This window comes from Arachis stenosperma, chromosome 2, assembly GCF_014773155.1.
Source record: "Arachis stenosperma cultivar V10309 chromosome 2, arast.V10309.gnm1.PFL2, whole genome shotgun sequence".
Lineage (NCBI taxonomy): Eukaryota > Viridiplantae > Streptophyta > Magnoliopsida > Fabales > Fabaceae > Arachis > Arachis stenosperma.
Genome location: NC_080378.1, coordinates 116,266,655 through 116,410,833, shown reverse-complemented (window position 1 = coordinate 116,410,833; position 144,179 = coordinate 116,266,655). Strand labels below are relative to the sequence as shown.

General features: G+C 31.7%; 9 protein-coding genes and 2 non-coding genes across 15 annotated transcripts; 4 read left to right on the top strand and 7 right to left on the bottom strand.

Moving 5' to 3' along the window:
* The first annotated feature begins 36,936 nt into the window (after positions 1 to 36,936).
* LOC130962028 (putative indole-3-acetic acid-amido synthetase GH3.9) lies at positions 36,937 to 40,659 on the top strand. Its single transcript, XM_057888117.1, has 4 exons — positions 36,937 to 37,362; positions 37,536 to 37,637; positions 38,522 to 39,345; positions 39,905 to 40,659. Exons 1-4 carry the CDS (start codon positions 37,070 to 37,072, stop codon positions 40,480 to 40,482), a joined length of 1,797 nt encoding a protein of 598 aa, XP_057744100.1. The 5' UTR covers positions 36,937 to 37,069; the 3' UTR covers positions 40,483 to 40,659.
* Positions 40,660 to 43,794: 3,135 nt separating this feature from the next.
* Positions 43,795 to 47,341, bottom strand: LOC130960976 (uncharacterized). The gene is made up of 4 exons (XM_057886556.1): positions 45,514 to 47,341; positions 44,645 to 44,799; positions 44,440 to 44,547; positions 43,795 to 44,354 (listed from the first exon to the last, which is right to left on the bottom strand). The coding sequence occupies exons 1-4, from the start codon at positions 45,524 to 45,526 to the stop codon at positions 44,079 to 44,081; spliced, it is 552 nt and encodes a 183-aa protein (XP_057742539.1). The 5' UTR covers positions 45,527 to 47,341; the 3' UTR covers positions 43,795 to 44,078.
* LOC130960974 (uncharacterized) lies at positions 47,342 to 71,456 on the bottom strand. Of its 3 annotated transcripts, XM_057886555.1 has the most exons (6): positions 70,500 to 71,456; positions 70,074 to 70,388; positions 66,625 to 66,664; positions 57,649 to 57,851; positions 48,738 to 51,968; positions 47,342 to 48,095 (listed from the first exon to the last, which is right to left on the bottom strand). In XM_057886555.1, exon 5 carries the CDS (start codon positions 50,058 to 50,060, stop codon positions 49,101 to 49,103), a length of 960 nt encoding a protein of 319 aa, XP_057742538.1. In that variant the 5' UTR covers positions 50,061 to 51,968; positions 57,649 to 57,851; positions 66,625 to 66,664; positions 70,074 to 70,388; positions 70,500 to 71,456; the 3' UTR covers positions 47,342 to 48,095; positions 48,738 to 49,100. The 3 variants fall into 3 exon arrangements, 2 of the variants coding, with proteins under 2 accessions (XP_057742538.1, XP_057742537.1); XM_057886554.1 differs by lacking the exon at positions 66,625 to 66,664 and having other exon boundaries at positions 70,074 to 71,456; XR_009079317.1 differs by lacking the exons at positions 47,342 to 48,095; positions 48,738 to 51,968; positions 57,649 to 57,851 and adding an exon at positions 61,456 to 61,670 and having other exon boundaries at positions 70,074 to 71,456.
* Positions 71,457 to 76,309: 4,853 nt separating this feature from the next.
* LOC130962386 (uncharacterized) lies at positions 76,310 to 78,978 on the top strand. The gene is made up of 3 exons (XM_057888606.1): positions 76,310 to 76,958; positions 77,061 to 78,081; positions 78,846 to 78,978. The coding sequence occupies exons 1-3, from the start codon at positions 76,310 to 76,312 to the stop codon at positions 78,976 to 78,978; spliced, it is 1,803 nt and encodes a 600-aa protein (XP_057744589.1).
* A 524-nt stretch (positions 78,979 to 79,502) lies between these two features.
* On the top strand, positions 79,503 to 79,573 carry TRNAG-CCC (transfer RNA glycine (anticodon CCC)). The gene has a single exon. It is a non-coding gene; the product is annotated as a tRNA-Gly (tRNA).
* A 974-nt stretch (positions 79,574 to 80,547) lies between these two features.
* On the bottom strand, positions 80,548 to 82,011 carry LOC130959778 (glutathione S-transferase PARB-like). Its single transcript, XM_057885319.1, has 3 exons — positions 81,708 to 82,011; positions 81,543 to 81,591; positions 80,548 to 81,215 (listed from the first exon to the last, which is right to left on the bottom strand). Exons 1-3 carry the CDS (start codon positions 81,855 to 81,857, stop codon positions 80,764 to 80,766), a joined length of 651 nt encoding a protein of 216 aa, XP_057741302.1. The 5' UTR covers positions 81,858 to 82,011; the 3' UTR covers positions 80,548 to 80,763.
* Positions 82,012 to 93,466: 11,455 nt separating this feature from the next.
* LOC130961472 (glutathione S-transferase PARB-like) lies at positions 93,467 to 97,290 on the bottom strand. Of its 2 annotated transcripts, none has more exons than XM_057887395.1 (3): positions 95,741 to 97,290; positions 95,457 to 95,505; positions 93,467 to 94,454 (listed from the first exon to the last, which is right to left on the bottom strand). In XM_057887395.1, the coding sequence occupies exons 1-3, from the start codon at positions 95,888 to 95,890 to the stop codon at positions 94,126 to 94,128; spliced, it is 528 nt and encodes a 175-aa protein (XP_057743378.1). In that variant the 5' UTR covers positions 95,891 to 97,290; the 3' UTR covers positions 93,467 to 94,125. The 2 variants fall into 2 exon arrangements, with proteins under 2 accessions (XP_057743378.1, XP_057743379.1); XM_057887396.1 differs by having other exon boundaries at positions 96,911 to 97,289.
* A 1,830-nt stretch (positions 97,291 to 99,120) lies between these two features.
* On the bottom strand, positions 99,121 to 100,956 carry LOC130960544 (glutathione S-transferase-like). Its single transcript, XM_057885960.1, has 3 exons — positions 100,702 to 100,956; positions 100,257 to 100,305; positions 99,121 to 99,832 (listed from the first exon to the last, which is right to left on the bottom strand). The coding sequence occupies exons 1-3, from the start codon at positions 100,849 to 100,851 to the stop codon at positions 99,387 to 99,389; spliced, it is 645 nt and encodes a 214-aa protein (XP_057741943.1). The 5' UTR covers positions 100,852 to 100,956; the 3' UTR covers positions 99,121 to 99,386.
* A 3,092-nt stretch (positions 100,957 to 104,048) lies between these two features.
* TRNAD-GUC (transfer RNA aspartic acid (anticodon GUC)) lies at positions 104,049 to 104,120 on the bottom strand. Its single transcript has one exon. It is a non-coding gene; the product is annotated as a tRNA-Asp (tRNA).
* A 3,786-nt stretch (positions 104,121 to 107,906) lies between these two features.
* Positions 107,907 to 114,535, top strand: LOC130961292 (potassium transporter 5-like). The gene is made up of 8 exons (XM_057887068.1): positions 107,907 to 108,216; positions 109,055 to 109,280; positions 109,685 to 109,936; positions 110,715 to 110,765; positions 111,340 to 111,600; positions 111,750 to 111,917; positions 112,769 to 113,023; positions 113,488 to 114,535. The coding sequence occupies exons 1-8, from the start codon at positions 108,070 to 108,072 to the stop codon at positions 114,378 to 114,380; spliced, it is 2,253 nt and encodes a 750-aa protein (XP_057743051.1). The 5' UTR covers positions 107,907 to 108,069; the 3' UTR covers positions 114,381 to 114,535.
* A 5,197-nt stretch (positions 114,536 to 119,732) lies between these two features.
* LOC130960402 (nuclear transcription factor Y subunit B-5-like) lies at positions 119,733 to 127,204 on the bottom strand. 2 transcript variants are annotated; one of them, XM_057885794.1, is made up of 2 exons: positions 126,668 to 127,191; positions 119,733 to 121,469 (listed from the first exon to the last, which is right to left on the bottom strand). In XM_057885794.1, exons 1-2 carry the CDS (start codon positions 127,048 to 127,050, stop codon positions 121,433 to 121,435), a joined length of 420 nt encoding a protein of 139 aa, XP_057741777.1. In that variant the 5' UTR covers positions 127,051 to 127,191; the 3' UTR covers positions 119,733 to 121,432. The 2 variants fall into 2 exon arrangements, with proteins under 2 accessions (XP_057741777.1, XP_057741775.1); XM_057885792.1 differs by lacking the exon at positions 119,733 to 121,469 and adding an exon at positions 121,790 to 122,291 and having other exon boundaries at positions 126,668 to 127,204.
* Between the last annotated feature and the right edge of the window lie 16,975 nt (positions 127,205 to 144,179).

Here is a 144,179-nt window from a genome sequence, read left to right as displayed (position 1 = left end):
CAAAGTATCCTGGACAGTGGGGCAGGTCACCTTTAAGCCCACCCAGCACGGTATATAAGGGAAGAGGTCAGCACTCCCCCAAGGTACACATCATTTTACCTAATTTGGCTACCAACTCGTACGAACACTGACTTGCTCGTCGAAGTGTCCTTGCAGGTGGCCGCCCCCTCCCCGCTCCACACGCTTCCTCTGACGTCATCGACATCCGAATCCTCGCTCCACGTCAATCCAGGGTCTCATCCGTTCCCCCGTGTCTAAGCACCCGACCTACCCAGGACCCGAAGTCTCCAGGTGACGAACACAAAATAAACATAATCCAAAACATAATTATAAATATTGTTTCTAAAACAAAATAAATATAATTCAAAATATTCAATTTTTATCTTCATTCTCTTGTAAGTTGGATTGGGAGAAGTTGGGTCTTAGTAAAAAAATTGTAAAAATACCTCTTGCTAAAAAATTCTAAGCCTGGCGGAAAGCCCGTCCCGCCAAAGCCCGCGGTTTAAGCGGTGCGGATTAGGCGGGCTTTTACTATTTGGCGGTCCCAATTTTCCAGCCCAGCCCGCCTTTTTTGGCGGGTTATACGGGCCAGCCCGGCGAATTTAGACCCGTTTGCCACCCCTACTTGCATGTAGTCTTCTTTGTCTTGTTGGTTATTGATTATTATTTTCCTTTTAATAATATTTGAGAGATAAAAGAATTAATCAAAATAATTTAAATTTATCTTATTTAATATTATTAATTATTGTTATTATAATTAATAAATATTAAATAAAATAAATTTATTTTCTTTTGTCTTTTTAATATTATATTATTTTTTTCTTAGTATTTTTTGGCGACTATTATACATAGTACATTATTCTATTACCTATATCTTAAATATTAAAATTAAATTAAAACATATTTATACATTTGAAAGTATAGTAATTATTTGAAAAATATATACTACACTACTTATAGTTTATTATGTCAACGTTGTCTTTTGATTTGTTTGCTCTCAGATTGAGAGGGTCTTGAATTTTTTTGTTTTGTTTGTTGTTCTTTTGGGTCTATGCATGACCTCCTTTGATTTACCAAAATAATAATAATAATAATAATTGAAGCTTGAAGGTTAATAATTAAATTGTTAATTTGTTACTTAAATTTTTATTTAATATTTAAATATAATATTTTACACGTAAGATATCATAATTTTCTATTCTACTTCTGAAACTGTCACACAGTTTTCTTTTTTGAAATTAAAAAATTTCACAATTTTTCTGTTTATAAGTCTATGTCAATTTCAAATAATTTGCTCATTCTCATTTTTGTGCATAATCGAAAAATCAATAGACAAAAAAAAAAATCCTGATATTTTGCAAAACTAAAAAGTTACGTTGTGCTCTAGTTTTGACAAAGATGGGGTAGGTGATTGGAAAATTATTTAACACCCCACATCCCTTTGAAGTTTGAATTGTCATAACTCAACCGACTACGGATATAATAATATTAAGGTTTAATTATTCTGTTTATTCCTATAGTTTCGCAAAATTTTTAATTAAGTCTTTATATTTTTTTTAATTGGGTCATTGCACCAATTTTTTTTCAATTAAGTCCCTTTTAATAATAATTAACTTAATTGTATAAGGACCCAACTAAAAAAAAATTGGTGCAGAGACTCAAATAAAAAGAAACAAAAAGTATAGAGACTCAATTGAAAAAAAATTGGTGCAAGAACCTAATTAAAAGGAAAAAAAGTATATGAACCTAATTGAAAATTTTACGAAACTATAAAAACTAACATAATAATTAAACCTAATATTAATAATGATTTCTTAAGAGTAATTGCAAAAAATCAATGCATGTTTTCATGGCGAAAACGTAAAAGCATGGTTGTTTGATGCAACATATATTTTGTTATTCAACAGTCCACATATATACATATGTTGCTGGCAAATAAAATAAAATCCAACCTCTTATCATTTTGAAAAACCAAATTAGTATTATATTTATTTTTCCCACCATTCTATTTGGCACAACATTTTAATTTTTTTAGTTGGATACAAACAAAAATAAGGTTGTGTGCTTAGCACTGAGTATCTCGAAAAAGCTAAACTCTCAACTTACCATTTATTTTAGTGGGATGAATTGAACAACCCCTAATTCTAAATCACACTCACACATGTAAAAATTTTATCTACTATTTAATTATTGTCAAAATTCGAACTCAAATGCAATATATTAAAAAATAATGTATATAACTGTTTTACTCAAATTTTTGTTAATGTTTATAAAAAAATATGAATAAATCAATGTCGTAATTGTAACGTCAAATAATATTAAAAGGAATAAAAGCAATAAATAAACATATAAATACAAAGTGCAGGTGACAAAATAAATTGCAGAAATTGAAACAAATAGGAAATTAAAAAGAAGATGAAAGAAGAAACATGAACGTAAAAGAGAAGAAGACGTAAAAGTAGATGAATTTTATTAATAAAACTGGAAAAAAGCAAAGTACAAGTGTTTGAGTTTAGAGAAATTACTTAAGATTCTCAATTTTACTCTGTGATGCCAAGGGGTTGAGAGCGTTTTGGGTTTTTAAGTGTTTTTTAAGAAGAACTGAACTGCCTACAATATTTTCCTAAAGCTCTATTTATAGACTAACCTAATGTCAGCTAACAGTTACCATTTGTACACCACTTGCGAAAAACTTGAATTTTCTGTAACTATTCATGAACCTCTTGTGAATTTCGAAAATTAAATAGATAGCCAACTGACAAATGATCTAATTTAATTTAAAATAGATATAAATATTATATATAGAGACATATAGATATAAATATTATAAATAGAAACATTACCAAGTAACAAATTATTTCTTTTGATAATTTTCTCATAAAAATTATATTTTGTCTAATATAATGCCCCCAAAAATTTTTTCACTTGAAGTCATACAGTGATTGAAAGTGAAAAATTTTGTTATTTATAATAATAAATGAAGTATATACAAAGGTATGTTTATTTCTTTTTTATTTTTTTACTTTTATATATATATATATATTTTAAATATATATATATAAATGATAACAATAAGTGTTGATAAGAATGAAATTTTGAGACATCACATAGAAAGCACATAAGAGTACTGTACTCTTTTCCCTTTTTTTTGTTATTTTGTTTATTTATTTATTTATTTTTAAATTGGCTAAACAAAAGTAAAATAACTCAGTACTCTTATCTTCTTGTAATACATGTGAGAGAGAGAATACGTTAATGTTAAGCTTCTTCTTCAACTCTGTGCCTCTCACTCTCCCCAATTTCATCTACTATGGTGGGCTTTCTCTATTCACAAGAATTTGATTATACTTAATTCTTCTAATATTTCAGGCAAAAACTTCTTCCTCTCCTCCATCTTCATTTCAGAAAATCAATTTTTGATGTAAAGTGGATGGAATAGCATCCATTCCATGAATCCAGTCACGTCCCAAAAGCAAGTTAAAACCAGCCTTTGAAGGAACCACAACAAATAGAGTCAGCCTATTCACAGAACCAACTTCAATTGACAGCAGAACCACACCTCTAACAAAATAAGTCCTTCCATTAAAATCTGTTACCCCAATGCTACTTTTAATCAGATCTTTTTCAGTCTTTCCAAACCTTCCCATCATTCTTTCAAGCATGAGATTAACAGTAGCTCCCCCGTCAACCAAAATCTTATTGACTATCCTTCTATCAACACGAGCTTTGATATGCAGTGGACGCAAGTGTTCCTTATTATTTTCAGTAGGCTTCTCAAACAATTCTCCACCACACATATTGTCATCTAACAATAAGCATTCGCTTCCAGGAAAGACATCAAAACAATCATCTTCTAATGACTCTACATCCTGGACTTGACTATACTCCTCAGGCAGTATTGACACCACAGTTATAGGTTGCTTAACACCGAATATTGCTTCTAAGCTGTCATCAAAATCAGTGTCAAAATTATCAGTAATTAAATCTTCATCCCTTTCTCCCTTGTTTTCAACCATTACCTTCTTTCTAGCAAGATTTTTCTTTACATTTTTATTGTATTTAGGGTGATTAGAAGAATTGCTTGTTTCTGCAGACTTGGCCATGATTGGCAAAGGAGGAAAATCTACACCGTGTTTCTTGTATGGATCAAAAGGAACATACTCAGGTATATTCTCTTTTTGCTCAAAAGTTGTAAAAGGAGAATATTTTAGAATTTTTTGACAATTTGGCCAAGGAGAATAATTAGGAACCTGATGCATGTTAGGATTATAACAAGAATAAATTGGCTTTGAGGGAATAGGTACATTTTTTTGGAATATATATATACTACCTCCATCTTGTGCATGATTCATGTTCCATAACTGAGACTCGTAGTACCTGGGCTTAAAAGGTCTAGACTTCACCTATTTATTTTTCCTCTTGCAAAAGCAGTAGATTGATTCTGTACATTTATCACATTTTGGACCCATTTATTGTTTGAAATTTTGGTGGGAGAAACTCTTGTCTTTTGAGAAAATCCATCAGGTTTTTCATCAATCATGACTACAGTCTTCATCTTCTGGTTGACGGATTGTACCCCAGTGTTGTTGACGCACTTATTCAAAGGAGTTTGACCGCCCAACTTTTGTTTTCCCTCGGCTATCTTCCGCTTTAGCTCGTTAGTTTCATTTTCTTTTTCAACAATCTTCTTTCTCAACTCAGCCTTTTCTTTCTCTTCAACTTTGTACTTTTCAAACTCTTTTGCAGCTTCCTTGTCAGAAACAACATTGCACTTTGGGCACATAGCAATGGTGCTATCAGATTCTTTAATTCTCAATAAAAAATATAAAAGATCCTCACCAAGACGAGGATAAACTGTCCTCTTTTCTTGCTCAAAGATCCTCAGGTCTTTATTTTCATCTTTAGCACTAACCATTGCCCCATCAACTTTTACCATGTTAACTAACAAATTGAATGGCTCAACATAATTTGAGTCAGCAGCAAATGGTTCAGTGTCCACCTTCATAGTAGTTTTATCCTCAAACTTCAACCTTCCTTCTTCAATGACTTTTTGTATCATATCCTTGAAATGGACGCAATTATTAGTGGTGTGTGAGAACATCTGATGAAACTTACAAAATTTTTTATTCTTTATTTCATCAGTTGAAGGCATCTTTTTTCCTTCTGGTAAAATAAGTTGGTTATCTTTTAATAAAATTTTAAATATTTGATCTGCCTTATAAATATCAAAAGAATAAGTCTTATTTTCAGTTTTGGAATATGAAAAAACTTTTTCTTTTCCTTTAACAGGATTTAAAGATTTGCATACATAAGGAGGACCCCCACGCAATTCAGCAATATAAACCTCTTTTTCATCTGAATCACTACTATCGGAAAAACAATCAACATATGCAACTTTTTTAGAACCTTTTTTAAAATTTTCTTTTTTTTTTTAATTTGTTCTATTTGTCTTACTCTTTCAGCTAACTGGAAAAGATCTAAAGTATGTTGATTGACAAGTTTCTTTCTAACTCCAAATTCTAACCCATTAGTAGCCATTTTGACAACTTCAGTTTCCGGAATCAGAGTAAAACACTTATTTCTCATGTTTCTAAACCGCGCCAAATAAGTATTAATGGATTCTCTTTCTGCACGTTTGACAGAGAATAAATCCGTAAGACTAACTTTCAATTCACCTCGGAAAAATTGATCATGAAAATTTCTTTCTAACTGCGCCCAAGAATGAATAGAATTTGGTTTCAAGTTGGAGAATCATGTAAATGCATTTTTTGTTAAAGAAGAAGGAAAGTATCTCATCTTGAGATATTCATTAGAAGCTGCTTTCCCAATTTCAACAGTATATCGAGCAATATGCTCTACTGTAGACTCATTTTCTTTTCCAGAAAATTTTGTAAGAGATTTTGGAATTTTTCAACCCATTGAGAGCTCTGCTTGTTGGACACATTCAAGAAAAGTAGACACAAAATATGGCCTATTTAAGCAACCAACATTAGATTTTAAACGGTTTAAAACTTGTTCAACATTTCTTGCTAGATTATAATGCCCCCTAAGTTGTTTTGCCTAAGTCTTTCTAGCATATCATAAGCATTTTGACCATGTCTAGGCATATGAACATTATAATTAGGAATTGCTCCACCGTCCTGATTGACATTATCAAATCTTAAACCCAGGTTGTCATTTTCTTCTAAATTTACCACAGTAGCAATCCTATTAACTTGCCTATTTAATTGTTCAATTATAGTGTTTGTGTTTTCTAAAAGAGGATTTAAAACTGTCACCATTTGATGAGTTAACATGTTTACTAGATCATGATGACTTTCATCCATCTGTTACCTAATATTTGCTAAAGATCCCACAGTTTGACTATAGGTTGATTAACAGGCATTGCTCTTGACATGTCAGGAAATACAGGTCTGGAATTTTCTACCCTAGTGACAGTGGATGTAGTAGAATTAGATGCATTATTATTTCCTGTATTAATAGCATGTGAAAAATTTTGTTGTGATATGTGTGAACCTGACACCCCACAAACAGGTACATTTGACATGCCATATGGATTTTGATAAATAGGATTTTGAAAAGTTGAGTAGAGAGGCATAGACAATCCTTGTGTCACCATGGAGGGGACATACCCCGGTGGCAAGCCATATGGCGGCCACCACACGGTATTTATGTGAGTTGCATTTAACCTTGTATGGGCATGGCCAACGCCATCATGCCTCACTGACATCAAGGTAGGCTCTGCGTTTGAAATCATAGGAGAATTTCCAGATTCATTTCTTCTAATCTCATCACTAGAAGTAGAAGAAGATGCTGCAGAAGTATTTGACATGTCAACTGACGCTGATTTCCTTGGCTCTAGACGCACGAACTTACCACTGCGCAACCACATGCAAACTCAAAAACTCCTGGTTTTCCTTTTGACAATTACAATCTATTGACAAAGTCCCACTGGGCGTGCCAATTTGTTTTACTCAAATTTTTGTTAATGTTTAAAAGAAAATATGGGTATCTCAATGTCGCAATTGTAACATCAAATAATATTAAAAGGAATAAAAGCAACAAATAAACATATAAATGCAAGGTGCCGGTGGGAAAATAAATTGCAGAAATTGAAACAAACAGGAAATTAAAAAGAAGATGAAAGAAGAAACATGAACGTAAAAGAGAATAAGACGTAAAAGTAGAGGAATTTTATTAATAAAACTGGGAAAAAGCAAAGTACAAGTGTTTGAATTCAGAGGAATTACTTAAGATTCCGAATTTTACTCTGTGATGCTAAGGGGTTGAGAGCGTTTTGGGTTTCTAAGTGTTTTCCTAGAAGAACTGATCGAACTGCCTACAATATTTTCCTAAAGCTCTATTTATAAACTCAGTTACTATTTGTATACCACTTGCGAAAAATTTGAATTTCCTGTAACTGTTTCCGCACCTCTTGTGAATTTCAAAAATTAAATAGATAGCCAACTGACAAATGATCTAATTTAATTTAAAATAGATATAAATATTATATATAGAGACATGTAGATATAAATATTATATATAAAAATATTACCAAGTAACTAATTATTTCTTTTGATAATTTTCTCATAAAAATTATATTTTGTCTAACAATAACCACTCAACCAAAACCTCAATTACCAAGTGATGAATTAATCATCAAAGGATCCCGCTAGGAAGAGAGGGAGACAATGAACTATTTTTATAATGTGTACAATGAGCTATTGAGTTATAAAATGAACATTTCCTATACTATCTGGATAATAAACATCTTCCCAAAAGTTTAAACTGATTTTGGAGTTCACCAATAATTGAACTCTTGACCTTTCGGATCTAAAATTCTAATACCATGTCATGAATACCACTCATCCCAAAAACTTTAACTGATAGAAAATGTAACACTAATGATTATATCTCTAATACTCCATAAACCTCCATTATACACATTGTATAATATTTCATTGACTCCTCATACTTTTTCATAGTTAAAATACCCAACTCAATCCATTAACCTCGCTATAAGTAGTTTTACTCAAGAACAAACAACTAACTGAAGATTACAATCAACAAGTTAAATCTTTTTGTACATCATTTTTTGGTATATTATTGTCAATAAAATTTTCAATTTTGCTAGCATTATTTGTGTGTAATAGACACCATTTTAATATTAATATTTCTTATCTTATATGAATAATTTAGTAACTATATTATATGAATACAATAAATCCATCATTCGTGTAAATATATGCTAAAATATAGTATGATTATATATTTATATTTAGCACATTTATAAATAATATTATTACATTTTTGCAAATAATACAATCAATCATATTTATAATCTAATTTCACAAATAAAATAATCAAACCAAATATATGTATATATTATATTTATTTAAAATATATAATTGTTATTATGTCTCTCTTTTTACAAGTTTAAATATTTAAAATAAATACTTTTATGATATAATATTAAAATTCTATAACCAAAACATATAATTTTTTATCCTTGTTATTCTAAAAGAAAAATAATAATAATAATAATTGATCGCATAAATAATAGGAGGCCAAGCTTACGAGAACCTTCGCAGTCACGTAAAGTTGACCTCATTTTCATGCATTCGAAATTGACATGAACACTTCCATTCACACACAAACATACACCTTTTTTGTTCCTTTTATTTATTAATATGCACCCATAATTATTATTATAATTACTACTTTAATTTTAAAGATAATAAAATCACACTTTAGTAGTAGTAGTAGGCGCAGCAAATCACATGCATCTCTCTGACATTAGAGAAAAAAGAACCACGCTGACAACTTAATCAATAAACATCATCATTTACTTAATATAAGGTCTTGGATTAGGTTCAATCATTGTCATGTTTACGTGGATCTCTAACATATGGTGAAGACCCTAATACTATAATTATTAAACTACTACTATCCCTAGTTTCACATTATTATTAAGACCCATTAATTATTTTATCATATTTTTATATGATATGATATATACGATGATCATTATTAACCATGTGATGTATGTAGTAGCCATTTATGTGTTCCTTCAATTACTTAGAGGACAAGTGTGTTTTGAACTTCTGGCCTTGGATATTATTATTATTATTATTATTATTATTATTATTATTATTATTATTATTATTATTATTATTAATTAATTAATTAATTAATTTTGGTTGCTCACAGTATTTTTTAATTTGACAAGTTAAAAACTAATATGTCACGGATCTGAATTTCATTCAAGGGTCTGCCACTAATCAATAGATTATTATATATAAACTGTGAGATTTAAAATCCCAATACTTATTTAAGCAGACGAGTGAGATTCGAACAACCCAGTTAGTTTTTTTATTAATTAATTTAATTGGCTCTAATGTTAGCTTATAATTATTGCTTAGCGTGGATGCATGTAAAAGTTTTTATTTTTTCCAATTTTTTACCAACGGAAAAGTTTGTCATAATAGTGTCAATTATTAAATCTTAAAAGGTCTCTTCAATTAACTATGTATTTTTAAGAAAACAAAAAAGTATTGAGATTTAAAGATTAAAAAAATTATTAATTAGTTACCAAAAAAATCTATTAATTGTAAACATGTTTGAAGAATTAATTTCGAAACAATTTACCCGAGAAAATCTTGCAACAATATAATATTTGTATAGAACAAACTTAAGACTAACAAATAATATAATGTGTTATTTAAGCACGCAATTTATCATAGTAAACGTGCAATGCGTGACAAGAAGTAAAATTTACCTTTGCAAAAACGCTTGACTTAACTATTGCACTATTGATATGGAAATTGTGAGTAACTAACTGAACTATTTCAAATTAAATTTTCTAAAACAAATAAATATAAATGAAAAGAAAAAGCATATAACAAATGGTTAAATTGTTATAATCTAACCGATGTTTAAAAGCCAATTTAGGGCAACAAGTGACGAAGAAGCAAACCAAGGTCTCACAAATTGCAACAGATTACACAAAACATACAAAATTACAAACCAATTATGACATTTAAAGGTGGCAAATGGGCCAAAAAACCTTTAGATCTACTCGCGTAAATCACTAAAAAAAAAGGTCGGGCTGAATATTTGAAATCGCTATGATTAAAAAGTATGACTAACTCGCATCGCTTAATCAGTAGGCTTCGATGGAGCGGGATGGACCAGTCTTTTTTTTTTTATTATTGAAGATGTTTTAAGTTATAATTTATATTATGTTCTATGTTTGATTGATTAGAGACTTGAAGATGTTTTGTTATATGTTTTAGACAATGTTTGTTTTATTTTTTACAATGTTGGTTTTATGATTTTGTTTCAAAAAATTTGGTTGATGATTATGTTTTTTACATATTTAGAATCATAAAGACTTTAATGTTTATGAATTTAGAAATTATAAATTTATTAAAATAGTTATAAAATTATATATATTGTTTAATATTTAATGATTTATTAATTAAAAAAAAAAAGAGAATTGACGGACTTAGCCCGCCAACCCACTGATAAGTGACGCGAAAGAAAAATTCAGGACTGCCTTATTAGGCTGGACGGGATGGGACAGGCAGGGAAAGCTAGTCGTTTACCACCCCTAATATTGATATCTTACAATAGTAAATAATTCCTTTTTTATTTTAGGGTGTAGGGTATATGGGTAAATTGAATTTTTTATTTGGGTTTCTATTAATTTTTAATTTTTTTTATGGTATCTTACTAATTTACAACAGATTTGAGTTCTATTTAAGGGTTTGGTATTGACCAATAAACTACTGTATACATAAAACAGAATTTAAACTCAGACACTTATTCAAGTGAACTAGAGAACTAACTATTGAACCGTTACATTAAATTGAATTATTAATAAACAATAATAACAAACAAGAAGAAACCAAGAGGTTCTTTTTTTGGTCAGACCTTAGAACCAAGCCTCATAACAAGGAGCCCTAAGGGTTCCGGTGGACTATATATTGGGCCGTGAAAAGGCCATATCACGGTTTATAGGCTTGTGGTTTCACAAGTGAAAGAACCCATTTAAATAGTCATGGAGTTTGGGTTAGCAGCCCATGTTTAAAAAATGTAAAAGGATGGAGCCCCCAATTACCCTTTCAGCCCATCATACCATCCAGATTTTTTTAGTTTTTGTTTTTGGTGACTAGATTTTTTTAGTTTATTTCGGCTTAACTTACATGTGATCCAAAGAAAAAAAAAAAGAAAATCCTTTTCATCGTCACAGTAAGATACTCGCCCACAAGCACATCAAATTTTATCAATTATATCATTCTTAATTTCTTTGAAGTACTTACTATATAATTTTTAAATAACTGTTCAGCATAACTTTTCATTTACATTTGTAGTGTCCAAGTTTACTCATCTCAAATTTTATGTTCAATCTTGATAAAGTAATTACTTTTGCTTCACCATGTGAGTCTTTAAAGTAAATGCCTTTATGTTTCTTCTCTCCGGATTCTAGCATCCACATCCTTATAAAATATCAACAATCTTTACATGTATAGTGTTTGATTAAAATCTTAGGTTGGCGTTTTATGCACATAAGGTGTTTGATATCAAAGTTTGGTGTTAAATTGTCAATTGTTGTTGTGTGTATGGAATAATGGGGAGAGGGAGCGTTGCACATTAATTCTATTTTTTTTTTATTTATCAAAAATGTTAGTTATTTATCAGAATTTATTGTTTTTAGCTGACATTTAATTTTTTTGGTCTAATATTCTGACAAAACATATTTTTAAATATTAATGATTAATTAATGACAAAAACAAATTTCTAATAATCTTTTAATATTCTTCTTTTTCTGTTATTTTCTTTACTTGTTATTTGTAGATATTAAGAGACAGAAATTTAGTCTACAGTATATATTTTTTGTTCTTCCGACTAATTTAATTATAATATAACACCTCTCTATATATGAGCCAAGAATGAAGATTAATTTGAAAAATTTTAAGGTTCACTCATTGATAAAATATTACCAACAAAATTTTTGTCGACACAAAATTTATCTGCAACATAAAATTCATTAATAAATTAAAGATAAAAGAATTTGTTAATAAATTCGTTTGTAATAAATTATCTTTTAATAGTGGTGTTTGTAATTGAGTAATGTTATATATACAAGTTTTTTTGTCAGCTAAATTTAATCAAATTAATTTAACATCAACAAAAATTATTCTCATTACTCTCACTTATCCGCTCAATCAAATTTTATTATTTAATTTAATTGGACTTAATTCACAAAAAAATTTTATGTACAGTATTTTTCTTTCTAAAATGCTCTTTTAAAGTCAACCAAACAACCACCTACGCTTAAAAAAAAATAAGCTACATTACTTTCAAAAATAACTACATACCAATACCAACACTTTCAAAACCTACATTTTTATTTCATGTTATATACAATATAAAAATGTTTAATAATTCTATCTATCTTTATAATTTTATTGAATTTTTTATTAAGTCTTTATATATATTTTTTTAATTAGGTCTTTTACCATATCAAATTTTTTAATTAAGTCACTACCGTAATAAAAAACGTTAGCATTATTATAATATTTTATTAAATGAGATGAATATATCTAACACTTGACTAAATATATATATATTTTTTGTTTAATAGAATACTCTATTAATTACAACGTTTTAGTCACGATAGAAATGTAATTACAAAATCTAATATAATATATATAAAAATCTTAAAAAAGTATATAAAAACTTAATTAAAAATTTGATAAAATTATAGAGATCGATAAAATATAAATTAATAAACCTAGTTGAACAAGTTGCATGATTGTGACATTCTCCATTCGCCGCATTTGTGAAGGACATATATGTATTTTCACATACGTTCACACCTAAATAATGAGTTCCACTAGGGCCCTCCTAGCTAAAACCATATAACATGCCAATAAAAGTAGTATCGAGTTCACATATTTATATGTTGAAGACAAAAGGTAGCAATGCATGTTCTACCAACAATTATCAAACACACCTTGTGTGGTAATTAATAGAGCATTGAGTAAGAATATCACTCGTAGTGGCATGCGTCACGTTACACTTCATACACAAAGTTGCCTACTATACTTTTCTCTTTAAAGATGGGGGAAAGATGACTTAACCCTCATTTTGGCACATGTTTCCTCCCCTATTTCATCACCATGCTCTAAAGGTTATATCCACTAACCCTTAATTTTTTGGATGCAATAATTATTAAATTCTGTTGAATTATATTTTTATTAGTCTAACGGAGGATAACTTGAATTTGAGTTTATTATATATAACGTTATGTATGTTAATTATTTTATAAAATTTAATTTTCTTGTAATATAAAAGAGTTTTATACATAGGATCAATTGTATATTATCACATTAAAAATTAATTTTCAGATACTACTTATTACTTAAAAAAAATTATCTAAATATAAATTCGATTGAATAAATTAAATGCGTAAATTCTTTATACTAATAGCGTATCAAAAATAAACTCTTATTTTATGATATAAGAAAAAGAGATCATAGATATTTAAAAATTAAACTAAGTCTTAGTTTTTTTCTTCATATATTTTGAATTAAAAAGAATGCCTATCCTAATGAATTGATGAAATAAAGATATTTTATTTGTCTTTTTGTCAAAAAAAATTAAACTTAAATTTTTTGCACTGTATATTTTTTTTGTGATTGAAATAAATTAAATAAAGAAAAACAAAACAAACAAAACAAAGGAACTGCTTAAATAGAGGGACAGTCCCGTTTAAAATTACTTTTAAACTCCTCCCAAAATGAAGGAAGCTCCACATGAGAAAATTGTAACTTCATCGCTATCTTTGCCATAGTATTTGCCACCGTGTTTGAATATCTCATAATTAAACAAAAGTCAACACGCCAATTCTAATGTATAATATCTCTTATTTTAAGCACTAATGGATCAATAAACTCAAAACCATCTTGGTGATTAGTAACAAGATTAAGTGCTTTCACACAATCCATCTCACAAATAACATCTTGTTGACCCACATCCCAAGCTAAAAGATATCCTCTTCAAATAGCAAATAATTCTCCTTGAAGAATACTATTATTCTCACTCATTACCAAACACTCCCTTTACCAACTCCCATTACAATCTCTAATAACACAAGCAAAACTAACACTATCACCCGAACCAAAATAACTAGCATCATAATTAATCTTAAAAATACCAATGGATGAGAAATTCCAAAAACCATTTAGAGTATAGAAAAGGTACATGCGTCTTTCGCACGGTATATATTTGTATATTTATTTACCTAGAACAATATACGTACAATTTAAGATAATAATAATAATAATAGTAAAAAATTTTTTTTATATTAACCTTTATATCATTAATATTTAGGCTTGACTAAAAAAAATAAGTAATGCTACATAATTAACAGAAGTATTGACTAAAAAAATGACTACAAACTTCCAAAGTGTTAGTTACTATTAAAAAAAATATCTTCCCTAACATTTCTCAAAAGAAATTTGACTAATATAACCCAATAAATATTAACTACCTTTTTCTTTTCTAATCTTGGAATCAAAACTACCACAAGGAAAAAAAAAATCTTGTCTAATTCTAAAATAAGTGAAGAAGATAAACTATATCTGAACCAACTTAACTACTAAACATATTCCCCTATAAGAGCTGGGAATATATGATCAAGAATTCTAACCCACTCATCATCTTAGGGAGAATATTATATTTCCATTAAGCTTTTTGGAGGACACACCAAATTCAAAGTGATGTGGTAACCTATGTATGCTCACCTAGTCATAGCTAGATATATAGATATATAATAGATAATATATCACTTTCCCCTTGCACTATAACACTTATTGCTAGAAATAGGAAAGAATTTTCACTACCTTTGCATCATTGTCTTGCCAAGAATTCCTTATGAGGATAGTGAGAGTCACCACCCAATATGCATTCATAATACAAGCATCTAAAATTAAACATACACATGAATAAAGTCATTGATATGACATGCAAAGACATTATTATATATATAATATGGTACTTTAATTTGGTGACATAACACTGACCCTATAGTTGTTCTCCTTATGGATAAGGATTTTTATATGCAAACCTTGGTTCTACATATTCCACATACATGTGCTGTATAATCAACCTTAACAAATCTTCGGCAATAATTCTTTTTAAGCTATGAAGAATATATAATAATGGTGCTATATGAATGACATTTGGATGCTTGCAACTTGTGGCAAACTCCTTTTCTTTAATAATAAAAAAAATTGAATGAGAATACTTGTCAAGAATTGGTTGGCTTTTGGGCATAAAAAATGATAATTGTATTTGAGTGATCATGTATACAATTTAATTTAATCTCTAAAAAGTAACATACATGTGCTATCATATTCATTTTTTAAATAAAAAGATCTATCAAATAATAATCTTTTAAAGCACCTATGATATCAAATAGATTTGTCAAAAATTTTCAAAAGGAGCTTTTAACCTCTTTAAATATATATTAATATCTCAAACCAAACAGGATCTATTATAGGGAATTGTGGATTTTGAAACGGGTTAGAATGGAACTTTTATTGAAGGCAAGAACTTTTTCAATTGGAATTGGAACTAGTGAATCAGTTACATGAAACTTTAAGGCTGGTTAATCTTGCATATGATAGAGAGGATAGAGTTGCGTGAAAATTTGATAAACAAGATGTATTTTCTACTAACTCCTTTGTGCAGGAACTGCAGGTGAAAATGCTTCTAGAAGATATAGCAAGTTACAGCTTTACTAAGACAGTTTGAAAAGGTCTAGTCCCGCCAAGAGTTGAATTGTTTGTTTGGTTTGTTTTGATTGGAAGGGTCAATACGAATGAGAGGCTGAGTCGATTGGGAGTGGTTACTCAGGAAGATGTGACATGTGTGCGATGTAATCAAGGTGTTGAATATGGTCATCACTTGTTTCTTGGTTGTGATTTTTCTTGTCAAGTTTGGTGTACTTGGCTATCCTTTGTTGGAAGACAATAGTCGTGCCCAAAGACGCTAAAGGAACATTTTCAAAGTTGGACTGAGCTTCCAACTAGTAAACAGGAGCGCAAGAGGTAGATGGTATATTTCTGTGCGATTATATGAAATATTATTTAGGTAGAAAGAAATAGAAGGATCTTTAAGAATAAAGGAAGAGGGTTGAAGAGGTTATACAACCGTTTCATGAACTATAAGGAGTGACTAGATGTAGATCCCTTCTATTGTTGATGGCATTGTCGAAGATGATAGGAGGTATCTATTAGTATTATATGAGTTTGCTTTAGTCTATTGACCGTAATTGGTATGTTGTTGTCTTGTGCTCTACTTGTTGTGTTGAGCTTTTATTTTAAAAAAAAAATATTAATATCGTATATATTTGATATTTGAATTTAGGAATCTATTGAATATTAAAAAAATTTTAAGGATTACATTAATTCCATACAAAAAGTATTTTACAAATAAATTATCGAGTGATGGATGCTGCTATTTTAAAGCCCAGTTTAATAAAACTATTTTTTTTTTAAAAAAGTAGCTTATAAATTCTTTTTTATAAAATATAATTTTTAAAAATAAATTTTAAAAACAAAAACAAATAACAATAATTATATTTAGTAAAATAATATTTAAAGGTTAAAAAGATCATAATAAATATAGTTTAAATATTTATTAGTATATAAAATTATATTAAATTTTTTAATTTTAATAATACACATTAACTTTAAAAAATATCTTTTGTGCCTTAAAAAACCTACTAATTTTAAAAAGCCACAAATACACAATACATAATTTATTTTTTTTTTAATTCATCAAACACAAAACAAACTAATTAAAGCAAAAGTAATTTTCTTAAACATTTTACCAAATTAAGTATAAATCAAATAATACAAGATTTCAAAAGTACGGTTATTATTGCTATGCAAATTAAAGGAGTATGATGTAATGGTTTCAATTTTTAGTTACACCACCCCTTCTTCAAAGGCAACATGAACACGTCAAATTTAGAAATTCTTTTTCTTTTCTTTCTGCTTAATCCAACAGCAAAAAAAAAAAAAAAATTAAAGTGTTTAAAAAAATACATAGACATGGAAAATCACATAAACTAGAACCTGATACTTGTTACACAATATCATAAAATTGTCAATAATATTTGATTACTTGAAATTGATTGATGTTGCCATACTAACAAATTTAAAGAATAGACAAAATATCTTCCGTGTTTTTAACCACCAATTCAGCATCAATGTCTTAAAATTCAACCTTTATATCCATATACATCCTTGTCAATTAGATTATTCAAAAACAAGAATAATAATAATGCTATCACACACTTTAATTCATACTATGCATTGAATTTGTCTTTTTTAGCTCAAACAATGTAAAATTATTTGTAATTAACCAATCCATCTTATGTATTCGCTATAATTATTTGGTATTCCTTATTTATATATATATATATATATATATATATATATATATATATATATATATATATATATATATTTTATCAAAAATAGAGAGATTTAAACTCGTAATCTCTTAGATGAATATGAAGAGACTATGTCATTTGAACTATAACTCATTGGCAAGGCATATTTATACTTATTTGCAAGAATTTATTTGATTTATATACCCAAAAAAATTTAACAGCCATTTCAAATACAGTATCAAAAAGAATTTTTTGTAAAACTTCAAAATCCAAATGACTATTCTTTTAAAAATCGGATTGGACTGATCAGTCGGACTGATCTAATCGTGAATCGGTAGTGTTATTAATTCGGTTTTATAGAGAAAACAACCAATATATAAAAAATTATTTAAAAATTGTTAAACTGACCAAAAATTGACCAATTGAACTAAACCAAAATTCGGCCGGTTCTCACCAAATGACGCCATTTTATATTTTCATTAGTCTACGGTCTCTCTCTTACCTTTCACTCACACAGACCTCCAAGGCTCCAATTCATTCTCTAAGGAAGACTAGAAATTAGGGATGGCAACGGTCAGGACGGGAGCGGGGGATGCCTCCCTGCTCTCCGTCTCTACCTCCAGATTTGCTCCCCGTTTCTACTGCCAATTTCCGCCGTGGAAGAATGTTGCCCATTTTCATTTCCCACGGGACTCTATTTTCTGCGTGGCCCCATTCCCCATCTCTCTAATGGTTCTGATTGATCATTAATTTTTATAGGAGTAGAGCTGCAAGTATCCATCCTATACGAAATTGTAATATTTTATAAAAAAATCCTAAACGACAGACGGTGACTTCTTTCAAACTGACGCGGTGGCCGGGAGGACAGACAGCAAGGCAGAGCACATAGCATTGGACGAGGTGGAGAACGCGGTAGCAGAAAGGAGAATGCACATGACGGTAGAGTTGCCGAGAGGAGAATAGACGCACCCTCGAAGAGGAGAAAGAATGCCGCAAATAGAGAGAATGGTACGGTGAGGGATGACGGTGTAGTGAGAAAGAAAAAGTAGCGAAGGGGGGTTGCATTAAGGTTGGATGGAATATGGAAGGTGCTAGGAATCTCTAAATTGAAGAAGGATAATGCAAATAAGGATTAGGAATTTATGATTTCTTTATATATATAGCATGTGAAATGACTAAAAAATATATATGAGAAACAAACTATTAAGGACAATTAAGTAAATTTATAAATTTCGAAGATTAGCAGAGACGGACGATGCGGGGATCCCCGCGCCTGCCTCGAAGGAATTTTGGCCCCTCGTCCCTATCCCTGCGGAAAAAATTCCCCAATCCCCACGCTTGGATCTATTCGGGGCAGTCCCCATGGGTATCCCCGAGCCTCGGGGAGTTTTGCCATCCCTATTAGATCCTAGCCTCCATATGTAACACCCTAATATACAGATCCTTATGCTCGAGTCATAAGCCAATGATATTGAAGTGGTACGACTCAAGGTGGAATGATAATATGTGTGTGTGTGTCCCTATCCCTGTGGGAAAAATTTCCCACGATTGGATCCATTCGAGGTAGTCCCTGCCGCGCCTCGGGGAGTTTTGCCATCCCTATTAGATCCTAGCCTCCATCTGTAACACCTTAATATATAGATCCTTATGCTCGAGTCATAAGTCAACGATATTGGGGTGGTACGACTCAAGGTGGAATGATAATGTGTGTGTGTGTGTGTGTGTGTGTGTGTGTATAATTGAAGGAATTATTAAACGTGAAGCTTGAAAAAAAGTAAGATAAAAATCGCGATCGGATGCACTCTCGCATAGAAGCATAGAAAAATAAACGTGTTCGGATAACGGATAAAATAAATAAAGCATATAAGGAAGAATAGAATAAAACTGAATAGATATGAATATAAGTATACTAGCCACTAGTCGCGACCTGTAAAGTTTAGGTCGACTAGGGTTACAGAGTTAAAATAGTTGACAACAGAAATTCCTATCTCTCCCAAAATACATCACAACCTCTATAGGCAGGTTTCAAAATGATATATACATCAATAAAAGTTTTTCCAAAATAAAAGGAGAGATCCTAACACAAAAGTAAAATAGAAATCCAGTAAACTTCGCTGCTTCCCAGATGACCCGCTGCTCATTGCTTTTGCACCAGGACCTGCATCTGAAAAATAGAATATATATATGGAATGAGAACCCCCAACCCATGGGTTCCCAATACGGTAAAAGTATCAAATAAATACAATGCACTATAACATAAACTCACTAATCATCTTAAACTTCTTACCTCGTCATATCCATCTTAAGTTCTCACTAATCCATAACTAGGCAACTACCATAGGGGATTTTAATTCTAACCCAATATCCTTCATACTTTTACTACTTTCCAACAGAATAATCCAAGACCCGAACCAGCCCTCAAGTAATTCAACTTTTATACAAACACAAACAATACAGACAAGTAATGCACAAGTAAGGCAAGTAAGGCATTTAGCACATAAACAATTAATATACACAATTAGACAAACCGAACACAACTAAGCAAACCTAATAATTTAAACATATGCAGATGATGCATCTCTGTCCTACTGGCCATGAGCTCACATGTCGGTTACTTACCAGAATCTGACACATCTGGTAGCTAACCCAGACATAGTCCTCTCTACTGTTTGCTCGGTATTTAGTATAGCCTCGCAGGGTGAGTGCCCTGTACACCTCGCAGAGCTAATACTCTGTATGTCTTGTAGGAAGAGTGCCCTGTACACCTCGTAGACAGAGGAAACCTCGTAGAGTTAAGTGCTCTATACACCTCGCAGGCACACAAGCCTGTATCTCTCGCAGGGTTAGTACCCTATCATATCATTGTTCTACGATTCACAATTCGTACACCATGCAGAGTTTAGTGCTCTGTACACCTCGCAGGCACACAAGCATGTATCTCTCGCAGGGTTAGTACCCTGTCATATCATCGTTGTACCATTCATAATTCCATTACCACTTTTCTTATCTCGTAGGCAGCACAACATATATCTCTCGTAGGGTGTGTGCCTTGTACACCTCGCAGGCATAAAACCTGTATCTCTTTTTAAACTCGTTATTACCCTCGCAGGGTGAGTGCCCTGTACACCTCTCAAGCATAAAACATGTATACCTTTATTCATAATTTGTTCCTCTCATCTCATCAATTCTCACTTCCAACTCCTCCATCCTTAACTATGCTAGCTCTATACTCCTATCGGGGTTTACAGAAGTTTGGAAGGCTAAAAGAATAGTTAAAAAGGTTAAAAATATATTTTTGTAAAATTTGAGGGTTGTGTGTACGCATGCCATTGCGTGCATACGCACGAGTTACAAATTGGGTACGTCGCGTACGCAACCCTCCTTCTGCGTACCCAAGCTTTGAAAACAGCGAGCTTGGCTCATGTCGCGTGACTTGCGTCCGCGTATGCGAACCTTGAAATCTTGGCCTCCCGCGTACGCATGCGTCCCTCCACGTACGCGGGACTACTGGGCAGCGCCCAAGTTCCACGTCGCATGCACCTCCGCATACACGAGCTATACCAGAGTTGCAAAAAGCTTATATGTTGTAAAAACCAGTTTTTCAACCCAATTTTCAAAACTTCATAACTTTTTCTACAAAATTCCTTTTTCAACCATTCTTGATCCGTTGGAAAGATTGTTGAATGAACTTTCATAAAAGTCTAGTTTTGAAGAATTTTCAACTCTGAGGACTGAGTTATGGACCACTAAAGTTGGTCAAAATTCAATTTTTAGCTAAAAATAGAATTCACCAATTTTTCCAAGGTTCACAAGTCAAAATTCATTTTCACTCAACCAAAGTGACCACAAACTACCCACATACACATTCTCTACCAACCAAACTCAATCGTACGCAATTCATGCATATTAGACTCAAAATTATCAATTTCATCTCTCAAGGTCTCAATTTCCCTAATCATTCAAACCATCACCAATTTCCACATTTCAATCTTAATAATAAGCATTCAACAACTTACCAGGCTTAACTTCACGCCCTCCGGCCCAATTCCACGGCCTCAGGCCAAACATCCATTCAATTTAATATGTACAATTCATCACACGTCATCATTATCCAAATTTTCAATTCTACGACATACCAAACACACAAACTCACACAAAACTCATCCAAACCATTAGTTTTCACAATATAACATCTACACCCATCAATTCCAACCAAGGCACACAATTTAAACTTAATCCTAGGATCATCTAGCCTAGGAAATCACATAACACCATACGGTACTTAATTGAAACTTAAATCGTACCTCTTATAGTCACAATAATTTGGCCCTTCCTTGCAAATTTTCCACCAAGCACTAGCTCTAAGCTTCACCAAGAGTTCCACAAAACAATTTCAAGTTTCTAAGAGCACCAAAATCTCACCAAACAACTCTAACACAACCAACATCATATATACATCAACCTAGGGTTTATAAAATCTAGTAAATCACAAGGGTTAGTGATTCCTTACCTCAACCCACTGAATTTTGTGATGAATATCACCAATGGCTCATACTAGAGCACTCCTAAACAACCAAAATCACGAGATTTTCTCAAAACCCATAACCAAATTCAAATTTAAGAGGGAAAACAAAATCCGGTCAGAAGAGAGCAAAATAGTCATTATAATACCTAGATAGACTTGAAGAGCTCGTTGAGGGCAATGCGTGGCCATAAACGGCTCGTCAATCGGAGTTCCGGAGAGAAAGTTATGGTGATTTGAAGTTTGGGAAGCTAGGTTTTCATTCTCTCTTCTCTATATCCGCCCCTCTCTCATTTTCTAGGATAAATAAGCTGAAATGCTCATAACTAATGTTTATATATGTTGGGTCTTGGACCCAACTTGGACCCGGTTCACTTATATGGTCCATTTGGCTCAATTTCGGGTCAAAATCTTTAAGATTAGCGTTCTAATGTGTGTTTTAATTATTTTTACCTTCTCAAAACATAAATTCTAATTTATTAACTTTTCTCGCTCATAATTAATTTTTTCAGCTGCAGTACCAAACAGATCTCAGCCGGTATTGTTAGTCAAATTTTCAGTGCGCGTTTTTATGCAGAAAACTATTCCGACTCAGAAAAATCTACTGAGTCCAAATATCATATTTAAATTGTTAAATTTTGATTGCTAAATTTTCTAATTAATTTTGTCCATATATAATTAATTACTTAATAAATTACGGTTTGACCGGATTTTACACCATCGTGCTGCTATTCGTCTCACCGTCGCGGTCAAGATCACGAATTTCCAGAGTTTATGTTCATCATTCTCGAAGCCTCGAACCCTTCCTAGATTCACCAATCACCAGCATTCGTGTCCATGGGCCCTGTTTCGCTGCTTTTCGCCCATTGTCCGTCATGTTCATCTGGTCTTCCTCAAACTCTGCTCACTTATCTCACTCAGCAAAGGTAATGGTTACTCTGCTAAGTGCTTAGACTCATTCTTGGCTTACTATTTGATGATAAATTATACTGTCTGTGTTACTGATTCACTTCTCATGTTTTCTTTTTTTTTCTATCGTTAAATTTTGTTAAAGTTTCTTGGTAAATTTTATGCTCATTCAATGCTTTTTTAGTTGTTAATCAATAATTATTGTGCTAAGCTTGTTAAAATTAGGTTAAAAATTCTGTTAATATTTGTTAAAACATGTTAATAATTAATGGTTTGACTGTGGCTGTGGTGGTGATTGTAGAACTTTTGTTGTGAATTCGTTAACTTGCATTCACTTTTCCCCTCTGCAGTAGTTCCAATTGTGTTACCGGCCTTCTTTGGAGCAATAGTGGTCTAATGAGAGTGGATGTTGGAGAGAGGAGAGACTTTGTTGTTGTTGATGATGGTAATTTTTGGGATCTCATTATTATTGCTATTATTATCTTCGTTGTTGAAGTACTTGTGTGCATTGAAAATGACGAGCTCAACGGTGGATTCATAATAATCATCATCATCATCAAATTTATGATTATGATGAAAAAAATGATGTGGTTTGAGATAAGAAGAGAAAGAATCATCTCTGTCTCTTCTCATTATGACGGTTGTTGGTGGTGATAATGAGTTTAAAATCGAAATAGCCTTCACCATTGTTGTTGATGTTGGTTTCATTATTGTTGTGTTTTTTAGCAAGTACCCTTTATTTTTGAGGGAGGGATATGTTTTTTTTACAAGTACATGAACACTTATTTGTAGTTATAAATGTTGAAAGGATATGTTTTTTTTTTCAAAAGATAGATTTTATTAATGTAATAAGATGATTAGTCCAATTGGACATTAATGCGTGAGCATCTTTTCTATATTTTCTTATTATTTTAGATATGAATTTATTGAGTTTTATTTAGATTTTAGTGTTTGAAGTCTATTTATATGCTACTTTGAGGTGCATTGTGGTTTTATTAATTTCAGGAAAGATTCGGACGAGTTTGACAGAGTTCCTGAAGAAGAAAAAGGAAGAAAGTGGATGTTGTCAATCCTGACCCCCTTGCACTCCAATGGGAATAACTTGAGCTACGGTGGTCCAATTAACGCATTTGTAACAGCATTGGAAAACCAACTTTTAGAGCTTTCTAACAATATATAATAGTTTATACTATTTTTCTGGCATCACGGTGCTAAACGCCACGACTCGATGTTTAGTGCCAGGTGCCTCGTAACCAGTGCCCAAAACCACAAGCTAGTGGCGCTAAACGCCGAGAGGAAGACAGCAATGCCACAATTTTTCCTTTGCCTCAGGAGTGCTAAACGCCGAGCCTGGCATTTAGCACCAGTACCGCGAATCTGACTTTGAAGAAAGGGCTTTGTTGGCTTAGTTTTAGTTTTATTTATTTTATTTTATTTTCATTATTATTAAAACAAAACACAATCTTTTAGGGTTTAGATTCTATTATTTTTATTTTATTTCCAAATCAATTAGGTTAGATATAAAAGGAGAAAAGATTTAGTTCTTCAGAGCTCTTCTCTTCTCTTCTTCTCTTCTTCCCATTTTCTGCATTTTTCAGAATTACACTCTTTTCTCTGCTAGAGTTTACTTTTTTTATGAGAAACTAAACCTCTATTGTTAGGATTAGGAGCTCTGTTTATTCTATGAATTAATACTATTGTCACTCTATTTTAATTATTGTATTGATCTAAATTCAAGGATTACTTTCGTTCTTCATCTTATGAATTTGAGTATATTATAAAATAACTCCTGTTTTACATGAATTCTTGTTGATTCTTGAAAAAGTTAACTCACTTGAATAATAGCTTGAAAGTAATTCCTCCTAAATCACTAATTATCTGGACTTAATGGGATACGTGATTTATAATCCTCTTATATTTGGGTAATTAGGGTTTTTATGGCTAATAAACTAGAATTGGACTTAACCCTTTAATCTACATTAAGTGATCAAGGAATTAGCAGTTGATTAGATTAGAGGAGACTAAATTACAAGAAATTAGGATTTAGTCAATTAGGGTTTGCCATGAATTGGATCTTGCATGATTAAAATAGTTGGTAAGAATTATTAATTCGAAAAAATAAACACCTCTGAAACCTTAATTGTTTTCTCATATAGTTTTCACACCAAATTTATGGCTTGCTTTCTAAATTCCTGATTTATTGTTTAATGCAATTTGAACCCTAAATCACTATTTCCTGCTTGTCTGACTAAGTAAATCATTCAACCATTCTTGCTTGGTCCATTAATTCTTGTGCGATCGACCCTCACTCACCTGAGGTATTACTTGGTATGTCCCGATACACTTACAAGTTCAGTTGTGATATTCTAAATCCGCACTAAGTTTTTAGCACCATTGTCAGGGATTGACTGTGATTGATAACTACCCGTTGTTTGATTGCTTAGATTAGACGTTCTTTGCTTTAATTTTAATTATTTTTGTTAAGTTTTCAAAAATTAGCCTTAAACAATTTAAATTTTTTTCCTTAATTTCTGAAATTAAGTTTGGTGTCCCCTTAGTTATTTAAATTTATTTTTCCTAATTATTTATCTCACTGGAAATTCTCTTCACTCTGACGTAGATATTCCCACTTTTTCTTATTTTCTGGCTGTTTATGAGTAGGAACAAAGACAAAGAAATACTTGAATTCGATCCTAAGATTGAGAGAACTCTGAGAAAGCACTTGTAGCAGGCTAGAGCATATAAAGCTGCTCAGAATCTCAAGGACAATTTTGAGAAAGAAGCTGAAGAGTCTACTATGGATCCAAACAACAACAACAACAATGTTGTTAATCCTCATGTCCTTAATGCTCCTAATGTGCCTAAGCAACCAAGAAATACAATGGGCTCATACACTGCTCCTAGCCCCAACTTCTATGGCAATAGTATTATTGTACCTCCTGTAACTGCTAATAATTTTGAGTTGAAGCCTCAGCTCATCTCTTTGGTGCAACAGAATTGCCAATTTCATGAACTTCCGTAGGAAGACCCAAACTTGTTTATCTCTAATTTCTTGCAAATCTGTGACACTGTGAAGACCAATAGAGTTCATTTGGATATCTATAGGTTGCTTCTTTTTTTGTTTGCTGTACAGGACAAAGCTAAGCAGTGGATTGATACACAGCCCAAGGAGAGTTTGTATACTTAGGATAAATTGGTTAATAGATTCTTAACCAAGTTCTTTCCACCTCAGAAGCTTACTAAGATGAGAACTGATGTTCAGACTATTAGGCAAAGAGATGGTGAATCTCTCTATGAAGTTTTGGAAAGGTACAAGATGATGCTCAGGAAGTGTCTTCTTGATATGTTCTCAGATTGGATTTAGTTACAGATTTTCAATGATGGGGTTACTGAGACTGCCAAAATGTCTTTGGATAATTCTGCAGGTGGGTCTCTTCACATGAAAAAGACTCTTGAGGAAGCTCTTGATTTGATTGAGATGGTTGTTAATAACCAATATCTATATTCTTCTGAAAGGACCTCTGTGAGAAAATGAGTCATGGAATTGGATGCTTTGGATGCAATTCTTGCTCAGAACAAGGCTATGTCTCAACAGATTACTGCTATTACTCAACATTTGAGTGGAATACAAATCTCAACCATCAATACTCAAGATACATTCTATGACACGAGTGGTGACTTCAATCAAGGTGAGAGTTATGATTATGGCAAATTTTTCCCTCAACAGGTTAATTACATGGGCAATTCTTCTAGACCTCCCAATAATGATCCTTTTTCTAAGACTTATAATATGGGGTGGAGGAATTACCTTAATTTTGGTTGGAAAAATTAACCACAGAGGTAACAGAATTTTGGCAACAATAACAATCAAGGCCATCAAAATAATTTCAATAAAAGTAATTTCAACAACAGAAATCCACAATCCAGTTCTCAGAAGTCTTCTGACTTGGAATCTATAGTTGTGGAGCTCTCTAAGAGTACTCTTAGTTTCATGTAGGAAATCAGAGCTTCACTTAGAAACTTGAAGGTTCAGATGGGTCAACTAGCCACAAAAGTTGCTGAAATTGATCAGAGATCCACCAACACCGTTCCAAGTAACACAATTTCAAATCCAAAAGAGAAGTGCAATGTTATCATCTTGGTAAATAGATCAGTGGTAGGTGAGAAAGCACAAGTGGGACCGGTTGAAAAAGAAGCTCCGAAGAAGACTGAGGATGCTGTAGTACGTGCCCCTCTAAGGCACCAGGATAACCCCTTTCCGGTTGATCTTGAGAAATATCTGACATTGCCTGAATCACCTGAATACAAGCTAAAGATGCCATGTCCTTAGAGGCTTCAAAAGGAGACCAAGGACAAGCAGTTTTCAAAGTTCTTGAAAGTCTTTAAAAAGTTACAAATCAATATTCCTTTTGCTGAGGTTTTGGAGCAAATGCTCTCTATGTTAAGTTTATAAAGGAGTTACTATCCAAGAAGAGGCCTTTAAAGGGAGATGAGACAGTGGTCCTGACCAAGGAATGTAGTGCCATAATTTAGAGTAATTTGCAAAGAAAGATGCCTAATTCAGGGAGCTTTCAAATTTTATGCACCATTGGGAGCACAATCTTTGAGAAAGCTTTGTGTAATCTAGGAAGAAATATCAATTTAATGCCCTTGTCTATGATAAAGAAGTTACAAATCAAAAAAGAACAACCAACAAAGATAGGATTACGAATAGCAGATAAATCCTTAAAGCATGCACATAGAATGGTAGAGAATATCTTGATCAAACTGGGTAAGTTCTTTATCCTAATAGACTTTGTAATTCTTGACATGAGGAAAGATGAAAATGCTTCTATCATCCTAGGAAGACAATTCCTAGCCACTGGGAGAATTTTGATTGACGTGGAAGAAGATAAATTGATGCTAAGGGTGCATAACGAGCATTTGATCTTCAATATTTTTAAATCCATACATCACTCAGGTGAAGAAGGAAATTGCATGAAGACTGAGGTTACTAATCCAAGTTTCCAAGAACTCCTTGATAATGTAAAACATAGTTTGTAGCTCAAGTTGCCTTTTATGAGAATCAATACAATTCCCCCGACATCAAACCTAAGTTTGGTGTTAGGTGTGTGTCATCCATTAAGGAGAAACTTTCCAAGAAGAAAGTATCAAGAGGATGGAGAAATAAAAAGATCCCCACTGAAGGTTTCTCTCCAAGGTTGAAGGTGGTGTTGACTCGTAATCCAGTGTTGTCCTATACAGTAAACAAGATCCTCTCTTCTGAGCATATTGAGCTAATCCGTGAGGACACAAGGAGATGATTCACGGTGAGAGGTGAGGAGTTGAAGCATTATGACCAACCTCTACCATAATAACAATCAACTGTCAAGCTAGTGACGTTAAAGAAGTGCTTGTTGGGGGGCAACCTAATCTTTTGTATCCTTTGGTTTTATATTCATTTTGGTTGTATTTAGGTTATTATGGTTCTTTATTGTTTTTATTGGTTTTACATGTGTTTTGGTCATGCAAAGTGTTTATAACAGGAACAAGTGCAATCAGAAGAGTATTCAGAACAATCTAGAGGTAATTCAGTTCGGATGTCTCAGCGCTTAGCGCCAAGGTCCACACATTTCAATAATTTACCACTATAATTGTGGCGCTAAATGCGGCTACATGGCGTTTGGCGTTAAGGGCTTTATTACCCAGTATGCATACGCACAAAAAAAAATTTACTTCTTCTTGCCCTGATATTACTCCTTTATTTCTTTTGCAATATTTTTTGTTTTTGCTCATTCGCGCACTTCTTATGTTCCTCCCCATTTTCAATTTTTCTTTGCTCTGAGACAAGTAAAGTTTTAAGTTTGATGTTGCAGAGCGAGCTCTCTATTTATATTATCATCAATGGCACCAAAGGGAGGTGAATCATCTTCACGGAGGAGTACAGCCTGAAGAATGAGATGGCCACCAGAATAACTAAGGTGGTTGAGTTCATTTTCGTTCTTACCCCCTTCTTGTTCTTATTTTATTATTTCCTATTTTCTGTTGCTTATTTTCTATCCTTTGTATGATTTTCAATATTTTTAGTCTTTTAGCTTTAGTCACTTTGTTTAGTTGTTTTTATTTCTATTTTTATAAAAAAAGGTGTCTCATGTACTGTTCACTGAGCTTGAATTTAAAAATAAAAAGAAGAGAAAAGTAGTGTAATACATGAGTGATTGAGTTATATATAGAGTTGTCTTATTTAAATTGATGTGGTGGTATTTATCTTTAGTTTTGAATGCATGAAAAGAATAGTGCATATTTGATCTTGGAATTAAGGTTGTTAATTCTTGAAGTACAGGAATTTAGAGAAATATTATGAATTCTCTAAATTAAACAATAAATTAATCCTTGAAGCAAAAGAAACAGCAAAAAAAAAGAAAAAGAAAATAAAATAAGCAAGGCCCAAGGCTCTGAGCATCAATGGCTAGGAAGGTTCAGTGTGACAAAATGTTCAAAAGAGTTGTTTTCTTAGCCATATGCTTGTGGTGTGAATGTGTCAAGTAAATTTTGAGACTGAGCATTTAGAATCAAAGCCAAGTGCAAGTAAAGAGTATGCCAAAGGCTCTAAGCACCATTGACTGGAAAAAATTTAAAAGGAAAAAAAAGCAAAGCTCAAAGAGTTCCCCAATTAAGTGTTTGTGGTGTTTTTGTGTCAAGTAAACGTTGAGACAAAATATTTATAGTCGCGGCTAGGCTCAAGGTGCAAAGCACCAAAGAAAAGAAAAAGAAAATGTTGTGCTCAAGGATTAGTCAGAGGTCAAAAAGAGAAGAATTCATAATATTATCCGGGTTCTAGTTCCAAAGGATATTAACATTTCTGAACTTCAAAGGATAGTGAGATGCTGAAACTATTCAGGGTCACAGTGTCATTAACCCTACTCAGAGAAAAGACAGGAGTTTAATTGAAAAACTCAATTCTTAGGCTAATCCACTTCGCAGTTTTATATTGTTTCTAGTTGCTTGAGGACAAGTAACAATTCAAGTTTGGTATTATGATGCGTGAACATATTTTCTATATTTTCTTATTATTTTAGATATGAATTTATTGAGTTTTATTTAGATCTTAGTGTTTGAAGCCTATTTGGATGCTACTTCATTGTGGCATTTAACGCTGCTGAGGCAGAGAAAAATTGTGGCATTACTGTCTCCCTGGCGCTAAAAACTAGGCTCAGCGTTTAGCGCCACTAGCGTGTGGTTCTAGGTGCTGGTTACAAGGCACCTGGCGCTAAACGCCGAGTCATGGCATTTCGTGCCATGATGCCAGAAGAAAAGTATAGACTATTATATATCATTGGAAAGCTCTAGAAGTTGGATTTCTAATGTCGCTAGAACTGCATCAATTGGACCTCTATAACTCAAGTTATACTCGTTAGAGTGCAAGGAGGTCAGGATTGATAGCATCCACTTTCTTCCTTTTTTTTTCGCTCGAATCTTTCCTGAAATTAATAAAACCACAATGTGCCTCAAAGTAACATCCAAATAGGCTTCAAACACTAAGATCTAAATAAAACTCAATAAATTCATATCTAAAATAATAAGAAAATATAGAAAAGATAATCATGCATCAGAAATGTAGCATACTAAGCAAAGGTATGATGGGTATTCTAAAACATTGAAAGAAAATCTAATGAAAGATAACACCTTGAGAAAGAGAAAGATTTAAATAAAGTATTCTAGAAACAAAAGGGAAAGTAAAGTATTTAGAGAGTAACAGGTAAAGAATGGTCACTGATACTTCTTAAATGGCAGATGGACTCTTGTTCTTCAACAGTGGTTCGAGCTAAGGCTACCACTTCATGAAGGGATGTGGTCTTGTCTTTAAAAACTTTGATGTTTCTTGGTTTCTATATTTGCCAAGTAAAAACTGCGCCTAGTTGAATATTTTTCTTTGAACATCCTCGTCTTTTAAGTTGTTCTTGAGCCATAACCACCATCTCCTTGATTCCAGGTGTTGGGTTGGGCATGGGAGTTCAGGAAATCTCCAAATTGTCTCTGATTCTGGATAGAATGCAGACAATGCATTGTGGTTTCATTAGCACAAACACAACGAGGGAAATTGGAGCTCACAATATTAATTCTGGTATGTAATTTAGTTTTAACTATCAATTCTTCATGCATCACTTTTAAAGGAAGGATTTAATTTTTGGTTGACATTGTAGTTTCCAGATGGATCTCCAGTCTCTAGACCTCCTTCAATCAACATTTCTCAAGAAGGAATTTGATTGGAACGTGGCAGAACTGGAATGCCAACAAGTAGCTCGAAACAATAGAATAACTTCCATTCTTCTCTCTGGTCCAGGTAACAACATCTTCTTGAGAGATGACTGCCTCTAAAATAGCATTGCCATTGTTGATTGAAACGAATAATTGATTTGTTCTTGATTCCATGTTCCGTTAGGTTGCATGAGTTCAGATATCCAAATTGGATTGTTGTGTCCATTGTAGTTGAAATGAACCCCCGTAGGTGGAAAATTTTTTATCTAGTTATCTTTAGTAATCTTCACCAAATTGCCTCTTTCTATGTTCTAAAATATGCCATTTTACAATACCTTTCTTCTTTCTAGAATACTTTGTCATCCCTAAGAAGGGTTATTTTCTATTTTTACGTGCAAGAATGTTGAAAATTTGAAGTACTTACTTTTATAGACTTTATGAATAAGAGAGTATATCCTTGTAATTAATCTCCACCGTTGTTTCTCCAATATTGCCAGATTAAAAGCTCTAAGGTCTTTGAAGTTCAGACCCCCTTCATCCTTGAGCCTATCAGTAACCTTCCAACTAATCCATTGCATCTTCCTTTCTGAGTTCTTCTGTCTCCACCAAAACTGCATAATGACTTTCTGAATCTCTTCTAATAGTGTTTCTGATAATCTGAAACAACTCAAGGTATAAATCGAATAGCTGTAGCAATAGCTTTAATTAATACCTCTCTTTCGCTAGGAGAAAAAAAGGACTCTCTTCTAGTGTTGCAATTTTCGTAATACTTTATCCTTAATGTAGTTAAATGTCTTCCTCTTTGATCTATTAACTACTATGGAAAGCCCTGATACATATTCTGGCATCTAACATGTGGTATAGACAATAGGGCACCAAGCTGATCTCGTACATCAGGAGGTGTGTTCTTGCTAAAAAATACGGAAGACTTGTCCAGATTTACCATCTATCTACTAATCTCTTCATAAGCTTTTAGAATCATAAATAACTTTTAGCAATCCCTAGTAGTAGCTTTGGTAAACAAAATAGAATCATCCGCAAAAAATAAATGACTGACTTTGGGATATCTAGAATTCAATCTCAAACCAGAAATTTCTAGCCTCTATTCTCCTCAGTGGATCACCCTGATGTAATCCTCTACATGGTTTGAAAAAACCATAAGGTTGACCTTTCACAGTAATGGAGTAAGAAACTATCACTACACACTCTTTAATCCACTCAATCCATTTTCTACAAAAACCCATCTTGTTCATAACATCCCATATAAAACTCTATTCAACTTTATCATATATCTTGCTCATATCAAGTTTTAGAGCCAATTCAAAATCATGATAGTTCTTATTCTTCAGGAAGTGCATAAATTCATGCGCAATGAGTATGTTATCACTAATTAATCTTCCTTTGATAAAAGTACTTTGAGTATCATTGATAGTCCTATTCATAACATGTTGCAGTCTGTGCACTAAAACTTCAGAAATGATTTTATAAAATACACTACTGAGGTTGATTGGTTGAACCTACTTCATAGAATTAGCATTTCTAATTTTTGGAATAAGACAAATGTTCGTGTGATTAAAAGATTTTAGCAATTTACCTTTAGAGAAGAAACTCTTGACTGCACATATCACGTCCTTTTTAATCAGATCCCATTAAAGTTGAGAAAATTTTTTTCTGTAAAACCATGATCACATGGAACTATAAAAGGATTGATTGAGAAGACTACTGTTTTAATTTCTTTCTCTGAAACTGGCTTAATAAGTATCCACTTAGTATTATTACCAACCTTGGTAGGAATTTCTTCAAGTACCTCAGTTGGATCCTTTGGGTTCATTGAGGTAAATAGCTTAAAAAAATCCTCAACTATTGCTGTAATTCCCGCTTGATCTGTAGCAACCCTTCCATCCTCACCAATAAGTTCTTGGATTTTATATCTATGACACCACGACTGAAACTTAGAGTAAAAAAAATGTTGTATTTTTGTCACCCCAATTTAGCGACTGCACCCTAGATTTTTCTTTCCAAAAACGCTCTCCTTGCTCTAAAATCTCTTCTAATTCAGCCTCTAACAACTGGATTGTAGTGCCATCAGCCTTTCCCACTTTTCTTTTCTCTTTTTCTAGCCTTAATTGAACAATTGGATGTGGTGCCTTGAGTTTGAGCCTGCTGATTTTTGACATTCCATTAGTCGATGCCTACGATGCTTCAGTTTCACAACCAGTTTGAACATAGGGGAGCCAACAATCTCCAAGTCCTAAGCTTGTTTAATGATTGTAGAAACCTCTTTTCTATCACACCAATGCTCTTATAACCAGAATCTTCTCTTAATCCTTCCGCTTTCCCACTCCGAATAAATTATTAGGGGGCAATGGTCGGAGCCCATATCCTCCAAGTATGCCACAAAAGCATTTTATGTTATCTCTCATGGATAAAATTCTCTCCAAATTAGCTATTACACAAAGTAAACTTTTTTCCTTGTACCCTAAATCCATCAAACCAGCCTCATTAACAAAGTTATTGAACAACTAAATTGATGAGGCCGATTTCATCCTACCACCTTCCTTCTCATGATGAGATCTAATTGCATTAAAATCACCAGCTACTAATAGATTATCTCCAAAATTCTCAATGATTTGCAAGACCTGGCCAAACAGCTCTTCTCTCCTAACTTCATCAGTGTGAAAATGCACAGAAGTAACTTCCCATACCTTAGAGCCTTATGAGTCTTCCCAAGTGAATTGTATGAAAAAATTGTCGTAGGCTTTGATTCGAACCGTCACATCATCCCTCCAAGTCACCATCAATCCTCTGGCCTGACCAATCAGGTCCACATAAAAGTTAAAACAAAAATTGAAACTCGACTCCTTTTATCACCCTCTCCACAGTCGATGTATTATTTTTGGTTTCACATAAAAATAATACTTCGGAGGAAGGTCATTTGGTAATCCCTTTGATGTTGTGAACTATCAGGAGTTTTCCTAAACCCCAACAATTCTACATTGCCATCTTCATAGATCTTCGGGTGCCAATTTTTAGGTGGCACCCTCTCCCTGCTCAGCTTGATTAATTTTGCTCTGGTACTGTTTCTTTGCTGTCCCATCTTCCTTCTCTTCACCTGATTTCCTTTTCACCTCTATCACCTTGGTATCTGATTTATTTTTCCTCACCATTTGTTTCGACCTTTGTTTGCGAAAGCCTTTGGTGTTTGTTGTACTTGCTAAAGCACTAAAAGAGAATGTGCCTTCAGAATTGAAATTTTGTTCTGACTTCTCTGCTTCATTTGCTCTTTCTGCACCTTCCTCCTTCTCCACTTACACTTTCTTATCAATCCTGGTCACCCCTTTATACTCTGCTCCATCTTCTGGGACCTGAATTGCTTCTGCTGACTTTTAAATTTCACTATGCACTTCCCCTTTCCTTTCCTTTTAGGGAATTTTCATTATTGGTCGAGAGAGCTGCAAAGCTTTTGATCGGCCTTAAAGGAGTAGGTCTCCTATTATGCTAACTTATTCCTCCATTTTGACTAACAGAATTTGGATTTTGATTCTCCTTTTGCATATTAATCCTCCTTCCAAACTATTCTACTCTGATCCACAGTCCCTACTTCTCCTCCCACAATACTCCCTGCTATCAAATCTTCTAGGAATTTATTGCATCCTCAACCGTTATGCCCTAGGAAGCCATAATAATGGCAAAAGTTTCCTATACATTCATATTTGATATGTAATTCTAAAACATTCTTGCTACCATCCATTAACTTCATCATCCTCCTTAGTGGTTTTGTAGCGTCCAAATCGATCTTTACCTTAACAATAGTATCTTCTTTTTTTGCATCTCAAACAAGTCTACGTCTAAGACCTCTCCCATGGATCTCCCTATCTTCCTTCCTAGGTCTTTTGTTTTGCACTGCTCAAGAAGACCCCATAATTGAATCTATATAGGAATATGCAGAAAATCATCATCTACAATCGAAACGTCCTTCCTTTATCTTTTGAGGTCGAGAGTATAATTTTTGAATAACCAAAGGGCTCCATTCTCAATCCTAAGTATATCAATCTCTTTACCGAAAAAGATTTAGAACATATTACCCGCATGATCTAAGAACTTAAAATCTTCAGGCTGCCTCCATATTGACTATAAGGCCACCTGTAAAGTGCCAGCACTAAACTGTCAATCAGCCATCAATCTTCCAACAAGGCTTTGTGTACATTTATCCAACCTTTCCCTTATGTCATCCCCTCCATATTCAATGATCTGCTCTTTCTGCAATACATCCACACTTCCTTCCATCACTTGGGAAGCAACCAAGGCTGCCATTTTGCGTTTGTTAGTAACTGGTTATGAGAAACACTCACAGTAGTCCAATTAGGATTACTCCACTCAAATCCTAGCAGAGCAAAATAAAACCCTGGCTGCGCAGGGAAAATTAGATACTACTTTCTTTGAGAGGATATGTTAGCTAAGTGGTGTTGTCAGTATGACATTTTAAGACCATAACACTTTTGTTGATATAGTACTTTAAATTTGGATGATATTTTAAAGTTTATATTAGATTATAATTATGTTTTAGTATATCTATTTATATTTGAGAATGATTGAGAGTAGTAATATTCTGCAAGGAGAGTTGTTTGTTATTTGGAGAGGATATTTTCTTGCTTAGGACTTGGAGCAAAGAGATGTTATTTATGAAACAGATTGTGTGAATGCCTTTACTCCTGTCAATAATTTCCAGGATAATTCTGATTTTGTTGATCCTTTGGTGCTGAAAATTGGGACATCATATCTTGGAATGACATGTTGACCTCTGATCGATCTTAAGAGATTCAAATAAAGTAGCAAACATCATTACAAAGATAGCGATGAGGACTTATACTCACCAAGTAGAGCTTCTGTTGCCTTAAAAGGAATGAGAGTAGTATTAAGTGGGACTGCCTTACTTCTTAAGCAATTACTTGTTCTTTGTTTTCTCTTTTTTGTTTGTTTTGTTGTTATTTTCTTGTCACCAAAAAATATCAATTTATATTTTATTTATTATTTTTTTATAAATCTGTTATTCTACTTAAACCAAGATTAAACTAATTAGACCAGTAAACTAATAACTAGAGTAATTCAATGACCAATCTGATTTTCGGAACCTTATCTAATACTACTAGATAGTAATTAATTAAGAAACATTACACATATTTCTTCTTCGTTACAATGAAAAATGTTAAATGAGTGTAAAGACAGTAGTCATAAAAATTTCTAAAGATCATGTACACTTTGTCTTATTTTCATTGCAAATTGGAATTGAAGTTGGAACCACTAACTTTTGGGAAGATATTTTTCCCTATTTTTTGTAATATTTTTGCATGAATTTGAATATTTTTTATATAACTTTTGATTCTAAATGATGAAGAGATAAACCAAGTAAAAGTTATGGGGACCACGTCATTGATGGCATCAGCATCAATTGTTTCCACTAGGATTACAGTGAAGTACATTATTTTTCTGTGTTTATAATATTTGTCATATTAATAGAAAAAATATTTTATCAAAAAATTTTATTTTACTATTAATCAAAGTGTAAATGTTTTATAATTTTTTTATGTGAATAAGAACAAAGATAAATACTTATTAAATATTATATATATTAAAAGAAGAAAATTTTAAACTTGAGAGAACAAATTAGAGTGATAGAAGATTTTTGTTTTTCAAGAAGTTATATTTGGCCATATATAATATAATAACATGCACATAACTATCTATATAAATGCACACAGACTAGTGCTTTTTCCATCAATGTGAAGAAGTGTTATTTAACAGTGTTATTTAGTAGTATAGTGTGTACTCTACTGTAGTGTGTTCTTCTTTGCATACAACATTCTCTACACTCTTCTTTTTAATTTCCCTATATATTAATTATTAACTCCTAATCTTTCTCTGTAACTATGGATGGAAGGAAATTAGAGTACAAAGGTGTTGAAGCACTCAAGGAGATAGAGAGGCTAACTCTGAAGGCCGGTGAAGTTCAAGAACAAATTTTGAGAGAGATCTTGACTCAGAATAAGAATACTGAATATTTGAAGAAGTATATAAACGAAAAAGATTTAAGCATAACTGAGTTTAAGAGGTGTGTTCCAGTCACCATTTATGAAGCAATATTTCCGTATATTGAAAGAATTGCAAATGGAGACGAGTCTTCTCTCATCACTGGTCACCCTGTAACAGAGATGTTATGCAGGTGTATTATATTATATATATAGAGTATTAATTTTTTCTTTTAATTAACGTATTTACATTCATTTGAAAAATAATGTTACATGCATCATCTTTGAGTACGCTTCTTTTATATAACTATTATTTTTTAATTTGAATATGCCGAAAAATGATATTGACAAATAAATGTAATCGCAGTTCAGGGACATCAGGTGGAGAACCAAAGATAACACCATCAATAGCTGAAGATCTTGACCGTCGTACCTTTCTCTACAACCTTATCATGCCAATTATAAATCAGTTAATAGTAACATTCAACTCATTTTTTTTTCTTAACTTTAATAGATTGATTAAGCATTTCATTTTTATAAGTTATAATTATAAAATTTTAAATTATTTTAACATTGTTTAATATATATTTTTATTTTATATACATTTAAATCAATAACTTAGTAAAAACTTATTAAATATATCCCAATTTTTTTTATAATTTTGCATAAATAATATATACAATATATATGTTACAATTTAATGTTGAATTGATAAAATTAACCTTACTTCTTTAAATTAATCTTTAACAAGATTCTTTATTTTATTTTAATGATAATAATATATTTCATATACTCGTATAGGTTGAATTATGATTCTCCTTTCTTAGTATATCTTAAAAAGAAACTGAGATGAAAAGATATCATTATATCACCACGTAATAATAATAATAACTGAAGACTCCATTACCATGCATTAGTTATGTTTATATGCAATAAATAAATAAAATTTCTTAATTGTGGGTTAAATTGTGTGGTCCAAAAAGATTAGATAGTAATGTATGCTCGACTTCACTTGGATTGCATTATTGCATTTAAATTTAATTAAGAATATATTTTTCTTATGCGTTCCTTCCATATAATAGTATATGGTAATTTAAATGAGATGGAAACTATAACTTATTAACTAATGATCTAGAGATAAGATCATATGAACACCTTTATAAATTAATCGCATGCTGATGAGATATCAATGTTACCCATTTTTCAATCCAGGATTTCTTACTTGAATGAATGTGGTTATTGACTTGTATATGGATAATTGACTAATCCTACTTAATTTTTATAAAAGAAATATTGAACAATCCAATTAAATTTTTGTTATTAGCAAAAGTTCTTAACATAATTTAATTTCAGGTATGTTCCTAATCTTGATGAAGGGAAGGCAATGTTCCTATATTTTGTGAAGGCAGAAATGTCCACCCCATGTGGCTTACCAGCAAGAACAGTTCTCACATCTTATTACAAGAGCAAGCATTTCAAGTGCCGGAATCATGATCGGTGGAACGATCTTACTAGCCCAGATCAAACCATCCTTTGCACCGACACGGCGCAAAGCATGTATTGCCAGATACTATCAGGCCTTATCCAACGGCAACAAGTCCTGCGACTTGGTGCCGTCTTTGCCTCAGCCTTTCTCAGGGCAATTTCTTTTCTCGAATGCAATTGGAAGATACTCACCGAAGACATAAGAACTGGACACCTTAACAACTCAATTACTGACCCTAATTGTAGATCTTGTATGACCACATTGCTATCATCACCAAATCCAACCCTAGCTGATGAATTGGTTAAGGTTTGTAGCGAAAAATGTTGGAAGGGAATTTTGTGCAAGATTTGGCCTAGGGCAAAATACATAGAAGCAGTGGTAACAGGATCAATGGCCCAATATGTGCCTGCTTTGGATTATTATAGTGATGGGAAATTGCCTTTGGTGTGTACAATGTATGCTTCATCTGAGTGTTACTTTGGGGTTAATTTAAGGCCTTTTTGTGATCCAAAGGACGTGGCATTTACAATATTACCCAACATGGGGTACTTTGAGTTCATACCTCTTGGACATAATGGGACATTGTTGATGGATTTTGATGAAAAGAAGCAAGTGCCTAATGAGAAGCTTGTGGACTTGGTTCATGTTAAGCTTGGTTGCTTTTATGAGCTGGTCATCACTACCTTTGCTGGTGAGTTAGTTATTATCTCGTTTGATGTATATATATATATATATTAATTTATTTCATTTAATAGTGGATAAAATATATCGGCAATATATTTTTAAAAAATGACACATAAAATTTTTTGCTAGAGCCTAGTTTCATTATTGGTTCCAAAAAATATAGTTGATTTAGTTTATATCTATTATAATAAATTTGTGATACATGTATATACATTTTTTATTTCTTAATTATCTACGTACTCACAAAAGACCATCACAAAATTAATTAATTAATTATCTATTTATCTATATATATTGATTGATTTTTAATATGTACATAATATTTTTGTTAAATTATTTCATGCATATGTGATGTGGCATTGACCCTTCTATATAGTATACATGATGATGTTAACAAATAATATAACATGTTATGTCATCAACCAGTGTCTCCCATCAACAAAATAATAATGATCAACCAACTTAATACAATGTCAATTAATTAATATACATATCATTATATTATTTAATGTATCTAAATAGATTTATCAAATGAAATTGTGTATTTTGATGCATACGATGATCAGGACTGTATAGATATCGAATTGGTGATGTGGTGCAAGTAGTTGGATTCTACAATAAAGCACCACAATTCCGTTTCATATGCAGAAGAAACGTAGTCCTGAGCATAGACACTGAAAAGACAAGCGAAGAAGATCTCCATAGAGCTATAACCATGGCTAAGAAGCTTTTAGAACCTCACGATGCTCTCCTACTTGAATACACTAGCTACCCGGACACTTCTTCTCTTCCAGGGCATTATGTTTTGTACTGGGAAATCCAAATTCTCCATAGCAATAGCAACAATAACAAGTATTTTAGTGTTATTGAGGAATGTTGCAATGTAATAGAAGAAGAGCTGGATTACGTGTACCGTAGGTGCAGGACCAATGATAGATCTGTGGGACCACTTGAAATACGTGTGGTTGAAGGAGGGACGTTTGATTTGTTGATGGATTTGTTTATTACTCAAGGTGCTTCAATTAATCAGTATAAAACACCAAGGTGTGTTAAGTCTAAGAAAGCACTTAAGTTGCTTAAGTCTAGGGTTCTTGCTTCTTTCTTTAGTACTAGAGATCCCAAATGGGCACCTAAGATGTGTTGATCAACTTCTTTAGAAGCTAAATAAGGATCAAATAAAATTATGATTTTATGATGTTTAATTAGTTTAATTTGCTTCTATCATAAGTGGGTAGTTGCAAATGATGAATTTAGGATGGACTTTGGTTCGTTGTTACCATGTATATTTAATTTACCTCTATTATAAGATGTGCTAGAAGTTTGGAAGAAGTAACCTTTTTTTTAATGTATTATTTATCTTTATTTTTATTTTTATCTTATATATTGAGTTTTAAAGATGCAGGTGTGCATGGAGTACAAGAAATTAGTTCTGTATTAACAAAAATAAGGAGTGAAGAATTCATAATATAATATATATTAACTTAAAATCTTAAGGTTTTGAGTTAGGTATAATATTTTCTCATCTTATATTTTTTGGTTTGATTCCTCTTCAAAATTTGTTCTGCTATTGAAAAATCACCACCATAACTCAATTTGAGTTCACATTCACTTTTCTATAATTGGATCAGAGAATATATGAAACTAATCTAATGTAATATTCAAATTACTTAATTAGATATTATATTACCTAAACATATTTAAATACGGCAATTTCGTCCGAGTTTTTTAATTTCTCTCTATTTCGAGTTTTTATAGTTCATAATAATTCTAAATTTTTAATAAATTTAACGAAAATGTTAGAATATATGCATGTTATTTGAGTTTTTAGTTTTTAATAGTTTAAACTTTACAACAAATTGAGTCGTAACTTAGGTAAAGTTTATAGAAATTTGATTTTTATTATTAAAAAAATTTAAGTATATAAATAATAACTATTATAAATATAATTATTCATGGATTTTTATTTTTTCTATTAATTTAAACTTAAAAAACAAGTAATTATATAATAATATAAATATGAAAAAATATTATATATCATATAATTCCGAGAGTACATGACATTTTATTCAATGCTTTGGTGAGGTTTTTTAGTCTTCCACGGTCGTCTTATGTATACATCATGTATGTACTTTATATGTACCCTTAAATTTCTATCGTTGCAATGTTAACCTTCTAGTTTACTCTATGCTACTGATGTTCCAATTCAATTGAGCAATGCACGTTCAGCCCATGTATAACAATTAAATCAAATTAAAATGTTGTACAAAATCTAGTATGTCAGATTGGATGAATAATTAATTATATAACAAGGTATGGTGTAGGGTGACAACAGGTAATATAAAATATGGTTTAAGTTTTATTTTAATTCTATTTTTGTTATAAAAAATTTTAAAATTTTATTTTATTTTATCTATAAAATTAAATATTTTCAATTCGAATCTGCACTTTAAATTTTTTACCATCAATCTTATTAACGATAGATTAAATCGTCAATTAACTCCAATTCAAATTAAAATTGATTAGATATCTACGAATATAAATAGTTTTATTAGTTGTAATATCCTATGCATTAATTTTGGCAAGATAAATTATTATTCACTTATGACCCGGTTTAATATATAAAAAATATTAGGGCTATTAAAATTTATTATTTTTAGATATTATTTAATTATTAATTTAATTCTTTTAATTAATAATTTAATAATATATTTTATTATATACTTTTAAAAATATCTAACTAATAATTAAAAATAATAAATTTTGATGACTCTCTAAACTTCCTCTTAATATATGATGTGATTTCATGAGTTGAGACAAATAACATCACTTTTTTAAAGATAGTCCAATATGATGCTCTTGCTATGATTCATCCGAAGACTTTGAATTTTGACGAATCCACAGGTTTTTTTTGTAAGTGTCCAATATATAATATAAAAAAAATAGAGGTAAATAACTCTTAACCAGCAAATTATAAATAATTATAATTAATATTTATTAATTTTATATTTTTTAAAAAATAAATTTTAAATAATTATTAATTAATAATAATTTTAAAAATAAAAATTACTAATTAATGATAAATTAGTTGATAGTTGACTAATTAGATATTAATTACCTAGCGAAATTCATAATATAATGCACACTTTATCATACTGTAATAATCCCCCCACTCCAACATGCATATAGAGTGCATATAGATATGGATAGACATCTCAAAAATTCAAATTAAACAATATAGAATTTTGTATAACATCTCTAATAGTTAAACTTAAACACATAAATATCACTTTTATAATTATGATACTTTTTCTTAATTTAATTGCTTTAATTATTAAAATCAATTTACATTTTTCCCATTTAGTAATTAAATGTGTGTAATTTTTGTTCAAGTTATATTAAAATAAAAAGAATAGATCACAAAGTTGGAAATTAATCACCTTATATATATCTTCTCCTTTTTTAATAAGCAACCTAAGTAAATAATTACTTTCTAGCAAAGATGGTAAAAATTAGAAGCTAATTATATGAATTTTAAAGAGTGGCTTGAGTTTAGGAATATAAAATAAATTTGGGATATGAAGTTTTTGGTACCTTGTAATTACAATAATGGAATTAATCATTATGATATATTAAGTTGGGAGTTAATATTGCACTATTAATATTACAATCAACATTTAACATAAGAAAAAAAATATATGAAAATTTTAAAAATGAAAGCATCTAAAATTCAATTAGACATTTAAAATATAAACTTAACAGAATCTTATTTGTGTGAATTTCAACTTTTGAGGAGTTTGGTAATAGACTAATTGGTGTTTTTGATTTGGTGTTTTGTTTGCTTTTTGTTTCTATTTTTACTATAAAAAAGTCGTTGAATAATGTCTTTTATCGGTGAATTTATCAATAAAATCCTTTAGAAATCTGTTTATCCGAATTTCGCGACGGAATAAATCCGACAGTATAAACCTCGTCGATAATTGTTTATTGGCAGATTTTTTTGTCCACTGCAAAAAAATTTTGAGTACCGTCATATTTATCGTCAGAAAGATAAAAATAATTCGACGATATAAACCTCGCCGGTAATCAGTTACTGTCGGATCTTTTTATCTGACGGTAATTATCATCGAATTCTGCGATGGATTATCTGTCCGAAAAACTATTTGGTTACTGGCGAATTTTTTCAACGATAATGTTGGCGCCACGATATCTTGTTTCCCTCACTATTACCGTCAGACTATGCCCTCGGTAAATTCGACGGTAATGCCAATTTTTTTTAAAAAAAATATTGTGGCGCACTTTTTTTATTTTTGCTTTTAAATTTTATTTTTTATGTAAAATTATTTTTCATACCATTAGTGATCAAATTATAAATAATAGTAATCAATTATGTAATATTAAATATTAAATATTCAAAATAAATTAAAAGTCAAATAAATACAATGAAACAGTAAAACAAATTCCTAATCACTAAAGATCCTGGTAGTAGTCGTCGTCGTTCCTGTAGTCCTACTGAGGCGGCAGAGGAGGTGGTGATATCTGTGTCCCACCAGCAGCACTACTGCTGCCACCAGCAGAATCGATGCCAGCAGCGCGCATTTGAGCCTGGTACACCTCCATCTGTTGCTCCATCCGCTGAAACCACTCCAGCTGCTCCCTCCACTCCAGCCTGAGGTCATCCATGGAGGTTACACATGTGAGGATCTCCTGATACCTCTCCCAAGTCTCAATTAGCTCTTGAGCCTATTCGTGAAGGTTCCGGTTGAGCTCTTGCACCTGCAGCCTTAAATGAATGCCTTTGTCGGGATCGACGGCTTGATTGGTGGCACAGACGGATGATGGCCTCAATGTGGAAGTGCGGAGGCTGCTGGCGAAGAACGACCCCAACCCATGTACGCGATTCTTGTATGGCGCTGAGACGCTCTCCCGCGAAACCGTATCGGGATCAACAACTGAAGCAGCAGCACCACTGGCGTCCTCCCGACTTTGTTGAGATTGCTGAGTTGCGGCCTCCAGTCTCTACGTGTAGGACTCATGTGTATTTAGGACGATACCTGTACAGTTAATTGAAATTTTTATATCACAAGATCAAATGTTTACTCACATAATGATCCGCAGACCGTTGATCAGCAAATCTCTCTTTGTTCTCCTTCAAAGTATGGGTGTACTTGAAGGTTTTCGCCAATGTTGCATCGTGATTCAACGACTTCGACTACACATGTTGCATTAAAACAAATTGTTAGGATGTCTACTAATGATATGTCAAAGAATATAACTAAGTTAATAACAAAATTAGAGAAGCTATATACCAGTCTGGCGTTAGTCTTCATGAAGGTTGCTGAGCTGCTAGTATACTTGGAGAACTTGACCGATGTCATGTTAGCTCTACAACCGCCTACCCATACGATGGTCATATATCTTCCTGATGAGGGCATCATGCTCTTTGTACCCATATAAAGTTCAGCTACACAAAGACACTTTAAAATTAGTTAATCAAAATATATTGTATTAAACAAAATAGAAGATATAAAATTGCTAAGACGGTTTGACTATATTAAGTTCTTGCTGCCCACTTCTAAAACCATCGCTTTTTTGTCTCAGAGAGGATCTTCTTGTAGCTCGGCTATGGATGGTCGTACATCAACTTGATGACGTTAGTCATCTTCTGAGTACATGCATTGTTTTTTGGCGCAAACCTATCAATAATTCACAAACATACTAATATGGTAATGTAAATTTAAACTTTAGAAGCAAATAACCAAAATATATAGAGATTTTTTTAGAAATTTTGACATTGTTTCATCTATAACTGGAATGCGACACAAACTCTATCCATCAACAATTAACTTGAACAACACTAATTGTCAACAATCAATGAACAACAATCAATAATCAAGAAGCAACATTCATAAATTCACTAAATCCACTAAACTAGAATCAATAATCAAGAATCAATAATTAGGATATCTCAAACACTTTCAGAAATTCAAACCTACAACCCTAAATCCACTAAAACTAGAATCAATCATCAAGAATCACTAATCAAGATATATCAAATACTTTTAGCAATTCAAACATACAACCCTAAATCCACTAAAACTAGAATCAACAATCAAGAATCGCTAATCACGAGTTATCAAACACTTTCAGCATATAAAAGACTTAAAGTAGTACTTACGCGATTCTACCATCAGGCTAAATCATCATCCGTATGATGGGAGGTAGCAAACGGGCATCAACTAGCTGGCTTCCATGAAAGGATTCCAGTGACACGGGGTCCATCGCTGGAGGCGTCGTCGCCGTAGATGCAGGGACGTAGTTAGAATTTAGGACCATGATGAATGGCTGGTCCAATGCACCCAAAACCTGTTCACCAGGGTAGTTGGAGTTGTGGGAGATGATCCAAAATTCCCAGTAGTACCGGCAGGAACCCTCCCTCTACCATTAGGGCTGGCAATATATACCCTGCCAGCGGGTACCCAACCCGGACCAATCCGTTCGGGTAGGATTGTTGATGCGTGAGCATCTTTCCTATCTTTTCCTAGTGAATTTGCATTTGAATTGCTAAGTTTAATCAAGATTTAATATATTTGTGCCACTATGAATGCCACTTTGAGTCGTGTGCAATTCTATTTATTTCAGATAACACTTTGGACGAAGTTGACAGAGTTTTCGAGGAGAAACGAAGCTACAGCAGAATAAGGACTTGAAGCCAAACTTGGACTCTCCAAGTTTGGCACCAGGAACCACTACAATTCCCATTGCCTTCTGCCTCACACCAGGGGAGCCAAGTTTGGCATCCCCCTGGCAGAGAGCATGAGACGTGTGATACCTTATGGTGGCGTCAAACTTGGAAAAGCTGGAGTTTGGTGCCACCCTCTTCCCAATCTCCTCCTTATACGTTGTTTCCAGTACCAAACTTGGAATTTTCCAAGTTTAGCTTCAACCTTCCAGAAGCAAACTCCAAGCTGTGCATAGCATCCAGCGCCAAACTTGGAACCAAGTTTGGCACCACCTAGTCTGCAGCATACATATCCAGGGTGGTCAAAAATTCTTCTAAGTGTCCGGGTTCCTGTTCTAAATATTCTGCATGATCAAAACACACGTAAAACAAAGGAAAAACAGTTGAAACTCAAATAAAATCAAATAAATAATAAAATTAGCGTAACAGAAATTAAACTAAGGATACGAAATTATCGGGTTGCCTCCCGACAAGCGCTTCTTTAACGTCACTAGCTTGACGGTTAGTTCTGCTAGTTTAGTAGATGAGCAGACCTTTGGCGATCAATCTCGTCTCCAAGATAGTGCTTCAACCTCTAGCCATTAACTGTGAATTTCCTGTCAGAATTCTCTTCCTAAATCTCTACATGACCATACGGTGAAGCTCTGGTTACTACAAACGGTCCTGACCACCGGGATTTCAGCTTCCCGAGAAAGAGTTTAAGCCTTAAATTGAATAGAAGCGCTTTCTGACATGGCTCAAAGACTCTGATGGCAATCTTCTTGTTATGCCATATCTTAGTTCTCTCCTTATAGAGCTTTGCATTCTCGTAGGCTGAATATCTGAATTCATCAAGCTCATTCAACTGAAGCATTCTCTTAATTCTTGTAGCCTGAGCATCAAAGTTCAGAATCTTGATTGCCTAGTAAGCTTTATGCTCCAGCTCCACTAGCAAGTGACAGGCTTTACCATAGATCAACTGATAAGGGGACATGCCATTAGGAGTCTCGTATGCTGTCCGGTAAGCCCACAGAGCATCATCAAGCTTCCTAGACCAGTCCTTCCTTGAGACACTAATGGACTTCTCTAGAATCCTCTTGAGTTCCCTATTAGAAACCTCAAGATGTCCACTTGTCTGAGGATGATAGGGATTGCCACATTATGACGGACTCCATACCTCTGTAGGAGTGAGTCCAGCTGTCTGTTACAGTAGTGACTTCCACTATCACTAATAAGTGTCCTTGGGACACCAAACCGACTAAAAATATATCTCTAAAGAAAGCTCATCACCACTTTGGCATCATTGGTGGGTAGAGCCACAGCTTCTACCCACTTGGACACATAATCAACTGCCACCAAGATATAGTTGTTGGAATATGAGGGTGAAAAAGGTCCCATGAAGTCAATACCCCACACATCAAACAACTCAATCTCAAGAATCCCCTGCTGTGGCATCTCACGGTTGGTAGGGAGATTCTTAGCTCTTTCACATCTGTCACAGTTCTTCACAAATGCTCTTGAGTCTCGGAAGAGAGTCGGCCAGTAAAAATTGTTCTGAAGGATCTTAGTAGTTGTCCTTTCACCACTAAAGTGGCCTCCATAATTAGAGCCATGACAGTGCCAAAGAATCTGCTGTGTTTTCTCATCTGGGACACATCTCTAGATTATACTATCTGAGCATCTCTTAAAAAGGTAAGGCTCCTCCCAAAAGTAGTATTTTGCATCAGTCAGTAGCTTCTTCACTTGTTGTTTGCTGTACTCCTTTGGAATGAAATTCATGGCCTTGTAATTTGCAATGTCTGCGAACCATGGAGCCTGCTGAATGAGAAATAATTGCTCATCCAGAAATGTCTCAGCCACAGCTCTGGGTGGTTGTACTCCTGCTTCAGGTTCAATTCTGGAAAGGTGGTTAGCCACTTGATTTTCTGAACCTTTCCTGTCTTTGATCTCAATATCAAAATCCTGAAGGAGTAGCACCCATCTGATTAATCTTGGTTTAGAATCCTGTTGGGTTAGAAGGTACCTCAAAGCAGCATGATCTGTATAAACAATAACCTTAGAACCAATTAAATAGGACCTAAACTTATCAATAGCATACACAATAATTCTTTCTCTGTAGTTGTGCAATTCTTTTGAGCATCATTTAACACACGGCTAGCATAGTAAATGACATGTATAAGCTTGCTGTGCCTCTGTCTTAAAACAGCTCCTATAGTAAAATCACTAGCATCACACATTAATTCAAATGACAAATCCCAATCAGGGGGAGCTATGATAGGAGCAGAGGTAAGGTTTGCTTTGAGAGTTTCAAAAGCATGCAGGCATTTTGTATCAAACACAAAAGGAACATCAGCAACCAAGAGATTGCTCAATGGTTTAGCAAATTTAGAAAAATCCTTTATAAATCTTCTGTAAAATCCTGCATGACCCAAGAAACTTCTGATTGCCTTAACTTTAGTTGGTGGTGGTAATTTTTCAATTACCTCAACCTTGGCTTTATCAACCTCAATCCCTTTGCTTGAAATTTGGTGTCCAAGAACAATACCTTCTGTAACCATAAAATGACATTTTTCCCAATTTAAAACAAGGTTTGATTCTTGACACCGTTTCAAGACCAGAGATAAATGCTTAAGGTAGGATTCAAAAGCATTACCAAAAATAGAAAAATCATCCATAAATACCTTAATGAAATTTTCAACCATGTCAGAGAAAATTGAAAGCATACACCTCTGAAAAGTTGCTGAAGCATTACAAAGTCCAAATGGCATTCTCCTGTAAGCAAATACTCCAAAAGGACATGTGAATGCTGTTTTCTCTTGATCTTGAGGACCCACTGCAATTTGGTTATATCCAGAATATCCATCTAGAAAACAATAAAAAGCATGATCAGCTAACCTCTCAAGCATCTGATCAATGAAAAGTAGGGGGAAGTGATCCTTCCTTGTAGCAGTGTTGAGCCTCCTGTAGGATATGCACATTCTCCATCCTATGACGGTTCTTGTAGGAATTAGCTCATTCTTTTCATTCTGGATCACTGTCATCCCTTATTTCTTGGGAATTACCTGCACAGGACTCACCCAAGGGATATCAGAAATAGGGTATATAATACTGGCTTCCCATAGTTTCATTACCTCTTTTTGGACCACCTCTTTCATAGTTGGATTAAGTCTCCTCTGTGGTTGTACAACTGGTTTAGCATCATCTTCAAGAAGGATCTTGTGCATATACTTGGTTGGACTAATCCCCTTTAAATCACCAATGGTCCACCCAAGAGCTATTTTATGGCTCCTGAGCACTATAATAAGCGCCTCTTCCTCTCCAGGCTTCAAGGAAGAGCTGATAATCACTGGATATGAATCATTTTCACCCAAGATCACATATTTCAGAAAAGGAAGCAAAGGTTTTAGCTCAAGCTTGGGAACATCTTTCTCCCTCTTAGGCATGTGTACCAGGTCCTTCTGGGGTGGTGAATTATCAATCTCAAGTAATTCATATTCAGAAAGGGGATCCAGGATATCATCAAGTACCGCAGCTTCTAGTATCTCTTGATCAATTAGTTCAATAATAACAACTCTCATACACCCTTCAGAATCATTAGGGTGTTTGAGGGATTCAAATACATTAAGGACCACATGTTCTTTATTGACCCTCAGGATTAATTCACCCTTTTGTACATCAATCAAAGCTCTACCTATAGCTAAAAAGGATCTACCAAGAATAATAGAAGACTTTGCATCCTCTTTCATATCCAATATAACAAAATTAGCAGGGAAAATAAATGACCCTACTTTCACATGTAAATCCTCAACAACACCCACAGGAAATTTAATAGAAAGATCAGCAAGTTGAAGAGAAATATGAGTGGGTTTTACCTCTTCAATTTGGAGCTTTTTGATCACTGAAAGTTGCATGAGATTAATGCTAGCTTCATGATCACATAAAGCTCTCTGAATAGTGACATCACCAATGGTGCAAGGAATTACAAAGCTCCCTGGATCCTGCATCTTTTCAAGAAGGTTGTGTTGAATAATAGCACTGCATTCCTTAGTTAACACCACTGTTTCTTGTTCCTTTCAATTCCTCTTGTTAGTCAATAATTCTTTCATGAATTTAGCATAGAGAGGCATTTGCTCGAGAGCCTCTGCAAAAGAAATGTTGATTTGCAGCTTCTTGAAGACTTCTAAAAATCTAGAAAATTGCTTGTCCTTGGAAGCCTTCTGAAGCCTTTGAGGGTATGACATTTTAGGCTTGTACTCAGGAGCCTTTGGCAATGTAGGATGAGTGTCCAGGGAGTCTGGGAATAGGTTATCTGCACGCTTTGGAGGGGCGTGCTCCACCTCTTCTGTCTTCTCCTCTGGAGCTTCTTTTTCAACTAGCTCTTCATTGACCTTAGTCTCAGAACCAGCTACTTTACCACTTCTCAATTGAATTGCCTTGCAGTCTTCTCTTGGATTTACCATTGTATCACCAGGAAATGTACTTGGAGGCCTCTCAGGTATTTGCTTGCTCAACTGGCCGACTTACATCTCCAAGTTTTTTTTATGAAAGCTCTAGTTTTCTGCATAAAACTATTTGGTAGTGTTTCTAAATTAGTGTTCTGCTGGGGCTAAGAATTTTCCTGCTGACGTGGTTGTTGTTGATGAGACTAAAATTGGCAATTATTATGATTATTCTGTTGGAAACCGCCCTGAGAATTGTTGTGAAAATTCTATGATCTCTGAGGTTGCTCTCTCTACCCAAAATTTGGGTGATTTCTCCACCCCTGATTATAGGTCTTAGAGTATGGATCATTATTGGGGTTTCTAGGAGTACTCCCGATGTAATTGACCTGTTCAGAAGAAGATTGAGTATAATCATAGTTCTCACTTTGCATAGAGTTACCTGTCATATCATAAAGGGCCTCTTGAGGTACATTCTGAGTGTTGACAGCTGAAACTTGCATCCCACTAAATTGTTGAGTAATTAGATTCATCTGCTGAGATAGAATTTTGTTCTGAGCAAGAAGGGCATCAAAAGATTCTACTTCCAATACGCCTTTCTTCTGAGGGATCTCAGAGTTCACAAGATTCCTGTTAGATGAGCATAAATATTGGTTACTAGCAACCAACTCAATTAGCTCAGTAGTCTCCTCCGGTATCTTCTTCATGTGCAATGAACTGCCTATAGAATTATCTAATCACATATTGGACATTTCACACAAGCCCTCATAAAAGATATCTAGCTGAGTCCATTTAGAAAATATGTCCGGAGGGCATTGCCTGGTCAGTAGCTTGTATCTCTCCTAAGCTTCATAGAAGGTCTCACCATCCTTTTGCCTGAAGGTCTGCACTTCCACCCTAAGCTTAGTCAGCTTTTTTGGTGGAAGAAATTTATTCAGAAATCCAGTGACAACCTTATCCCAAGTATCCAGACTCTTCTTGGGTTGAGAATCTAACCACAGCTTTGCTCTATCCCTGAAAGGAAATGGGAAGAGCATGAGCTTGTAAACCTCAGGATTCACTTCATTGGTCTTCACAGTATCACAAATCTGTAGAAAATTAAAAATAAACTGATTTGGATCTTCTTGAGGGAGTCCATAATACTGACAGTTTTGCTCAACAAGAGTAACCAACTGTGGCTTCAGTTCAAAGTTGTTTGTAGCTATAGGAGGCACCACAATACTCTTTCTATAAAGATCTGCATTGGGAGCAGTGTATGAGCCAAGCACTCTTCTAGGTTGCTCATTCTCATTCAGATTTGCCATATTGGTATTCACAGCATGATTCTGATCCATGGTGGACTCTGCAGTTTCCTTTTCAAAATTCTCACTTAGATTTCCACTAGCCTTGTAGAGCCTAGCTTGTTGCAAGCGCCGCCTGAAAGTTCTTTCAGGTTCAGAATCAAAATAAAAAAGGGGCTCCTTATTTCTGTTCCTGCTCATAAACAGACAGAAACAAGAAAAATAGGATTCTCAATGTCAGAATGTAGAGAATTCCCAGTGAGGTAACCTGTGTAAAGAAATAAAATAAGACAACTAAATAAATTAAACAAGAAAATTCGAAAATTATAACATAAATTAGAACAAAAAATTTCGAAATTCTTAAGAGGAATAAATAGGAAAAATTAAAACAAAAATAATTAGGGGACACCAAACTTAATTTCAGAAATTACGAAAAATACTAGTACTTAATTCTTGAAAAATACTAAGTAAAATTAAACAAAATTACAACTAAAATGCCTAATCTAAGCAATCAAACAACTAATAGTTGTCAATCACAGTCAATCCCCGACAACGGCGCCAAAAACTTGGTGCGGAATTTATAACCCACAAACTAACCAGTAAGTGCACCGGGTCGTACCAAGTAGTACCTCAAGTGAATGAATGTCGATCCCATGAGGATTAATGGATTAAGCAACAACGGTTAAGTGATTTACTTAGTCAGACCAACGAAAAATGATGTTTTGAGAGTTCAATTGCATTAAACAGTAATTGAGAGAATCAGAAGCAAACAGTAAACAAGTTGTGAATAATATATGGAGAAATAGTTAAGGTTTCAGAGATATCTATCTTCCGGATTGACTTTTCTTACTAACTATTTTAATCATGCAAGATTCAATTCATGGCAAACTATATGTGACTAAACCCTAATTCCTTAGACCTTTTTAGTCTTCTCTAACCTTCATCAACCGCCAATTCTTTGGTCACTTAATTCCAATTAGAGGGTGAAGTTCAATTCTAGTTTATATGCCACATAGACCCTAATTACCCAAATATAAGAGGATTATATGTCATGTATCCCGTTAAGTCCAGATAATTAGAAGTTTAGGAGAAATTGTTTTCAAGTTGTTGTTCAAGTAAAGCGCTTTTCCAAGTGATACAAGAACTCAATTAGAACCAAGGTCATACTTCCGTTCCACCCAAATTCATAAGATAAAGAACGAAAATAATTCTTGAATTATAAATCAGTGCATGAATTAAAATAGAAAAGTATTATTATCAATCCATACAATAGATAGAGCTCCTAACCTTAACAGTGGAGATTTAGTTGCTCATGGTTCAGAGAGAAAATTAGGATTCTGTAAAACTGTAAATTGCGAAATGAGGTAAGAGAAGAGAAGAGCCCGAAGGGCTTATTCTTTTCCCTTTTATATCTAATCCTAATTAATGTAAATTATATTTCCTGAAACTAAATAATATCTTTCCTATTTTAAAATAAAATAAAACTTAATCAAGTTTAATGTAACTCTGCGTGCAGCCTTGTCTTGGATGAATGGGGACCACTATTGTTGTTATGTGTGGTGCCAAACTTGAGTAACCTCAAGTTTGACTTGAAACAAACCGAAAGCTTCCCTTTAAAGGTCTTTGCTGGCGCCAAACTTAAGCGTCTTCAAGTTTGGCGTGAGGTGGTCAGTATGCACTCCTTGGCATTCCTTGAGTTGGTGCCAAACTTGAGATTTCTCAAGTTTGGCATCAAGTTGCCTGCATGCACTCCTTGGAGACTCATTGCCAGCGCCAAACTTAAGTAAACTCAAGTTTGGCTTCAAGTCGTACGTGTGCTTCCTTTTGAGAGTAATGAGTGTGGCGCCAAACTTGGAAAATTTGGCACTGGTGAGGCAGAAGGCAATGGGAATTGTAGTGCTTTCTGGCGCCAAACTTGGAGAGTCCAAGTTTGGCTTCAAGTCCTTATTCTACTGTAGCTTTGTTTTTTCTCAAAAACTCTGTCAACTTCGTCCAAAGTGCTACTTGAAATAAATAGAATTGCACACGACTCAAAGTAGCATTCATAGTGGCTAAAATATATTAAATCTTGATTAAACTTAGCAATTCAAGTGTAAATTCACTAGGAAAAGATAGGAAAGATGATCACACATCAGTTGTCTACCTTACCCGCTGCGGGTAGGTTAGGTAGGGTACGAATTTGCCTGCGGGTAGGGTAGGGTACGGGTTTAGGATATACCCTACCCTACCCTACCCGCACCCCTAATATATATATATATATATATATATATATATATATATATATATATATATATATATATATATAAGTTTGTATGTAGTGAAGAAAAATTTGAAATAACCACTAAGCTAGTTGATGATCATATTATTTGGAATTTTATGTTGGATTTCTTTAAGATTTTATTATTTTTAATTTTAATTTGAACTTAGTTTTTTATTTTCTATTTTATTAATATGTATAAAATTTAGAATGGTTGAATTTTATATTTGCTTGAAAATTTTTTATTTTTCTGCAGGTAGAGTCTGGTAAGGTAGAGTTTAGAACTTTAGGGTGCGGATACGGCTAGGGTTGAGAGATTCTGAACCCGCGGGTAAGGTAGGGTAGAGTTTTAAGAAAGTTTTCAACCCGCAGGTAAGATTAGGGTAGAGTCCAAACCCTACCCTACCCTACCTATTGCCATTCCTATCTACCACGACCACGATCACTAGGCTGATCCACAACACCTCTACTAGTCGTCATGTCTGCGAAGAGCATACCAATTAAAAATGTGCTAAACATATTCATTAATAATTCAAAATGCTTAATAAAAATAAACTACATTAAAGTTATTTAAAGAAATACATTATCCTAAGCTTTAATTTAAATAAACTTTCATTGCAATTGCTTTAAAATTTAATTTTGTACAAATTTTTAAAGTTCTGCTCCTGTCCTAGCCATTTCTGAAAAATAGCAGGCAGTAAGGTTTTTACAAAAATTATGAAAAATTCAATTGTAACTCATTGCTCCTAAATTTTGGTGGGGATATATTAGACACCTCCAAGTTTGATTTAAAATAAGTTTCAAACTCATATCACATAATATGAGAAAGTTATATAACTTTAAATTCTATTATGTTTTAATTTTTTTAATCATTATTAAGATAACATACAAGGGTTCAAATCCTAATCCACCCACCAAGAGGCTTCAAGCATTGTTACTAATATAATCAAATACACACATTTACTAAACTTTCAAAACATTCTAAATTTGTAAAACTAACAAATCCTAAATCATATAATTTATTTTAATTTTTTCATTGTCAAGCTAATTTTTATAACTTCTCTAATTGATTCTAAATTATCATCTAATTGAAGGAGCAAAAAACTTTAAAAGGAAATTAAAGCACCAAAATAAATTTTCAATTAAAAGATTAAGAACAAATTAACAATACTGGAAAAATATATATAATGGAAACTTCAATAAAAAACCTGAATAATAAACACAAATCAACAATAATCAACACAAATCCTACTTTATAATAACTAATAACAAGTAAGAATAGCAGGAACTTCTGACCTCACGCCAGCGCCGAGAAGAAGAAGAGCAGAAGCGGCGACAGAAGCGTTTGCAGCAGCGGCGACAGAGGCGTTTCCAGCAGCAACGGCATCAGAATGGTAAGATGGTGCCGTCAGAGGGGGCTGCTGGAGGGGAGGATGTTGATGGAGAGGAGATATGAGAGAGTTAGAGAGAGAGAGAGTGAGAGAGGCGAATAGTTAAAGAGGGAGAGAGGAAGGCGAGAGGTTAGAGAGAGAGAGAGAGAGGGAGGGAGAGCGAAATTCGAAATGAAGGAAAGAGGGTCCGCGGTTTGAATTTAGGGCACAATTAGTCGATTACTGTCGGATTTCCGGTGCGGGTGCCTAAATGCAACGTTTCACTAAAAGCGTCTACTGCTAGATTTTTTTACAGTAAATCTGATGCTAAAGTTCGTGCCTATTTTTCTCGTTTTTTTCTCCCATTATTAGGGGCGAATTTATCGTCGGAAATAGAAATTTGCCAGTAATTATTTGACATGACGAACCCCACACAAAACTGTCAGTAAATTTGCCGATAAAGCCAACGCTAAATCTGATGGTAAATTCGATGGTACTTAGTATTTTTCTTGTAGTGGTCCGTCGCTAATTACCGATAAATTTAGCGGTGAATATAAACTTTTAATTGGTAAAATTCTGGAGCTTGTTATCGTCGAATTTATTATTAATAATTAAATTGATAGTTACTGGCAAATTTAATCGACAGTAAATCTGACGGTAAACTTAAAAATTAATTTTTAAAAATTTTGTTTCAAAATTCAAAATATAATTTTAAATATTTAAATTTAATAAATTTTAAACTAACAAAATTAAAATTTTTATAATTTCCTATAATAATTTCTAGTTAAAAATTCACAAATAAGTTCAAATATCAAAATACAAGTAAAAAAATAACAGAAATCTCATTTGAACATGAACAAGTAAGAACAAATCTTTTGGCATTTCATCTTCAGTCTCAAACTCCTCCACTAAAGATACCACTCCCTTGTAATCATTCTTTTTCAAAAGATCCTTTATTTGTTCTTCATAATGTAATTTTTGATAGTATACTGCCTAGTAATATAGTTAAAGAAATAAATTAAAAAAATCATTAATGAGCTATGACAATGAGAATGTGCATAGATAACTGTTAAACGAAAGATGTTATTTGAATTTTGAAAATAAATCTAAATTAAAATTATAGACATAGATCAAGATAATAAATTAAGATTAAAATAAGTAAAATAAACCATAAAAAACATAGTTAGTTCAGTAATAAAACTCAATAAAAATTTAAATCACAATGTAAAGGCAAAAAAACGAGCACAATGAAAAATTCAAATCCCACAACAATAAAAAGCACAATGTAAACGCAAAAAAAGCAAGCCACACAGCAAGTGTGAGGAAAAAACTAATGCATAATAGGTACATAGAATACCCAACATGCTAATTTTAAATCGAAGTATAAAATATACATCTATCAATGAATAAGTTTAAAAAAAAAAAAAGCTTCCCTTAAAAAGCTCCCACAAATAGATGACTTTTACTCTACATACTTGTTACTATTAATACTGATTTCACATTATGTCTAACCTTAGTAGTATATAATTTTATTTCAAGATATTAACTGTTCATTTAATTGCCATGTATATAGAGAAGCTTCTATATAAGACTATTCTACAAATAAAATACTTAATAATAAAGTCAACATAAGTGTTTATGAATTGACTAACAAAATGATTGGTTAGCCACTGTAACAGGGTATATCAGCATGTTAAAAGGTTAAAACACAAACCTAAAATTTGCTTACTAGGTTGATCTCTTGATGAGTTAGAATCAGATACATTTGATGATCTTAGTTCTTTTTTGACAATGTTATTATGCAGAAAAAATAAAATAAACAAAGAACAGGTTAGTACAGAATTTTTAGCTGCTATCTAAACTATGAATGAAACAACAACATCAAGAAACAAGGGAATAAACATTTTAATTTTATCAATTAAGCACATATCAATCTTAATTTTACCTATTTAATACTAATTGATGAGTTTGTTGAGGACAATCAATCAAAAATTTTCTTGATAATAGTATCAAAAATTCTAGAAAAGCCTTTCGGTATCAATAAATCAATGCAGTCAAGAACTACTGACTCTGATAACTACAATAAACATCAATATTTAATCATCAATCCATAAATACAGAGTCATAATGCAATCTAAAAAAACCAAGAAAATAATTAACCTGATAAAAAGAGGACAAAAAAGTGTAGAGTTACGGTTTAGCAGATACCAATAATGTCAAAAAAGAAGGAAGCTAAGAAGACATACCTGAACGAAGGAGGAAGGATAGCATTACAGCTGATAGAGGCAAGCGGCAAATAACAGAGGCAACAACTCGCAAAAAAGAAACAAGCTCCTTCATGGTAGAAACAACCTCCAAGTGGATGCTCCTCAACGACAACGGATGGAGTCGTGGAAAGTAGTCAATGACGGCGAAATGGCACAATGGCACCGAATGATGGCGATGGGGGCTGACGGCGACAGAAAAATAGAAAGGGGGAGAGAAGTGAGGTTAATGATGTTGCAGTAATGGAAGGGAAGGGTTCGCAAATTTAAATTTATGGTCAATTTTATTAGTGGATTTACCGTAAAAAAAATCTACCGATAACGCACAGTCTGTGACCAAAACTATGCGTTTCATTTAATTACCTTACCGTTGGATTTTCTCCCTAAATCTGACAGTAATGATCGCGCCAATTTTTTTCCCTCCAATTATTACCGGCAAATTTATCGTTGAAAATCTGAATCCGCCAGTAAACTTGCTGCTATCCTTTGAAACTAAATCTGGTGATAAATCCGATGGTATCCAACGTTTTTCTTATGATGTTTAGACATTTAGATTTTTTTTTTTTTGGTTAAGAAGTGTTGTTTTGATTTACATTTTGTGTGTGTGGGGTTGTGAATTTGGCGTACCTCTTGTAAGATTTGGTGATGTTGTTTTTATTGGCTCAAAACTTATTTTGTTTTGTTGAGCTTTTGAACTTTACTCTTCATATATGTCAAATATCTCAACTAAAAAAAAATCTTTAGTGAATTTCATGCTGAATTTATTTGACAGCCTACTTTAATTAAAATGGACTGAAATTAACTGCTATATATAATATATTGATTCCTTAAAATTACTCATATACGATAACTTTTAATAAGTAAACCCTTGCATACTTTATAAGTTAATGGTTTTATATAGAATTCAAAGATAACTATGCTTCTCATCCTATGGATCCAATAAGAGACATGTAATTCAAATATAAATATGATCACATGCAAGTACCTTCAAGTACAGTAATGCTAGATCACATTCTAAAATATATACTTATCACCAAACATACACTATACATTATTATACAAAATCAACAAGGAATAAACACACAACTTTTTCAATCAACTATATGTTTGGATGCATGCATCAATACATATGTATTGTGATATTGAAATCATGCCCCTCACACTCTTTAGCCCTTCCCCGACCACACAAAGTGCTATGCTAAGTGTGATACCACTTTGATTTCCGTACTATTTGACGAGTTGCCAAAATAACAGAAGAATAACAAAGACAAAAATTATAATAATAAAAAAATCTACATGCTGATGAGGTTGACAACAAGGGAATCAACAAGGAAATGTTGTATGTTGTACGTATAGATAGTGTATAGATAGTGACTCATGAGCAATAGACATGCATCTAGCACACTCCAAATATCATGATATGATATGCACTACTATCTCTAGAGGCTACTTAGTTTGTATTTTATTTAATTTGTTGGAATTCAATATATTTATTGATCAAATATAATTGAAGTATAGTATATAAATGTTTTTTTTTTTAAGTTATGAGTGAGACTTGAATTCGCAACCTTTTAGGTGAGTATGAAGAGATTATGTCATTTAAGTTATATCTCGTTGACATATATGATATATAAATGTTATTTATTTATTTATTAGCGATATTATAAAAAAAATTCACAACCTGATGAATATATATATCTGATGAATATATATATATATATTGATTAATGTCTCACAAATTTAAAGGCAATTTAAGAAGGTTGAATAGTTGAAATAGTAGTTAACCTAAAATTTAAAAAAAAATTGAAAAAGTATGAGGAGCCAATGGAATATTTGACAATGTGTACAATGGATGTTTATGGAGTATTAGAGATATAATTATTAGTGTTACTTTTTTCTATCAGTTGAAGCTTTTGGGATGAGTGGTATCATGACATGGTATTAGAGCGCTAGATAATATAGAGGATGTTTATTTTGTAATTCAATATTGTATAAATAGTTCATTGTCTTCCTAGCAGAATCCAAAAAAATTTTACTCACGATGAAAATTGAACTTTTAACATTTAATTAAAGAAGTTAATTTTAGCTATGCTATATGTATATGAATATAAAAAATGAATATGAATGTCTAACATCATCACCTAACAACATGATTGGATTTATTGATCCAAAAATGATGAAAACTCAAGATTTTTAGTATTAAAGTGGAAGATTATATTAATAAAATCTAAACGTGAAAAAATATATATGACATAATAGAGAGCATAAGGGTTTGATTACTAAAATTTAAATGTATTTCCCCCTGGTCCTTATTTCTTTATTTTAGGGTCTATTGTGTCAACCATGAAAGTGTGATTTTGCATATGGGAACCTTATTACACATCAAACTTTTCTAAACAACTTTCCATAAAGGAAAAACTCAAAAAAGCTTTAGATTCTTTCTGAAAATGATTAAAGCCAAAGTTCATGGGAGTTAGAAAGACAACTAACCAATATATATATATATATATATATATATATATATATATATATATATATATATATATATATATATATATATATTAGTACTTTAATTTTGATAACTTCATTAATAGTTGCTAGCTAGATAAGTCTTCTCTCTAATATATAATACTCATAGTTTTGGATAAGGTTTGTTACATGTGGAAAAAAGAAAAAAGAACTTATTAGTCAGATGTGGTCCACTAGCTATATATAAGAAAAAAATGGGAAAAAAAAATAATTGTGCATGCTTTCGTTCAAACTGTATATATTAAACTTGTCCGCAATAAATTATATTGAACATATTATAGCTCTTTGAGGAATTATTATTAGTACAAGTTGCTGAATTTATTTGATGCAAGCTTGGGATAAAGAAGATACTTGTATGTGTATAATGAAATAGGCATACTTTATTTGCTGAAAATATGTTTGTTAGCATATATTATTGGACTAAAAATTGGTTAGAATGTTGTAGAAATACACGAGCAAGTGCTGATATAATTTCTAATGGCTTAATTCATGAATCAATATAAAGATATAGAGTTAAATTAGAAACCTACTTTTTCAAACTAATATTAACTAATTTTTTTGAAATTATTTTTTATTTTAAATTCTAAATTCTAAATCCTCCAAAAATTAATGTTAAATAAAATTCTAAAATAAAAAATTAACTATTGTTAAGTAGTTAAAAATTGATTCCTTGTTGAAAGATATATAGTAAAATGTGGTAAAAACACAGGCTACGATTCTCTTACGTTTTATTCGTTTTTGTAGTGACCATGTATGTATATATTATCTTAAGAGAAAAGTAGATAATATAGATATCATAAATTTAACAATGTTACAAAGCAAGAGGTATGTCAGAATAATATGCAAAAATAATGGAGTAAAAAAGGTGAATGAACTAATTAATCATGTATGTAGTTTTTTTTTTTTTTTTTTTGGGTCATTATGTATGTGGTTTTATAATGGAACAATATGGCTTCAGTGAGACACCAAAAAAAATATGGCTTCAGTTTTTTTTAATTCTCATTTTTGGGTTGGAATTTTGTTTGATGATTTTGTCCATATAAATTTTAATATTTTTGCTCCATTATCCAACTAAGCATGTAAATCTTTTTTTATTTTTTTGGACGAGTCAATACTCCAAGGAGCCAACAATTTTGGGTGGATCATGACAACTTTTTTCTGGCCTAACAAAAATTTTGTACTATAACAAGCTTGTTTTTTGATTGGTCACAAGATGCATGCAGAAGAAAGCCCAAATTAAAAATATTAAAGCCCATAAAATTACTGTTTTCTAGTGCAATAGTTGTAAAAAGTTTACCAATTAAATATTTTCATTGTACCTGTCCAAAAAAAAAAAATTCATTGTATGGTATCAAAACTTCTATAACATATCCACCTAATTCTCCGTACAATTTTGGTTTTTCTGCCCGTTTGAAACTTTTATCGCCTGATGTCCGGTGCCAGAGGTCCTACGGGACCCTCTCATGAGCATCAACCTACAGTAGAAGAGCAAGACCAACTTAAGAGAAGCATTAAAAAGGTCAGAAAAGAGGGAGAAGGTTTCACTGGCACTCAACTCCTCCTACCAAGAGATGAGGAATGGATGCGAGACAGCATGGAAATAGAGGGGAACTTTAAAGTTGGAAAATCTTTTGCCGATATGGTAAGAGGTGGACCTACTAAAGACCAAATGGAAGAAGACATCGTTAAACTTGGTAAAGAAGGAAATATAAGCAATGAAGATGGCAAAGAAGAGAAAGAGCATCGGGGAGAGAAAACTGACACTTGTAACACAGAGAACATAAGAGTAGAGAAGACAAAAGAGGGCCTCTATAATATCGTCATTAGCGATGCTATTGAGAGAGAGCTTTGGAAGCCATGGTGGAATACCTTAATAGTGAAGTTGATGGGTAGAAGGGTGGGATATGCTGTTATCAAAAGAAGGTTAGAAACCATGTGGAGCAAAAAAGGGACTGTAGACGTTATCGACTTAAGCAACGATTTTTATCTAGTCAAATTCTATGCTAGTGAGGATTTTGACTTTGCCCTCATGGAGGGACCTTAGAAGATTTATGACCACTACCTAACCGTCAGACTGTGGGAGCCAAACTTTAATCCACTAAGAGCTACAATTGACAAAATCACAGCATGGGTGAGGTTACCGGGTTTGCCAATTGAGCTTTATGACAGAATCATATTGAGGAAAATAGGTAATCTTATTGGAAGAACGGTGAAGGTTGACAATAACACAGCTAATCTGTGTAGAGAAAAATTCGCCCGTCTATGTGTAGAGGTAGATCTCACCAAACCTTTGATGAAAAAGTATTTGATTAATGGAGAAGAGTACCATGTTGAGTATGAAGGAATCCACCAAATCTGTTTTTCATGTGGAAGAATAGACCATGATCAATAGCATTGCAATGTAAGAAAAGAGATAGATGTGACAGCAAGAGTGGAAAGCAGCGAACAAAGAACATATGAAAAAGAAGAAAATCATTATAAAAAACAAAATGAGCAAATTGCAGAAGAACCAGCAATGAAAAGCAATCTGATAAAAAAAGATAAAGGCAAGCAAATTATGGTAGAGCAGAATGACAACTATGGAGCATGGATGGTAGTGTAGAGGCCAAAACAGGGAGGCGGATCAAGCAGAGCTAAAGAGAATCAGAGCAACAAAGAAAACCAGTCCAGATATAGTGTTCTACAAGTGGAAGACTCGACACCAGAGCTTGAGGAAAGGATTGAAGAAGCACAAAGAGAAGAGTGACAAACCCCAAATTGACAGTTTATCTTGTATTGAATTTAGGGGATTTTATCACCTTTTACCCACATTTATTCAATGAAATAGCATGATTTTCTATATTCTCCTTTAATTGTGCCTAAGAGTGAAAACATGCTTTTTAGGTCTTAAAATAGCTAAATTTAATTCTCCTTGATTCCATTAGATGCCTTGATATGTTTGCTAAGTGATTTCAGATTTAGAAGGCAAAGATTGGATCAAGGGAATGAAGAAAGAAGCATGAAAAGTTGGAAAACTCATGAAGAAATGAAATAACCGGAAAGTTGTCAAGCCGACCTCTTTGCACTTAAACGACCATAACTTGAGCTACAAAGGTCCAAATGATGCGGTTCCAGTTGGGTTAGAAAGCTAACATCCAGGGCTTCGAAACGATATAATATTTGCCATAGTTGCCACACGTATGGTGGCGCGCACACGCATAGTACGCGCACGCGCCGTTGCTGCCACCTAGTCTACTTAAAGCAAAACGTGGCCAGCGATTTTAGAAGCCTTGTGGGCCTAATCCAACTCATTTCTGATGCTATTTAAGCCAAGGATTGAAGAGGAATCAACTTAACTTTTGACCATTAGTTTAGTTTAGTAGTTAGAGTTAGTTTCTAGAGAGAGAAGCTCTCTCTTCTCTCTAGAATTAGGATTAGGATTAGGTTTAGTTCTTAGATCTAGATTTTAATCTTTGCTTTCTTCTACTTCTACATCTCAATTCCTTGTAGTTACATTCATTCTTCTTCCATTCTTTTATTGCAATTTCCTTTATGTTGTTCTTGTATTTTGTTGTAGATCTAGTATTGTTCCTTCTACATTCTTCCAATTCAATAAGAGGTAATTCATAATAAATGTGTCTTCTTTGCTTTTCTATTGTTGATCTCTTATTTTTGTATTTGTAGATTCCTTTAATTCTTGCATTTAATAATGTTTACTTCTATTGCACTCTATGTGTTTGTTGAAATGCCTCTTTTAGATATAGTATAGATTTTGTTCCTCTTGACCTAGGTAGAGTAATTAGTGACACTTGAGTTATCTAATTCCTTTGTTGATTGATAATTGAAGAGATTGCTAATTGGTTTGGAGTGCACTAAAGCTAGTCTTTCCTTGGGAGTTGGCTAGGACTTGTGGCTCAAGTCAATTCATCCACTTGACTTTCCTTTCTTTAGTAAGGGTTAACTAAGTGGTAGCAATGAACAATTCTCATCACAATTGAGAAGGACAACTAGGATAGAACTTCTAATTTTCATACCTTGCCAAGAGCCTTTTATAGTTGTTAGTTTACTTTCTTGCCATTTATCTTTCATGCTTCATATCAAAACCCCAAAATAACTCACAACTAATAACAAGACACTCTATTGTAATTCCTAGGGAGAACGACCCGAGGTTCCAATACTTCGGTTTATAAATTTAGGGGTTTGTTACTTATGACAAACAATCTTTTGTATGAAAGGATTATTGTTTGGTTTAGAAACTATACTTTACAACGAGATTTCATTTGGAAAATTCTAAACCGTCAAAAATCTATTCATCAAAGAGCAAGGAAACAACAATGATACTATAAAAGAAAACAAAACTACAAATAGAGAAAATACACAAACAAAACAGAAGAAGAACGCAGAAAATAAACTGACCCAATCCAAAAAAAAAATAACAGAAGTGGATAATAGAAAAACAGGTATTAAAACTACAGGAATTTCTTTGACAGCACCACAATACAAGAAAGAAGGAGAAAGACAAATAGAAAAAAAAGCACACAACAAAGACCACAAAGAAGTCATTCACCATGAAGAAAATTGGCTGGAGGATAATTTCTCTTCACCAACAATAATGGAAGAAGAGATTGCACCCTCAATCCAATCCCCACCAAATGAAAGAAAGCCACCTGATCCCATGGTCACAGATAAATGAGGAAAGGAGATGATGGAGACAGAGAATGAAGAAAAAGATACACATCAAAGCTTACTCAAGGGAGTTGATTTTACAACCCCTGTCAGTAGTGTGCTGAATGACACTCAGATGCACTTAGCCTGATGTTGTCTCTTATGTATCCTTTGGTTTTTATTTATTTTTCGTTTCTGTTTAACGATTAGTCTAATTTGGAATGTGAGAGGTGCGGCTAGTGGTACCTTTAGACGCACTCTTAAAAATATGATAAACCAATACAAACCTGACATCACTATTCTTCTTGAAACTAAATGTAGTGGAGATACAATCACTAGAGTTATTCAACATCTTGGTTTTACAAAATTCATAAGAGAGGAAGCTCAAAGGTTTGTGGGTGGAATAGGATGGACGTTGACATCACCATGATGGAAATGCATAGTCAATACATACATGTTAGAGTTCAAGCCCACGGAGAGAAAGAGTGGTATTTAACTGCGTTCTATGCTAGTCCAAATAATCAAATCAGAAAAATTTTGTGGCCAAAGCTTTTGCACGTTGCGAACTCAATGGCAGGAGATTGGCTCATAGCTGGAGATTTTAATGAAATTAAGGAAGCATCGGAAAAGAAAGGAGGGGCAGCAGTAAATATCAGAGCGTGCAATATTTTTTCAAATTGGATCAATAGTTGCGGACTCATAGATCTGGGGTTCGTTGGCCCTAGATTTACTTGGAAAGGTCCTAAATGGGAAGGTCAAGACAGGGTCTTTAAGAGACTGGATAGAGCTCTATCAAACCACTCTTGGAGAACGAGATTTCATGAAGCGACTACTGAAGTTCTTACCAGAACAAACTCAGATCATCATCCCATCCTCATTCGGAATGTGAAGCTTGTTAACGGAGAAGACAAAAAACCCTTTAGATTTGAGGCTATGTGGACTCACCATCCAGACTTTCAAAACTGCCTCAAAGACAGCTGGAACATAGATAACACCCTCCCTTCATCTTTAAGAAACCTAAAGGATGATTTGCTGAAGTGGAATAAAGATATTTTTGGAAACATATTCAAAGCTAAGAGAACTATAATGAACAGAATCACATGAATCCAAAGGAGTGCCTCTTATAGAAATAACCCCTTTTTGGAGGAGTTAGAGCAAAAATTAAATAAAGATCTCAATGACATTTTGGATAGAGAGGAAACCTTTTGGATGCAAAAATAAAGGCAAAAATGAATTATCGAGGGAGATAGAAATACTAGATTCTATCATACAAAAACCATCATAAGAAGAGGAAAGAATAAGATTTTAAAGTTGAGAGACACAAACGGAAATTGGATAGAAGATGAAGATAACTTAAAGACTCACATCATCAACCACTTTCAGAGAATCTATCAAGAAGAGGTAACTTTTTGTCCAATTGATAATTTAACAATAGCGTCACCTGATTTTAGTGATGCTGATTGCAGGAAATTCATATCAACACCTATGGAATGGAAAATCAAGAAGGCTTTATTCAACATTGGATTCCTAAAAGCACCTGGAAGCGATGGTTTTCCAGCCCTCATATACAAAAATAATTGGGAAGTTATGAAGAGCAAGTTGTGTGATTTTGTCTGGAGCTGCTGGAGGAATCCCAACCTTATCAAAGAGTGTAACAACACTCTCCTTATCCTGATTCCCAAGATCAACAACCCCGAATTTATCAACCAATTCAGGCCTATTGCTTTGTGCAATGTTAGCTACAAAGTAATAATAAAGATCATGGTGGACAGAATTAAGCCATACCTAAATGACAGGATCGCAGTTCACCAATCCAGTTTTATACCTGGAAAGAAAATACAAGACAATATTCTTATAGCAAAAGAGATGATACACATTATGAAGAAGATGAAAGGAAAAAAACAATTCAGGACTATTAAAATTGATTTTGAAAAAGTCTATGATAGGTTTAATTGGGGTTTCATAAAGAAAAGGCTTCAGAATTTTAAGTTTTCAGACCACTTTATAAACCTAATCATGAACTGTATCCAATCAGTGAATTATAGTGTGATATGGAATGGAAACAGAACTGAGGAATTTACCCCTATCAGAGGATTGAGGCAGGGGGATCCTCTATCCTCATATCTCTTTGTCATTGCAATGGATGACCTGTCTTATCTCATTGAAGAGCAGGTTCAGAATGGAGGATGGAAAGCTATCAGAGTTGGAAGAGAAGGACCAGACATCTCTCATCTAATGTTCGCAGATGACTTGCTGCTATTTACAGAGGCAACTATAGAACAAATAACTAGAGTCATAGAAGTGTTGGAGGCGTTTTGTAATGTGTCCAGGTTGAAGATTAATAAAGAAAAGTCTTCCATAGTTTTTTCAAAGAAAACCCACCCAAACACCAAAGATGAGATAACAAAGTTAACAAGGTTTAGAGAAGAAAGAGACTTAGGCAGATATTTGGGGGCTATGATAACAAATAATCGGAAGGGTGATAAACCTTGTTTTGACGGTTTATCTTGTATTGATTTTAAAAGATTTTAGTACCTTTTACCCTCATTTATTCAATGAATTAGCATAGTTTTGTGATTGTCTCCTTATTTGTGCTTAGATGTGAAAACATGCTTTCTAGACCTTAAAGTAGCTAAATTCAATTCACCTTTGATTCCACTAGATGCCTTGATATGTTTGTTAGTGATTTCAGATTGAAAAGGCTAGGAATGGATCAAAGGAGTGAAGAGGAAAGCATGCAAAGTGGAGAAATCATGAAAAGTCAAAGAAGTTGAACTCGTCCATGGACGCGCGCGTGCACCTGGCGCTTGCGCGCACCTTGCGAATTACCCCATGGACGCGTACGTGTGATGTGCGCGTATGCGTCGGTGTTGGTTTTTGATTTTTTAATAAAAACGTGGCCAACGAATTCTTAAGGGTTGTGGGGCCCAATCCCAACAAACTTTGGCGCCAAAGATGCTATTTAAAGCCAAGGATTGAAGAGCAAATGGACATTAGTTCATTCCCACTCATTAGGATTAGTTTAGAGTTAGTTTCTAGAGAGAGAAGCTCTCACTTCTCTCTAGGATTAGAATTAGGATTAGGTTTAGTTCTTAGATCTAGATTTAGATTCATCTTCTTCTACTTCTATCTTCTCAATTCCTTGTTGTTACACTCATTCTTCCTCTATTCTTTTGTTGTAATTTCCTTTATGTTGTTCTTATATTTTGTTGTAGATCTAATATTGTTCCTTCTACTTTCTTCCAATTCAATAAAAGGTAATTCATAATAAATGTATTTCTTTTAATTGTTGTTGTTAATTCATTGCAATAAATGTTGTTAGATTCTATTCTTGTTGTCAATTTGCTTTGCTTTTCTTTTGTGCCTTCCAAGTGTTTGATGAAATGCTTGGTTGTATTTTAGTGTAGCTTTTGTTCCTCTTGGCCTTGGTAGAGTAATTAGTGACTCTTGAGTTATCTAATCCCTTTGTTGATTGACAATTAGAAGTTGCTAATTGATTTGAATGCCTCTAAAGCTAGTCTTTCCTTTAGGAGTTGATTAGGACTTGAGGAATCAAATTGATTCATCCACTTGACTTTCCTCCATGGTTAGAGGTTAACTAAGTGGGAGTAATGAAAAATTTGTTATCACAATTGAGGAAGATAACTAGGATAGGACTTCTAGTACTCATATCTTGCCAAGAGCTTTATTAGTTGTTAGTTTATTTTCTTTGCCATTTATATTTCTTGTCTAAAATCTCAAAAACCCCAAAATAACTCACAACCAATAACAAGACACTTTATTGTAATTCCTAGGGAGAACGACCCGAGGTTTGAATACTTCGGTTTATAAATTTAGGGGTTTGTTTTAGTGACAAATAACTTTTTGTATGAAAAGATTATTGTTTAGTTTAGGAACTATACTTGCAACGAGAATTCATTTGTGAAATTCTAAACCATCAAAAATCTAATCATCAAAGGGGAAAGAAAATTATAAAGACCTGTTGGGAAGAATGCAGAATAAGCTTAAGGGGTGGAAGGGCAAATGTCTGTCCCTTGTAGGGAGATTAACTCTAGCACAATCAGTGTTGAGTTCAGCCTTAAATTTTAATATGCAACACGAGAGGATTCCGAGAGGAATCTGCCGCGAAGTAGAAAAGATCCAAAGAAATTTCATTTGGGGTGAGGACAACAATCAACGAAAAATGCATCTGATTGGGTGGAAAACTCTCTGTCAGCCAAAACATGAAGGAGGCCTTGGATTTCGTGACCTAACAACAGTGAATGATGCTTTTTTGCTCAAAATTTTATGGCAAGTCAAAGAAAATCCAGAAGCATTGTGGGTAAAAGTGTTAAGTCATAAGTACTACAATGGAGGAAGTTTGAACAATCAAATCAAAGTGAAGACTACAAGTTCCCCTCTTTGGAAGGAGTTGATAAAATTATGGCCTATGTTTCAAAATTTCTCCACCTACTACATTAGAAATGGACTATCAATTCTTTTTTGGAAACATCAATGAGTGGAAGAAGAAGGTTGTCTGCTCAATTTGGCGCTTAATCCTAACTCAATTGATCCTGACAGCTTTGTTTGGGATTGGACAAATCTAAATGGAGACTGGGATATAGACAAGCTCCAACAAAATCTGCCCCTAAATATTGTGAAAAAAATTATTATTATCCTTGCTCCCCAAGCAGAATTAGAAGATGATAGAATTGGATGGAAACTATCACAGGATGGTGATTTCTCTTTAAATGCTACTTATAAATCTCTCAGGAACTGGTCGAAAGAAGGGAATAACATTTGGAAAAAAGGTTTGGAGTTGGAAGGGACCACAAAGAGCTAAAGTTTTTCTTTGGACAGCTATGCACAGGAGAATCATGACAAACCAAAGAAAGGCAAAGATATTTGGTAGTACAGAAAATTGCTCTCTCTGCAATAGTGGAATAGAAGATACTTTACATGCTCTTAGAAATTGTCCCAAAGCATCCACCATATGGGTCAATTTGCTGAAAAGTAATGAAATTTCAGGCTTTTTCCAATCAAATTGGGAGGACTGGATTGGAGTGAATTTACAAAAGTAATTAGGGAAGAATGATAACCTAAATTGGCTAGATACCTTCATAACAACTTGCTGGAGGATTTGGTATTAGAAAAATAAAGAAATGCATGATACTAGTTACAACAGACCACGACAACCAGATCAAGAAATCTACAGACAGGTGCAAGATATTAAAGAAGCATTAGAGAAGGATTACCTAGTCGGAAAGCGGACAGGAAGAACTGAGAGAAACATTGGCTGGCATCCTCCTCCGAGGGGTTGGATTAAATTGAACACTGACGGCACAACGCAAGGGAACCCGATTGTTATTGGGTGCGGCGGGCTCCTCAAGAATGAAGAAGGAAAGTGGATCGCAGGCTTCACCCACAGGATAGGGGCTGGAATGGCGTTTTTGGCAGAACTCTGGGGAGTGAAGAATGGCCTCAATGTAGCGTGGACCATGGACTTCAAAAGAGTGGTGGTGGAAATTGATTCTGCAGCAGTGGTTAGCCTTTTGAATGGAGGAAAGAAGCTGGAAAGTCATCCCAATGCAAATGTTAGAGAGATAAATGACATGAGAAAGAAGGACTTGAACATATTTTTTGTACAAAATTATAGAGAAGGTAATAAATGTGCAGATTACCTTGCAAAAATGAGTTTAAAAATAGAATCAGAGTTTATTTTTTGGAATATGCCTCCCCCTGAGGTAGTGAGAATCTTGAGTGAAGATGATAGAGGAGTTACCTTACCCCGTTTAGTTTGTAATTAGTTTTTTCTTTTCTCTGGACTTTTGCCCCTTTATAATATAAAAAAAAAATATCCACCTAATTCTATAGACAAATCTCTCCCTTCTCCCAAAATAATTCTTACTGAAATTATGTATTAAACATACAATTTTCATACTTTTTTATCCGTGTAAATTTTTTAAGATAAGTATATATAGTGTTGGTTTATACTTTATACTTACAAAAAAAATGATGATGTTACAATGAAAATTAAATTATTATTATTATTTTCGTGTTATATTATCATGCGTGACAATAATATCACAGTGATTGATGACTGTATTCTTCTTCTAAATTCTTCGAAGGTTTTATTATATTATTCTATCGATGAAATTTTGGATTGTTATATTCTTAAATTTAATCACATATGTAGAGTTAATTTTCCTTCTCCTTCTTCTTAGTAGAGAAGAGATCATCCACTTTTGAAGTTTCTTTTCTCATCCTTTATTCATATTCAAACAATTAAATAATTAAAGTTTATATATACGTCGAAAATTCATACAAATCCCATCGAGATAAGTTAGAGATATGATCAGAGAGAGGATTTCAGTTTCAAAAAGCAAACAAACTTCCCAAATAACAAATCAGACAAGAAGAAACTTAATATATAACTTACATATCTAGATACAAATACATATGTATAAACCTAGAAGGCCCTTCATATTTTTTACATCACTTCCATGCATATATACATATATATATATACACCACTATGTATATATGTGAAAATTAATAATAGCAAAGTTTTAGGCCATAATAGTTTGATTTAGAGATTTAGGGTTATGCTTATTTGGGATAATAGTAGGAGAAATTTTCATAGAAGAATATAATCATATGTGTAACTTTTACATAGAAAAATCTTCCATGAAAATTTTCACTCCATTATTATTGTTACCCCTATAATTAAGGGGAATATATATAATTTCATGGTGAATTATGTGTGATTTGAGGAGCCCAAGAACATCAAAGTTCTAATGGGATCTTCAGCACGGTGGTTCCAAAAAGAAGATCTCCTTGATCTCTCAGTAGTTTTGTTAAACTTCTTCATCATAATAAGCCTATTACCTTGAAGAAGATTGGAAGAATAAGAAGAAGAAGAACCACTATTAGTGTTATTAGTATCTACCTCATTATTATTATCCACCCTATTATTATTATGGTGGAGTTTCTCTCTACTTCTCATCAAATCACTCCCTTCATGATGAGGGATTTCACCATTCATCACATGGTGGTGATGATGGTGGTGGTGGTGGTGATGATCCTTCATCCAAATTATTGAGTATTATAATATTTTTGTGTATGTGGACACTACTCTAAGTCCTAATAAGTAATAACTAATAATAATGTGTGTGTAAGGCTAAGATATTAGAAATTTGGTTGAGGCTAGTAGGGATATATATAGAGCTTTTTCATGCCTTAGTGCATTATTCCCAAATGATGGAATATATATTATATATATATTATAAAAAAATTATGCTATTTTTTTCTCCTTAATTTTCTAAGGGAAAATCTCAATTATTTATTTATATTATTATTAGGGAAAAAAAAAGAATTTCTTTCATGTTATATATTTGATAGATATATTTAGACAGAAAAAGATATTAAAAAAAGATATATAAAATGAGATATAAAAGTTGTGTTTTTGTTATTAGTTATTACTTTCATTTTGTTGTTAAATGAAGAAATTTTATTTGTTTTTATATTTATTTTCTTCACCAAATATATTTGTATTTTTTAAATATTTCTCTTTATTTTTTATTTTAAATCATTTACTAAATATAGAGTAGGAAACTTATTTGTTCAACTCGAGTTCTTGGTCTCTATCACTGTGCCCATACCCATATATATATATAAGTATTTTTTTAGTAATATTTATTAAAATGCAATTTTTTATTTAAAGATAGCAGAATAATTGTACTTAATTATTAAGAACTTAGAGAGGATATTAATTGTTAATATTTATAAAGTAGCTAGAATCCAAATGCTTGCTGGGCCACTTCTATGTCATTTTCAAAGGGACCTCAAGATTCTTTATGTTTTTGGATGACAGAGTGAACTCAACTCATGCCTAATAATGCTGATTAAATTATGGGGTGATAAACCACCAAAAAACAAACAAACAAATAAATAAATAAATAGAAATCATGGGGCACAAGGGTGTGAGTACATATATACGTGTAACTAGAGTTTGTTTATTATGTGATTGGATTCCATTTTTATTCTTCTAACTTGATAATATCTGTTAAGAGAGCTACTCAGATAAAGACGTTGAAAACGTTTTTTTATAAAAATATTTTTTAATAATTAAAAGTTAACACATATAATTAATTAAATCGTATTATTTTTTGTCAAAATTAAGCTAGACAAATTGATTTGACCGAAAAATGGTGAATCAAATCTTGAATTAGTCTAAATTAATATTATTTTTTATAAAAAATGACTACATTTCTATTATATATATTAATTTTGAGAATCCTAAATTTTAGCCTTTATAATAAGAGTATTATAGTCATTTTTATAAAAAAATAATACTAATTTAGACCAGACTATTTTTTCGGTTAAATCAATTTGTCTTGCCTAACTTTGACAAAAATAATATGATTTAGTCGATTATATATGTTAAATTTTAATTATTGAAAAAACATCTCTAAAAAAAACGTTTTAGGCGTCTTTATTTGAGTGGCTCTCATCTATAAAATAAAGTATCAAGTTAATGTTAATTATGTGAAAGTTTTATTTTTTTACATAGGACCATATATAGAATTATATTGTGAAAGATAAGTTTTATTGTTAGGTTAAGGCCAACTATCAAATGTAGTAGTAGACATCTTTTGTAATATAACTTAAATTTATGGGATTAATTATTTACTTATAAAAATATGGGGTTAATTATGTGTGAGTCTCCTCATATAAAGAGAGGAAACTATATATGGTGGGACAACTGATATCTTGATAAGTGCTAAACGAGCTTTATCTTCTCTTTAATAAATTCCTATTTTTTTAAGTGTAATAATTCTCAATTATTTTACTCGGTCAGCCCCAATAATTTAAAAAAGATTATGTAAGATCTTTTATTATATATAAGACCTGTTTGTTTTTTTAAAAGGCAGTCTATAAAACTCATACAAATAATTACTTAAATTATTGATTTTATATCTTTATAAATAAAAAAAAATTCACCTAATAATCCATAAGTTAAAACCTTTTAGCCACCATCCTTCATTTCAAAACTTTTCTAGATATAACTTTACTCCACAAACTAATTTAAATTAGTTTAGTGGTTAGTCTTCTAATCTACTTAAGTAATTGTCTAATATATTTAAATTCTATCTTGCAATTTATTGGCCAACAATAAATCTTTAAATGGAGTTATAATCTATGATGAGTTAGTTTTTAACTTATTTATCTAAAAAATATTGTGAAAAAAAAAGGATATAACTCGAGTATAAAAGTGATCACTCCACTGGATTAATGCAATTCGACCTATGTATACAAATTAAATAAGCAATTTAATTAATTATTATATGCTCATAGATTTTGTTTTCTAAATATTCATTTATGTCTCATAATATATCTATTATTTTAGGGAAAAAAATTTCTTTATATTGTTCTTGTTAATTTTGGTGGGAGACCCAAAATCCTAATGAAGTGATCGAAATAATGATTTTTTGAAAAAAAAAAAAAAGTTGTTTAGAGAAGTTTATTTTCAAAATTTATTTTATCTGCTAAACTTCATATGAACAAATCAGGAAATATATAGTTGCTTTTGTTTCATAGTTTAAAAAAAAATTGAATACACTTTCAAACATAAAACTACCTCACTTTAAAATGATTTTAAATTTAAACCAAAATCCTAAAAAACAAATTCATTAAGAATCATCAATTTCTTCAGAAACATGGAATCAAAGATCCACTTAAATTTTAAAAGTATATTTATGAATTGAATTTCTAAATTACAAATGTTTGTGTTCTCATAAGTTAGCTTGAATATCACTAAATTACTATTTGAAAGGGTATAGCACTATAGCTAATAATGGTGGAAATAATAAGAAGATGCTGTTATATACTTATATTCCTTTACACTGAAATCCATATAATTTAAGATAAGATTTAGATTCTTAACGTAAACAACTAACATGAAACTTTTTTCTCTTTAGAGAATACCAACTAAGATATTCCAAAAATGAGATGAAACTAATAAACCCATTATTTTTCATTTTTCAATGATATGTTCACATACAGTAGAATGTGTCTCCTTTCAGGGCTGTGGAATCAAAACAAAAGTGCAAAAGTTATTAGATAAGTTCTCAAATGTCAAGAGGAACAACTTATGTGCTCCACATAAATAAATAAATGAGAACTTTAATTTAAAAAAAAAAAAAGCATAATGCTCCACCTACATAAAGGGATTGGGGGAAAAGCAAAAAGCAAATTGAGAATATATGCTTTAGTTGAAAAAGATATAGTGTGGATACTATAGCTAGCATACCCTAATATATTCAAGCTTGCACTGATCGTTTCTTTTTATCGTTTTTTTAGATAAGATTAAAAAATTAAAGAATTTTTTTTTGTTTCCCATGTTTTTCTTTAGTCTAAGAGATTAAAGATTAATTTATCATAAATCTGAGTTCTAAAAATTTATTATTAGCCAATAAATTATTTTATACACAGAGCAACAAAATAAGAGTTTTAACTAGTTTTCTCAATTTTCTTGATTATTTTTTATTCGCGGTATTCTTCAATCCAGCACGTCAATAACTAATTTATCTCGAATCGAATCTCATATAAAAATTTGTCATTGGTCAATAAATTATTACATGGAGAAGACAGGACTTGAATTCCAACAGTTACTTGAGCAGACTAGTGGAATATAAGACCAATTATTTTTTAACCTGACAAATCAATGATTAATTTATCGCGGATCTGAACTCCATTTAAGATCTGTCACTAACCAATAAATTGCTACATATATAAGACGGTATTCGAACTTTCAACACTTGTTTAAACAGGATCGTATCATTCAACAAATAATCCAAGTTGATTACCCCTCGATTATTTACTTGTACAGTCTATAGAATTTTGGACCTAGGCCCAATATACGTTTTCATATCACCCAAACAAAAAACATAAAAACGAATTGATTTCCTTAACCATTGAAAACTCAAACTAAAAGTCTTTAATACTTGACCAACAGAAGAAATAATAAAATAAATTTTATTAAAAGAAAAATGAATAAACCTTGCTAAAGTACTAATCAAATTTGTTCCTTTCTCAGCATTAATCTCAAGTTTTAATCATAGGGGAGAGAAAAACAGAAACGCTTGCTAAGGGACAGCCAATTCTTCGAGCAAAATTAATCAAAGGGTAAAAAACCATAATAAGCCAACTGGCTCAGAAAATTACGTAAATACGCCAAAGCAAAAATCGTTACAGCAATAAGCCAGATCGTATTTTTATATAATTCGAACCAGGTTGGTTTGAACTCCATTTATTAGTAAATCGAACCAGGTTGGTTCGAATTATGGTTTTTTTTTTTGTTAGTAATTCGAACCAGCCTGGTTCGAATTAGTAATGAAGGTAATTCGAACCAAGGTGGTTCGAACTATGTGTGAGACTGACTGTATATATATGGTTCCAAACGTGAGTTACTCTCATTAGAGGGAGAAGGATGGCTAGTGAGGAGAGTTTTGTTGTTTTGGTGCACCACAGAGGATCTGTTAATAGAAAAACTCGTTCCGGAGTAAAGTTCACAGATAAGAATCCTCTATGTATTGTCATAACATCTACGACGAGTTACGATGACCTTGTTAGCGCTGTACTAATGAAGCTTGGTCTGGAGGGTGCGAAGCGGGTAAAGAAGTTTTTCTATCGCATTCCAGTCACGGTGCTACAGAATACGGTGAAGTATGATTGCTTCACGATTAATAATGATGCGGACTTGCAAGTAATGTTTCTCTGTCGGCGGCAGTTTCCGGAGGTGAGGACACCGGAGTTGTTGGCCCGGCTGGTTGATGTTGTATCCAGCTCCGGCGGTTCGAACAGGAATATGAACACTATAGCGAATGCAGCAGGTTCTAGTTCCCGGCCTGCCGTTGCTTCCTCGTCCGTCCCTGTGTACGAACCAGTGGTCCAACATGTCGCCTCCCCATCTTTCGCTGTTGACCTCAATGCCACCGAAGGCGACGAGGTAGTGGAAAGGGAAAATTTGCCGAACGCTTTAGTGGGAGTTGCACCTGTTGGCGTAGGAGACGGTTTTTTGGACGATGAAGACGAGGATGACGTCGAGCCGGATATGATTGACGATGATAGCGCTGATGATATTGGAGCGACTGGGCCTGCATTGGAGGTAGGTGGTTCTAGCTCTGGCACACAGCAGTATCCACCACATTTTTCCTCATTGGACTTGGACGCCATGAGACATGAGGGGATTTTAGGGCACGCTGTTGGATTCGGAGCTAGAGATGCGGAAGGGAGTACTGGTTTGACAGAGTTCCAGGTTGGTCAGCAATTCCAGGATAAAGATGAGGCCCTTTTAAGTGTGAAGACTTACAGCATCCGGCGAGGGGTACAGTACAAGGTGGTGGAGTCCGATCACCGCCGGTATGTGGGCAAGTGTTCCGAGTTTGGGAATGGGTGCACATGGTTGATTCGACTGAGTCTCCGGAAGCGCAAGGGCATCTGGGAGGTCAAACGGTACAATGGACCTCACACTTGCCTGGCCACATCCATCTCTAGTGACCACAGGAGTTTGGATTATCATGTGATTTCGGCTTTCATTATGCCAATGGTTAGGGCCGATGCATCCGTGAGCATCAAGGTGCTCCTGAACGCCACGGCAGCGCACTTTGGTTTTAGGCCGACTTACCGGAGGGTTTGGATGGCGAAGCAGAAATCTATTGCCCTCATATACGGTGACTGGGATGAGTCCTACAACGACCTGCCTAGGTGGGTCTTGGGTGTCCAGCTGACGATGCCTGGGAGTGTTGTGGTCCTGAAGACGAGCCCGGTTCGAGTTGGAGGACAGGTGGACGAATCTCAAGCGTACTTCCACAGACTTTTCTGGACTTTCCCGCCCTGCATCGAGGCATTCCGTCATTGCAAGCCGCTAATCAGCATTGACGGCACACATTTGTATGGGAAGTATGGGGGAACGTTGCTCATCGCGATTGCACAGGATGGGAACTCCAACATTCTACCTGTGGCATTCGCACTAGTAGAGGGTGAGAACGCAGAATCCTGGACATTCTTTCTCTCACACCTTCGACAGCACGTGACCCCGCAGCCCGGTCTGCTGGTTATATCGGACAGGCACAACGGTATCAAGGCTGCACTTGAGGCCCCTGACGGCGGTTGGCTACCGCCATCTGCGTACCGTGCATTCTGCATACGACACGTTGCGGCTAATTTTGCCCTAACCTTCAAGGGCAAAGACGCTAGGAGGCTACTAGTGAACGCGGCGTATGCGAAGACCGAGGTCTCAGACAGCGTTACCTGGACCTCTTACGTTCACAGCGTCTATCAGATTAGCTCGGTCTTCAATGTGTATCGGATGGGATTCACACCTCCCATCCCGGAGGGCTTCTGGCCACCTTACGACGGGCCCACAGTGATTCCAGACCCTGCCATGAGGCGTGCCAGAGAGGGTCGTCCTAGATCCACTAGGATACGGACGAACATGGACGAGGCGGATCCGAATCGGCCAAAGAGGTGCGGCCTATGTCGCCAACCTGGACACACGCGACGTAGTTGCCCACAGGTTGCAGGCTCGTCTCAGACAGGACACCATTAGTATGCATGTTGTTAGTGTTAGCATTATCTACATTAGTGCGCATCTTGCTAGTCTTAGAGTTATTTAGATTATATCCCATGTTGTTAGTGTCAGTATTATTTACATTAGTGCACATGACTTTTAGTTTGATTGTTGCGAGTAGTAATGAATATGGCTTTTTTAATTATGTATTTTTTTTCTTTAAAGTTCAATCATGTATGATCCTGGTTTGTACTTTTTTTGTTATGTTATAGTCTGTTTATCTATGTTTTTTTTTTAATTTGTGTTTTGGGACATTCATTTTGTATGATCAATGAATCTTGAAACAGTTTAGCGTTTATTTTCTCTTATTGAACTGTGTCCGGGTTGGCGACATAGGCCGCATCTCTTTGGCTGATTCGGATATGCCTCGTCCATAGATACACAGCTTAGTCAGTCTCACACATAGTTCGAACCGGCCTGGTTCGAACTATGATTGGTGTAATTCGAACCAGCCTGGTTCGAATTACATGCAGACATTCTCTCTCTATAATTCGAACCACCTTGGTTCGAATTACCTTCATTACTAATTCGAACCAGGCTGGTTCGAATTACTAACAAAAAAAAAAACCATAATTCGAACCAACCTGGTTCGATTTACTAATAAATGGAGTTCGAACCAACCTGGTTCGAATTATATAAAAATACGATCTGGCTTATTGCTGTAACGATTTTTGCTTTGGCGTATTTACGTAATTTTCTGAGCCAGTTGGCTTATTATGGTTTTTTACCCTTAATCAAATTCTTGACAACAGAATTTAAATATTAATACCAACAAAGAAAAGAAGTTTCAAATCTTATCAAATCTTATCTCTCTTTCGCATAAAAAATTGAACACTATTATATATAGTTAGAGGCTACATCAACTAAATAAGGTGAGCATAAAATCAAATGGTATTTTATTGCCATGACATTAGCTCTCTATAAATTACGGACCCATTTTAATCTTGGTATTCTCTTGCTAATCTTTTTATGTGGACATCATCTTAAATGAGATTTAATTATTCAATATTAAACCTCTATAAATATTTATTGTAACCACTGCATCAAAGAAGCGCATCTGGTGTAGTGGTATCATAGTACCCTCCCACGGTACTGACCGGGGTTCGATTCCCCGGATGCGCATTAATTTTTCTGCCTTTTAGTAATGTTTTTGTGAGGATCCTGGTTTAAAGAAAGAGCCTTCTAGTTGTAGGCTTGTACTAAAATCTAAAACTCACCTCAATTAGTCTGTAGTCTTTCCCTGTTTTGACAAATTAGGTGGCCCTTATTATGTCTAGACTTTATGGCACATTTATTTCCCATCCAACTTTAACGATGACTTGAACAACTCATATTTCTGTCAATAATTAAAAAGAAAAAAAAACTAATTTCATTCTTTTGTCTATTCCCCTAGCTGCATCATTTGTAACAAATTGGGTGCGCATATCCTATCATTGACAAGTACCATATGAAAACATGGGTGAGACTGTGAGGGTGAAAGGATAGGATTATTCAATACTACTCATCAACTATTAATTTTTAGTGACCAACCTGAAATAATAGGACTTGATTGAAATGCATACAAAATGAGGTTACTTACGATGGAGTTGGATTTTTTTATTGTCAAAGATATAATTATTAATATTATTTTTTTTATTAGTTTAAATTTTTGTGATGAATAATTTTATGATATGGTATAGAATTTTATGTTCAAAAAACCTAAAATTTGATCTTTTCATCTTGATGAATCCTAAAAATAAAAAATAGCATAAGAAAAAAAAAAGAAATCTATACAAATCCTTACATAAATTTCTCCCACACATCCTTAGATATTCACAATGTTTCTTTACTTTAATTTTTAGAAAAAATTATTCTTAGAAAAAAAATTTAACCATTTATTTTATAGGACTTAAACATTTAAAAATTATATAAGTATGGAGAGTTAGAGTCAATAACAATTAAATTATTAATTTATTCATCCGTTTATGTAGGTATTGAGAGTTTGAATTTGACATTATTTATATAACAATTCATTGACAAAATTTTTTTTTAAATAAAATCCAATTTTGTATCATATAAAAATATACCATAAAAATTCAAATAATAGAAATTGAGAATAAATTACCAAAAAAAAATTTATAACTGATTTTGGCCGAACTTTTAAGACAACATACCAAAATATCAATAATATATTGCACTTTAATTGATGTAAGACTTAAATTTGTGATAACATAATCTTTTATACTTTTATTTTCGATAACAGAAAATATGATGATATTATTTTCACAAACAAAACAAACCCTAATTTAGTGTCTTCCCGATTAATCTTTTACTTAATTTTTGAGCATGGCAATGACTTTTAACCAAGCTGGCCTAGCTGAGATATCAGCCACCCAAGCGCTGACACGTGGCAGCAGCTCGAACAACTTCTTGGCCGGCGTCATCATCAAGAAATGAAGGGTTGGAAGGTGATGAAGATCAGCCAAAGTGAAACATTCACCACCCAAGTACTTTGATTCAGAGAGCCTCTTTTCATAGATTCCAAGAACAACACTAAGCTTAGCTTCATTCTCTTCAACAACTTTCGGATTTGATGGGATGCCAAAGAAAAGTGGCATGAAATGAAGCTCTCTTGCAAGCTTTGCAGCTGGTTGTTCATATTGATGAGCTTCAACTTCAAGCCATAACCCAATTATTGCCATCTTCTTTGGATCATTCTTTATTATTAGTTCAGTACCCTTTTCAGCATATGCATCTGCAATGTATTTTGTTATTGCCCTTGATTCTGTATTTGAACCCCAAAAAAAAGAAAATCATTAGCTTCAACTTTCAATTACCATACAACAAAGATTTATTAACTGTGTTCTAGTTCTAGTTCAATTCTCTTCTAACCCGACAGATCAACATAAATATGAGCATTATTTAAGGATTTGTTGCTGATCAATGAATTGCTGTATAGATAAAGCAGGATTTTGGATCCCGTTCCTTATTTAAGTAGACAAAGAGGTTAACCACTCGACCAATCCAAATTAATTATAATCGAGCATAAATTTGATACAATTAGATGTTTAGAAATTTAGGTTTGATGTAATATTTGATATTTATTACTTACCAAAAAGCTTTAAGTCTCCGTCTTCAAATGCAGGCACTTGACCAAATGGCTACATCCATCATAGGAGAAAAAAAATTAAAAACAGAAATTAGTGCAAAAATAAAAGTAAATTTTCATGGCAAGATATAGAATGAATTTGAGTTCCTTTTTTGTGGAGGCACTTACATTAAGGGAAATGAAGGGTTCCTTTTTGTGTTCACCGTTCTTCATGTCAATATTAATAAACTGAAAATCAAGATCTTTTTCATACAAGACAGCAGTGACTCGCATGGCTGCCATTGAAAAAGGGTTTCCATGAACCTTCATTGTTGCCATAGATGCGCTGCTTTGCTCTGTTTCTGCTATGAGTAACTTATATGTTTTAAGAGTATATGTTATATGAAATTACGCCTCAGATTTATTTCCATATATATAATTTAATATAATTAAGTGGGAAACCCATTTTCCAGTTTACACCTAATTTTCTTTTCTTTTATAACAAGTTAGACCAAAAAAACTTTTACACATTTGAGAATTTGACCAGAGTGTTTGTGAAGTGTGAACCAAAGACATTATAGTAAGTCCATTTGTTGAGGCATTTGATGGACATTTTGCTATGAAATTAATTATGTGGCTCCTAATATTTATAACAACCTAAAAAATCCAAGCAAGTTTTCAACAACAGTGATTAGGACGGACTAATTAGATTCTAGATTGTTATTTATAGAGGCTTGTGTACTACTCAAGAAAAATATTTTCTAAAAATTTAAATTAATAAATATAAATATACAAATAATTATTTTTTTGGGTATATAGAAATTTTTGTCGAGTTATATATATAAAATTTAGGAACAGATATATTTAATATTTGAACTATCTATAATAACTACTTGTAGTTAATGTTTGAGAGGAGATAGAGATTTTTAATTAGTCGTAATTCATGAGTTGGACGTAATATTTTTGAACGATTTTGACGATTAAATAAATCAAATTTTAAGAAATATAAATACAGAAAAGCTTTGCATACAAGCCCTAATGACTTGTATGGTTTATAAGTTCATTAACAAATAAAATCCCAAAACGCGCTCCAAGGGTTACGTTGTATACACGCGCTATATAGGGATCTCGCGTATATCTAACTACTAAATTTAAAAGATTTGTTTCCTTCTTCGTTTTCGTTATTTGCAGATTTGCTCGTTCTTCTTCTCGCAAAGCTTCCCCTGGTTTCTTCCCCTGCTCGTCAATTTTGGTCTTGTGGACAACAAGTGGCTTTCAGGTAATATTTGTTTAAAATCTGTAGTAGAGGTGTAAATTGCATGTTTTATCGGGTGTATTTATAGTCTGTGTTTGGGTGTATTCTGCAGATCTGTATGAAGACCGTCATATATGGGTTCCTATCTATCTGGATCACCACTTCTGGGTAGGGATGAGAAGCACACAAGGAGCGAGAGCATGCATTCATTTTTTAACAAGTTTATCACCCGGAACAGCTCGCTTATTCAGTTCGTCAAACAATACGATAATTGCCTTGGAAGCAGGGAGTAAGCAGAGAGAGAATCAGATACTGCAGATTTTCATACGGTCATACCGTGTGCAACCAAATCCTCCATTGAAGCTCAGTTTCAAGATGTGTACACTCATCAAAAGTTTAGGGAAGTCCAAGCGCAATTCAGAGGAAAGGCGAATTGCATCACCAGATTAACGAATTCCGCTCTAGGCTATTCAGTATACGAAGTCGGAGAACAAGTTTCTAGCTCAATATTCAACAAGTTTGTGGTTACTTACGACTCAGTTGCAGCAGAGGTAAAATGCCAATGCTTATTGTTCGAGTCGAAAGGGATACTGTGCCGTCATGCACTAAGCGTGTTAAGCTTTGAACAAGTAAGCCAAGTGTCACCTAGATATATACTGGAACGATGGAGTAAGAAGGTAAAGAGGTGACACACACACATCAATAGCAGCCACGACGAGCCACTGATGGAGCCAAGAAGCAAGAGGTTCGACCAACTGGTTTTTCGTTCGCAAAATATTTGCGAATTTGCATCCAAATCGGAGGAGCTGACTGCAATTCTGCACCGTGCATACGATAACGTCATGGCTGAGATGGAATCATTAAAAGCCAAAAGGAATGGGACATCTTCTTTATCCCACGAAGACGCCAACTTGGAATCCGTTAACGAGCTTCAAAGCCCGCCAAGGATTCGAACAAGAGGACGTCCAAAAAATAGGCTAGGTTCAAAGTTGGACAAACAGATTGCAAATGCCACAAAGAAGAAGAAAACGAAAGTTTTAAGCGAGGTAAAAGTAATGTTCTTTAAATTTGTGGCGATTGAGTTTATTTTTCTCGTTAATAGTTTAGCTAATATGTGAGTGTTATATTCAGATAAACCTGTTTGATGCTGCATCAGTGGTGCATTCAAATTCCAGCCAATATCAAGGACATGTTATGAATTATCAGTTCAGGGTACCAGCAGCAGGGGATAACTCTTTGGGTGTATAGTTTTACAGAATATGGGTGTAAAAGCAACGTTCTTTTGGGTGTATTTTTGTGAATTCACATTTTACATATATATATATAATATTAGGGTTTAGGGTTTTAGGGTTTACAGGTTAGGGGTAAGGGGTTTAGGTTTTAAGTGTTTAGGGTTCAGGGTTGTAGTCTCAAAACATCAGGGGGGATAGATTTTAGGGTGTATATTCAACTTTATTTGGGTGTAAAAAATCACAGGTTATGGGTGTATATTTGATTTGATGTTTTTTTTCATATTTTAGTACCTGTAATTCATACATTTTGAATACAGCACAGACAGTTTGGGTGTATATTTTCAGCAATCTTGGGTGTATATTAAACTTCCGTTGGGTGTAAAAGTTTATAATTTGTGTTTAGATCTGCCTTGATGTTTTCTTTCATATTTTACCACCTGTAATACAGCTTTTGAATACAGCACAGACAGTTTAACAGCACAGACAGTTTAACTATGGAAAAAAATTTCATTCAATAGAAGTTGTTTATAAATGGCAAATTTTTACTGCATTTGTTCAATGTACAAACTAGCTAGCAGTTGGATTACGCAGTTTCTATATCAGTAGAATTTATCTGACAAAACGGACTCAATAATACGGAGGATGGCTTCGACAGTCTTATTGCATTACTCGCTCTAATTGCTTGATCTCTCTCTTTATTCATTTCACTGAATAATATCCGCGAAGCATACTCCACTCTATAGTGGTCCACCTCCTCCTACAATTAAAAAGTATATTCTGTTTAAACAGCAATATTAATTCAGTAAAGTAATACATATTTATATAGTTCTAAAGACAGTTACCTGTTTCCAGTTATCCCATTCATACTTTTCCCTTCTAATGTTTTCCGGCTCAATTAACTCAAGCCACTTCATAACGTAGATAGTGCAGTCATAGCTGAAAACGAAGAAAATAAATTACAAATCTCATTTAGGAAAGTTTAATATTCAGAGTCACAAATTTATACCTTGATTTTTGGCCTGATATATTAACGTATGATGCTTTAATTTTCTTCTCCTTCTCGTCTTTCTTCATATGTTTCCCGCCGGCATATGCTCTCAATCTTGAAATTACATATCCCTTAAATACCAAAACAAATCAGTAATACACCCCAATGAATGCACAAGATACAACCAACTGAATGGACAATATACACCCAACGCAACAAATGAAATACACCCAACTTAATAAACAACATACACCCAACTTAATCAACAAAATACACCCAAATGGTTCCACAAAATACACCCAACTCGACAAAGAAATTACACCCAAAGGAGAACATAATTACAACCAAAGCAAAACATACATACACCTTATATTGAATTGAAATACACCTATCTATTAAAGTAAAGAACACAGAGGCAACTTACAGTGAATTTATTAAGCTGCTTTCTCTCATCGCTTGCAGCTTTCTTGTGTAGCGGGTCAAGTATATGAAATCTCCGCTTTCTTGTATCAATCACCCATAACCACCAATGGCCTGAGTAGCAAACATGTGCAAAAATCTGAAGGATTGCCACATTTCAACAGTGTGTTATTTTATTTGGCATATAAGTAAGGAACAGTACTAACAAATTTAGCAAATGAAAACTTACATATGGATGCGAAGTTAATTTTTTTGCATCTATGAAGGGAATAAAACTCGGGTAGTCTTCCACCCTGAATTCTTTATTGGTTTTAGGTGATATGAATTTCCCATTTGGGTGCTTCGAAACGGCCATGCTCTGCAACAATTGTGAAACAACAAATGAAATACTGAAAATACACCCAAGTGAATACTTTAAATACACCCAAATGAATACAGAAAATACACCCAATTGAACGTAAAAAATACACCCAAACGAATACAAAAACAGACCCTTTGGTCAGAGAATATACACCCTAAGGAATACAGATAATACATCTAAAATTCGTAGAAGTAACACTTACCACAATATCAGGGGGGAGACAGTATATTTGTTCTTGAAACCTTTTATCTTTTTTCTGGTTGAGGATGAGGCACATGACAGATACAATCTAGAAATATATGCCGAAATCAATTTACATTAATAAACATTGCAGTTGACTTTGGTGTTAAAACATTAATGTTATTCTAATATTACTTCAGATTCTATATAACTTTCTGCCTGGAGGGATGCAAGGTGCATTCTTGTCAAAATGTATTCATCTTGGGAAATCAGAGTGCACACGTTGTCATACTCGTTACTACTGCCATCTGCGTATGTCTTCACTCGCGTCCCCCAGATGTAGCACTTCTCTTTCATATCATCCGTAATCTGATTTATTCCCTCAGGAGTTTCAAACTTCCCAGAACTTTCTCCGTCAGTCTCCTTTTGAATTTGCGGACTTTTACTTTCTTCTTTCGCCGCAATGCTTGCTATTTTTGTACCAAATCCTCTAATTGTTTTAGCAAATTTGCAGTTTCTGGAGTTTTTGCCCTGTCTGCCTCCTGCGTTGACGCTCCCTCCTGCGTTGCTACATCTTCTTGGCTTGAATCAGTCAAGCCAAGGCTGAATGATGTCATTGGATCTGTTTTAGAAACATAGGATGCTGTCCGTGCCATCATCATCAGGGCAGCAACGTCTTCTGCGGCTGGATGACTGCGTCATCATGTATAACGTATTATAAGAGTAAGAATATACGGATGATAAGTAAAGATTGATTTTAGTCTGATGAACTTACATTTTAGATGGAGCTGGGGGAAGCGTGGGTATGCTTTCTTCAAGTTGTTGGGGGGTTTAGGAGTGCTGCACAGTTACACAAAATTAATCATGGCGTAAAAAAAACTATTCAGGAACAATATACACCCAAACTGTTACCAAATATACACCTGAACTGTAACCCAATATACACCCAAACTCTAAACAAATATACACCCAATACTATTTCTTACGTTTCTGTAGTTCCTTCAATCTGTAGCAGAGGGGTTGGTTCAAAATCTGTCTCAGGTGTTTCTTCAAGTTCCGGCACAATGGTTGTTTGGGACACTGGTACAAAAACTTGAATCGGAACTCTAAACAAGAAGAAAAATGAAAGGTTAACAACGCCTTTGAAAATAATAAGGTTATAAGGTTGAAATATTCTTGGAAAACTCACACTGCTAGCGCTTCCGACGGTGTCTGTTCCCTCACAACCATCATATTCGAATCAGCCGGCTCACTGGCTAACTGTTGAACTGGACTCAACCTAAAATACACCCGAACAATTCAAAAAGAAGACAGGCTTTGTTTTTTGAGAACTTACATACTTGCAGTTTTTACTTTTTTTTCCTGCCTTTTTTTTCTTGAATAAAATAATAAAGGGCTTTTTTTCTAAAAAAAATATATACAGAATTAGAAATAGAAGGTAATAGAAGAACAAAAGTAACGGTTATTTGAAAGAGAAATTACATGCTCTCTGCCGGCTTGTTTACACTACTTTGTTCTGTGCGTCCTTGAGAGGAAGGATCATCACTTCCCAAATTCACAGCCGATATTCTAAACAGATTTCATGTTATTCAGACAAAATATGATACAGGTATAAAATAGACCTAAATGAATGCACAAGATACAACCAACTGAATGGACAATATACACCCAACACAACAAACGAAATATACCCAACTTAATAAACAACATAAACCCAACTTGATCAACAAAATACACCCAAATGGTTCCACAAAATACACCCAAATCATGATAACAAGATTTTATTAAATAAAGCTTCTTACGTTTCAGAGGAGACATAGCGACCTTCTGTCGATCGCAGGTCAGCTTCGTTCTCCCTGCGAAACAAGAAACAATTATTAGCAAAGAAAACACACTAAAATCTGAAATATACACCCCAACAAGACATACCCTTCTGCAGCAGATTTTTCATCGTTTCCCCTTAGGAATTCATCTAGATCTTCACTTGATATTTTATATCTCTCACTACATTCATAAAAGAAGATGTTAACAAAAATAATTATGATGATAGACGGTAATATAACTTACGAGGTACTGTACCCATCATAATATTGATCTTCTTCAGGAGATGAATGCTCAACAACAACTTTTTTCTTTTTGGATTTTGTTCTGGGTGGAAAAAACAAGTATGAATCAGAAATAAAAAATTAATTTTATCACAGAATATTATCCAAAGAAGTGCTTACTTTTTTGGTGTTCTTTTTGTCTTTTTCTTTTTCTTTTGCTTCTCCACCGGTGATGATTCTTCGCTTCTATAAGTTAATAAGAGACATTTTAGTTAATACACGAAATATTTATAATGAAGCCGAAAGAAAGGAGTAATAATTTCAGAACATTACTCATCAGTTGATTCAGATTGTGAATCATAATCTGACTCCTCTTGACTCTTCTTTCTTTTTCTGGAGTCCATTTTGGAAGGCAAACAATCATTATTTAGAACATACTAAAGATATAAAATACACCCAAATGAATGCACAAGATACACCCAACTGAATGGACAATATACACCCAACCCAACAAATGAAATACACCCAACTTAATAAACAACATACACCCAACTTGATCAACAAAATACACCCAAATGGTTCCACAAATTACACCCAACTCGACAAAGAAATCACACCCAAGTATGATACTTACTTTTTCTCTTTTTTTGCTGGGGTGTTTTCTTGGTGAATCCTCTGAGTCTTCTTGAGTCTCAGACTCAGAGGTAGAACTGTCACTGTCAGTTGTTTCTGTCTCCGAAGACGATGTTGAACTCGCCTTCCTTTTTTTGTTTTTTTTTATTTCTTATTTTTTTCTTTTTTCTCTATTTTTTTCATTTTTTCTCTTGTTTCCACCATCTTTACAATCCCCTGAAACATTAGATATTTTAGTTAGCAGCATTCAGGTAAATAAAAGACACCCAACATATTATGTTCACTTACCAAAATTTCCTCTGTTTCTGCACTCATTCTTTCGACCAACTGCTCCTTACTCCAGTTGGCAATCCAGGGTTTTGGCGGTCTTTCAGCCCTCTTCTTGCCTTTATTTTTTGAAAGATGAAAGTAAATTATCATCAGGACAAAGAGGCAGCCATCAATTGCCTTCTTCTTTTTCTCCTTGTAGTCGGTTATGCCCTTGATGATAAAGGTCAAAACATGCCCCCCAGTTTCGCTCCGTTATGCTGTCCATCTCAAAAATTGGGGTCAGGTGCACAGACGAGATTTTGTTTATCGTCGTTGGCAAAAGGAACGCCATTTGTATATAGAGGATGGAAATTCACTTGAACATTAGGCATTCCTTTTCGTTACCAATGCCAATATCCATCATCTCATCTGTAAAACTTTTGAGGGTCTTACCCTGGAATCTTCTAAAAATTACTTTGTCATCCTCAGAAAGTTTCTTATAATCGACTTTCTGAGGAAATAGATCTCCTACAAAAAGAAAAACAACAAAGTATCAACATCGGTTCAAATACACCCAAGCATCAACTTAAATACACCCAAGCATCAGTTAATATACACCTATAATTTTTAGCTAGTTACCTGTTGCATTGATGCCAAGCGCATGACCTATTTTTCTTGGTGTTATTTTAAAAGAACCATATCCTGTTTCCAGTCTGTTCTCCCCTAGTTTGAAGTTGTTAGCCAGCTCCCTTAACACTTGGTGATGCACCCTTAGTGGTGGGATGTGCATCAAGCCACCGAATCTCAGATCCCTCACAATCGCCTTTTTCTCCTCACTCATGTTTATGAATTTATCACTTAGGAAATGTGTGGCACACTTAAGGTCTTTGGCTTGCTGTAAAAAAAAAAAATAAAATTATAGTCAGATATATATCTATTATATAAAACTGATTTCATGTAAGACATATATTTGTTCTTACATTTCTTCCAGGTTAGTTTCTCGCTGCTATTTTCTCTGAAATGAAAAATACACCCAAAGATATCAATAAGATACACCCATATATATGAGTCAGATACACCCATTGATAACAGTAAGATACACCCATATATATGAGTCAGATACACCCAAAGATATCAGTAAGATACACCCATATATATGAGTTGATAACAGTAAGATACACCCATATATATGAGTCAGATACACCCAAAGATATCAGTAAGATACACCCATATATATGAGTCAGATACACCCATTGATAACAGTAAGATACACCCATATATATGAGTCAGATACACTGTAACATTCCAAATTTTTTTTATTACTACCCTACCCTCAAATTTTATCAAAATTCTTAAACTATCCTTACCCCTCTTTTTCCAACCTTAACCCTAATCCAAAATCCCCAATTTTGCCCTAATTTCTTTACAGCACATACACCCACAAACAAGAAAAAGAAAGCGAGAAAGGGAAGAGAACAGAAACCAAAGGGGAAACCTAACCCTTATTTCATCCACCACTCTCACTCACGGACAACACTTAGACGCAGAAGTGGGGAAGAAGAGAAAGAAAGCGCCGCTGTCACGCACGTTGACGCCAAGCTACTGCCTCATCGCCGTTCCATCAACACTGCACCCCACCGCGTCTGTCGCTGCCATTTCCAAGCGTCACTGTCGTACCTTGCTTCTGTCACCGCCGTCCATGGACCTTCGAGTAGCGCCGCTGCCGTTGATTGAGATCGTCGCCATCCCAGCTGAGGTCATCGTCGTCGTCAAACAGGGGCAGAAAAGGAGGGCACGAACGGGGGAGAGAGAGAGAGAGAAGGGGAGCTCTGTTGGAGCTTGTCGCAGAAATGCTGATGCCTTCCACCACCGCGACACAGAGCCAGCCGTCTGTTCTTTCACTGTCATGCGATTGCCTCCGTTGCAGGTGGAAGAGGTCACCGGAGAAGGGATTGTCCTATTCTGCTTCTGCTTTTAATTTTCCATTGGTTGTCAGAGTCTATATGGCCATGAATGTTGCTGCCGAAGTCGTCGAAATTGTTGCCGCCAAGAGCCACCACTGTTATACCTTTACCTTGGTAAAACAAATCCCATTTTTGCTTGTACTTGACATCTCTTTCTATTCCTATTCTGCTTTTATCTATCCTACTGTCTTGCTCCATTTTCGTGCTATTATTCTTGATTAATTTGCTTTTGCTGTTGTTTGTTACGGGCTAGAAGTAGTAGCGATGCTGCTGCTGTTGTCGAGATTACATCTGTGACGTAGTCGTTGCTACTGTTTGAATTGAAGTTGCTGCCATTGGCTCGGTCCAAATTCGGCGTTCTTTTGTTCCATTCTATTCCATCTTTTCTCACATTTTAATTCGGCACTTCGGGTTTGGTCTCTTCGGTCCCTTGGGATCAAGTTGTGAGTAGGCTTTACATTTATAATTATTTGGCTTTACATCTATAATTATTTTGATATGTGTTGCTTAAATTTATGATTATACTTATAAGTTATCAACCAAGGACTTGAATTTGATTTTAATAATGGATTTATTAGAACTAAATATTCATTTTTGTGAAATTCAGATTTTTAATCTGCACATGAGACTGTATACATGTTTGATGAAGTTTTGTATTATCTGAGAATATTCGATTTTATTTGAATGTGTTTTTGTAACATTAAAGTATTATGGATATTCACTTATATGCTCTGAATTTGTAAAGTATACTCGATATTTCATATGATTAAAAAATATTTTTGATTAGAAAGTATTATTGATTTGATTTGATACTCTATATATTTGAAAGATCAAAGATTGGTTGTATTTGAAACTATATGTTTTGAAATTATATGTTTTGAATTGGTTTGGGAGGCTCGTATTAGAAAACCGAAGTTAACGGCGGTTATGACGTTAACCTAGATGCATCTGGCTCAGACCTCAGCTAGCAGGGGCGTTGCTAGCCTAACGTGTAGGCCACACGTTGGATCTGTTATTCCGTACGGACACACTAGAGGAAAGGACTACCCTTAGAGGTGGATCCACCCAAGTGTGGACTATTTGATTTGATTTCTGTATGAGGATTCCCTTATTGATTCACTTATTCATATAAATTATTATTTCTAACTAAAACTATTTTCATAATAATGTTTAGATGGTCTCATGTGAATTATAGATATACTGTCTAGTCACTGAGTTGCAAAACTCACTCCGTTTTCTAAAAATATTTTTTAGGAATAAATATTTGATTATGTGAGTATTTCTATCCAAGGGTAATGATCTACAATGGGTATCTGTTCTTTGTTGAGTTCTTAGGCGTCATCTGCTCCATATGTCATAGGCAAGATCCCTCTATATTTATTTATTTTATTTTTGTTTAAAACCTGTATTTATTCATTCTAGAAATTGTAAATTCATTCAAAATATTTGTAACATTTTTATTTATTTTATATTTGAATCTGTTAGGCTTGCCAGAGGACTATTTTCCTGAGCGCCAGTCGTGGCTCATTTTGGGCTGTGACATACACCCAAAGATATCAGTAAGATACACTCATATATATGAGTCAGATACACCCATTGATAACCGTAAGATACACCCATAGATATGATTCAGATACACCCATATATATCAGTCAGGTATCACTCAAACATGCATCAATATCAAGCAACATTACAAGGTCAAGCAATATACACCCATGGACAAGCAAATATAAGCAAGTGCTGACTATTACAGTATATCAGTTCAGAAATATACACCCTACATTTTATGCCATATACACCCACCAATCTACGGAATATACCCCTAAAAATCAGTTACCAGAAAATCTAGAACAACAAGAACAGTAACACCTACAAGAACGAAGAAGAACAGTGTAACATAGAAGCAAGAATAACAGTAAAACCTAGAACATTATAAATTGTAAAATGAGACGTAGAGCAAGAAGAACAGTAAAACGTACAACAACGTAGAAGAACAGTAAAACCTGGTTCGAAATCTGAAAAATATACAGGAATCGTAATGTAATGTACCTTGAGTATTATAGCTTTGTTTTCTCTGGAGATTCTTGATCGAGAGTTTTATGGTGTGTTGATGGAGGTTTCGAAGGTTAACGACGAGTTGTATATCTTGAGTTTCGAATTTTGCTCAAAAATAGAAGGGTTGCGTTTTCTTTGAATTGCTTTGAGAAGTGGAAGAAGTGGAAGAGTCTGCCATTAAGGGGTGGTTTACTCGAAGCGAAGCGTAACCGTTTGAGTGGGAGTGCGTGAATATTACGCTCCATTCAATCTAATTAGTGCGCGTCTGGAATGTTTGTGGGTTGGGGGCTTGTAACACTTGTAAGACCTTATTGCTTGTATGTGTAGCAGGCCCGATATAAATATTAAGAAAAAAATGGCGCACTTTAAAGTAGGTGTTCCATTTAATATTTAGAATATATTTTTTTGTGAATTTAAGGGAGGATTTAGATAAAATCTTAACTAAATTTGGTAGAATATGATTTGATTCAGATATCTGATAACTCAATTATGTTTTAAAAAAAATGTATTTGGACCGATGAGGTAATAAAGACCTAATGGAGATTGTAGATTGTAAAATTTATAAGTATTTAAAAAAAAAACTAGAACTAACTTTATTTAAAGCAGAGGATCAAGACAGGTTAATCCAAAACTTGGTACATGAATCACAAAATCCCATAATGTCCAATCTTCTCAACACAAATTGAGAATCCGAGGCAACATATAAGACTTTCTAGCACTAAATTATTTTGGTCACACACACAAACTTTATTCTAAGAGAAACATACCCAAATCAAACAACACTAACAACTCAAATTAATCAACTAATTAATTGAGCATGGCAGTGACCTTAGACCAAGCTGGCCTAGCCGTAATATCAGCCACCCAAGCACTGACACGTGGCAGAGGCTCAAACAGCTTCTTCACCTGCGTTAACATCAACAAATGAAGGGTTGGAAGGTGATGAAGATCAGCCAAAGATTAGATCCCTAGAAAGAGGAGCAACTAAGAAGAGAGGGGTATAAAAGAATGAAAGGAATGTCTTCGATCTGGCTCTTGTTCCCTGTAGGTTTATAGCACGCTAGGCTAGCTAAGAAAGGTATTCTATCTTTCTCTTTTTGTTGTTCGGCTCGATAGAATTGTTTAGAATCCTCTCCTAGCTTCCTCTTTCCATAGATATGAAGACTATAAAACGTCGATCAGAGAGCAGGGTTGTTCTAAGATATAGAAGTAGTTAAGGGCTTGACTAAGTAGTAGATATGGGATTGAGGGGCGAAAAGCTGAAACATTCACCAGCCAAGTACTTTGTCTCAGAGAGCCTCTTCTCATAGATTCCAAGAACACTACTAAGCTTTGATTCATTCTCTTCAACAACTTTTGGGTCTGTTGGGATGCCAAAGAGTGGCTTAAAATGAAGCTCCCATAGAAGTTTTGAAGCTGCTTGATCATATTGTTGAGCTTCAACTTCAAGCCATACAGTGATTATAGCCATCTTCTTTGAATCATTGGTTACTATTAGTTGAGTCCCCTTCTCAGCATATTCATGTGCAATGTATTTTGTTATTGCCCTTGATTCTGCATATATATCTCAATTTGGTTATTTTAATTTCAATGATTAACTATGCAACCAAGGTTAAATTAGGTTTATGTGGATAATTAAGGAACAATAATTTGGGGCTCGTAAAATTTACCATTTGAGGGCATGCATGTTTGGTATTTGGAGCAAAGTTCTAAACCAAATTGAATAGGTGAAGCTAAAACTTTAAATGTTTAAATCGATGTTAAATTGGATATATATATATATATATATATATATATATATATATATATATATATATATATATATATTAAATTGATTAACCACTAAAAATTAAATCGATTTATCATTTTCTGATTGATTTTGAGTTTTTAATTTATTTGTTAACAACTAACTTTTATTTTAAACTGAATTAGTCTGATCGTAGATTTTCAATTAACTCAATAAAATTGAATTATTTTGGTTTGATTTTTAGAATAATTATTTTGAGAATAAATATGAGATAATCTAATATTTTTGAAAAAAAATTACTTTTATATATCTGTCAAAACATATTTTTAAGGTTGTATTTAGAAAAGAGGCTTATATTGAGAGATAGAAATTAGGAGATTGAGATTAAATTAAGTTTCTATATTATGTTTGGTATAAAATGTACAAAACTGAATAATGTCTTAGTATTTATTTGATTCAAGATAAATATAAAAATATTTACTAAAATACCCTTTGCTATTAAAAACAATATTGATAAAGTTTTAGTTTTAGTTTCTAAAAATTTCAGTTGCTTGTGTTCTAAATTTCTAGAGATATTGAAGAGATTGAAATTTTGTATTTTGAGATTAAAATTTTAGTTTTAGTCTCTTATCACTAAATACAATACCCAATTTCAATTTTCCAATTTAAATCTCACTCTTAGTATCTGAAAACAAACACTACCTTAGTGTTTTAAGGAGTTTGATTATAGGATTGGACTATAAAAACTTAATAAGACCAAAAGTTAAATAAAAATTGTGTTAGAAGATTTCATATTTGGTATTTCTTACCGAAGAGCTTCAAGTCTCCATCTTCAAATGCTGGAACTTGACCAAATGGCTGCATCCATCATATATAGGGAAAGCAAGAATGAATATCATTAAACAATAGATATGGTAAAAAATATGATTTTAGCACATAATGGATAAATTGACTATATTCACACTTTAAATCTAAGTAGATCTTGTTACTCAACAATCTAAGTAGATAATTAAAAAATAAATAAAAAAAAGAAAGAAAGAAAAAAAAAAACAAACAAACAGCAAAAGAATGATAATCTTGTGGTGATGCTTACATTGAGAGAAAGAAAAGGCTCCTTTTTATGTTCACTATTCCTCATGTCAATAGTAACAAACTCAAAATCAAGCTCTTTCTCATACAAGACAGCAGCAACTCGCATGGAGGCTGGTGACATAGGGTTTCCATGGAGTTTCATTGCAGCCATAGCTTCTTATTAGTGTGTAAGTAGAAGCAATTAAAGGGTATCTTTTAAGAGAAGGTTATGTTATACATGAAATTAGGCCTATAATGATTTGTGTTCTTTATATAATCGGCTACTTGTGATGGATTTCTTTTGTTGAGGATTTTATATTTATTTACTTATTTTATCGAAGATATGGGATTTGTTGATGAGTTAGATAAAAACTAAAAAGTCAATGAGTTGTTTCTTTGCATATGGAAAATTATTTACTTATAATATTGGATTTGGTAGCACAAATTGGTGGTTGAGTACATTTATTTAACAACTACTTATTTCTTTAATTATTTATCTTAAAAGCTAACCGTATTTTAATATTTGAAATTATGTAGAAAATAAAATTAGCCCTTTTAAGTGTTAACATTATTCATTTCGTAGTCAAAATTTGAACCAATTCTACAAAAATTTATACATATCATATTTTCATTTCTCAACTCCGTAAACACTTCTAAAAAAGTATTTACATATCATTATTAATCAAAATGACCTACGGTTTTTTACTTTTGAAATTTTAGTCAAGCAAGTATACAAAACTTAAGCATATGCTACTTCCAATGCATTGTTTATATCGAAGTCATATATATAAAATCATTTATACTTTGATTCCTTATGGGCTACGGCAAAAACAAGACCAAATTAAAAGGCGGACAACATATATATATATATGAAAAGTCATATATATAAAATCATTTATATTTTGATTTGTGGTTGTTCATATTGTTCAAAATAATCATTATTTTCCTAATATTTCTCATATGAAAAAGATAATTTTTATTTGAAAAAGTATAAAGGGACAACACAAAGACCAAACAACATAAATAATCTAAAAAATTAATTAAATTAATTATTAAAATAAATTCAAATTTTCAATTAATTAGTGTAATCAATTTTTGAATTTGAATAATTAGTATAATCTCCTCTTAATATACCGTAATACTACATTTTTATTTTATCTTAACTCTCTTACACTTTTGCCACTCATATCACCTTTAAGTCTGACAGTCCTCTCCCTCTGCCACTAAGCCCCTCCCCCGGTAGTGCGCCGTCGTCGATTGTTGATGCTATCTCGTTTTCTCTTTTCATAACGTCGATGTTGTAGGAGGCAACTGACATGATTGCTTGAGCCACAGCCGTGGTTGTCACGCCACTCTTTTCTGGCGGTGTTGCTGCGGAGTCGAGCCACCTGCCACTACTGTCACGCGATCCCACCAGGCGTCGCTGTTGCTATCTCGCGCCCTTCTCCCGTGTTTCTGCATCGTGCCACATGTGTCCTCCCTTGCATCGTCGTCTTCTCTCTGTCGTCGTTATTTTTCTTTTTTCATTGTGATTTAGATTTTTTTCTATGTATTTTGGATGTTTTTTTTGTTTATTGGATATTTTTTTTATTGTACACAGATTTTTTTTAGTATAGGATTTCTGATATTTTTTCTTTTCGATAGATATTTTTTTTATTGACGGTGACGGTGTGACAGGAGAAACGACAACAGTAAAATAAATATGGTAAAAATAAAATTTAACGTATATGAAAGTAAAAATAAATAACAAAAAAAATAAAACTCAAATTAAAAATAAAAATGAATAATTTCATTGGGATATTTTTTTATATTTAGTGAATCTAAAATATAACATCTTGTTTACATTGTTCTCACTTATTATTGTTTACCTAACAAAATTATTTTTATTTTTTCTGTGTATGTAGGTTCATGAGTCATGACATGAGTCCATTGTTTCCCTGCTATTTCTTTTACTTCTTTATTCAAGACTCGTCCACTATGGAATGCAGTGCGTTATTATTAATATATATATTGATCACATCGACAATTCTCAATTCTAAATATTATATCATGAACACTCTCACATTATATACTCATCATATATCCAATATTAAAGGATTTTATTATTTGGTCTAGGCCAAATTTTGAATCTAAATATAACATATTAAAAAGTACAAAATTTTGTCACTTAAATTAAACCTCAGCTATAATTAAAATATATATACTACGCTCATGTCGTAGGTTAATAAATCTTTTCATATCCAACAACTATTCTTTTATATTCTCTTTTTGAAAAAATGATTAATTTTGAAAAATTAAAGTTAGATATTAAAAGTCAATATGATTTTTTTAATATATATTGTTTACTTAATAGTAGTTATGTTAAAAGTTAAAACAAAAAAAAGTAAGGAGCGAGTGCGGTTTATGTCTAAGGCAAGGCCTCCTCTATCTAATAAAGCTAATTTAGCTTGAAGTGATGATTATTGTTGTAAATTAGGACATCTATCTACCCATCTTAATTTAGTTATAAAAATCCAGCTGCTTTTCTTTGCTGTACTTATTGATTAAAACGGTTTTTCGTACCCTTTTTTAAAAATTTAAATAAAAAATACATAATAATTATATATGTATATATTTTTTTATACAAAATTTCTTTTGAATTTGTCTAAATAAATCATAAAAATTTTAATATTATTTAAATTTTTTTCAAAAATTAATTGAATAAAAAAATATATAAATTAAATAAGGGTTATGCTAAGTAATCAATGATTTTTTTGAACAACATGAATAATCATCAATCAAATAAAAATATACTACATTTTCAAATTACCCACCTAAATTTTAATATTGGAATAATCATCTATACATACACCTAGTGAAATAAACATATATCTAATATATTTATTGTTCACATTATTTAATATTTTCACTGTCTACCTATATTTTTTATATATCTAACAAAAATTAATGACTAATTTCTAAGGCCATTAAAATTTACATTAGGAGAGATAAGATGCTGATAATGATAGTTATATATATAGGTTATGGTTATTCCTAAAAATGCATTTCTACATCAACTTTTTTCTTTTTATAATTCGGCTTTGTTTAGTTGAAAGTAAAGAAATAAAAATAAAGGAAATAGAAATAAAAGAAAAGAAAGAAAAAAATTGAATAAATTTTTTTATATATATTTAAATGAAAGAAAAAAAATAGTATATAATGTTATAAAAAAATAATTTTATTTTTATATAATTTAAAATATATTAAAAAATAGAAGATACTATTAAAATATTAATACCAAATACTTTTTCCTTCCATTTTTTATCGAATGTTAAAAGGAAAAAAATTAAATAAATTTCGCCTACTTTTTTACACCATTCATTATTTTTTTTTTCTTTTTACTTTTCTATTTAATCAAAGAAAAAATAATAACTATTTTCTTTTCGATTTATTTCTCTCCCTTTAACAACAACAGATTTTAAAGCAGAGGATCAACAAAAGTTAATCCAAAACTTGGTACATGAATCACAAAACCCCATAATGTCCAATCTTCTCAACAGAAATTGAGAATCCGAGCAACATATATAGGACTTTCTAGCACTAAATTATTTTGGTCACACACACAAACTTTATTCTTAGAGAAACATAACCAAATCAAACAACACTAACAACTCAAATTAATTAACTAATTAATTGAGCATGTCAGTGACCTTAGACCAAGCTGGTCTAGCTGTAATATCAGCCACCCAAGAACTGACACGTGGCAGAGGCTCAATCAGCTTCTTCACCTGTGTTAACATCAAGAAATGAAGGGTTGGAAGGTGATGAAGATCAGCCAAAGTGAAACATTCACCACCCAAGTACTTTGATTCAGAGAGCCTCTTCTCATAGATTCCAAGAACACTACTAAGCTTTGATTCATTCTCTTCAACAACTTTTGGGTCTGTTGGGATGCCAAAGAGTGGCTTAACATGAAGCTCCCATATAAGCTTTGGAGCTACTTGATCATATTGTTGAGCTTCAACTTCAAGCCATACTGTGATTATTGCCATCTTCTTTGAATCATTGGTTACTATTAGCTGAGTCCCTTTATCAGCATATTCATGTGCAATGTATTTTGTTATTGCCCTTGATTCTGCATATATATATATATATATATCTCAAATTTGTTATTTTAATTTCAATGATTAATTATATATAACAAGGATTTAATTAGGTTTATGTGGATATATAATTAAGGAACAAATCTTGGAGCTAGTAAAATTTAACATTTAAGGGCATTTTTGGTATTTTCCCCGGGGGGTAAGATTGGGATAATAACCATAATATAATATCCTTGAGTAAAATTAAATTACTTTTAAAATTTTTTATTTTATTTTTATTTATCCAGATTAAACATACTCTTAATGTTTTAATGGGTTTGATTCTAGTATTAGTCTATAACAATTGTTTCAAGTTTATCATGATGAAAAATTAATTTAGTAAGACCAAAATGATTGTTATAATTAAAGTTTAATCACAACTTTGTGTTAGAAGATTTAATATTTGATATTTCTTACCAAATAGCTTCAAGTCTCCATCTTCAAATGCTGGAACTTGACCAAATGGCTGCATCCATCATGTAAAGGGAAGAGCAAGAATGCATATCATTAAACTATGATCTAGTAAAAATAAAATTTTAGCATATTTGTTCAGGCTTTAAATCTCAATAATAGACCAAATGATTTTAACCGAAAATTTAAAATTTTGATAGTATACATTTTTTTTGACATAATATTTTTCAACCCAGTATGTTAATAACTAATCTGTCACAAATTTAAACTTTATTTGTTTAAACGAACAAAGAAGTTAGTGATCACTCAAACAACCCAAGTTAGTTGTATAAATAATTTATTATAATAAAGTGATGCTTTTGTCAACTACCAGAAGAATGATAATATAATTTATTATAGTAAATAATTTATTATACCAAAAGAATGATAATATAATTGTGGTGATGCTTACATTTAGAGAAAGAAAATGCTCCTTTTTATGTTCACCATTCTTCATGTCAATAGTAACAAACTCAAAATCAAGCTCTTTCTCATACAAGACAGCAGCCACTCGCATGGAGTTTGGTGACATAGGGTTTCCATGGAGTTTCATTGCTGCCATAGCCTCTTATTAGTGTATGTGTAAGTAGAAGCAAATAAAGGGTATCTTTTAAGAGAATGTTATGTTATATATGAAATTAGGCCTATGACGATTTGTGTTCTTTATATGATGCGGCTACTTGTGATGGATATTTTTTGTTGATGATTTTATATTTATTTATTTTGTGGAAGATATGGGATTTGTTGAGTTAGATAAAAAGTCATGAGTTTGTTTTTTTGCACATGCAAAATTATTTACTTATATCATTGGATTTGGTAGTACAAATTGGTGGTTGATTGAGTACATTTAACAACGCTACTTTTTTTGTTTAATTATTTATTTATCTTAAAGCTAATCGTATTTTAATATTTGAAATTATGCAGAAAATATAATTATCCGTTTTAAGTTTTAACATTATTCATTTGTTCGTAATCAAATTTTGAACTTAAAAATACTGAAAAATATACCACTTCCAATAATGCATTGTTTATATCGAAGTCATATATAAAATCATTTATACTTTGACTCCCTACAGCAAAAACAAGACCAAAAGGCAGACAACAATATATATATATATATATATATATATATATATATATATATATATATATATATATATATATATATATATATATATATCTTTTATTTTTGCTTCATGAGTCATGAGTCATGACATGAGTCCATTCTCTTCTCACTGCTATTTTTTTGAGAGATGTTAAAAATTAGCCACTAATATATTTGTGTATAAATTAAATATATGTATAGTTTAATTTATTTTTAATATATATTTATATTTCAGCATGTATTTTATATTGATGAGTAACTTTGGTAACTAATTTTAAGGTACACCTAGCATAAACCATTTCTTTTACTTCTTTATTCAAGACTCCTCCACTACCCAATCCAGTGCTTTATTATTAATTAGTATATACTATGCTCATGTGGTATGTTAACGAATCTTTTCATTTCCAACAACTATTCTTTTTTATTCTCTTTATAAAAAAATGATTTATTTAGACAAGGTAACATATTAAAAGTTAATATATATTCTGTACATGATTTTTTTTAGTATATATTGTTTACTTAAATTAATAGTATTTATATTAAAATAAAGATTTAATTAATTAACATAGAATCTAAGAACACATATTAAATTTATTATTAATAAAATTTTTTAAATATTTTTATTTAATAAATATAAAATAAATATATTAAAAATATAAATTTTTTATATTTTTAATAAAAATATTTTTAATTTATAAACTGAACATGTGTCCTTTTACTAAATTTTAAAACAAAAGAACAAGGAGCTAATGCGATTCTCAAGTCTAAACCAATGACTCCTCAAGATCTAATAAAGTTAATATATCTTGAAATGATGATTGTTGAAAATTAGGACATCTACCCATCTTAATTTGGTTATAAAAATCCAGCTTCTTTTCTCTTTAGTGTATTTATTGAACGGATTTTTTATTTAAATTAAACAATTATATATTTTATTGATATATATAAATTATAAAATAATTATTTAAATAAATAATGTATTATATCTCGAGTATTATAAATTTAATGTGAATATAGACGTACCTCAGATACTAAGATTTTAAACTATGACGCATAAAAAATCTGATATATTTAAGGTGCATTCGGAACATGTCGTAAGCCAAAAAAAATGGTACTGAACATTTGATATGCGTTCAAAAGTTAATCTAAATTGTAATTCTAATTTCTTTCAAAAATCAATCTAGACTATAATTCTAATTTTTATTTTGACCATATCTAAAATACTGAGACCCAAATCAATTTTTAAACATATCTCGAATATTCAATACCTATTTTTTAGCCTCCAAAAAGTAGATACATCTTAAATACATCAGATTTTCTATGCCTCATAGCCCAAGAAGTTTCGGTACCAGGAATATGCCCATAATTGCATTGGACTCATAATATTCGAAATATAATATATTGTTTGTTTAGGTAATTATTCTACCGTTTATGTATATCAGTAAATTATATAATTATTTAATTTAAATTAAAAGATCCTCAAAATTGTGTCGTATTATTTTTAAAAAAAATTAATTTAATAAAAAATACACATACATAAATAATTATATATGTAATATATTTTTTTACACAAGATTTTTTTTAGATTTTTTGACACCTTATTTGGATAGACGATAAAAAGTGAAAAAAAATAAAATAAAAGAATAAAATAAGAAAAAAATAGAAAAAAAACATAAATTGTTTTATGTTTTGTTTTTAGATAAAATAAATAAATAAATAAAATAAAAAAATTTGGATAAAAAAATGAAAAAAAATTATAATAAAAAATTATTAATACCCTTAGATTTTTTATTTTTTATTAATCAAATGTTGAATTAGTAATTTACTATTATTTACATATTTTTTCTTTATTTTGATCTCATCATTAAGAAAAATTTTTTTGGTGGATTTCATTTTTTGTTTACTTAATTTTTCTTTTTCATTCAAACAACAAAAAAACTCATATTTTTATTATTTTCTTTTTTTTTTATATTCTCTTAATCCAAATAATTATGAATGTGAAACATAAAAATTCTAATACCATTTAACTTCTTTTAAAAAATAAACAAATAAAAAAGATATATAAATAATTATATATCTAATAAAAATTAACAACCAATTTCTAAGGCCATTAAAATTTACATTGACAGCTGTATGCATCTCTATTCTCTACATGAATCTCTTCACACTTCTGGTCTAATTATGTAATGTCGTGAACGCGTGATCGTCCTCTTCATTATTCAATGGCAACAGCAATGATGATATTAGCCTCTCTCGTCTTCTTGTGGGTGTCATCACATCAATTACAAGTCTTATGGCCATCACACAAGGTCCCTAGTCCCTACCCTAACACTTCTAAGCTGCTTCTCATTCGAGTTTATCACCAAACATTATGTTTGTATTAGTACTAATTTTTGTGTAATTTTTTTGTATATATATATATATATATATATATATATATTTAGTATATACGATCAATTTTTTATTTTCATGAATAGAAATAAATAATTTATACAAAACTAATACATAAAAATTAAACACTACAATTTCTTGTATTTTTTTTTTTTTTGGGAACATACACAATATCTTGCTGTTTAAGGTAGGTTCGCTTAACAACAGACCAAACTTCTTTTTTTTTAGGTGAAGCCGAATATTAAAGTAAGGTATAAAGACAACGCCGTTGCCGGGGATCGAACCCGGGTCACCCACGTGACAGGCGGGAATACTCACCACTATACTACAACGACTTGATGTTCTTTGTCTCAGTAATTATCATTATATTTATAATAACTATACTTAAATAAAACAAAAGGCTAATTTTGATTTGTAAATAATATTATATGTACCATATTTATATATATATATATATATATATATCTTGTTATGCACTTTTCAATTTTTGTATTAAAAGTTTTAATAAAAAATAAAAAAGATATGTGTCCTAATATCATAAGAAAATATATAAAAAAAAGATGGAGTTAATATTCATTTGTCTTCAAAAATTTGAGATTGAACTCAATTTGACTCTCAAAATTTTAATGGATTTAAATTGAACCCTAAAATTTATAATTGTAACTTGTATTAGTCTTTGAGCTAATTTTCGCTAATGACGTATTAATTTAATACATTAACTTGTTGCAATTTAAATTCCTAGTTCCATGTGATAGCTTATCTACTGCTCCAAAATTTTAAAATGTCCAAATTAAACTTATTATTGTTGTTTTTATGAGAATGTTGGAAATTCATTACATTTATAAGAGCTCTAGTAAATCTCAGTTATATAAAATCTAGACGAAAAAATTAAATCTTAATAAATTAATATGCAAAATCAACATATTATTCACAGAAATTAATTCAAAAACTAATGTAAATTATTATTATAATGCATTATTAGGCAAAGATTTGAAAATACCACAACAGATAAATTAAATGTAACATCATCCGCAAATTTCACCCAACTAAAATTAGTTTATTCAAAAGCAATAATCAAAGTCTGCTCTGCCTTATTAGAATAAAACACTTTGCTCTAGTCGATCCAAACGATAAATCCAGACAGAAAACTCCATTTAGCATTGTAATAATTATTATATAAGGAGACAAAACTTTAATTCTGGCCGAAGTATATTACATGTGACTAAAAGTTTTCTATATATAAGTTAAACAAAATCAGACGCGCGGGTATAAATTGTTCCATGTCAGCGTAGTTATTTATATTCACTAGTCACTACAAATGAATTATGATCATCCTTATATATTACCTGCTCCACACAATACTCAGAATATGAAGACAAGTCTTGCATTGTTTTTTACATAATCAGAAAGTTGGAAAGTTACCTCATCTGTATATGATACCTATGATAACAACATAAAGTATATTAAGCATTTGCAATTATATTTATATATCAATAATGCAATCAAAACATCCAAACTCCAGGAAGAGTAATAAACTAAGAGACATAATTATTTATGTATTTCTTATTAGTTTAAATTTTTTAAAAAAATAATTTTAAGATATAGTATTAGAGTTTATATATCATATCAAATATTGTTAGATTATCTACTTGTAAATATATGTTCACATTTCAAAAAATTATTTTTAGACGTGAAAGAAATATATTATAAATTCTATATTTTTTAAAAATAAAAATTTTAGACAATTTATAAATATGAGTAATTTTTCATCCCATAAATTAAATTTTAAGATTGAGTTAAGCTCACACATAATGTGTGTATATATATATATATATATATATATATATATATATATATATATAATGATTTTGATAAGGCAAAATCAATAAAGTTATAAATATCTATCCTGAGAATATAACAAGGTGTTATTTTTTTTATATTTTATTTGTATATAATTTATAAAAAATATTTTATTTTGTTATTTTTAAAATCTAAACTAAAATTAAACCTCTTAATTAAGTTATAAATTGCAATCACAATTAATCCTATTTATATTATTTCTGTACATATTTAATTAATAAATAAAATAGGCATACATTAGTGGCTATATATATATATATATATATATATATATATATATATATATATTAGTTAATAATAATAGCAAAATATAAATATAAAGGTATAAAAAAATTTATGTTCATGTATATTATATTTTAGGAAAATAAACGATAAATAAAAATAATCTAGTTTGTCAAAAATAATAAACTATATGTTCAGTGACGGAGTTTGAAACAAAATTTTAGGGGACAGATAGAAGATAACTATCAAGATGTTTTTTATATGGATCCTATTTAAGATAAGCTCGTCTAACCTCATCTCTCTGATTTAGGTGATATTGCCAAATTTGAAGCCGTTTTTCAGGATCTCGTTCCAAAGAATTAAGATCAAACTCATCAGATGTAACGTTTTGAACTTTTAAAAGTTGTATCTCACTTTCTTCGTGATTCATTAAAGTAGAAGAATTATCTACAAATGTTGATATTATAAAAGTTATATATGTTCTTCTTTTTGAATATTAGCTTTCCTCTTAAAAAATGCATCAATTCTTTGATTTTTCATGATTATTTTATATAAAAATTTGAATATATATCCTCTAAAATATGTAAAAAAAAAATTAGAAGGACAAATAGTAAAACTTATAATATTTATTAAATTTTTTTTATCAATTTATACGAGTACAATAATATCAATACTTATTGAATATTCTAATATTTTTTATCGTATAAAAAATTAAATTAAATAAACAGTAAAATATAAAATAATAATAAATTACATAAATAAAAAATACTGAATCTTTTATATTTGAACTCAAAAGTAGAAGGATTGAATAGAGAGCTGCAAAATGCGAATACATTCGTTCAGTCCAAATCCAACATGTTTTGAATGTTTAAAACTAAAAACTATTGTACAATAAAAATAAAAGATGAAGATTGAATTTTAGTATTTTAAGTCATAGTAAAATATTTGAATCAACTAAACTATTTTTTATTTTTTTAAAAAATATCACTAATTTTTTAACAAAAATTTGGAGAGACCATGGATCTTCCTTATCTCAACTAAGCTCCGCGCTTGTATATGTTGTGATGATATATATCTATATAACTCTAAAAATGCAGTCAAATAAAATGAAGACTATTATATCTGAGATTGAGGTGGCAGATATATATGTACGTATGTCTTAACAATTGCCACATCTATCTGATGATGAACCGCCAATTTCTTTTGAAGATTGTCCAAAAGAATAAGAAATTAAAGCAGAAATAATAATAATAACTTAACAAACTCCCATATTCATGCACCGATCACTAGGAGGAGAATTTCCATTTTACTTATTAACCTTTAATTTCATAATAATTATAAAGATATAGCTAATACGTATTTCAAAAGTATATTTTAAAAATATCATAAAAAATACTTTTTAAAAAGTCATTAAAATCAAAAGATATTTTTTATATTTTTAATATATTAAATAAATTAAAAATTTTATTATCCTTTTAAAATGAATTTTTAAGACACAAAATAATTAAATTTTAATAATTTTTATAGTTTTTTATAATATCTTTTAATCGAATAAATTAAAAATTAATTCATTATAAATTTGAGTTTTATTTAATTTGAACAATATAAATTGCATACACAATAAAATTTGAACTTTAACATTTGTTTAAGCGACAAGTGATTAACATAAGTTGCTTGTTAAATCCTAATGTGATATATATAATACCATTCATCATAGCAAACAGAATCCATTATGATTGCAACATAATCTGCTTTAAACAGAGCTAAATTAATTATAAGAGCCTTCCTATGTGCGTATGCAAAATATATTATTGATCAAGTAATAACAAAAATATAAGTGGCTTAAAACCAGGAATGTTCCATACTTCCACTATATATATATAATGCATTTCTATTTCCAAGATACTTAAGAGAAACAAGTCCAAATTTATGGTTGAATAATTTATATTTATATAATTTTTTAATTAAATTAAGCTCACACGCATTTGACGCGTTTATCTTATTAATAACTAATTGCCTATTCCGTCTCATTTCAGAAAACTCTCACATAAACCTTTAATTTTTGTAGTGGGATTTCTTTCTTCTTTGCTTCATAGAGAATTCAAATTCAAAACACTCTATGCCCAATATAAATAGCTCCTTGGAAAACTTAAGAGCCCAATAATAATAATAATAATAATCGTATAACCAAATCACACTAATATGGCTTCAGAAGAGCAAAACCATGCTACTCATCAGGATTCTGATCATCATGGTGATGGCATCATTGGAAAGAATAAGATATTAAGAAGACATGACTCTCTAGACATGGAATCTCGCATCTTCTCAAATTCTTCTGCTCACTCTAAAGTACGTTTAGATTGAATCTAATTGCAGACAATATTGAATATTTATTAGGAGTTAGTTTTAGTTTTTTTTTTTTTTTCGTTTAATATAATAAGTGAGTTACTCGCTCTTATTTTCTCTCTCACATCTAAGTTCTCATATAAATCTTTTCGCCATTTAATTAATAAACTTTCAGATTATAATATTGATTAGTTTTTCTCTCAAAGTTTTCTACTTTTCTTTCTTCTATTTTTTTTTTTTTTGGGGATAATCATTAATTTCAAACATGATGAGGACTGAGGAGGATCCAGTCCATAAGCAGGCTTCTGTTCATGAATAGTATCTTCAACCTGCAAGCATATTATTGTACTTAAATTATCATGAATTATTTATTTACTTATTTATTTAAGAAAAAGGAAGTTATTTTTATTCAATTTCTAGGATCACGGTAATTAGATTTCATTTAAGAAGAGAACTAACTTTTGATAACTACTAATTTACACCAATTTTTATTTAAAATTTATTTCATTACCTCTTTTTTTAGGATAATCAAAATATATCAAATTCATTGAATTAGTCGATTTATTTGTTTAAATAAGTAGATTTTTATTTCTAAAATTACATTTATTTAAACCTTGAGTTAAATGAGTTGAACTTAATTAACCCAAAAATATATAAGGTCAATCGCAAAATTAAATGTGTGACTTTTTTTTTTTTTACATTTTAATTTAAAAAATTAGTACCATTGACCTGACCCAAAAAACATGATCCATTTTCTAAGAAAACCTCTAGTTGTTTTAAGCTTTCTTTTTATATCTAGAAGTGGTCTTTTTTTATATTAATAATGATACATTATTTTCAGGGGCCATCGATGTCCATGATTATGCACCTAGCGTTTCAAAGCATAGGAATTGTGTATGGAGACATAGGAACATCACCATTGTATGTTTATTCAAGCACTTTCACTGATGGCATAAAGCACAATGATGATATTTTGGGTGTTCTTTCTATCATCCTTTACACTATTACCCTCATTCCTCTTATCAAATATGTCCTCATTGTCTTAAAGGCAAACGACAATGGCGATGGTAGGTCATCATCATCTTAATAAAAACCAAAGAATTTAATGTTAAAAAGATTTAATTTTAAACTTGACCAAAAAAAAAGATTTAAAATTAAAAAAAAAATGATAAATTTAATGCATTAATCACTTTTTGGAAAAGAAAAGATGACAAGCTATTTATTAATATATTTTATACAAAATTTATATACTAGAACATTAATATGTCATTTTCTATTTTTACGATGCTAGATAAATTTGTCCTGCATTATTTTAATAGGGATGATATTATAGATTTACTTTTAATTTTACTTTAATTACCTCAAAAATAATATAAAATAAATCAATATGTATGCATAATGATATGATGGTTATATAATTTGTTTTAATTTGGTCATGATTTGATTTAATTATTATTATTATTATTATTAGGAGGGACTTTTGCTTTGTACTCTCTAATATGCCGCTATGCCAAAGTAAGTCTTACTCCAAATCAACAAATTGAAGATGCAGAAGTTTCTAATTATCAGTTAGATTTGCCTGAGAATAGCACCACAAAGAGAGCTTCAATGGTTAAGTCAAAACTTGAGAACAGTTACTTTGCAAAGCTCTTCTTGTTGCTAGTCACCATGCTTGGTACCTCCATGGTCATTGGGGATGGTGTACTCACTCCTTGCATCTCTGGTTATTAATAATCATTCTCTATATCTTATTTTCTTTCTTCCTTTGTTTTGGTATTAAATTTTTTTTTTGGGTTTTAAATAACACCCCCATTTTTTATAAAATGGTACATTAAAAGTTTAGTGTTTTTGGTTTGTCCAAATAGACAATTATTTGAAACTATTTCTATATAAGAATACTATTATTTTTGGATGAAATCAACTTTTCATTTGTACATATAGATTAGGAAGATAGTTTAAAAAATAAAATAAAATAAAGATTATTATCCATATAGGGATAACTTTAATTTGTTTATTTCTAAAAAGAACTGAATAAATAAAAAATTAATTTAGTCAATATTAGTCAATATTTTAATTATAAAATTATATTATTAACTCTATTTTTTAAAAGATTTAGAATTTAAAATTTTAATTTAAGATTTAAAATTTAAAGAATTTGACTAATATTGACAGTAAAAATTATCTCCATATAGTTTAACTCTTTTAAAAATTATTACTATCAATTCCTCTTCTCTTTAGAAATTAAATAGTGATAAAATCAATTATAGAACATCAGGTGATAAATATTATCCTGATCTTTGATGAAAAAATGATCTAGAAGAAAACTAGTTTTTAAGAAATAGATGTTTATGATCTTTTGGAGAGAGAAAATGTATATCACTTAAATATATAATGTTGTTTATTTGATTATATTTTTCGTTTTATATGAACAGTATCTATATAGTCCTAAATATTAAAAATTTTATTGAAAGAAATAAATTAATGAATTCATCCGATTTCAGTTTTATCTGCTGTGGGAGGGCTCAAGGAAGCTACTTCAAAAATAACTAACGGTAGGTATATATACTACTGGAAGAGGTTCTAGTATAGCTGGAGGATAGTTGTTTTAATCGTTGATCTAAATTATAAAAAATATATAATATATATTAATTAAAATCAACGGTTAAAACAATTAAAACAATAATGTTTTAGGTACACTTGAAATTTTTTTTTTACACTAGCTATGTTATTTCAAAACTATATATATCCTTTTTTTTTTCTTTTTTCTTTTATGGACAAAAATGCAGGCCTCAGAGTTGCTTTGTTTCTGCCGTTTTGGTGGATGTGAATGTTAAATAATAAGACAAGGACTTCATAAAAGACGAATTTTTATTTTATTAAAAATGTTTACCTATTAAAAAGCCTTATACCTATAATATAATATGATACTATATATTTATTTCATTAGATTTATATCACCTTATTTTGGTTCATTATTTTATTACTGAATTATAGTTAAGTAATTCTTGTGATCATTATCTATGTATGAACATGGTCCAGAGTTTTTAATTATAACCTTTATTTGTTTTATTTTGAGAATAATAATAATAATAAAATTATATATATATTTGTTGGTTGTGAATGTAGAGCGGGTTGTTGGGATATCGATAGGAATCTTGATATGCCTATTCATGGTTCAAAGGTTTGGAACAGATAAAGTTGGGTACAGTTTTGCCCCCATTATATGTGTTTGGTTTTTGTTCATTGGAGGAATCGGTGTTTACAATTTCATCAAGTATGATCCCATTGTTATCAAAGCACTAAATCCAGCATACATTGTATACTACTTTCGGAGGAACAAGAAGGATGCTTGGATTTCTCTTGGTGGCATCGTTCTAGCAATAACAGGTTAACTCAGCCATTATATATTTGTATATATTTATATAAATAATTGATTTAGTAACTAATTTTTTACGTATACTTATAATATGATTATTTAATTTGATCAAAGGGGATTAAATCACTTAATAATTTAGTGTTAAATGAGTAAATTGCAGGAACTGAAGCACTATTTGCGGATGTTGGACATTTCACAGTGAGATCTATACAAATAAGCATGTGCTCTGTGACATATCCTGCTCTCATTCTGGCCTATACTGGACAAGCTTCATTCCTTCGCAAACACAATGATCTTGTTTCTGATACTTTCTACAAGTCCATACCACGTAATCTATATAATTCTCATTCAAAGAAGTACATATATGTTATAAAATTATTTTTTTAGTCTCTTTTTTTTAATTTAAAGTTCGAAATTTAAGATTTAAAATTAAACAAAATTTATTGATATTTCATAAGAAAAATTAGTTCTTTAAAATTGTGTTTAGAATAGAGATTAAAACTGAGATTAAAAAATAAAGAGAGGCTTAGTAAAAGACAGAAAGACTAAGATTAAAGTTTTTATGTGATATTTAGTGTAAATATACAAAATTTAATTATGTCTTAATTAATACTCTATTTAATTTAAGATAAATATAGATGTGAAATAAAAATATTTATTAAAATATTTTTAATTATTAAAAAATATTAAAATTTTAGTTTTTTTTTTCTAAAAATTTTAATTTTTTGTATTTTTACTTTTTTAAAGTACTAAAATTTTATATTTTAAGACTAAAATTTTAGCTATAATCTCTTATCAATAGACACAGTACTAAATTTCAATCTTCCAATCTCATTTCCATTGTCGAAAACAAACATTAGTTAACTGAATTTTTTTCAATCTAATCTAAAAATTTAACTTCAAGCCATCAACATAACTTTTTTTTTGTTATAAAAATTTAATTACAAATTTTAAAATTATATAAAACGTAGAAAATAATTAAACTTTATAACTATACAAAATATCGGTATAAAATATCTATAACTAATATTTGCATATAAACTAAATCCTTGTTAGAATGATATGAAGTCATGTTTATTAATAATATAATTAATCCTAAAATGTTGATTTTTTGAGTGTGTATATGTAACAACATAGCAAGTAATGAAATTAACGATGTATGAGTGGTTATTGTTTCAGATAAACTATACTGGCCAATGTTTGTTGTTGCTGTGGCAGCAGCAATCATAGCATCTCAAGCGATGATCTCAGGAACATTCTCAATCATACAACAATCCTTAGCACTTGGATGTTTTCCTCGTGTCAAAGTTGTACATACATCAGCCAAGTATGAAGGACAAGTTTACGTTCCCGAAATCAATTTCATACTCATGATTGCCTGTGTTGCCGTCACTGCTGGATTCAAAACCACCACCAAAATTGGCAATGCTTATGGTAACCAAATAAATCTCTTATATATATACATTCTAAATTAATTAAACTTCGTTATTTATATATATCGCCATAATTATTTATGAGTGTTAGCTAGGAAAAATTATATGTTGTATTGTGTAAAATCCTACATCGCTCGGAGAAGGTAATAAAGGATAACTTATAAGAATATAGATATCTAAAAACGAGTTCTACATTTGAGTCAAACTGCATAAAAAAAAAAACCTTAAAAATTTTTGGACTCCACTCCTACCATAATAGCTAACTTTTTATGATAATAGTTTTTTTTTCTAAAATCATATATCTCATTATATTAGTGTTTTTGTTAAGAGTTGGTCAACCAAAAGAACTTTGTGAAATTGCCATAATTAGATAAAATTATATTAATATTTATGAAATTGATTATGTACTACTATATATTAGCAAATTTTCAATTTTTGATTGGACAAAAATATTGTGATATGCAGGAATAGCAGTGGTTTTTGTAATGACACTAACTTCAGCATTGCTTGTTCTAGTCATGATCATGATATGGAAGACTAACCTGCTATTAATCATAAGCTATGTTCTTATTATTGGTTCTGTGGAGCTTCTATACTTAAGCTCAGTGCTATACAAATTCAAGGATGGAGGGTATCTTCCACTAGCATTTGCATTGTTCCTAATGTCCATAATGTACATTTGGAATGATGTGTATAGAAAAAAGTACTATTATGAGTTGGATCATAAGATTTCTCCTCAAAGGCTTAAGGAAATTATTGCTAATGAAAAAAGGTTGCATAGAATCCCTGGATTTGCCATCTTTTATTCGGAGCTTGTTCAAGGAATTCCACCAATTTTCAAGCATTATGTGTCGAATATTCCGGCCTTGCATTCTATTGTGGTGTTTATCTCGATCAAATCGTTACCAATTAGCAAGATTTCAATGGAGGAGAGGTTCATTTTTCGCCGTGTCGAACACGACGAACTTAAGATATTTAGATGCGTTGTGAGATATGGATATACGGATGTCCGTGACGAGAAAGAGCCGTTAGAGGATTTGTTAGTTAGAAGGTTGAAGTCATTTGTTGGGGAACCTAGGGTTCTTGATTCATCTCAAAAGGTTGAAGAGGAGAGAATGAGTGATGGTGGTGGTGAAGAGACTATTATTGTTGAGGAAATTGAGAAAGGATTGGAAGCTGGAATTGTTCATTTGATTGGTGAGAGTGAAGTTGTTGCAAGCAAAGGAAGTGGCATTGGGAAGAAGATTTTGATAAATTATGCTTACAATTTCTTGAAAAAGAACTTGAAGCAAGGTGACAAAGTGTTTGATATTCCTCATGAGCGTAAGGTTAAAGTGGGAATGACATATGAACTTTAAATATGATAGAAATTAAGTGCTCAAATAAGAATAATAATAGGTGGAAAGAGAGACCTATGACAACTATTTTTGTTTGTTTCTATAAATAATTGTATGTATTATTTTTATTTGGATAAATATTTAAGCACGAGTAGAATTATTGTTTTTGGTTATTATTTTTGCTATAAAATTACTTATTTTAAAAATTTATGTTGATAAGAGAAGATATATTAATGATTATATATTTTTAATTTTTTTTTCAAATAAGAACGTCTTTTGAGTTTGTTTGATTTTTGTATAAGTTTTTTTTATTTGTCTTATGCTATTTTTTTCTCTTTTAGAGTTCATTACTAATGATCGAACTCTAAACCTTTCAGACATAAAATTTTGATATTATATCATAAAACTACTTATTCTAAAAATTTAAGCTAATAGAAGAATGCAATATACTAATTATATCTTTAACAACTTTTAATCATCAACCCAATTCTTTTAATTTAGTAATTTAAAAATATATTTTTAACCTATAATTTTAAACATTAATAACTAAATAATGGCCCACAACAATAAATTTTATTTGTCTTCTAATATTCTTCTTTTTATGTGTTTTACTTTATCCAAATATTATTAATTAAAAATTTAAATATATATATATATATATATATATATATATATATATATTGAGGCTTGTGTAATATTTTGGGTATGAACTTTCCTCTTTATAATTAAGCGAAGATTAGATGAAAATGAGCCAAGCAAGCTAATTAAGTTTTTGAACTTTGGATTAAGTATTTTACGATATACTTCAGAGTATTTATGATTAAAATATTTAAAATTTCTTTTTTGTTGACTTTAATTAAAATAAAATTTTTTAACATAAGATAAATAAAAAATCTAATATAAAATCATGCAAATTCGAAAATAAACAAATTTTTACAAATAAATATATAAGATATATAATCATTCACATATTTTTATCTAACAACATATGTTTTAATTTAGGAATAAATAATTTTACACACTACTCTATCTTTTTCTTTGTTGAGATAATTTTCTAAAATATAGATTTACCTTTACATATGCACTTGGAACGAATTATATTCAAAAAAATAAAAAATAAAAAATAAAAAAACCTTAAAAAAAGAGAAAAATTAGAAAGAAAAATAATATTGGTTTAGATGAGTAAAGTATCCGTGGAGATATATTTTTATTTATTACTGTTATAATTTTATTTAGAATACCAGTAATATTAAGGAGACAAAAAAATAAAAAAATTATCTTATTTAATATTTATTAATTATTATAATAAAATAAATTTTATCCAACTCTTTCTAAATTAGAGGGTAAATTATTTCTTGTGATATATCTTTTTATTATTAAATAAAATGAAATAAATTGACTTATCATAATTAATTTTAACTTTTCATCTAACCTAAATTTCGTTAATTTAATTAATTCATCATGATGTAATTTCATTTTTTGCAAATTATAAATATTATTAAAAAAATTTAATTTTTTTATTTTTTATTTTTCTCAAATTATAAATTTATTAATCTATTTCAATAACAAAATATAAAAAATCTCGAAAGACAAAGAATAAATTAAATAAAAAAATTCAAGAAGTACACAAAATTTGCAATTTTCAAAATTTTCTCTCTTTTGATTTTTTAAATTTTTTGAAAAAAATAATAAATTAAAACTTTTCTAATGATTTTTAACTATGGTATAATTTTTTTTAATCTAACCTAAATTTTGTTAACCTAATTAATTAGGTATAACTTTATTACAAATTATAAAAATATTGGAGAAGTTTTATTTTATATTTTATTATTTTTTCAAAAAATTTAAGAAACCAAGAGAGAGAAAATTTTGAAAATTTTAAATTTTTTGTGCCTCTTGAATTTTATTTTATTTATTCTTTGTCTTTTGAGATTTTTTATTTTGTGATTGAAATTGATTAATAAATGTATAATTTGAAAAAAAAATAAAAAATTATAAAATTAAAATTTTTTAATAATTTTTATAATTTACAAAAAAAATTACATTATGATTAATTAATTAAATTAATAAAATTTAGGTTTGATTAAAGTTAAAGTTAATTATGATAAGTCAATTAATTTTATTTCAGTTAATAATAAGAAGATATATCAAAAGGGATAATTCACCCTCTAATTTAGAGAAGGTTGAATAATATTCACCAATTTAACAATTAATAAATACTAAATAAGATAAATTCTAATAATTTTTGACTAATTTATTTTGATTACCAAATATTTCTGCTAGACCATATACTATCTAAATCAAAAGTGTAATACATATGTAAGCTTTATTTATGTAGTAATAATGTGATAGGATTAATATTGAGCTTATAGCACAATTAGAGAATTATACTATAAAATAAGAGTATGATGTAATAATGTGGAATATGTATGATATAATTAGAAATTCTATTTTTCTTCTTAGCCTTAATTCTAGAGATCTCTATAGAAATTCTATTTTTCTTCTTAGCCTTAATTCTAGAGATCTCTATTCTATTCTTTCTGAATTTTTATCTAATTCACTACTATTCTTTGATATGAATTCGTATTTCATTGAGAGAATGGCTGAGAACACGAGAATACAATCGATATATGTAGGCGGCTATCAATCGTTTAGCCGAACAATCCGACAATCACCAAGAGAAATTCGTCACTATTACACAATCATTGGCGTCGATCTTTGTTCCGCCGCATTACATAAAGGTCAATTTTTCGTATTTTTAGGCACTGAGGATGTTCTTCAGTGGATTTTTTAGGCGAAAAGGTTCTTTCGGATCTGTGACATCCTAGAGGAAGAAAATATAGATTTAGTGGCTGTCAGCTTAGAGAAAAAGTGTTGGCTTAATTTCAAATTTTGGAGCGATTCGATCAGGTATCTGACTGGCTCACTCTTTCCACTGCACCCTTACAATTTGAGAATCCTAGGAAAGAATTGCTAAAATTGAAATATTCTTCATCTGTAAAATATTACTTTGATTTTTTCAATGATTTCGCTGCTAGAGTTTATGGTATGAATGACGCATTGCTATTAGATTATTTTATTGGTGCATTGATTCCGGATCTCAAGAGAGAAGTTAAGTCCTATTGTTCCACGTCCTTAATGCAGGCAATGTCCCTAGTGAGATTATTTGAAGAATAATTTGTTCCTAATTTCCATAGATGGTGGAGCCCAAATGTCCCGTACTCAATCCCACAAGACAAAGCTAACACCATGCAACCTGCTAAACCCAATTTCCTCCTAACATCTACTAAATCCACCTCCCAAACTTTAACTCCACCTCTATTGCCCACATCAAATAAGCTTGAAAATTTAAGGAAACTCTCTCTCATCGGAGCATTAATGTTCAACCAAACATTACTTCCTTATACAATTTTTGGAGGAACTTCCGAGTGAAAAGGTGGCCGAAGAAGAGAATGCTTAACTCAAGCAACCTTCTATAGTAGACAATGCTAAACCCCTCCACCTTTTCTATAATGTACTTGCAGACATTTTGGGGAGGCGTTCCATCCATTTCAAGCGGACAAAGAATGGCAAAAAATTCCGGATACTTATAGATGGTGAGGGCTCGGACAATTTCATCCATCCGGCTTTGACACAGCGCTTAGCAATGGTAGTGTACACAGTTCAAAGTCCAAGTAAGGAGTGGACAACTACTTCAATGTGAAGGCAAAGTCATAAATGTTCTGGTTACAATCCAAGACTACACCATTTTCATCAATGTCTTTGTCTTATCAATTGCAAATGAAGAATTAGTTCTCGGTGATATATGGTTAGAAACACCTGACACTTACTTGGTTAACTACAAGCGAAAGTTTATCACATTCTTGGATGGTAACAAGCTAGTGACCTTGCAAGGGAAGACAAGCCACACACCAACTCAAGCCCAATTTCATCAATTGAAAAGGTTGCAACACACACACACACTAAATTGTTGTCCTTTATACACTTTAACTCCGATCTTAGGAGAATGAATTACCGCTGCCTTTCGATTTACCGTCCAATATGAACCCAAAATTGGTCAGTTTGTTACACACCTATAATGCGGTGTTCCAAATTCCTAGGGGTTTGCCTCTGTCGCAAGCTCAAGACCATGCTATTCCCCTAGTGCCTAACTCAGCGCTAGTCAAGGTGAAACTATATCGATATCCACATAGCCAGAAATCAGAAATCGAGTGAATTGTGAATGAAATGTTGACAAAAGGCATTATACATCCGAGCACTAGCCCCTTTTTCTCTCCGGTGTTGTTGGTGAAGAAAAAGATGGCTCTTTGCAGTTTTGTACGAACTATCGGGCCTTGAATGCTGTCACAGTCAAAGATTCTTTCCTAATGCCCATAATGGATGAGCTATTAGATGAACTTTTTGGTGTGCAATATTTTTCTAAGTTGGACTTAAGGTCCGATTATCACCAAATTCATGTGAAACCTGAGGATTGCTTCAAGACGGCGTTTTGCACACATCAAGGTTTATACGAATGGTTGATGATGCCATTCGGGTTGACAAACACCCTCGCCACCTTTCTGAGTTTGATGAACTTGCTTTAGTATTCTTTGATGATATGCTAATTTATAGCCCAAATTGGCATTCTCATTTCATTTAACTCATTTGATGCATGTGTTGAATATTTTGAGGGACAATGCCTTATATGCTAAATTATCAAAGTGCTCTTTTGGACAAACAAGAGTTAATTACTTAGGTCATGTGGTATCCAGATAGAAAGTTAGCGTGGATGACTCCAAGATTCAAGCTATAAAACAGTGGCCTATTCCTACTTCCCTCAAGCCACTTCACATATTTTTGTGATTGACTAGCTATTACCGAAAGTTTATCAAGCACTTCTCGTTCTTGGCTGCACCCTTGACCGACCTCCTTAAAAAGGAGAATTTTATTTGGTCAGAGCAAACCATGGTAGCTTTTAGTCAACTGAAAACTGCCTTGACACATGCTCCCAATCGAATTTCAAACTCGTCCCTATATTTAAAATTGCTCTAAATTTGTTCTTGAACTTAATATCGGCCATCCTTGAGATATGTTTCAAAGACAAATTGATGACACGGTTGGACAGAGACCACGTGGGACTTGTAAACGTTGTTATTTCTTTTTTGGCCTAAACCTTTTATCCTAGAGACGGATGCGTCGGGAATGGGGACTGGTGCCTTCCTTAACCAGCAGGGTCACTCTATCACTTACTTTTCTAACTAGGGAGATGCAAGCCATCCTTACTGCTATCACCAACTTTTGTCACTATTTACTCAGCCATAAATTTGTTATCCAAACTGACCATAGAGCCTTAAAGAATTGCAAGGTTAGACCATTCAAACCTCAGAACAGCAGACGTGGTTAGCAAAATTGTTGGACAATGACTTTTCCATTGAGTACAGGAGAGGGTATGATAATAAAGGTGCAGATGGGTTATCCCGGACCTTCATGGAACTCACTTTGGTGACAAGCAGCCTGCTGCCATTACTTCACTAGGAGTTTCAAACATTTTAGGTTGAGTTTTTAGAAGCTGAATAGAATTCGAGTAGACTTCAAATGCGTCACAGCTTATGGTACTGAGATGACAGGCTTATTATACCAGATGCTTCACCTTTGATTACACACTTGCTTCATGAGAGTCACGATTCCATTATTGGGGGACATAGGGGTTATTAGAAGACACTTGCTCGCCTGACTGCCCAATTTTTTTGGAAGCATATGGCTAAATGCATTAAGGAATATGTCAACGTTTGCTCTATTTGTCAATAGGCAAAGTATAGTACTCAACCCTAGCTAAACTATTGGAGCCATTGCCAATCCCAACCCATATTTGGCATGATATGTTGATGGATTTTATCATCGATCTTCCTTTATTTCACGGCTGCTCTATTATCTTGGTGGTTGCTGATAAGTTGTCTAAATTTGTGCTCCTTATTCCTCTTTCTCTGGATTTTATAGCCCCAAAAGCGGTTGTAGCTTTTGTGCAAGAGATAGTGAACATTTCATGAGCAAATTTTGGGAATAGTACTGTGAAAATTAGAAATTATGCTGGCCTGGAGTTCTGCATACCATCCAGAGTCTGACGAACAAATGGAGGTCCTTAAGTGCTGCTTGGAAATGTACTTACTCTATTACACGCAGGAGAACCCGAAAGAATGGTTTAAGTTGCTACAATGGGCTGTGTATAGTTACATCTCATACCACTCTGCTATTGGCATGTCCCCGATCAATGCGGTCTTCGACCGAGACTCTCCAACCCTTCTCAAGTACAATACCAAGTCTATTGACACACTGGCGCTACAGGAACAACTGTTGCAGTGCGATATAGTACTGGAATCTCTAAAAAAGAATTTAAAGAAGACATAACTGCGAATGAAAATCTAGGCCAGGGGCGGAGCTAGATAAAATATTAGAGGGGGGTCAAAAATATTTATACAATAAACTAAGACTAAAATAAAATTTTAAGGGGGGCTAAACTGAAATTTACATATGATTTACATGTAAAAAATTAAAATTAGGGGAGGCCATTACCCCCCTTTCCCACCACCTAGCTCCGCCCCTGATCTAGGCAGATCAAAAGGCGGAGGATCAGAGTTCGAGTTCATTGTGGGTGATTTTGTAAGCTAAAGCCGTATCGCAGCACTTTGTGGCATTGCAGAAGAATAAAAAATTATCTATGAGGTATTTCGAATTAAACCGTTAAAAATCATGGCATGCATTGGAAATCTGGCTTATAAGTTGGAATTGCCCACCACAACTAGGATCCACTTTGTTTTTCATATATCTTTACTCAAGAAATATACTGGCAATCCAAATCCTCCTAATATTCTCACACTACTTTTATTAGATGATCAAGGGTACAAAACTCAACCCCATTTGATACTAGGGCACGAATGGTCAAGTGACTTGATACATGAAGAAACTAGCTTATAATATTTGAATTCAAATTATCAAAAACAGACCAAGATACTTGAAGAAATTAAAGGAACTTGCGCTAGAATTTGTGCAACCTTGAATGCGAGGATTCCAGAAGAAGCAAATTGTGCAACATCAGATTATCCAGAACCAAAATCATCAATAGACAAACTAGATCTAACAATTCAAGCCAAATTAGAATCAGATTTTCAACCAATAAACGATAATTCAACATATCCAGAAGCAGAAAATTCAATACTTAAAATTCTACAATTTCATATTTCAGGTTTAGATTATGAGGATACAGAATCAGAGAATGCAGCCGCAGAATGTGTCCAAAATTCAAACTAAAAGCAAAATACATCACAGGAGAATAAGGAGAATCATTATATTTCAATTTTGAATTTTAATCGCATCAGCAACAAGAAGAATCAACAAAACTTATAAATCAATCACAATTTTAAATCTAGAAATTCATTCAAAATTTCAAGGTCCAGTTCTAGTATCATCAATCACAATTTAGGATAAGATAACACAAGCAATTCAACAAGTAGAAGATTCAAAGGCATATTTGAAATTACCTAACGCGATTGTGATTGACGGTGTCGAGATTGATGTACAAGCAGTGGATGAGGGTGCCGCAACCACCACCAAACCCACCGCATCTTAACTCGAACGCGGTGGTCTTATTCGGCTCCAATAAAGCTTCAATGCGCTGAACAAAGGCGGCGGCAACGATGAAAAAACATCAGCAGAGCTAACCCTCGGACTACCGAGGACGGCACCTCCGTGAAGGGAGAGCAAATGCTCGCGACTCCCTGAGTTGACGGAGTAGCAGCAGCGACTAGCACCGAAGATCCTTGAAGATGTGGCGGAAGGTTCCGGCACGTTTTTCCAATCTTAGCCATGCCATCTCCTCTCCTTGCGGCGGTTTTCCCCTGAGATCGCAAAGAGGAGGCTCGAACGACGAACAAGTAGGTGTAGTGGCGGGTTTCGCGACTGGGATGGTCAAAAGAAACGACAATTAACGCATGTTGTGAAAGGGTGGCTACGGGTTAGACGCAATGGTATCTCCGAGGCAGAGAAACAACAATGTGTCTCTCCTCTTTTTTGATGAGAATGAGGAAGAGATGCTAAACCCTAACAATGAGTTAGGCTTCTATTGTGGGATAAAAGTTGAGCCAATTTATAAACAAAATTATGTTATATAATTGGTGGATTAAAATTTTTTAAGCAATAAGATTGTGATGGTAAACTTTTTTTAGCAGCAGCATAGAAAATATTATTTTAATTTTTACAAAATTTTTTATTAATTGTAATTAGCTTTTACAATTTTCATTAATATTTATATTTTTTCGTAATTTTGAGGATAAAGTTATTTTAAAGAGTAGGATAATAATAGGATTAGTATTAAATTTATAGTCTAATTAAAAAATTATACTACTATAAATGAAATTATAATATAATTAAAAATTTTATTTTTTCTCTTGATCCTACTTCTAAAAATCTCTATTTTGTTCTCTCTAAAGAACAAAGTGATCCATGTTTAAAAAAAAGACACTTCGATCCTCAACCTTTTTAAACTTTTACAAAATACAAATAAAATTATTCACAAAATTAATTTTTATTATTATTTAATAGATTTTTTAACAAAAAAATTGTATTATCCCAAAATAAAAAAGTTAAAAATCAAAATGTCCTTTTTTTTAGATAAAAATCACTTTATCCTTTATAAAAATAGACAAAAATCAAATTAAATATTTACTCCATCTATTCTTTGATACGAATTTGTATCATGATGTATGTAAAGTAGCGTTAAAAAAGTATCTCTCGTGAGTAACAACAGATTTTGCCATAATCCCTGGCTACTTGCAATGCATTGCCTCCTTTAAGAATTAATTTATTCAAATATTAATTAAAATCTTCCAACTAGCTAGCTTAGGGACTTTTGCCCCCCAAGAGTAATAATCCTCACATGTTGGAAAGATAACATCCAAATTCTTTTGATTACTTAAAACGTGTCAGGTTCACCGAGCTTAGCCATTATTGAAAGTTTATTTCATCAAATCCATAATAATATGCGACAAAACATCATGGAAGGTAGAGCCACAGAGAAAAAAAGTTAATTAGTGGTCCCAAATCAAGATTTCACTAGCTAGGGTTTTTGAAAATTTTCGAGTGCGTTACCTAGGAATATATATACATATGCATCCAGCTAATCAACTACTTATAATATTATAAACACTAAACTATTATTTTGATTCCGGTATTTAGAACAAATTTTAATTTTAATAATATACAATTAATATAAAATAATTTTATACATACATCTAATTATATAATATTACATCAATAAAAATAACTACTTTTTATATTGACCGCATAAATAGTTATTATCCAAAAAACAAATGTAATTATATGACTATATAAAATATTTTACACTGTCAATGCATTAAAATTAAACTCTTATTTTTATTTCAAAAATTTTAAATGAATTTAATAATACCGTTAAATTTGACAAAATAATAAATAGAGTAAATGATGTAAATAGTAACAACATTATTATTATTAACTCATATCTTTTTCTTCTGTGTATTAAAAAACATGATAAAAAAAATTTTTAATACCTTTTTTTTTTCAATATGCTTTTATAAATAATCCTAAATCCTATCAAATAATTATTAACACTTTAGAATTAAAAAAATTTTTTTACATTAGTAATAATATATAAATTAATTTTATTTACATACTAAAATCAAATATTATTGATTCTGTAATATACTAATTATTCATATTAAATATAACATTTTAATAATATTAAATTAGTTTAAAATTTTTAAAATTAAAATAAAATATTTAAAATTTTTTAAAATTAAAATAAAATAATTAAAATGTTAAAAATTAAATTAAAATTTGATCCAAAAATTAAAATAATTTACTCTATTATTATAAATAATATATTATCTACATAACTATATATAGATAACTCATGATATTTGCGACAAAAGAAGTCATCAAGGTATAGAAAGACAAACCATATTAGCCACGTGGGCATGATCACATAGAGGATTATATTGTCTTCAACGTTGTTTTTGCTAATCATGGCTTTATTTATTTTTATACCCTTATTATATCTCTGTATATACGACTAGCTAGTCCCATTGGGAAGACAAATTTGTTATAATAAAATATAAAGTTGGTAGTGCAAAACGGGTAAATCATAAACGGTTTTGTTGGTTTACCTACTATTTTTAGTGATTGAATCGGTATCTTATTTATTTATTTGCTTTTGTCTTTTCAGTGATAACTTATTATGCCAATTCTTTTCCTTCATGATATTTATTAGTGAAAAAAAAAAAAAGTTGAAAGAAGGAAAACATCTTATATAGGCTTGTAATAAGGACTACTGCGACTAGTCCCTTAGTTCTAAGTATGTTCTGAAAAAAAGAAGAAGAAGAAGAAAAAGCATGTTTTGAATTGAGGAGCTAGTTTAAAAATAAAATAATAATTAAGTTGGGCATTCTTATGTATTGCATTATAACCTATATATTATAGGATACTTTCCCATATATTATATATACAAAGAGAACTTCCCTTTAATTTTCGCAAGAAATTAATCCTAGCTTCGAACAAATTCAAGCAATAAACCTAATCTCAAAAATAAAGTCTCTAAAAAATTTATAAATATGAGACATTTTTTAATCTATGAACTAATTTTTTAAAATACGTTAAATTTATACTCAATTTCAATTCTAGCATAACATATTTTAATTATTTTTCATTTTGAAAAAGACCTGAAATTTCACTTATTTTACTGCTTTTATTAGTACGGTTAATTCATGGGTCGTATACTTCTTTAAGTAGATGATTAAAAAGAATGCATATTAAATATATTATTATTATTATTATTATTATTATTATTATTATTATTATTATTTATGTATCTCTATTTATCAGTTTAAATTTTTAAAATAAATAATTTTATAATATAGTATAGAAACTTCTATAATTAAAATTTCTAGAGTTTAATTTGTATTATTCTTAAATAAAAAATATAGTAAAAATAAAAACTAAAAACTGTATTTAAAAGTCTTGTTTCCTAGCTATGCTTATTTAGAGGCCAATTTTACAATATGATTTATAAACCGAAATGAAAATATTACTTCCAGTTAGGTTAAAAGACTTCTAAGTACGTATCCCCCCCCCCCCCCCCTTTTTTCCAAAAATAAATAAGACCAAAGACTTATATTTTAGAACAGACTTTAAATTAAAATCCGGTTTTAAATAGTCTAAAAAAAATATTTATTACTATAATAATAATAATAATAATAATAATAATAATAATAATAATAATAATAATAATAATAATAATAATGATAAGTCTATAGTATGTGCCATATGTCCTTTCCGTACAGAATTTGTAGTGTGACTTTTTTTTAGCTTTTGTTTTTTTTTTTTATTTAAATCTTAATCTAATTTGTTTATTTAACATGTTAGACAAATTAGACCTCCTTTCTATGTGTTAAAATTAAAAATTAAAAGGTTAAAATTCAAATAAGCAAAACAACTAAACCAACTCATTAGAAAGTACATCATATCAAAGAAATTAAAGATAACTATGATATTCATTTACAGATAGATGGATGAAAGATTATTTAATGTAATATTTCCGTACACCACTACTAAATTAGGGCAAAAAGCAAATCTGGAAGGATTTGTTAATTAAAAAATTTTGATCTATATCATCATCAACAACAGAAATTAAAACTACTGTAGTAGACACACAAATATATATGAACCAAAAAATACAGGAAATAAAAAAACATATTAAATCATCATCCTTTTTATTATTGTGATAGTCCAAATTAAAATTCAACAACTAAGTTCATCATCTAATTCCCAAGCTACTATATGGTTATAATAAGTACCATCATCAAACTCAATAAATATTTCAAACCCTTAACAAATTAAAAGATCTGAAATTCATACATGCTTATAGATATACATAATATTGCTCATGATCTCACACTAACAACACCATATAGCACCTAATAGATTAATGATATATGAAATTAAACAAGTTAGAAAGAGATTAAACTACTAGAAATTAAAATTAGAGAAGTAGATGAAGTAAGAAAAAGAACAAGAAGCTTAGCTTGGAGTAGTGACAAATAGATACCCTTTCTCTTTAGTCCTAGATATGGAGTAGTGTTTTCTTTTCTTGGTTATTATTCTAGTCTTCATCATCATCACCCCCATAACTATTATATTTTTCAATAAGATTAATATTATTTCTACTAATAGTGTTAATAACCTTATTATTATTTTGATTATTAGCTTTTTCACATTCCAATTCCCTAAACTTATGCAAGTACCTTTTGAGTGGCTCAGCATAATCATCAAACCCTAGAGTAGCCAAGGCCCAACAAATATCATCACCATTAACGGTCTTGCGCTTCTCCTTGTGACACTTGTCAGAAGCTTCACCGGTCACAAAGCTTATGAACTCAGAAACACACTCTTGCATAGTCTCCTTTGCTTCCTTTGAGATCTTTGCATTTGTTGGAAGGATTTGCTTCATGATTCTCCCAACATTTGCAATTGGAAGCAACCGATCTTGCTCTTTGATAACCCCATCATCTTGATGATGATTATGATGATGAGAAGAAGAAGAAGAGATTCCACTTGAAGAAAATGTGATAGTATTGTTGTACTTAATATTAAAGGGTTGTGTTGATGAGACTATGTTATCACTCATTTTTTTTTTCCTTTTTTTCTTTTCCCCTAAAAGATGTGTGAGGGGTTTAGTTTAGTTTAGTCCTCTCAAACACAGACACGTTGCTCTAAGTGGTTGTCAAGTACTCAATTTGTATGCATATATATAGCTGTATATAATTGAAGTTGGAGCCTTTCATATGCTTATGCAAAGTTTTCAAGAAGTGTATGTGTGTATGTGTATAATCAGCATTATTTTATAGGGTATAAAATATTCTCTCCCAATACTTTGGTTCAAATAATAGTTTGACATTAGTAGTTAAACAATATTTGTTATTGGTATATATGGTTGAGATATATATAACATAAATATAAAAATAAAATGATATAGAAGCATATTAAATAATGTTAAAGATCAGATAATATTATATGATAATATTAAAAAAAGTTGTTCTACCCTCCGAGAGATAAAGACAAATTAAAAAAAGAAAAATTTTACGAGACAAATTAAAACTGAATCATTAATCTAATTAAATTCTAAAAAAAAAATTATCAAAAATATCTAAGAAGTTTATAAACGTTGACAAAAGTACTTATAAATTAAGAAAATTAATGATGTATTCATGAAAAATGAGTTCTGTACGATAAAAGTATTCAAATCCTAATTTTTTGTTAATTTTTTAATAAAATTCTCAAACTACTTTACCCTAACATCATTCTACCGTCACTCCCTCTCTTCTCACTTCTTTCTCTCTCCTTACTTCTCCCTCTCTCAAAAATCCTCACAGAATCACATAACTCTCCTCCTACCTTTTTATTGTTGTCTGCCACCCAACTTCTCCGCCACCGCCAATCTCCCCTTCTCTCACTCTTAAGTTGACTACAATACCTTTGTCGCGCGCCTGTGACCCAACCTGAGGAGAACGTTGCCGTGACGTGGCTGTCCCAAATGAGGAGAATGTTATTGTGGCGCGCTTGATCCAGCCGAGGAGAACACCATCGTCGCGCGCCTAAGAAGAGAAAGGGGTCGTGGTGCTGCTGCATGCAGAAAAAGAGCTCGGTAAAAAAAAATCGGAGAAGAAAAGAAGACGGCACTGTGGATGAAAATTCTGCCATCGACGATGTTATAGCAAAAAAAAACTATTTCTTTTTTTTAAATATTTTTATTTTATTTTTCTTCTTTTCCGATATTGATTTAGTTACTAGCTACTAAAAATATACTTTTTAATTTTTTTAAATTTGTTTCTATTTTTTATGAAGGTTGAGATTGATTTATAGAAGATTCGGTTGATGGCTAATTTTGCTTTTGATTTTTGCTGAAATAAATTTGAAATTGGATGAATGGATTTGTTTATTTTTTATGGTTGATGACTGTTTCTGCTTCTGATTTTGTTAAAGTGAATTAAAATTGGATGAATGAATTTAAAATTTTTTTATGTTTGATTAAGTTGGTTTGGATATGGATTATAAACTTATAACTGAATCTGTTGAGATTCGATCCTCCACTACCATCACCACCATTGATTTTGGACTACTCTGTTGTAGCAGTAATTTTAGACTCTATGGCAAGGATTTTAAAAGTGCAGATTGAGTTATAGAAGGTTGAAAAAGTGATTAAAGTTGAAGGTGGAATAGTTTAAAAATTTTATTAAAACATCAACAAAAATTTAAAATTTAAATATTTTTATCATAGTAATCTATATTTTATGAATACAATGTTAATTTTCTTAATTTATAAGTACTTTTGTCAACGCTCATAAATCTTATGGATATTTTTTATAATTTTTTCAATTCTAAAACCCTCGTTAAAAACTATCTAAACTTTATCTCTAAACCATACGGGACTTTAACATATATGTTTTTCTTCCTCCAAAATGTCTCTTTCTCTTTTGTTTCAAAACAACTATATGTAAAACATTACTTATCTCAGAGAAGAATTTCACTTTCATCGAACTATTCCTCTATTCAAAAATAGATTAGTTCAAAACTAAATTAATTAGAATGTTAGAAAAATTATAAATTTTTTTTTATATAAAGACAACACACATATAATATCTTAGGGCGTGTATGTTTTGAAAAAAATAATTTTAAATTTGATTTATTTCATCTATAATTAATTAAAATGAATTCAATTGAAAATAAATTAAACTGAAAATGAATTATTGTATTTGAAACTAACTATGTAAAATTGGAACTTATATACATATCTATTTAAGTATGAATTGCTAGATTATATACGTATCTATGAGCCAATACAATTTGATATATATTGATGACATGGCAAATTATGAAAAGGGGGACACAGTGGCAGGCAATTTCCTTTGTTGTTGAGTTAGGTTTCGATATAACCGTATAAAGGATCATAGGGTTCGTGGGCCAATTATAATTAACTTCCCAAGATCCTTAGCTTAAAGAAAATTTTGACTCAAAGTGTATATATTCATATCAATTATCAATTATGGAGATAGTGGTCCCCAATCTCCACCTCTACACTTTCCTTTTGTTGCTAATGTATGTGTGAATAATTATAATTAATTTCTTTCGATTAATGCTGTCCATAATTTCGAAGTACAGTAAATATATAATAAAATATGTAAATAATTAATTTATTTGAGCTTGTGGATAATATAGTGCACACGTTGCTAGTATTGTTGCACATGTGTACATGTGTTACCAAACTATGACCTAAAAAGAACAGATTACAATCTTAAATTAATTAATAGAAAATATTATTCGTAAATTAAAATTAATTATTAAATTAATTATTAATATATATATAATTTAAATTATTTTTAATATATATTTATATTTTAATATGTATTTTATACTAATAATTAACTTTAATTAATAATTTTAATATACATATAATATAATCTTTGATTATTCTATTTATGATTATTTCTAGCTTTAAAATGCCTGATAATAATATAGATGTTTATTTGGAGCTCTTGGTTGATGAATTAAAGTAATTGTGGGATGACGTTAAAACTTATGATGCTAACAAGGGAAACATTTTCAATATGCGCGCGGCACTAATGTAGACTATCAACGATTTTCCGGAGTTCGAAACTTTATCTGGGTGAAATACGCACATTAGGTTAGCGTGTCCTACGTGTAACGTGGATGCTAAGGTTCAGCGGCTGACATTCAATCAAAAATGGTGTTATATGGGTTATTAACACTTTTTGGATCAGGGCCATAAATATAGAATATATCGGAATAGATTTGATAGGCAAGTCAAAAGCAGAGATCCACCAAAAAAGTTATCTGGAACAGATGTCTTCAGACAATAATCTAACGTACAGATTTCATTTGGAAAGCATTCAACAGTGACAGCAAAAAAAAAGACGCATTGATCAAGATGCATATTAAGATGAATCGCCCTAGAAAAAGAGGAGTGCGTTCTTTGATCTTCCATACTAGGAAGATCACATGTTGCGTCATAACCTTGATGTAATGCATATAGAGAAAAATATTTGTGATATTGTGGTCTTCACTATCCTAAACGATAGCGCAAAATCAAAGGATAATCTTAAAGCTCGCAAAAATTTACAAAGCATGGGCGTAAAGCCTGAATTGTGGCTGGGCGAAGGTGGTAAATATCCTTTAGCAATATTCACAATATCAAATTTACAGAAGGATATATTCATGAAGACTCTACAGAACGTGGTGTCTCTACATGGTTACTCTAGTAATACGGCTTGTTGTGTTGACTTGCAACAACGCAAGTTGTCTGGGCTGAAAAGTCACGACTGCCACATTATAATGGAACAATTACTTCTTATTTTGGTGAAGAATGCATTGCCAATTCCGGTGTCGACTGTGATTGCAAATTTGTCATCATTTTTCCGAGAGTTCTGTGGGAAAGCTATAAATTCTATGCAGCTTGGTGACATTCAAAATCATGTTGTGCAAACTCTATGTCAGATGAAAATGATTTTTCCTCCATTCTTCTTCACTATCATGGTTTACCTTACGGTGCATCTCGTTGATGAAATAAAATTTGGTGGCTCGGTACATTATCGATGAATGTATCCAACATAAAGGTTAGCTCGCTAATAAACCTTTTAATACATTCAATTCATTTACTTGCATATATGCTGAGCATTATATCCTATTTTTATAAAAGGTATCTAGGTCGATTGAAGCAATACGTGAGTAATAGGGCACAAGCAGAAGGCTCAATTGCGGAGGGCTTTTTATCTGAGAAAATTTTAATTTTTTGTTCTAGATATTTGGATAATATTGAGACTAGAATTAACCAACCAGAGCGAGTTGATAATCAACCTGTTGATGTCACACAACATTTAAGGAAAACTATGTTCCCAGAAATTGGAAAGGCTTCAGGGGCTGTTTCACATTTTGGACTCACTCCAATAGAAAAACATCAGGCACATCGTCATGTGCTAGTCAATTGCGAGGCTGTCGCTCTGTTTCTTGAATAAGTATGCACATGTATTTCCTAAACACGAGCATAACTATTTTCACCCATTGCGTAATTGGACTAATTTTCTATTGTGTCATAAAGTAAATTTAAGGCAGAAACAAAACGAAGACTACGGACTCAAACAAGTTCGCAATTTAAGATAGGCAGTGTTGTGCATGCAGAATTTTCTCGCTGGTTCAAGCATGAGGTTCCTATAGATTTAACTTGACCAATGTCCTTTTAGCCTACAATTTGAACACTATGAACCTCTATCTTTATATAAATTGATGGTTTCAGTGGCTAAGAGAATGAGGGTTGAATCTTAGCCCCTTTTTCACTTAATAACACTTACTGGTCTTTGGAACAACTTCTGGAGACTTTTTTATTTTTGTCTCGTACCCAGCCACTAGACTTTTTCTTTTTATCTCGTGACCCGACACGAGATATTTTTCGGTTTTATCTCCTGTGCAGCAGAAACAAATGGAGTAAAAGAGAGAAAAAATTACACCCAGATATATCCTGGTTCAGCTGCTAAGTGCAGTGCAGCCTACATCCAGTCTCTATCACAATAATAATAGAATTTTACTATAATAATCTTTGATTACAAACACCAATTCTCCCTAGGAACTACCCTTCCTATCTAGGACAAGTCCAGAATCTATTTCCAATACTGAACTTGACTTGGTAACCCACCAAACTTTCAACTGCTAAGTGCTAACCCAACTTGCAAGGGGATTCCCACATAATCATGAAACACAACACAGATGTACAAAGGAACTCTAAGGACATCTATGACTTTTTTCTTTTAATTTTGCACTCTATACCTTTTTTCGCTCTATGACTTTTTCTTACAATCCTCAGTATTTGTCTTTTTCTATGAGACTCAAGACAGACAAAATTAAACAGAAAAATACAAAACAGAATACATTGAAGGAGAAGAACATATGTTAGCTTAGGTAGCTCTGAGAACTCTGTGCCTTGCACTCTCACTCCTTTCTTCAAGCCCTGGATGTTCTCCCTATTTATAGAGGGAGAAGCCTCCACGGTTGAAACCAAAAGAACCAAGCTAATCTTCTTCTTCTTCATGCAAACCGGTTCTGCCAGAGAGAGAGAGAGAGAGAGAGAGGAGAAATACCCGAATGCGATAACCAACATGCAATTACCTATGGTTCTTCCTTGGTCACCAATAATCATCAATCTGAGCCTTCCAACTTGCCTTGCACTCCAAGATGGACTCCTAGCCCTTGATGCTTCATGATGATGACTGCTTCATCTACTCCATCCTCTGCCTCTTCCATCACGTAGCCACTGTAGCTACCTCCTGTGGTTGTTGAGCAGAATCAAAGACAAGCCATCCCTCCAAGGATCTTCTTCCTCTGACCGAGATATTCTTTTCCATTTTTGGTATGGAGAAGCTGAGATCTATTCACCAAGTCTTACCTTTCTTGGTTGAAGATCTTAGCCACAACATGCTTTATGTTTTCTTTTTCTTGCCATCATTGTGATAATCTTGTTTCTTGCACTTTCTTCTTTTCGGTGCTTCAAGGTTTCTTCCATAGCTGCTGTGTAATGACCGAAAACAAGAAGCAAGATAAGAGAGAGAAGAGATAAATTTGAACACTAACTAATGTATTTTGATAAAGTAAATTAAATTTCCACTTTCCTTTTGCTTTAGGTAGCATGCCTCATTAAGGCCATCAATCAAATCAACTACAATTTCTCTCTCATGGTTCCAAGGTCTGCATTAACTCATCTTAATAGAATTTGAATTCCATCACATGATGAAAAGATCCGTTGGAAGCATGAATCAAAGACATTTGCTTTCTCTCTCAATTGGTTTCGGACCAAGCAAGCAAAATAATTTGGGTTCATAGTAATTATTGGATTTTGGACCAAATAACATAACAATCAATTCAGCCATAAGGATCAAAGGAATTTTGTATCAATGCTGAATATTAATTTTAATTTGGTCTTGCTTAAATCCATCTGACCTAATAATAAAAAATTGCTTCAGCCACAACACTTATCAATTTTTGAAATCAAGGTTGATTCACTTCCAACATTTTGGGCTTGCTATTTTTCGGCCCAATAGCAAAATCTGCAGCAACAAAATTATTAATTAAACAAGTATGATTTAAGATCAAATTAATAATTTTGCAAATAATTATATTAATAATGTTTAGTCATCACTAATATTAACTTAGAGTTTTCCAAACTCATCATAAATGATGGATGTTATTGTGTTAGTTCCAATGGACAGATACGCTTCATTCGAAAGAAATGAAGTTGCTAGCATGCGGTCTCATGCTTCAGGCAAGACGTTTTGGGGCGTACAACGTCAATAGGTACAAGTTTAGAATTATCACAAACGAAGACGGGCTGAAAATCTAAAATAATAGAATTTATGTCTTATCTAATACAAGAAGTTATGCAAGCATGCGTGACAATAGAGTAGCTGTTGGTAGTGTTACATATTATGAAAAAACTGTTGACATAATCGAATTGAATTACGGCTGCCATTTCACAGTGATTTTGTTCAAATGTATTTGGACTGATACAACCACGAGTAGAGGCGTCAAACAATACCATCTGGGCCTTACCAACATTAATTTCACTCGTCCGATACACACCTATAATCGAGAAGACGATAAACCATACCTATTGGCATCAGAAGCTCATCCGTATACTATGTGCATCATGAAGTAGATACAGACTGGAGTATTGTGGTTCATGTAAAACCACGAGACTTGTATGACTTGGGAGGAGATAATAAAGAAGTTGAAGCTACTTTTTCTCCACAGCCAGGGTTCAACATGTCAGCAGTAGGTGACATCGGTGATTTACAGTTGACAAGAGATGATGATGCAGAAGACCCAACAGACAATGTTTCTGAGAATTTCGATGGTGTGGCATATTGGAAATATAGAAAATGTGAACGTCATTTATAAAGGATTTGTGTGTGATTAATAAGTTTAATAGATCATTATGATGTACGTAGTTTGCTGGTTACATTACTATCTGTATTTTCATATTTTAATTAAGTCTTTACTAAATTGTTAATTTTCATGAATAAAAACAGTTTTTCGTTTCTTTCAAGGTTTGTTGCTAGAAAAAGTTAGTTTACGATTAAGTATTTATGTCGTCATTATTGTTGTTGTTCTTAATTTCCAGTGAAAAAAATCATGATATTGAGTAAATCATTATCAATTTCAATATTGTTACGATTGACCAATATAGTAAACATAAAATGGTGGTGCATGTGACAGGAGAAAATAAAAACGAAGGACTTCTCATCATGTTGTGCAAGCACAATATTTGCTAACGAAATGGCTATAGTCTGTCTATTTTCTTCATTAGAACATGCAATTACTATCGCTAGAAATATATAGTTCCGTAAATTGAATGTTAGGTGTTGGTTGGAGGCTATATCAGAACGATCTTGTTCTAATGAATACTTGAAAACGGCAAACGAAGTTACTATGTAAGTTTGTTCGTTAGGCATAATCTTAAACTTGTGTTAAACTATATTTGAATAATATAAATTTTAAGTTGATATATGCTAACAAATTTGCTTCAATAATAGTTGTTAATTTAATGTTCAAATTTGTAAGAACTTGGTGAACGGGATCAATGTACAAGGAGAAATTTGGTTATGTTTTTTTGACATGTTCAGCTGGTAGGACCTCTGAAAACATATTTGCTGAATTAAAGGTTAAAAATAAATATCTAGCATAGAAAGTGCATCATAGAGAAACATTCATGCTTTACAAAAAAGACCATGAACTATATATTTTATTGTGATGCAGACACACTATAAAAATACGCATATTGTTGAGTTGGATATTGTTTTAAAAGAAGAAATGAAGTATATAGAACTGCACATTACAAAGCTTCTTTTCAAAAAATCTGTCCAAACTACCGATAAAAGAGATGGTAGTTGTTTCTTTTTTGTTTAGTTTTAAGGTTTCCTAACCATATTAACACACCTTTTTTTCTTAATTAGTAGCTAATGACTTGGAAATTATTATTTTCTTTTGAGTAGACTTAGATTGTTGTATGCATGTTGATATTTTCAATGTAAGCTAATATTCTAGCAAAATAGTTAATGACACTCTAGATGAGACAGAGACCGATTTAAAAGATAATTTAGATGATATCTCCTCCGGTAGAATTAACATCACCAGGCAGTTTGAGCTCAATAAGGTTCCGGAAGAAGAAAGTGAAATTTTATACACCTAACAAAGAGAATATGATGTACATGCTGCAAAAAAAAGCTTCAATATGAACAAAAAGTCATGGTTTGGAGATGACTTATTAGATTAATTATCACGTGAAACATGTAGATTTGTGATAGAGAATTTCTGGTTGGGTTAATACGATGTTGAAGAGAAATTTTAACTCACTACATGGTTGTGTACTTTGAAAATTCTGATCTTTATAGTCTATTGAACTTTGCTTTGACTTTAAAAATTCAGACGTTGTCTTGATTTTCTCTTTAATAATTATGTTTGATTGCAAATTTAACAGGCGCTGATAGTATACGAGAAAACATAATTCGTAAATTTATACACATTATTAATCACTGGATGTTTTTTTAATTCATTAATTTTTTAAATTAATACAAATCCAAAAATATATGTAATGCATTAATTACAGTGTTTGAAACATATTTTTCAAAAAAAATAATGAAAACTTAAGTAGATTTTACAAGACAATGTTTAAACAAAAAAATTCGAATTAAAAATATATTGCAGCAGTTGAAAGAAAACTACTGCTAAAAGAATATCTGGTAATGAACGTTGTATTAACTCCTGCCAAATTGACATTTTCGCTGTAAAATGAGAAGTTTTTGGTAGCCTCTCCCTAATCCGTCGCAACAATCGCTGATAGATTTCATTTAGTGGTAGTTTCTAAAAATCGCCACTAAATATCCGTCGCTATCTATCGATTTTTTTTTTTGTAATGATAGTCTACTAAATACTAATACTGCTTAATCTAATCCGTATACATACTTTGTTCCGCCTAAATAATAATAATAATAATAATAATAATAATAATAATAATAATAATAATAATATGTTTTAGCTAGATTTTAATGTAACTCATATTTTAATGGATAACTATTTATATAATTATTTAGGTTTAGAATTTCATAATTTGATATATATTAGAATTTAAAAATGACTATCTTAATGACTATTTTAATGGCTTCTCTTTCATTGCTGAGGGATTTTGTTGTATAATTGATTTTCTTAAAGAATATTAACCCATCAAAAATATTATTATGGACTGCAAGAATTATTTATTTTGATTTATCCTTACACCCACAATATAGGTTTCTATAATTTTCTATTTAAAGTTTTTATGAACAAAATATCTAAAGTCGGATTCTTATTATAATGACCCTATTTTAGCATTTTCGGTAAATGAAAAGAAAATAAAAATTCATTAAAAAAATTTTACGAAAAAAAAAAAATATATATATATATATATATATAACTATTTATATATTTTTACTTAATTAATAAGGTAAGTATTTTAGTAAGTAATTTCATCACATAATATTATATTTTTTATTGTCAAATTTTGAAATTTTTAATGAAAAAAGGTCATATATCTTAAAAATATAATTATTTATATATCTCTTTTTTATTATGTTTTAGGGACCAAGTATGATAAAGTACAATCTTACGTGTTTAATTTTATAGTATATATATTACTTTAATTTGTTAATTTTATTGAATTAATAACATTTTAAATTTCTAAATAAATTTTTTATAGTTAGGATTAGAAATATAATTATTTATATATTTTTTATCAATTTAAGTTTTTAAATGTAGTAATTTTATGATATGGTACAAAATTTTTATGATAGAAAATTTTAAAATTTTGTTTTATCTTTATTAGATCGTAAAAGAAAAATAATTTAATATAAAGCAAAGCCTATATAAAAATTTAAGTAAACTCAAAAAATAACTTTTATTTAAAGAAATGTATTAAAAATATAATTATTTATGTATTTTTTATCAGATTAAATTTTTGAAAAAAATTATTTTATGAAAATTAGAAAACTAGATATGTGATTATAGTATAATCAATTATGTTATGTATATACTAAATTCAATTACTAAAATTATCCACTAATTGAATTACATGTTAAAATATAAATACACATTAAAAATAAATTAAACCATATATATATTTATATATAAATATATTAGTAATTGATTTTAGTGATTGATTTTGGTGTATAAATAATATTTTGGTAATATAATATACTCTCTTAAAATTTTGTTGGGGGAATACTAATTGATGAGTCTCTTGATTATGAAAATGTCGAGTGAATACTACTCAATTTGACCCTTAACAATTATCTCGAAAAGACTATGAGATTCTTAACAAAAAATTTGATCTCTAAATTTTATTTTTATAGGATAGATTAGTTTTTGTACAAAAAAAAAAATAAAAAAATATTGACATAAACTAATCAATTCTATAAAAAAAATTCAAAAATCGAATTAAATATTTATTTTTATTAAAGACCTCATTACCTACTTTCAAAATAATTATCACACCCGTTTAAGATTTTTTTCTAAAAATGTCACATTCGGGCTTAGCTTCCGTTAATTTGACGGCATGTTCCAAGAGAAAGCATTCGGTCTGTCCTAGATTGTCCTTCCTTTCTGTCTGCCAAATACTTCAATTCCTAGATATGCTTTATTTGCGATTATATATGTAATATGTTTATTCATTCTTATTAGAACCGATAATACTCGCAGAAATAAATAATACCAGAGTACATATAATATCTTATTCTTTAGAAAATTGTTATGTCAATGTATGGGTTTATTTTCTATAAATTACATATAATAATACCTGTTTTTACTTTTATAACGTATCTAATTAAACTTAAAATTTTGGTACGCACGAAAACAAGCATGGTTTTGATGTGTTGCCATTTCCTAGAACTTCACTTTTCAATATGGTTTTAAAAAAAGGAGTTTCACATGCATGTGTATTTCTTTGTTTTTTTTTTTGGAAAAAATTATTATACATTGATATATATATTTGGTAAAGAAATATAGAGATGGGCTATATATAGGTTGTCTTACGTATTCAATGATGATGAAAATTTAAGTGCAGTCAATTTACATAAAGTTGATAGTTAAAAGTTGTTAAATAATTTGACTAAATTTTTATCTAACAATTTTCAATTATCAACTTTACGTAAAATTGACTGTACTTAAATTTTCACTATAGTTAATATAAAATGCACCATAAACCCATGCATGCATTAAATAGTGCATTTGTAGCATGTCTTCTAATGTAAGATTTTTTTTAGCCTTTCTAGTTTATTTTATTTAATTTTTTTAATAACAAGAATTAATTTTTAGATATTTATTCATAAAACTTTTTGTAGTATATTAGAAGCTATTATTTATCCCAAAAAATGAAATTCATTCCCAAAAAAAAGACATAAAAATAATTATATCTGCAATGATAAATATCTTCAATTCTTCATCATGATAATAGATAGATCTTAGGCATGTACTACATATATTTTATTTTAAATTAACATACATACAGAGAACTCAGTATATTTCTTTGGGAACTCACATATAGCTAGGTTCATGCACACAAAACCAGCCCAATTTAGTAATGGGACAGAAATTAATAAAACAGAAGTAGGTGAAGCAGACAATTAAATTTCCAAAATAGGGTGGTAATTAGGTGACAACTAACAATAACCTGATAATTAATTGTATAGTTTGTTATTAGCTACTAATAGCTTCTTATAGCTGACAAATAAATATAATATTTATAATAATTTTAGGAAGCTTTTCCAAACACACCCTAATAAAAACGGGGAAATATAAAATAAATTGAAAATAAGTCTTTGTCTGGTTGACAACTAACCTAAACCCACATATATGAATATAAAAAATAAACGTGTATGTGTCTCTTTAATTTCTTCAAATGCATATTATGGAGTATATACTATATCCCCCTTTAATTAATTGATATCTCTTTTTGACTTTCTAATGTTTAAGAAAAAGTCGTCTTTGATATTATATTCTATATATTCTTTAGTTGTCCACGTTATTTTATAATTTGATAAATTAATAATTAATTTATTATAAATCTGAGTCATTTAAAAATTTATTATTAATTAATAAATTATTATATACATAAAATTATATTTGAATTTTTGATACTTATTTAAAATAAATAAATAAATTGATGGTTTCAGTGGCTAAGAGAAGGGGGTTGAATCTTAGCCCCATTTTTCGTTGCTAACACTTGCTGACTTTTAGAGAAGACTTTTCTGTTTTTGCTCGTCACTGGACACGAGCAACTTTGTTTTATCTCGTCCCTTGCCACGAGACTTTTCTTTTTGTCTCGTCACTTGACACGAGATAATTCTGGTTTTTTGCTCCTGTGTAGTAAAAACAGAAATGGAGTAGAAAGAAGAAGAAGATTACACCAGATATATCCTGGTTCAGCTGATAAGTGCATTGCACCCTACATCCAGTCTCCATCACAAGCATGATGGAATTTCACTATAATCAATATGATTACAACTTGTAAAGTGCTAACCCAACTTACAAGGGGATTCCCACAGAATCATGATACACAACATAGATGAACAAAGGACCTCTAAGACATCTATGGCTTTTTCTTTTAATTTTGCACTCTCTGCCTTTTTCCGCTCTATGGCTTTTTCATACAAACCTCACTAGTTTGCCTTTTTCCATGAGACTCAAGACATGACAAAATTAAACAGAAAAATTACAAAACAGAATACATTGAAGGAGAAGAGAAAACTGTTAGCTCAGGTAGCTCTGAGAACTCTGTGCCTTGCACTCTCAAATTTTCTCCTTGCTTCAAACAGTGGTTGTTTCCCCTTTTTAAAGAAGAGGAAAGCCTCCACACTTAAAGCCAAAACCGAACCAACTTCTTCCTCCTTCAACAACAGAACCGGTTCGGCCACTTAGAGAGAGAAGAGATAACCATGTAAAACCCAACATGCAATTACCTCTAGTCCTTTCTTGATCATCACCCTTCATCAATCCGAGCTCTCTATCCTTGGTTTCCTCTCCAAGATGGATTTCTGGCCCTTGATGCCTCATGATGATAATGACTTCATCTGCTTCAATCTCTGCCTTCAACCATCACTTCGCCACTCTAGCTACTCCCTGTGGTGGTTGAACAGAATCAAAGACAAGCCATGCTTCAAGAATCTCTCCTCTTGGCCGAATCTTCAACGTCCATTTTTGAGCATGTAAGGTTCAAGATAGCCTCACCAAATCTAACCACATTTGGTAAGTATCTTAGCCACAGCTCACTTTTATTTTGGTGTGTTTTCTTGCCATCATTAGCTTGATGGTCTTGATGCATGCTGCTTCTTCCTTTTCTTTGTTGATGAGCACAACGTCCATGGTTTACTGGACAAAGACCGAAGAAAGAAGAAGAAAGAGATGAGAGAGAATGAAAGAATCTGAAGAAAAGCAATGTAAAGTGGTTAAACACATTAATTTGAGAATAGCTTTCTTTTACTTCCCTTAGCTTAGAGTGGCGTGTTTGTCATAATAGCCATCAATCAAATCAGCTGAATTTCTCTCTCATGTTCCCCATGCATTAATTGACAATGTAATAGATTTTGAAATCCATCACATGGTTAAAGTCTTGGTTCCGTTGGAAGCACTTTGCTTTCATTTTTCCTTGGTTTCGGACCAAGCTTGGAACCTTTTATCACTAATAGAATTTGGGCTTGTAACATTGAGATTAAAACTGGCCCATTTGGTTAACATTTGCTTTCCTGATAAAATTGATTTTGGATCAAGCATAGAGCACATAAGAAAGCATTTGTTTGGGCTTGCAACGATAATGTTTATTCTGGCCCATTTAATAATTCAGCCTCATGTAGCAATGCTGATTTTTAATTTTGGGCTAGCAACATCTTTGTTTTCCGGCCCAAGGTAAAATCTGCACAACAAAATTATTAATTAAGCAAATATGAATTAAGATCAAATTAATAATTTTGTAATTTAATATTTTAATAATGTTTGTTCATCATCAAAATTTAATAAGAGTTTTCCAAACTCATCATTAATTAATCACTCGACTAATCCAAATTAATTAATATATTTTATATAATATAATAAAACCGATTCGTGATTTCAGTTATTAGTTATTACAGGAAACCTCTTAAAAAAAGTTCATATTAATTTTATTGATGGTTTTATTGATTGTTAAGGTATCGATATTTAATAATTTTATTAATAGTTAAATCGTCAGTAAAATATCCTCGACAAAACTGTTATTTGATAAATTTCGATCGATATTATTGCCGGTCGATAACTATCGATAATATTATAATACTAAAATAATATTATCAATAGTTGTTGGCCGCCAATAAATTAATGCATGAAAAAATATTTATTTTTATTTTACCATTGGTTTACTGACATTAAAAAAACATACTAATAAAATATTATCGATAGTTAAACCATTGGTAAAACTCGATAAAAAAAAAATACTTAAAGATTATCAAAATTTATTGTTTTTGATTATCACTTTTAGTTATTAATCAAATTTTTTTAGTTTAATAATTTGATAACATCCTTTTAGTTTACACTTTAAATATTAATGGCTAACTAATGACAAAAAAAATAGATTTTGATGATTTTTTAACATTCCTCATATTCTTTTATTTTCTAAATGTTATTTAATGACGAATAAATGTGAATTTTGTAAATCACATATATACATATATTAGGTCCTTAATTGTTTATTTGAATAAATTAAATTTTAATACAACTATAGTAAATAATATAAAATTTTTTATTCATATTAAAATCGAATAAATAATAAATTTACAGGATTATTTGAAATTATAATACAATAAAATAAAATAAAAAATATCATCAAAACTAAAAATCCAAGCTAAGTACACTACATAGAAATCAATCGGATTATATGTAATCTTTTGAGATGAAGTTGCCATCATCTTCGTAGTCTCCATTCTATGGTCTTGAGGGTGCTGATGTTGTAAGCGGTCAAGGACTAGATGATGCTGCTGGAGGATGTCTAGGCGGTAGAAGAGATAGCATGATTGACACACCACTAGACGAGCTGCTCCTCAGCTTCTCCCGCATGAACGAGGATATGTCTAAGACCGTATTTTTTTTTTTACTGGTCTAAATTGGGCTGTTGGTAGATGACGGTCTTCTAGAGACTTTTGATCTCCCTCTTAAATATCTGGTGAGCATGCTTCTACTAGTACCGTTTCTGCTAGCTCTGCGTATTCCGTTCGATACTGCTGCAGCTCTCGTTCCATGTCTTACTGTAGCTCTTTGTTGAGCAGGATAAATTTATCAGCGCGCGCCACTTGGTGCCAAAATTGCATAAAACTTTATCGATGGCCAACGATGACGTCCTTTAATTACTGACGGCCAGGTCGTCGATAACTCAGCCTCGTCACACGCTGTTAGAACGGTTATCAGTAACACGCCCTTATTAGAAATATAAATAATTATTTATGTATTTATTCTATTAATTTAAGTTTTTGAGAGAAATAATTTTATAATACGGTATGAAAGCTTTTATTTGTGACTAAATAATTTAGAGTTCAATTCTTATTAACTTCTAAAAGAAATTTTAACATAAGATGAATGAAAAAAAGGAAAGAATAATGCCTATATAAATTTTACACAAATCTAAAATAAAACTTTTATATAAAAAGAACATATTAAAGATATGTATAGTCATTTATTTGTCTATATTCTTATCAATTTAATTTTTGAAAAAAAAAATTGACTTCGTAATAATATATATTGATGAAAGCTTATATGAATGGCAAGCAAGTTGAGTATAGGTGTTAGTTATCAAATTTTGTTGGACACATTCTCAGTCAAACAGAATTAGGATGGATTACAAGCAACTTTTGCTAAATCACTACTAGAAATAAGTTATTTATTATTGATGGATTCTAGGGACCCAATTTTTCTGTCAAAATTATTATCAATGGATCCAATTTTCCATCAATAATAGTTTAGTGATTTTTTATTTTAGAATTTTGCTATTTTTCTCCACTATGTTTTTGTTAATAAATCCAAAGTTTAATTATTATGTTAGTTTTTATAATTTTATTAAATTTATAATTAAGTTTTTATACATATATATATATATATATATTTAATTAAGTCTTTATATTGTTTTTAATTTTATAATTATGTTCTTTTCATGTCAAAAATGTTAAAATTAACGAAATATTCTTTCTAAAATTTATAGTCAAATATTTAATTAGATTCTTAAATGTATATATCTTCAATTTGTCGAAAATATTCCATTAATTCTAATTTTTTTATACTGAAAAATACTTAATTACAAAATTTTTGACCCAACTGAAAGGAAAACAAAATAAGGATCTAATTATAAATTTGATAAAATTAAAGAGACCAATAGAGTAATTAAACTTAAATCTAAAGATCCATTATTTTTATGGACCACACTATAGACGAAAAATCCATCAAAAAATAATTTGAAAAACTTGTCAAATTTTAGATCCCATTTTCTGGAGAATTTTTTGTCGATAATGAGATTTTTTTTAGTGTTTGGATAAATTAAACAAGAACCAAAAGACAACAAGAGAAAGAAAGCTAAAAAGCTTTAGCAATGTCTTTTTAGAGAAGATGGTCTAGTGTCTCTCCATGCTCTAACCACACCAGGTAATCTTTGCTATC

Coding starts and splice junctions, on each gene's coding strand:
- LOC130960544 (XM_057885960.1), bottom strand. CDS start 100,851: ATGGCAGCAATGAAACTCCATGGAAACCCTATGTCACCAAACTCCATG. Junction 100,306..100,701: donor AGCATTTTCTTTCTCTAAAT/GTAAGCATCACC, acceptor TGATGGATGCAG/CCATTTGGTCAAGTTCCAGC. Junction 99,833..100,256: donor TGGAGACTTGAAGCTATTTG/GTAAGAAATATC, acceptor ATATATATGCAG/AATCAAGGGCAATAACAAAA.
- LOC130962028 (XM_057888117.1), top strand. CDS start 37,070: ATGGATGGAAGGAAATTAGAGTACAAAGGTGTTGAAGCACTCAAGGAG. Junction 37,363..37,535: donor GTAACAGAGATGTTATGCAG/GTGTATTATATT, acceptor ATGTAATCGCAG/TTCAGGGACATCAGGTGGAG. Junction 37,638..38,521: donor ATCATGCCAATTATAAATCA/GTTAATAGTAAC, acceptor ATTTAATTTCAG/GTATGTTCCTAATCTTGATG.
- LOC130961292 (XM_057887068.1), top strand. CDS start 108,070: ATGGCTTCAGAAGAGCAAAACCATGCTACTCATCAGGATTCTGATCAT. Junction 109,937..110,714: donor ACTCACTCCTTGCATCTCTG/GTTATTAATAAT, acceptor ATCCGATTTCAG/TTTTATCTGCTGTGGGAGGG. Junction 113,024..113,487: donor CAAAATTGGCAATGCTTATG/GTAACCAAATAA, acceptor TGTGATATGCAG/GAATAGCAGTGGTTTTTGTA.
- LOC130960402 (XM_057885792.1), bottom strand. CDS start 127,050: ATGAGTGATAACATAGTCTCATCAACACAACCCTTTAATATTAAGTAC. Junction 122,292..126,667: donor TATGCTGAGCCACTCAAAAG/GTACTTGCATAA, acceptor TGACCATCCCAG/TCGCGAAACCCGCCACTACA.
- LOC130960976 (XM_057886556.1), bottom strand. Junction 44,548..44,644: donor TGAAGACTAACGCCAGACTG/GTATATAGCTTC, acceptor CAACATGTGTAG/TCGAAGTCGTTGAATCACGA. Junction 44,355..44,439: donor AACGGTCTGCGGATCATTAT/GTGAGTAAACAT, acceptor TCCTACACGTAG/AGACTGGAGGCCGCAACTCA.
- LOC130961472 (XM_057887395.1), bottom strand. CDS start 95,890: ATGGCTGCAATGAAACTCCATGGAAACCCTATGTCACCAGCCTCCATG. Junction 95,506..95,740: donor AGCCTTTTCTTTCTCTCAAT/GTAAGCATCACC, acceptor TGATGGATGCAG/CCATTTGGTCAAGTTCCAGC. Junction 94,455..95,456: donor TGGAGACTTGAAGCTCTTCG/GTAAGAAATACC, acceptor ATATATATGCAG/AATCAAGGGCAATAACAAAA.
- LOC130960974 (XM_057886554.1), bottom strand. CDS start 50,060: ATGCAGGATCCAGGGAGCTTTGTAATTCCTTGCACCATTGGTGATGTC.
- LOC130959778 (XM_057885319.1), bottom strand. CDS start 81,857: ATGGCAACAATGAAGGTTCATGGAAACCCTTTTTCAATGGCAGCCATG. Junction 81,592..81,707: donor AACCCTTCATTTCCCTTAAT/GTAAGTGCCTCC, acceptor TGATGGATGTAG/CCATTTGGTCAAGTGCCTGC. Junction 81,216..81,542: donor CGGAGACTTAAAGCTTTTTG/GTAAGTAATAAA, acceptor GTTCAAATACAG/AATCAAGGGCAATAACAAAA.
- LOC130962386 (XM_057888606.1), top strand. CDS start 76,310: ATGGCTAGTGAGGAGAGTTTTGTTGTTTTGGTGCACCACAGAGGATCT. Junction 76,959..77,060: donor TGACGATGATAGCGCTGATG/ATATTGGAGCGA, acceptor ACGCCATGAGAC/ATGAGGGGATTTTAGGGCAC. Junction 78,082..78,845: donor AAGGGCAAAGACGCTAGGAG/GCTACTAGTGAA, acceptor CAGCTTAGTCAG/TCTCACACATAGTTCGAACC.